Here is a 144,179-nt window from a genome sequence, read left to right as displayed (position 1 = left end):
CAGGCCTGTCTGTGGTTGTTCCCTAAGACCAAATATTTGGTCTCAATAATCCCTGATTTGAGAACTCTGCTTCAAGTCACAGAGCTTGATGGTAATTTAAGGAGTTGCAGTTTCCTACTTTCATTTGGACAGCATTTTATGTTTTCTTTTTCCTTCTCTCCTTCCTCCCTCCCTTCCTTCTTCTTCCATCCTTCCTTCCTCCATCACTTCTCTCTCTCTCTCTCTGATAGAAAACCACTCAATGACTTGAAAGAGTTAAGCTCCTAATGGAGAGCTAGTTTAGATGCCTAGGAATGATAGAGCCTACTAGTTATTTGTGAGTTCCTAAACTCAGTTGTTTATTTGCTTTGTTCAAAAGGACCTAGTAAATAACACACCACTTTATTGCTCTAGTCCTCAGCTGATTGAGAAATTAAAAGTAAATAAATAAGTTAAAACAGGACAAAGCAAATGGGAGACCCAAATTTTTACCTTTATTACTGAAAAATCTGATATTGGAAACTGGTTCATATGGAAGGATACGTGGAATCCCTACTACTGGCTTCTAGAATCACACAAGCCCACAGACTGTCATTACATGTGGTTACCTAAAACCTCTCCACCTCTAACATGAAAATGATTATAAATGGATGCTGCGGGAATTTAGAAAATCAATCAATAATAGCTATACGATTAGCTGGTCAGGAAAAATGAAACTTGTTTAGCGTACATCCCAACTTTAATAACATTTTTGGCTACACACATGTTTTAATAAATGTCAGAGAAAAATATTTGATTGAATAAGGCATTGAGATGACTTACTAGGATTATCTTATGCTCTTAATATTTACATGTTCTAAAAGCTACTTATTATAATAGAAAAAAGTACTGGAAATGGTATATCTTTCACTTACTAATTTTACCTTCTCCTCAAACTAGAGAAAGAAAATCTTAATATCTGGAATACATAGTCAAGCTCAGTTTATATGAATTAGTTATCAGTAGATCTTGTTAATGAATTATGAATTTTTAGGATGAGACCAACCAAAGACACTAAAGAAATAGACTGAAATAGAAAATGAAAGTCTAAAGGAAAGAATAGTACTGTTTTAAAAATATTGGCACAGACAGAAGCAATGAAGTAAGTGAGCTGATGGAAATGAAGAGTGAAATAATTATTTTGTGTGTTGCAACAGCTTTTTAGTACATCCCTTAGCAGTTAAAGAAAATTTAAAATGTTGCTAAAACACAGTACAGATGAAGATGCTGATATTTAGCTTTTAAAAAACTTCCGATAGGTGCATGTAATTTTGTTGGGTCAGGAGTTGTTTAGCATCACTTTTGGGAAGAGACTCTGTAATTATAATTTGATCGTCATATTAAAGGGTGAAAATTCTGACTGCCATGTAATAATTGTGGTAGTTGTGTTTGTTGGCTACCCCAAAGTCTTTTCCAGTCTCTTTTCCTTTGTGTACCTTCCACTATAGAACCTAGAAAAAAATCATATCCTCAACTTACCCAATCTTTCTTCTAGGTAAGATCACATATTATTCTGTTATAGATAATAACATGTAAGGAGGAGGTTGGGGACTTGGTAAGACTTTTTCTTTCCCTGTGAAAAATAGGTAAGCACGGATCTGGGTGAGGGTGTTTTCAACACCTTAACAGTTTTGTGGAGTCAAAAGGTATATATAGTTAGTTGGCTGGCTCCTCCTAAACTCTCTGGATACAGTTACAAAAGAAAGAGATGAGGTAAATGCCTCAACTTTACAATTTAAACACACCACTAGTAATGTGAAAGTTTCTATGTATGCTCTGAAAGGTCTTATCTCCTGTAGCCATAGACTTGAGATATCTCAGAACCAAACTCAGACTCTCTTTGTATGAGTAGTAGAGTAACAAAGGAAACTAAAATCTCAGCTCTGCAGGGTTCCTGTAGTTAAAGGCAAGACATTGATTGGAAAGGAGTGGAACCCAGAGGATTGGGATGGAGACATGGGATGATGATAATATTGGTGGAGATATTGGAACTCTAAATTCTGCTGAGATTTTACCAGATAAACCTGCAATGGCCTGTCCAGTGGAGATCACACCTTGTCAGCCTTGTATTACCCAGCCTCCCGTCTGCCCCAGGGAGTTCAGGCCTCCTTCCAGCCCTGAAGTGGTACCAGCCAAACTGAAGCCTGCACTAACCAGCCTCTGGCCTGCCCCAGGGAGTCAGGACCTCCTCCCAGCCCTAAGACAGGTACCAGTCAAACTCCAGCACGCACTGCTTAGCCTCCACTCTGCCCTGAGGACACTGCCTTCCAACCCCTGCCTGAAGTGATTAAACCGGTCTCACCAGAAAAAAAAAAAATGCAAAGGAATGCCCTGAGGTCAGTAACTTCCAAGACATTTCTTTCTAATCCTTCTCCTTACCCACCCCCATCACCCCTCTTGTCTTCCAGACTAAAATCACAAGAAGCCCCCAAAGGAGAAATACAGTGTGACCCATGGGAAAGTACGCTATACTCTGAAAGAACTGCCTGAGTTTTCTAATCCAGGGAATACATGTGGGAATGGATATTAAAGTTTGGAATAATGGTGAAAGGAATACAAAGTTGGATCAGACTGAATTTATTGATATGAGCCTGCTAAGCAGAAATTCTGGATTCAACACTGAAGCTCAAGTGGTTAGGAAGGGCTCTAACAGTTTGTTTGGGTGGCTGACTGAAACATGAACCAAAGATGGCCTAGCAGGTTGAGATGCCCTATTCACCCTAGTATGCAGTAGAAGAGGGAATTCAAAGGTTTAGAGAGGTGGAATGCTAGAATGGATTTACCGTTTGAAACCTGTCCACCCACACCAGGAATGTCCAGAGGACACACCTTTAACCAGGACTGTGAGGAATGAATTTGTAAGACTACCTCCATCTTCCCTGAAGAGCTCTGTGGTTGCTCTTCTCTGTAGTCCAGATATTACTGTAGGGAGGACTGTAATGGAGTTAAAATCCTTAAATATTACGGGGATGATCAGATCTCGGTCTGATAAAACTCAAGTATAGGCAGTTAATCGCCAAAGATAAGGTGGCTATCACAATGAAAGACAGATTCAAATCAACAATTAAAATATCCTGTGTTGCATAGAGCTATGGCTTTGGCTACAACATTATGGGGGACCTAGACGTGAAATAGATGAGAAGTCTACTAAATTTCTTCTGGATCTGTATAAACAGAAAAATTCTAGGTCAAGTGAATAAAACCCTTACTCAAATTATAGATGCAGCGAATCACAGCTCCTTAATCACTTCTCAGACTTGAGACAGTTTACACACTGAGTGAGGGGAAGGCCAGGTGCCCTTGGGGAAGATTCTGTTAAACTGCCCAAAATTTATACTGTTAATCTTCCTCTCACCTTTCCCCAAGGAGATCTATGGCCTTTTACCAGAGTAACTGCATTGGTGAAAAGGAAATGATGAGACATTTTGGGGGTTATTAGACACTGGCTCAGAAGTGACATTAATTCTATGAGACCCAAAACATCACTGTGGTACACCAAAGTAGGGGCTTATGGAAGTCAGGTGATTGGTGGAATTTTAGCTCAGATCCATCTCACAGTGTGTCCAGTGGCTCCCCAGTCCCATTCTCTGGTTATTTCCCCAGTTCCAGAATGCATAATTGGAATAGACATATTCAGTAACTGCCAGAATCCCCACATTGGATCCCTGGCTTGTGGAGTGACACCTATTATGGTTGGAAAAGCCAAGTGGGAGCCACTAGAGCTGACCATACCTAGCAAAATAGTATACCAAAAACAATACTGGATTCCTGGAGGGACTGCAGAGATTAGTGCCACCATCAAGCGTCTGAATCATGCAAGGGTGGTGATTCCCACCACATCCCTATTCAACTGTCCTATTTGGCCTCTGCAGAAAACAGATGGACCTTGGAGGATGACAGTAGATTATTCTAAACTTAACCAGGTAGTGACTTCAATTGCAGATGCTGTACCAGATGTGGTATCATTGCTTGAGCAGATCAATACATCTCCTTGTACCTGATATGCAGCTGTTGATTTGGCAAAGATTTTTTTCTCAATTGCCCTTAGTAAGGACCCCCAGAAAGAGTTTGCTTTCAGCTGGCAAGGCCAGCAGTGTACCTTCCTTGTCCTGCCTCAGGGGCATATCAATTCCCCAGCTCTATGTCATAATATTGTCTCCAGGGACCTTTATCATCTCTCCCTCACCACAATACATCACACTAGTCCATTATATTGATGATATCATGTTGATAGGACATAGTGTGCAAGAAGTAGCAAAGACTCTAGACTTATTATTAAGGCATTTACATGAGAGAGGATGGGAGATAAATCCAACAAAAATACAGGGGTCTTCCACCTCAGTGAAATTTTTAGGTGTCCAGTGGTGTGGGGCATGTCACAATATCCCTTCTAAAGTGAAAGACAAGCAGTTGCCTCTGGCCTCTCCTATGGCCAAAAAAGAGGCATAATGCTTAGTTGATCTCTTCAGATTTTGGAGACAACACATTCACATTCCTCATTTGGATATGCTACTCCAGCCCATTTACTGAGTGACTGGAAAGGCTGCTAGTTTTGATTGGGGACCAGAACAAAAGCTTTCTCTGCGACAGGACCAGGATGCTGTGCAAGCTGTACTACCACTTGGGCCATATGATCCAGCAGATCCGATGGTGCTGGAAGTTCCAGTGGCAAATAGAGATGCTGTCTGGAGACTTTGGCAGGCCTCTGTAAGAGATTCACAATGCAGACACTTAGGATTTTGGAGCAAAGCCCTGCCATCCTCTGTAGATAACTACTCTCCTTTTGAGAAACAGCTTTTGGCCTGCTACTGGGCCTCAAGTTACCATGAGACCTGAATTGCCTACCATGAGCTGGGTATTGTCTCACCCACCATTCTATAAAGTTGGGTGTGCACAGCACAACTTATAAAGTAGAAGTGGTATGTACAAGGACAGGGCTTGAGTAGGTCCTGAAGGCACAAGTAAGTTACATGAGGAAGTAACCCAAAGGCCCATGGTCCCCACTCCTGCCATGTTACCTTCTCTTTCCCAGTCCACAGCTTTGGCCTCTTGGGGAGTCCCTTATAATCAGTTGACTAAGCATGAGAAAAGTTGGGCCTGGTTTACAGATGGTTCTGCATTTTATGCAGGTACTCCCCAAAAGTGGAGAGCTGTAGCACTGCAGCCCTTTTCTGGGACATCCCTAAAGGATAGTGGTGAGGGCAAATCCACCCAGTGGGCAGAACTTTGAGAAATGCACCTGGTTGTTCATTTTGCTTGGAAGAAGAAATGGTCACAGGTGCATTTGTAAACTGATTCATGGGCTGTTGCCAATGATTTGGCTGGATGGTCAGGGACTTTGAAGGAATATATTTGAAAAACTGGTGACAAAACTCTGGGAAAGAGGTATGTGGATAGACCTTTCTGAGTGGGCAAAAATATGAAAATATTTGTGTTCCATGTGAATGCTCATCAGAGGGTCACATCAGCAGAGGGATATTTTAATTATCAAGTGGATAAGATGGTGCACTCTCTGGCTAATGCTTAGCCTCTTTCCTCAGCCACTCCTGTTATTGCCCAATGGGTTCATGAACAAAGTGGCCATGGAAGTAGGTGTGAAGGTTATGCATGGTCTCAGCAACAAGGACTTCCCCTCACCAAGACTGACTTGGCTACAGCCATTGCTGAGGGCCCAATCTGCCAGCAGCAGAGATCCACACTCAGCTCCTGATATGGTACCATTGCTCAAGGTGACCAGCCTGCAACCTGGTGGCAGGTTGACTACATTGGACCACTTCCACGATGGAAGAGGCAGTGATTTGTTTTAACTGGAATGGACACATACTCCAGATTTGGGTTGTCATTTCCTGCACACAATGCTTCTTCCAAAATTACCATCTGTGGAATTACAGAATGTCTTATCTACTACCTGGCATTCCACACAGCATTGCTTCTGATTAAGGAACCCATTTCACAGCAAATGATGTGCAGGAATGGGCACATGCCCATGGAATTCACTGGTCTTACCATGTAACCCATGACCTTAAAGAAGCTGGATTAATGGAACAGCGGAATGGCCTTTTAAGATTGGATTACAGTGCTGACTAAGGGGCAATACCTTGCAGGGCTGAGGCAATGTTCTCCAAGAGGCTGTGTATGCTCTAAATCAGTGTCCATTCTGTGGTGCCATTTCTTCCATAACCAGGATTCATGGGTCCTGGAATCAAGGAGTGAAAATGGGAGTTGTGGCACTCAATATTATCCCTAGTGACCCACTAGGAAAATCATTGCTTCCTGACCCTGCAACCTTAAGCTCTGCTGGTCTACAGCTTTTAGTCCCAAAAGGAGGAGTGCTGCCACCAGGGAAAACAACGGTTCCATTGAAATGGAAATTAATACAGCCTCCTGGCCATTTTGGGCTTCTCTTACCTCTGAATCAACAGGAGAAGAAGAGAATTACTGTACTGACTGGGGTTATTGATCCTGACTATCAAGGGGAAACAGGAGTGCATCTACATAATGGGGGTAAGGAAGAGTTCGCCTGGAATATGGGAAATCCTCTAGGGTGTCTCCTAGTACTACCATGCTCTATGGTTAAAGTCAATGGGAAATTGCAACAACCCAATCCAAGCAGGACTAACAATGGCCCAGAATCTGCTGGAATGAAAATTTGGGTCACTAGCAGGCAAAGAATTACAGCCAGCTAAAGTGCTTGCTGGAACATGGAATGGGTAATGGAAGAAGATGGTGATAATGAACTTCAACCACATGACCAGTTAAAGAAACAAAGACAGTAATAGTCATGAATCTTTCTTGTTTCATTATAAATATGATTGTATATGTGCACAAGACAAATTTCTTTGCTTTCTTCCCCAATCTTTTCCCCTATCATATAACAAGTTGCATTAGTTTCATGTCATGATATTTAAGGATGTCAAGTTTAAGAGTGAATATTACCCAAGGACTCGCACGCACCCTATTCTGTAGGGAATTAATGCATTTCCAGTAGTATGCAAGAGAGTTGAACATTGTTAGGCAGGAATATATATATATATATGCATGTTTGTTATTGTTTTTACTTAGAGACTAATTATGGTTTAAGATAATGTGTTTGTTTGCCGAGTTGACAAAGTGTGGACTGTGATGGTTAGGTTAATGTGTCAACTCTGCCAGGTAATTATGCCCAGTTGTTATTGTATGCCCATACAAATATGGGCTATTTGTAATACAAGGACATCTATGAACATTAGTCACCAGTGAGTTTACTGCATAGATAAGTAATCACATCTATATCAATCAGGGAGATTGCCATCAGCAGTGAGTGAAGATTTATTCAATCAGTCGAATGTCTTAAAAGGGAAAGTGATTTCGGCATTCAGAGAGTGTTTCCCAGCTCATCTTTGGACAGCTGGCATCTCCTGGAAACTCATTAAGGACCTTTCACTGGACTTTCATTGGAGCCCTTGGTTTGCAGGCTGCCTGTGGAACCTGGACTTGTGCATCCCCACAGTAACGTGAGAAACTCATATTAAATAGCATACTATTAACAGATATGTTCTGTTGATTCTGTAGGGATCCCGGAAGTAATGTGCAAGGCCCAAGGCACGTTGCTAGGGAGGATAAATGCGTGCAGAGTGGTGAGGGTGTGGTCAAACATGCCTGTACCTGCTAGTAAGCAGAAAGGAACTGATTGTCCTGATAAGAAGAAACTCGAAGAAAACTCTCCTCAGAGAACTTCATGCATGATAGCCCCTGCTCCAAGAACAATAACCTAGATAACTGCTTTAAATAAAGCTTGTGGTGCCAGCTCAGGGCCTTGGCTTTGCCATCAGGGAGCTCTGGCCCACCTCTAATCTTGTCTTTGTCTCTTTGTGTCTTTCTTCAACTCCTGTCACTCCCCTCATGTTCTCAGTTCACCCGTGCGGGTCGCGGCAGAGTCTGTTTCCCTAGAGAATTCCTCAAGGAGGAACTCTCTGCCCAACTCTTCCCCATGAGGCACAACCTCTTTATAACCATGAAGTCCAGAACAATGGAAGGGAAAGATCACAAACAGACTCTGAAATCCTTGACACCCTTAATCAATGCTGACATCCCCTTGTTTCCAGAATTCTTGATATTTGAGACACTGTTTCTGTTAATTGAAGCAGAAAATATTCCTATTTATTTCTAAAAATGTGGTCCATGCTTTAGTATAGAAATATATCATCTCATTTGAATTCTGTCACGATTTTCCTCTAACAATTCAGTTTTGGAAGGTAAAGAATCCTGATGATTCATTTTTTACAGATCAAAATGTTATATGATGTAGCAAAAAAGTAATGACAACTTGGAAAGATGATTTTAAAAGACTAGAAAATATTCTGGATTGAACTGACTCAGATCTCAACTTGATCATTTCTAGCTGTATGACCTCATTTAAAAAAAAGAAATAATAAGAGTAATTTACATGATAGGTTTTTGTGCAAATTACATATGATATCTGTAAATAACTTACCCTAGTGCCTGTCACACTACAATGATCACAGTTTATTATTATATATCCCTGAATTAACTGGTAAAATAAGTGTTCAATTTTAGAGCCATAGTCTTAATATCAACTGTAGTTTTCCTTGTTTTTCAGGAAACCTTTTATCCTGTGTTTGCTTCTCAGATATACTCATATTTTTCCTTTCTTAACAAAATTCCAATTAGCACTGAGGGTTTTTCTGAGTAGTTGTTGCATTGCTTTAGAGATTTTACACATCCTGATCATTGTATGCTTCTTATCTACCTCTCTGTCATTCATCTGACTGGGATGGAACCAAAGTTAATGAGTAGAAGGGAAGTCAGGGGAGAAAGGTGTAGGATGGTGTATAAAAATTATTTGAAAACAGGTACCTATGTTTACACATATAAAAATGATGTAAAAACAAATTTCAACTAACAGGGCAGAAAAGTGGAGTAGAAGTTAAGGTAGCACTGATCCTCTCAAACATATACACAAAAAGCCAAAACAAAAACATAACAAAACAAAATGACAACAAAACAAAAAAACAAAAGTCACAAACACATCACAGCAACAGTTAGCAACAAAACTCAAGCTAACTTTAAGACATTGACTTGTAGGCCTTGGACAATAGCCAAAAGCTGCTTCCCAGTTAACTAAGTCATGAGAATAATTATTAAAATAGGAAACAGAAGGAAGCACAGGAGGAGGAAACAAGGCTTAGTGAAGCTATCAACTTTGCCACTTAAGTAGCAGATAACCAGATTTTTATTTAAACAAAGCCATGCCTTCCCTTTCCTCCAGTGTACTTTGATTTAGAGACCACAATAATATGGTTATCTACCAGCCTTGAAGAGAAACTGAAGAATTAGCTATTAGCAAAGTATTGCCCTTTTCGCTTTGGATTTAGAATAGAAGCATCAAAAACATTCCTTTTAGAAGTGCAAACTCTAATTTAGAAATATTTTTATTATAGGTTTGAGAGCTTTGGCAGGAATTGATTTATAAATGGACTAATTAAAACAGTTGGTCCATAATTTCAGATTTTTCATTGAAAATACATGAAGGTTGAATTGAAAATTATCAGTCTGTGCCATAGTATGTTCTTCTAAATCTTGCTTAAAAGATGTATTCTCGCATGAATGTCTGAGCTCAACATGTCTAAATGTGGACTCATTTCTAATTGTCTACCACCATTATCTGCCTCAAGGGTTGGTGTCATCATCCCAAAAGCCATAATCCTATGGGTTATTCTTGATGAATTTTCCTGTTTACCACTCATAGCCAATCATGCACTGATTTTTGTCAGTTCTTTTCTCTCTTACCTGTCATCCCTACATCACCACTGCTGGTCCACTTATTCAGATCACTATTATTTCCTACCTGCATTATCAGAATTGATATCTACACTTCATCTTCACTCATTCCTCTCTATCCACTCAGTGAAGTCAGAGTGAGATTTTAAAATATAAATCTGATTGATCTTGATATGTCTAAAACATATCCAGTCATCTCTATAGCCATAAAATAAAATCTAACCTCCTTAATAATGTTTGCGAGATGATTCATAGATCTGTCTCTTGCTCCATGTCTTTAGATTTATCTCCTACAACCTCTTTCTAAACATGCTATGTAATGAAAAATGACAAATCTGTAAGAAGTGGTCAGTTGTATTGTTTACAAGATTTTTAAAAATTAATTTTATTAACAAACACTCCATATCCACCAAACATACATTCCTTCTTCCTCCTCTCTCTCCGACCTCTGGTAACTGATAGTCTACTTTCTAGCTCTGTGAATTTGCTATTTATGGTTATCTTCTATGAGTGATCTTTATGTGTATTGCTTATTTCAATGAGCATAATATTTTAAAGTTTCTTCCATGTTGCAGCATATCTCAAAGCTTCATTATTTCTTCTGGCCAAATAATATTCCAGTGTATGCATGTACCACATTTTGTTTATTCATTAATTTGTTAATGGACACTTTGGTTATTCCACTTTTTGACTATTATTGTTAATAATAATTTTATAAACATTTGTGTACAAGTATCTCTTTGGGACATTGCTTCACATTGTTTAAGCATATATCTGTAAGTGGAACTGCCTCATCAAATGATAATTTTATATTTAACTTTTTAAGGAACTGTCATATTGCTTTCCACAGTAGCTGCATCATTTTATATTCCCAACAACAATGTTCTATAATTCCACTTTCTCTACTGCCTCTCTGCTTAAAAATTAATAATAGCCATAAAGTTGTATTGCATTGAAGGTTTGATTTGCATTTCCCTGATGGCTAATGATGTTGAGCATCTTGTCATAAACTTTGTATATAGTTGAGTCATGCTTCCATATTCATTATTCATTTTGATTGGAGAGTTTAGTGCATTAGTATTTAAAGTACTTACTGATGAGGCAAGACTTACTTCTGCCATTTTGATGATTGTTTTTTGTAAGTCATACATTTTTTGCCCCTCAATTCCTCCATCATTACTGCTTTCTTTTTGGTTTATTTGATCTTTTGTTAGGAGCCATTTTTAATAACTTCTCATTACCTTTTGTTTAATATTTTTAAGATATTGTCTTTATGGTTACGTGGGATTACATTTAACATCCTAAAGCAAGTACAATTTAGTTTATATTGATATCACTTTACCTTGAATAGCCTGTAAACTCTCTGTTTTGCCTCACTATTCCTCCCCTTTATGTCTGCTCTCTGTGTCCATTCACCGTGTGTTTTTCTGTATCCACTTGCATTTTTGTAAGAAGCACCAGGAATCTGTGTCTTTTTTTTTGTTGCATCATCTTGCTGCATCAGCTCTGTGTGTGTGTGGTGCTGCTCCTGGGTGGGCTGCTCTTTTTTCACACTGGGAAGCTCTCCTTGTGGGGTGCACTCCTTGCACATGGAGCTCCCCTAAGTGGGGGTACCCCTGCGTAACCCAGCACTCCTTGTGCTCGGCAGCACTGTGCATGGGCCAGCTCACCACATGGGTCAGGAGGCCCTGGGTATAGAACCTTGGACCCTCCATATGGTAGGAGGATATTCTTACCAGTTAAGTTATGTCTGCTTCCCCAAATTAAGTCTTTATACATTGTGTGCCCACAAATAAGTGTTTTTTAATGCATTTAGATTTTAAGTCATACAAAAATTAAAAGGCACCATTTTAAATGAAAATACAGTAATATTGGCAGTCTTTATAACTTCATACAGCTTCAAGTAATTATTTAGTGTTCTTTCCTTTCAAAATGAAGGACTCCCTTTAGCATTTCTTGTAAGGCAGGTCTAATGGAAATGATGTCCCTTGGCTTTTGTTAATACAGAAATGTCTTAATTTCTTCCTTGTATTTGAAGAAGGACAGCTTTGTCAGGTATATTACTCTTGGATAACAATTTATTTTCTTTCTGCACTTTAAATATGCCCTCTTACTGTTTTCTTGTGTCCATGGTTTTTAATGAGAAATCAGATGCTAGTGTTATTAAAGGATGTCTTTTATGTGATGTGTAGCATCTTTCTTGCTGCTTTCAAGATTCCTTTTTTCCCTTGGCATATGACAGTTTGATTATACTGTATCTTGGAGTATATATCTTTGAGTTCATCCTGCTTGGTGTTTGCTGAGATTCTTGGAGTTGTATAGTCTTCTCCTTCATCAGATTTGTTAAGTTTTCATCCATTATTTCTATGAATATTTTTTTCTGCCCCCTTTATCTCTTCTTCTTCTGGGTCCTATAGGTTCCTCAGACTATTCATTTTCTTATTCATTCTTTATTCTTTCTGCTCTTTAGACTGAACAATTTCAATTTTCTCATCTTTAAGTTTGCTGATCCTTTCTTCTGCCTCTTCCAATCGTTTGTTGAACCACTCTATTGAATTTTTCATTTCAGTTATTGTACTTTCCATCTGCAGAATTTCCACTTGGTTCTTCTTTATAATTTCTATCACATTGTTGAACTTCTCATTTTGTTCATATATTCTTTTCCTGATTTCCTTAGGTCTTTTTTCAATATTTTCCTGTAGTTCATTGATGTTATGTAAGAGAGTTGATCTAAGATCTTTGATTACTAACTGTGCTTACTCAAGAATAGTTTCCACCAAATTACTTTTTTCCTATGACTGGGATTTAGTCTCCTTGTATACCTTTATTATTTTTTCCTTGAGAACTGACATTCTGAGTATTATATTATGGTAAATCTGGAAATCTAGTTTTCCCATTCCTCAGTCCACCAGACCAAAAATAAGAAGAAAAAGAAATAAAAAAGAAAAACAAGGAAGTGATGGAAGAGGAAAAAAACAGATAAAACACCATAAATAAAGTGTACTCCCTCTCCAAGTCTCTTGGAGAGACCAGCATTCACCTTGGATCCAGCAGACCAAACAACACAAGGAAGACAAAGAAAGAAATCCAACAACAATTATAAACTTCCCTGGTTCTTTACATCCCAGTAGATGTTGGTATGAGGCCAGAGGACCAAAATCTACACTAGAATTCGTACTGGTCCCCTAGGGATCTGCCAGACCAAGAAACAAACATCCACGAAGAAAAAACAATGCAAAAAGTTTTTCTGGCTCTTCCTATCTGCTCAGATGTGTCCAGATGTGATTTCTGGTGTGAAACCAGAAGTCACTGATGCCCAGAGGGACAAAACAAAAGCTAGTATTTATGCTGGGCTCTCGGGGATCTTCCAAAACAAGCAGAAATAACAACACAGCAACAAAATAATAGTACACTAGCTCTGTACATTCTGGTGGATGCTGGTGTGAGATCAGAAGCAGAGGCTGCCCAGAGAGCTGAAACCAAGACCAGCAACTCCTCAGGGATTCCCGAGATCAATCTTGACCTTCTACCCCAACATTTGAAGGACAAAATATCCTCTTCTTGTCCTGGCCCCAGCTGGCCACTCACAGAATCTCTGCCACATTTCCGCAGTTGCCTCATTTCATAGCTGCCACTGTGGGACTGAGGAATGGGGACTGGTCAATGTGTGTTTTCACCTACAAAAGCCAAACTCTCTATAGCTTTTCCCTTCATCCAGCACTCCTGTGGTTGTTCTAAATGCCTAACCTGGTTCCAGGATTGCTATCTAGTCAATTCCAATTGTTACTTTCAGTTCGTTCATCTTTATGTTTAAGGGAGCAATCTGTAAAACTTCTTACTCTGCCATTTTGCATCTTGGGAATCTATTGTTTCCATTTTTATTACTTTTTCACATATTCTATCTATGTGATAGAATGGGATATGTGTGCATCTATATATTGATTTCTTCCTTCAGCCCAAGCTTTTATTTTCTTATCCAGATTTCCACTGGAATCTCTACTAGTCTCAGTCAAAAATGTCAATCCATTTAACATAAACAGATTAATCAGTAAAGTAACAATAGTTCTAGAAATTTAACTTCTAGCAGAAATTACTCTTCATTACAGTTTGAAAAATTATAAAATGTGAAAATTATATGCTGGAATACATTATGATAAGATTTGGAAATGAGACATGTTATGATTACATGAGGTATATATACAATTATTTAAAAAATTTTCAAAATACTAGGACTCACTTTGCATATTGGATATATATTACATTCGACTTAATTCTTGGAAAGCAGGTTTTCTTCAAGCTATTAGAAATGAAAGGGAACATGCTGCAATTTGTGCATATTCTATTTTCAAGAGAAGAAAGCCTCAATACACATTGAGTGTGAATGGATGCTGAGAGGCAACCGCTCAGAAAGTAGCTGATTGGGGCACTTAATTCCCACTAAATAATTCAGAATCTCTAATGGAAATCAGATCCAATGTTTCCTTAGTGGAGGAGCAGCCCTTCTTGGTTACCCAGTGTTAGGCTAGCAACTCGAGAGCTTTAGAGAACAATAATAAAATAAAAGATTAAAAAAAAATTAATGGTGTTCATATTCTCTTGGGTGCTTTCCTGGCATGAAGTTCCCCACTTCCAGGCAGCTGCTGCCATTGGGAAAAAACAGGGTAAGTGAGAGAAAGAAATCAATATTTAAATCTGAAACAACCAGAAAGTTCAATGAGGGGTGCCGGCATTAACTGGTTTGTGTATGTGTTTGGCCTTTCAAAAGCCCCAAGTCTTAAGAAGAGAGAAGACATTCTAAGTAAACAACTCATTAGGAAGCAAACAGTAGGGTTTGGTTAGTTCATGACAAGTACATTTAATTTAAGGAAGAATATTCATGTAAGACTTTGTGTAGAAATTTCAATAATATAATGAACTGTTGCATGAAGTAATGCATTTTTTTCCTTTCAAAAGAGGAAGAGAATATTGATTTCCACTCTTGGCCACCAGGCTCAAATCTTCTCACTATAAGCATTGAGATGAATGAGTTTGTGTCTTTAAAAGCACTCAGCAATCTTGAAGAGAGTGCCGCTTTATAACTTTTTTAAAAAAAAAGCTTTATTATTAACAGTTAGAAATGTTAGCGAGAAAGTTGGAGCTCTTATCAAAGGCTGTTGGTGCCCCGACATTTGGTGTCAGCTCTGAAAAGGTGGCTGTGAAACTCATTGTATCCAATCCTGGTTGGCTGTCTGCCCAGCATACAGTGGGATTTCTGGCCAATGGCCCTGTACAGTGAGATGGCTGGCGCCTGGCCCAGGGATTAGAGAGCTTTCATTTCTTTGTCTCATTGATATTAGTCACAGAATCTCCCCTTTCATGCAGAACCCAAACCCGTGCAAGAGGTGGGGGAGAGGGGAGGAGCAGAAATCACTAAAAACTCTGAGCTCTTGTACCCCAGGAGTAAGAAGAAAATTTCCATGGCCAACTCAGTTATAGAACATCTGTATCTATTTTGTGATACACATTTAGCAGGAAATGGATAGTCTGGTATGCCCTTGACAGGAAAATTACTTTATAGATATAAGATACTGCAAGTTAACCTTGGACAAACAAGGTATTCAGTATCTTAAGGCTTCTCTGACTTTTTCCTTCTCTTTTTCCCTCTCCTTTTTCTCCCTCCCTAATGAACTAATGACTATTCTGAAATTTCATCTCAAGGAGCAATTTTGGTAAACATAATTGTGGCAAATTTCCTTCAATTCCTATTTCTGTATGTATGTGTGTGTGTGTGTGTGTATACACTTTGCAGAAGGCCATATGTAATATATCATTTGTTGACAGATTTCCTTTGATTCCTTCCTTTGGCATGTGTGTGCAGTTGTGTATTTGCATGAGTATATGTGGTGTACGCCTTGCAGACTGCATCTGTAATTATATGTCCTAAGGCACATTATGTTTCAGTCTTGGAAAATTTTCTACTGAGTTCCATAGGATAAACTTTGTACTCAAATAAGAATATTTCGTTTTAGATACTCATGCCAGTGGAAACTGAAAGTCATTTCCAAAATAAAACTAGGGCCATGAATTACTAAGTAGCAACTCATCTTAAAATAAACCACAGAGCCCAACACATCATAACAAAATAACTCAGGCGCACATCTCTTTGACTGCTTTCCCTAAAAATTCTCTACTGATCCAAGGAAGCAAATATTAACATCTTAAAAAAGGTTTAAATTGAGAACAAATGCATAACCTTGCTCTTTTTCTTTATATTACAGACATGCCAATTGTGAGAGAACAGTTTATCTCAGGTACAAAATATTTTCCTGGAACAAGTTGCGAGAGCGAGAGAGAGGCAGAGAGGGACAGAACCCTAAGATACATAAATGCCTCTGTGAAATGTTGTCACCCTTCTCATTAGAGGATTAAACTTCAGTGTACTCACCTATGAAATAGTAATAATGACATTGTTTCTTATAGAATTTGTGATGTGCTTCAAATAAGAAAATACATGTCTAATACTTTGTTATAGTTGAATCATTTCAAAGAAGGTATTGTTGCTGCTGTAGCATTTGAAAAGGCAATATTTAAGGGGGAAAACTAAATGAAGTCTGGATTATGTTCCTGGAAATACACGTTATCTAAGAGTTGCTTAATTCCTAAAATTATAATAGAATGTCTAATCCAATCTCAGAAAGGAATCTAAAAATTGTTAGCCCTATCATGGTTTAAAGAGATGAGAAAATCAAGATCAAGAGCATTGGTGATTTATCCAAAGTCAGAAAACTAACCAAGCTGAGGTAGGGAACCTGACTTTGCTCACCTTTAATCTCATTTTTAATTTGGAGGAATTCTTGCATCCAAATTCCTTCTGTATCTTGTCATATGTTCTGATAAACAATGAGCTCTGAGAAAGATGGTGTTGGTGGGCAGGGTGCAGCTCAATGTGGCTGGGTAATTAATACTGGAAAGGCTTCTTGGTGTAGATGGAAGTTGACTGAAGGCTAGTCTCTAGGTAAGTGTAGTAGATTCAGAGAAAACCTTAGATATACAGAAAATAGCTAGGACTGATGGAAAAGCATGTTGCGTATGGAAGCCACTGGGGAGAGCTATCTATGATGGGAATAATGCATTGGGGACTATGAGAAATTAAGGGCATTAGTAAAAGCTGTATTTTTAATGATGGCTTTTTAAATACATCTTATCTCGTGCTATAAAATTTTAGATTTTTGAATGCCAACTGACAGGATGACAGGTTCTTAATGGATTTCCTTTTTTTTTTTTTTTTCCAGGCTGTCTCTATGCTTTATACATCTGCCAAATTAATCTCCCTAAATATTACTTAGATTGTCAATCTACTTTCTGAATCTTCCCATACCTCTGTAGTATCTCTAATAAAGGCAAATTCAAGATCTGCCACAATGTGAATCTCAGTTTGACTGAGGCTAACTTGCAGATCTTAAACTTATTTCAGCCAAAATTGTCCGCAAACCATATCCAGAATTCTTCCCACACTTCTTGGACTTACTATCTGGAAAAATTCCATCCTTGACTCCACTCATCAAATTTTTTTTTAAACCTATCCTTCAAAACCCAGTTTAAATAACTGCATTTCTATAGAGTATTATTTAATTTTTCCCAGTTTTTGAGCTGGCTGCTTCTTCCTCCAAACTGAGGAAGGAACATTTCAGTATAAACTCATATGCATTTGTTTGTAATGCTCTGTATATAATATCTTTGAGGAAGTAGCACATCTCTACGAGTTTCTTTGTTCTCATCTATCCCTAGCCATAGTTGTTGCCCTGGATGAGTTGATCCTGAAGCAGAACCTCAGAGTGCTAACTAGGTCACTAAGTTACACACTACAGACCTCCTTCTTTGTTGGCCATCAATTAAATGTCTATTAATAATAGAAGGTCACAATCAATTCTGGAAAATAAGCAAATAGAATTGATTTCTTAAAATGAAAGGATCTACTTTGGGGAGTCTTTGGTTATAGCTTTTCATTAAAGGGAATGTGTATATTTATACGGCTCGTTAATTCACAACGTGCATTTCTTTTTCATATGTATCTAGTCACAGTTTAATGCAGTGCCTTGCCCAGAATTTAGTGTAACAAATTTACAAGTTTCTCTCTATAATTTAACAAATTATAATATACTGTTTTTTAAGTACCAAACAATGTTTTAAACCTGTTAAAATTTAATTTTCATAGCAAATTTATGAGGCAAGCAAAATTATTACCCACACTTGACAGATGATAAATCAAGGCACAAAAAGTTTAAGCAACTTACCAAAGGGTGCACAGACAACAATGGAAAGGTCAGCTTTTGAAACCAGGCGATCTGACTAGAGTCAGTGCTATTAATCATTACATCATGCTGTCTCTTTATTTTGCTTTTTATATCAACTTTATTGAGTACATTCAAGAATTTTAATTACACACAATAAAATGCACCCATTTTAAGTGCACAGGTTGATGACGTCTATGAATGTATACTCTTATGTAATACCAAAACAATAGAACATTTCTCTCATACTTGGTAGTTTCCTTGTGTCCTTTGGAATCATCCTCTATTATCCCTTGCTTGTACCCTCAGACAAACACCAGTCTACTTTTTGCCAACATAGATTAGGTTTGCTTTTTCTATAATTTCTTTTTTTTTTTATTTAATTCCGCCGCCCCCCCCCCCCCCCCCCCGCCCGGTTGTCTGTTCTCTGTGTCTATTTGCTGTGTCTTGTTTCTTTGTCCCCTTCTGTTGTCGTCAGCACCACTGGAAGTATGGGAGGCACCATTCCTGGGCAGGCTGCACTTTCTTTCGAGCTGGGCTTCTCTCCTTACGGGGGCGCACTCCTTGCGCGTGGGGCTCCCTTACGTGGGGGCACCCCTGTGTGGCAAGGCACTCTTTGCGCACATCAGCACTGCTCATGGGCCAGCTCCACACGGGTCAAGGAGGCCCAGAGTTTGAACTGCGGACCTCCCATGTGGTAGATGGACGCCCTAACCACTGGGCCAAGTCCGTTTCCCTTTTTCTAGAATTTCATAGACTGGAATATACAGTATGTACTTGTATATATCTGGTTTCCTAGTTGAGTGTAATATTTTTGAGGCTAATCTATGTTGCTTCAGATTATAGCAGTTTATTCTTTTATTGCTGAATAGTACTTCATTGTATGAATCTATTAAATTTTATTAATACATGCATCAATTGCTGTATTTCCATTTTGGAACTACCATGAATACAGATTGCTCTGCACATTCATGTACAAATCTTTGTGTGGGACACATGATTTTGTTTTTCTTGAGTAATCACCTAAGAGTGGAAAGGCTAGTTAATAGCATAGGGGTATGCTGTAATTTAGGAGAAGCTGCCATCTATTTCCCAAAGTGATTGTACCTTTTTACATTCCCACCAAAATTTGGATTTTCTTTCTTTTTAATTTTATCTCTTTAAGGAGGCATGTAGTGGTATCTCATTGCTGTTTTAACTTACATTTTCTTGATGCCAAATGACATTGAACATTTTTTCATTTGCTGATTGACATTTGGATATGTTCATATGTTTAAATCTTTGCCCAACTCATTTATTATTGAGTTGATCAAGGTCTGATCATTGAGTCATATGAGATCTTCAAATATCCTGGATCATGTTCTTTGTCAGGTATCTATTTTGAGAATACTTCATTTTTTATGAAGTCCATCAGAGTCTATTTACTTTAATAATAGGCTGTGTTTTTTGTGTTCTATCTATCAATCCAGGGATTCTTCACCCTTTTTTTTTGTTCCATGGTCCCCTTCTCAGAATGTAGTGACAGATAATTTTAAGGCACTCAACACTGAAAGTCAGAGAAAATATAGATAATAAGTTGATTTTTTTCAATTCAAGCTCACAGTACCCCTGATTTATATGAACATCCAGTTGTTTCAGCATGCATTGTTGGTAAGACGATTTTTCCCCCATTGAAATACATTTACTTTTATTTGTCAATTTATTATTTTATTCTCCATACATCTTTATGTATATCATTATGGCAACACTTCATAATTTTGATTATTGAAGCTTTATAGGAAGATGACACATGTAGTGTGAGTCCTCCAGATTGTTCTTTATTTCAAATGTGCTTTAGCCATTTTAGATTCTTTGCATTTCCATGTAAATTTTGGTACCAGCTTGTTCATTTTGTACCAAAGCCATTTGAGGTACGGTCAGGTTTGCACTGATTTATGGAAAGACTGCATCTTAATCTTGAATTTTCAAAATGATGAAATGATTTATGTAATTTCTCTCAGAAATGTTTTGTGGTTTCCAATGTATTAATAGAAGTCTCACACATTGTCTTCATTTCCTTGGGGTGCCATAACAAAGTACCACAAACCGGGTAGATTAAAACAACTGAAATTTATTGTCTCACAGTTCTGAAGGCTAAAGTCCAAAACCAAGGTGTTAGCAGGGCCATCCTCGCTCTGCAACTTGTAGATGAGAATCTGCTGGCTCTTCGGTGCATTCCTGACAATTTTTAAGTACATAAGCATATCAACTGAGTAGAAACACAATTGCATTACTTCCTTTCCAATCTCTATGCCCTTTATTTCTTTCTCTTATCTTAATTTATTGACTAGAATCTCCAATATAATACTGAATAAAATGATGAGAACGGTCACTTTTGCCTTGTTCTTCCACTGAGATGGAAAGTATTCTCATTCTCTATTAGTCTCATGTTAGCTAGGGATTTCCCATAGACCTCTCTTATCAGATGAAGGAATATCTATCATCCTTTATATGCTTAAGTTGCTGAGAATTTTCTTTATCATGAATGGATGTTGAATTTGGTCAAATATGTTTTCTACATCATGTGTTTTTCCCCCTGCCTTATTCTGTTAATATGGTGAATTACTTCGATTGATAAACTGAAAAATTATTAAATTTTAGGGAGAAATAATAGCAGACACTGTTGATTATTTCTCAAATCCTGTCTACCCCTGCCTTTTGCTGGCATACTCTCATTTGGCTACAAGACTAGGGAAGTGAACCTATTTTCAGCTTGGGTTCGGGCCTGGTTTACCTTAAGCCAAACATGTCTGAAGTTCCTTGTAACCATCTCAAGGAGCCTTAGGTCACAAGGGGAGATTCAAAGTCAAAAGAATTATCCTTGAAGACTCTGCAATACAGATGTTGCCAACTTATGTTTTAGGTGAGATAAATTCCTGAATTATTAAAGCTATTTTAGTTGAATTTTCTTTTTTTTTTTTTTCAATTAAGAAAAACAGCATAAATATTACACAAATATATCTAATAGAGAAGTAGGTTTTGTAAGCTGGTCACGCCAATCAAAGATATTAACTCTGAAATATTTCAGTGAGAGAAAGAAAAATGAATTAATGAGACTGTTATCCAACTATGAGAAATTGGTAAATTGTCCTGCGTTCTAGGGGTTTTGAAGAACTCAGAGTGGTAATCAAAATCTAAACTTTCTGCCAAGCAGGCAATCCAAGAGACACAAAGACAAATTTTTCATCATGTTCCTTCACATTTTTTAACTTCCTGCTTATCACCCTTCTCCTTGTATTTGTCACTGCAAAATCAGCAGCCTTATTTTCAACACACCCTTAGGGCATGTTATAATTTCTATGATTTCAAATCATCCTGCATTAGTTATATTTTAGCCTGGTAACTCTCAAGCAGGGGCCTCATTAATTATGCCTGAAGAGACTGAGGACCAGCAAGCCAAAGTAACTTTTGACAGGAATTTTGTGACAGAGAAAATGTTGACAGGAAAGTTGGTAGATAGTTATTCTACTCAGGAAACAGGGGCAAGGGGAAGAAGTTTGGACAGTGGATGACTGCGGTATCTACCAAGTAGGGTCTGTGCTTTCAAAACAGAAGAGATCTTATAAAGTGCAGGCAGGATTTGTTACTCTGCAGCCTAAATTTCCCATTTCATTCAGAGTAAACGTATTATTGCTAACAGTGAACATGATCTGGCCTGTTACTTCCTTGGCCTCACCTCCTTCTCACCCACTGAGTTCCAGCTGCAGTGGCTTCCTCACAGTTCCTCCAAGACACCAGCCAAGGTCTGGCCTCAGGGTTTTTGCCTCTGCTGATCCCCTTGGCCTGAGGCTTTTCTCCCAATATTTGCTTGGCTTGCTTCCTCACCTCTTGTAAGCCTTCACTCAAATTTCACCCCAGGGAGTCTTTCCTCCCCCAAATCTGTACTTTCATCCTCCTTTGCTCTCTTATTTTTTTTCATGACACATATCACATTTTTTGTACTTATTTAGTCAGTCAGTTAATGTGTACAACATAAAGTGTAAGTTTTAGTCAGTCAGTTTATGTATATTACCAAAAAATGTAAGTTACATGAGAGTAGGAATTTTTATGTTTTTATTCATGACTCTATGCCCAGTACCCTAAAACTTCATAAGTACTCAAAGAATATTGGTTAAATGAATGAGACAACTTGAAATCTTGAAACAACAGAATCATGTCCATGCCACAGGATGAAGTTTGGATTGGAGGTTGAACAATTGAGGGGCCATTTAAATTAACCTTCTCCTTAAACTCTTTAAACCATAGGTTGCACTAAATTAGGACTAATCTCAATCTCATGGACTTCTACTTCTTGGAAAAAACTCTCTTTAATCTTTCTTTATATTTTTAAAATCCTTGGTTAATAATGTTAGTTATGGTTTCTCAGTCTCAGCCCTATTAATATTTCGGGTCATATAATTCTTTGTTGTGTGGAGGGCTAACCTACATGTTGTAGGATCTTTGGCGGCACTCCTGGCCTGTACTCACGAGATGCCAGTAGCAGTTACCCACCAGGTGTGGCAACCAAAGATGTCTCCAGCCTTTGCCAAAGGTCCCCTGAAGGGCAAAAATGCTGCCAGTTGAAAACCATTGATTCTAATAATTTTCATGATACCTATCTGAATAGAGTTATATTTGTTATATAACACATATAATTGAGGGGAAGCATGGGAATCTCACACTTACTTTATCAGCCCTATAGGGAACATCACAATAAAGCCAGTCTTGTTCACCTGGAAGCAACAGGTTACCTTTATAGATATTTAATTAAAGTTTAAGAAGAAAAAGAAAATGGACAATCTCTTGTTTAATGGCCTGGAAACTATACCTTTATGAAGTGATAGTAAATGCTGTGAAGTCCCTTTCATAAAGGGCCTGGAAAAAACCCAAAAACAAACAAAAAGACAACTATGTAATTCCTCCACTGTTTATATGGATGAAATCAGATTAAAGCAAACTTTGCTCACTTTGTTGGGAAAATGGAACCAGAAAAGGGCAAGAGGCAACCTGAACACTATGCGTAGAGAAGGGCAGTTAGTTCCTTAATTATTTCATCTGAAGATGGTATGGATTATGTATTTGTCAGTGTTCTCCAGAGAATTAGAATCAATTTATTATAGGAGCTGGCTCATGTGACTACGGGGATTGTCAAGTCTGAACGCCATATGGTCAGACTTCAAGTTAGAAACTCCAATGAAGGTGAAATTGAGTTTGCCAGGAGACACTGACTGGTTGAAGTAGAGGCAGGAATTCTTTCTGTCTTCTGAAATCCCAGTTCTGGTTTTTAAGACCTCCTGCTGATTGAATGGGGAGACTCCGCCATTGCTTAGAGCAATCTCTTTTGTTGATTGTAGATGATATCAGAGATAGATACAATCAACAGACAATAGATACAAAGTCATCTATGAAATACCTTTACAATAGCAATCAGGTCAATGCTTGTTTGACAAAACACCTGGATACCATAATCCAGCCAAATTGACACGTGAAATTAACCATTACAGGTGTTTATATGGAGAAACTGATTATGGAGATAGACTGGAGGTCTGTAACTGAATTTCTGACCCTTCTCTTTAAAAAAAATCTTTATTTATCTATTTAGTAAAAACTCTACCCAGGCAGTTCCTCTATGAAGCATTCATCCAAATAGCAGTCAATACAGGGAGACAGGAGTCCCTAAAAAACTGCTTGCCACAAAACAATCCTTCTAATTAGGGATGTTTAGGGGTGGTTTTAAATAAATGTTTACTCTAAGTGTTATGTAAGGTGCATAGTAAATATTTGTGAAATTGAATTGAGAAGTGATAGCCTCAGATCCATGGGAACTGGAAGGATATTACAACCACATTTGGGGTGTACACCATCGAACAACAAACTGAAAGGGTGTCAAAAGAGCAAGACAAGAAGAAAGCAGCACTAACTGATGAGTGGCAGAAAAACTCCCCTTTTGACATTTTGAGAATGTTTGGGTAAACATTTCTGAAGCATTTTACACAATATTTTTGTAATCTCATTTTTGTCATATTCTTTTATTACTAAATAAATCCTAGATTTATTACCTTAGCATCTTTCTTCAACTGAAACTCCAGAGAGCCAGGAAGCACCGGCTCTGAGTTAGACAAACCTTGGGGCTTAAGCTACATTGATTAATCCTGAAATCTGGGTGCCAAAGGCATGTCCCTATATAGGTCAAGTAAAGGCACCAAGTAATTCAAAAAGAGAAAGAGTTTCCCAAAGGAAAGTGGCACTTAATTGGGAACTTTCAGACATCTGTCACTCATTGTGACAAGCTCAAAATGTACTTTGCACATTTTGTGACACGCAGGTGAGTGAAACATGGATGGGACTGACAGCTGAGGAAACTAGAATTTGTGAGGAGGATGGGAGTTTGGGGGTGGAGAGAAATGAGGGACAGGGATTTGAGGACTATGTTCTTTTCATCCCCAATATAATTTAAAAGAAAAAGGGGGGGGGGGGGCAAAATTGTAACCTGCAATGCTCAGTTTGACACTTAACAGCATCCTACTCTGCCAAATGGGATATACACCCATTTAAAGAATAGATAATGCCTAAAGTTTGGAAAAGAAATACTGTGTTCAGTCTCTGTTAAAAACAAAACAAAACAATGATACATCACATCACCTCTTCCTTCAAATCCGTTTTCTTGCTCCTGTGGGGAAACACTGCCCCTGGAGTACTCTGCTTTTAATAAGCTTCCCCAATCAGCTCTCGAACAGAGCTCTCCCTCCTTAGCCCAGCCTGCGTCCTCTGCCCGTCCCTCTCATCCCTCCCATTCTCCATTTCCTTTCCCTTCACTCCCTGTCAGGGCGTAATTGAGTCAAAAGCAGGATCAGGTTCCCCGCCTTCCAGTCCAAAAATCCCGCCAAGGGAGTCCCAGAGCAGAAGAAAATCCAAAGTGGGGAGTGGGAAGAAAAGAGACCAGTGAGTCATTAGTCCAGAAGCGAGCGAGAGCAGCAGCAGCCGAGGAGGCGGCAGCACTGAGTCGCGTACCTGGACTCCGGCCGCAGAAAACCCTCGCCCCTTCCAACAAAGGCTGCCTGAGCGCGGGAGAGGACATTTGCAACTCAAAGTAAGTGAAAGGGAACGCGCGATTTCCCCCAGGTGTCTACAGTCTCGTTTCCCTTTTTCTGAGAGCCTCCAGATAATGGAGGGAGGCGGAAGAGGGGCTGCCTGGTGTCTTTGCTGATAAGGCTGCTTTCTAAACTGACCTGATCCAGAGGCACACTGAAGCGTATTTGGGGAAGTCAGGTCAGGATAGGTAGGGCGCGCTTAGATGAGTGGAAAGAAAGAAGCTTTTGTGATGTATGCTCATCTAGACGGTGTTTCTGCTAGCTGGAGAATATGTCAGGGTGGGTTGGAGGAATGCTTGTTGGCTCTTTGCAAAACCTGGTGCTTTAGTAGGTGTGGTGGCTGGGTGGAGAAGAAAGAAAAGCAGCCTGAGCAAGCAGGTGTCATTTTTTCCATTCTTTCTCTGCTTCTCTGACTGCCCCTGGGGCTTGCCAGCTGATGACGCTTTGCTGGCATTTCTAGGTAAGATGTGGGGGCTTGTTCCTCCCAGTGCCAGCTGAATTGAACATCACTCACAGAGCAGCTGGCATTCTGTGCCCTGCCTGCCAGCCCAGGAAGGGTGCTAGAAATGGATAAGTCCTAAGATTGAAGGAGACACCTTGAATCCCATCTCTCATTTTAATGCTAGTATTGGTGACTGCCTGGCACAGGTACATGAACTTTTTATTTCACCCACATGGAGCTAGAATATATTTATTCCTACTTTGCCAGATACTTACAGCTTCTGTCAGAATTGATGCTTCTAGTAAGGCAAAAATATAATTTAAATAGAGGAATGTATTCAACCCCTCCCTACTTAACATACCAAATATACAACTTACTCAGTCCTTAACACACTCACACACACATACACATCACTTCTTCTTAACACCACACACACATACATACACACGCAGAGTTTATATACACTCTGTTGTTCATCCACGCATCTCTGTTAATAGCTGTTTTGTTTGAGGACACCTTGAGAACATAGAAGAGGAAGCAGGGAGAGAAATGGGAGAGGAGAATGAATAATGTGAGGGAGAGCAAAGTTCTTAGGCTTTCAGCATCTCTCATCTTAAGGCTTATCTAGACATTTTGCTTTAGGAGCTTGAAAAGTTGTGTGTGTGTGCATGCGCGCGTGTGTGTGTGTGTGTGTGTGTTGGAGGGAAGGACAAGGGAGGAAGCTCGGGAACCACCAAGGAGTGCTTTTGAACTAATAAATGTTTCATGATCCCGGGCAAATGTGGAATTGAAACAGCACAACCCATTTTACTCCTTGATCATCTGAGGATGCATTGATATGTAGAAGTATTAAAAGTTGATTCGAGTGAAACAAAAGAGAAGTTTCACAACATAGATAATAAAGCTTTTACTTTTCATCTTTAGTATTTCCTTCTTAAGCACATTATGCACTTTAAAGACCAAATCATTAAAAACCTTTAGGGTTCAGTTAAGTTGAAGGAAAATAGAGAGATATGATCTTTTGTTTTTCTCCCTTTGGCATGAGTTATCTCAGAATAGCAATTATCTACTTTCTCACTTAAATTAAAAAAGGAGAATTTAAAAAATAAAACTCACAAAAAACAACTAATGCTATTCTTCTGGAAACTTTTGTCCTTTAAGAGGTCTTATTGTTCTTTCACCATTTGGAAGATGATCTCTCCTTTCTACTGTCCACAAATTCCTATCAGCAGTTTCTTTTCCTCATTTACTGAAAGGCATCTGTGAGGGATGCCCACCTAAAATCATGTGTACCCACATTAGGTACTGCATTCCAGCTGTTTGCTTGTGGATACAAGTACATTTTCTCAGGAACAGAAAGGAATCTACTGTTACCATATGCCTTTTAGTAACTGACCATTTTAACAATCTGAATAATATAATAAATATATTTAGTTTAGTGTATAATTATAATTGTGTGGTTTTTCAAGACCAATTTCCAAGAGATTTGGATTTATTAATTTAGTGAAAGTTTTCATCTACCTCATTTCATCTTCATGTATATCAAAATATAGCAGAACCCTTGTAAATGATGGGAATTTTAAATTTTTTAATTCTAGTCATGCCAATGACCTGATTTGAATTTCAGATCATTGAAAGTAGCCTGAGAGAAATGAGATCTCCAGATATTTAAATTTTTTCCATGAATGAAATAAACTTCGTAAAATAAATATTTTAAGTTTAAATGGCTTTTTCCCTTTGATGATATCCTTGCTTTTAATTTAAATGTCATTCTCCCATGAATTCTGGTTATATTCCTATTTGTGATGTGATGCTTTCATGACTATTCAAATTTTTCCAGGAAATTGAGTTTAGACGGTTTGTTAAAATTGGTATAATAAAGTAATGGTGGATTGAGGACCAGAAGTCAGAATTTAGAATATAAATTCTTATTCTTAACACATTTATGGTGGCACAACAATAAGGGGAGTTGTCTTTGACCTCTCTTCTGAAGATGATGTCCAAGTTGAGACCACTCGGGATGATCTAAAATCAAATGGGTTCCACTTCTGAATGGACAGGGTGCACCCCAAACCAGATGAAGGTCTGATTGACTCCAGAGCATCAGATCAGAGCCTTGGCTCTCCAACTACCTTGGCAAAATGGCATTGGTGGTGATGTCTAGTGGGCCTTCTCTATATGAGTGAGGAATGTTATCTCCTCTGGCAGCTGTTCTCATGATTAATTAGAAGCATGTTTGTCTCCTTTTGGCAAAATGCTGTGTAATTGCCCTGAGAGCAAATAATATTTAAATACCTTTGGTTTTTGAGCTGCACTTATTTTTGTTTTATCCAGAGTCAATGGCTTGAAGGGAATTCCATCACCTTTTTGAAAGTTGTTCTCATTTCTTGATATTTATGGTCAATTCAAATTTCCATCTACTTTCTCCATCTATTTAATGCCAGTTTTATATGTGGCACAATTTCCATGGAATCATCACAAACTTTCTAGATTATAAAGTACAACTTTTTTCTGTTTTAGTACTTAGTAGCTATGACATTAAAGGTGCTTGCGGCGGACTTGACCCAGTGGTTAGGGCGTCCGCCTACCACATGGGAGGTCTGCAGTTCAAATCCTGGGCCTCCTTGACCTGTGTGCAGCTGGCCCATGCACAGTGCTGATGTGTGCAAGGAGTGCCCTGCCACGCAGGGGTGTCCCCCGCGTAGGGGAGCCCCACGCGCAAGGAGTGCGCCCCATAAGGAGAGCCGCCCAGCATGAAAGAAAGTGCAGCCTGCCCAAGAATGGCACCACACACACAGAGAGCTGACACAGCAAGATGATGCAACAAAAAGAAACACAGATTCCCATGCTGCTGACAACAACAGAAGCGGACAAAGAAAGAAGACACAGCAAAACAGACACAGAGAACAGACAAATGGGGTGGGGGGGGAAGGGGATATAAATAAATAAGTAAATAAATAAATAAATCTTTTAAAAAAACTAAATGAAGGTGCTCTGGTTTCAAAGGTTAGCTGCACCAAGACATCATAATGGGCATTATAATTGTATTAATATAGTGGGTTTTATGACATAAATCATATTCACCTTTAATCCCTAGTTCTTAAGACTAGGCAAAAAATACAGTGACTACTTCATGCTTGAGAGAATTTTGAGACATAACATTTAATTTCTTTGACTGAGCTTTATTTTTTGAGTCACTTTTGTACAATAGCTTTAGATAAAATGACATTTCATATAAAGAACCACTATCATAATGAATTTCCTAAAACCAAAATTCTTAGATTCCTAAATTCAGATATAGCAAAAATTAATTTCATTGCTGTTATATTAATTTTGAAAGAAGTGAGTCACAGTAACTGATATTCAAGTTAATTCTAAGAATTGCTCTTTGTAAAATCCAACATATGATTTCAAAACACAGCTTATTTTCTGTGTTTTGATTCTTTGCTTCTAATTCACCAACTTTTACACTATTTCTCTTTCCTCTAGTTTTCTTATTAATCCACTGGCCATCATTTTCCATGCAACAAGTCCTATGGTCTCTTGCCCAATTGCTTCCCCAAACATGCAATGATACATATTCATTATGTACATATGTTTCAGAAATGTTTATGCAAATCTTGAAATGCATGGGGAGTTGACATAGCTAACTAAAATTTTGACATGTTTCTAACCTGGTCTATTCAAATCTTTTTTTCAGATCAATGCACTCTTTATTGTCTCAACTGTATTTTTTTTTTTTTTTTTGACTCAGACGCTGCTTAAAGTCATCTTACATCTTTTTTTTTTTAAAGATTTATTTATTTATTTAATTCCCCCCACCCCGTTGTCTGTTCTCTGTGTCTGTTTGCTGCGTCTTGTTTCTTTGTCTGCTTTGTTGTCCTCAGCAGCACGGGAAGTGCAGGCGGCGCCATTCCTGGGCCGGCTGCACTTTTCTTTCGCGCTGGGCGGCTCTCGGTACAGGGTACACTCCTTGCGCATGGGGCTCCCCTATGCGGGGGACACCCCTGGGTGGCAGGGCACTCCTTGCGCGCATCAGCACTGTGTGTTGGCCAGCTCCACACAGGTCAAGGAGGCCCGGGGTTTGAACCGCGGACCTCCCATATGGTAGACGGACGCCCTAACTGCTGGGCCAAGTCCATTTCCCATCTTACATCTTTATCAATGTAGTAAATGTTGACTTCTCTCTGCAGTTACCCAAGTTGAATGAAGGGGCACGGCCAGTGTTATTTATTTCCACCGTACCCTCTGAGTTCCTACTGAACAATACAATTTTTCTTACTTCTATGTCCAGTTATTTTAAATATTTATTGTATCTTCTGGATATCCAATATTGTGCTGGAAACTATAGGTTTCCTAAGAAATAAAACACAGGGGATCATACTTATAAAATTTCAAATACTTTGTGTTTGGTAAATGGTGATAATTTGTGAACTCCTTTGTTCCAAAGACAAAAAAAGTAATTAGATCCCAAACAATTAAAATTCATTCTATTCTCACCACTCTCTGGAAATAATGCTTTAAAAGGCAGTCACTTAATCAAAGTAATGACTTTTTGCAATTCTTCCTTTTCTTTACCACACAGCAGCACTGTTTGCCAAACAGCACCCTCTTATCGATTATCTTTTACTGTAGCCTCTGACATATAATTATCTTAGTTTTTTCCAAATTTTTTTACTATTTCTTTACTCCCCCCCCTTTTTTTCCCCTCAATCTCTAAATATGGACATTGATTTCCAAAGTTTCTGATTTCAGTTTTCTATATGACCATCTTTCTCAGCCTACCTCTGTCTCTCTCTCTCCATATGCCTCAGTATTGATCATGACACTTCTGTCAGCTTAAACTCCAACTTTCATTTGGAAACTCTCAAATCTCTCCGTTCTCTCTACTGAGCTCTAGTTTCACACTTTCAATTTTTTAAAAAAGTGAATACTGAAGGGAATGATATGAGCAAAATACTCCTGGGGGAAGAAGACTCAAGTAAAGGGTGTATTTTATTCTTATTTCTAGCAGACTTCTCAAGCTATTGACTCTCCTACTCAGTCAGATAGTATAATAGGGGACACCAAGATAAATAAATAAATATACTTTCAAGCAGCTTATGTCTCTCCATGTATGTGTGAGTAATATTATTAAAACACAAATTGCTGTAACACATGTTGTATTAAGGCATGTGCATACAAGATTTTTGTCCCAAGAGGTTTAAGAGACAGCACATTTTTTTTGAGTGATAGAAAAGTGGAGCTCATAAAAGACTAAACATAGGAGATGATATTCAATATTTATTTCAAAAGCATCCCTGACTTTTTGATATTTTAATGTAGTTTATTCTGGAGATGAGACTGAACTCTCAATTCTTTCATGTTTTCATTTCACAGTTGCCACATAATAACAGGAAAAAAAAATACAGTTGGAAATGACATCTTAAGAATTCATTCTGAGTTATTTAGAATAAATAAAATTTTAAAGGCATGCTACCTCACCCTAGATATACTTCTCAGGGAAATTTGTACTAAATATGAGAGATGGCAGTCCATTAATAAAAATATAAACATGGAGATAAAGAAACCAAATACTCCAACTTCAGCTGGCATTTGGATGAAATTGTACATAGAAATTGGGGCACCAACGGAGTGTTTCTCAGTATAGAGTCTCCCTGAAGGTGGACCTAAAATTCATCTCTCCTTTTTTCTTCTAAGCCTCTCTTTGCACCTTTCAGCAGCTTCAGCTTCTCCTTTACCAGCATGGTGTCAACACTGGACAATACATATTTGCCTCTCATTATTACTCGCCATAACACCAGCTCTACCCCATCCACATAGTCGTTGAAGCCAGATTCCTTCTCATTCATCAGGAGGACTCTGGAATGTCTAACATAAGACCATGGAAGATGCCCAATAACTATCTGCTGAATGAATGAAAAAATAAATAATGACCCTGAACACCATTCTCTCTGCCCCTCATGACCCAATTGCCTTGATCATCTGTCTCCTATGCCTAATCTCCTGCTCCGTTAAACTATCACCTGATGCCAATTTCTTGTTTAAACCCAAGCACCTCCCTTCTCATGCTTGATTCTCTGGAAGCAGCCTCTCCAGCTCTCTTCTCTTTATGTCCTACATCCCAAAGGCCATATAGCCCTGCCAGTTAATGACTCTGGAGTGCCTTCCTAATCATACTCTACCTTGTTCATTTTAAGACCCCAACTCTGCATGATCTTTGAGTGACAGTTACTTTTGATATCACCAAGAGAGAATCCCTACCTCTTCTTTATAAAAATGTACTATTCAAAGGTACAACACTGATCACTTGAGCATTATTTTCATCATAGCTCCAATGGGGGCTATAAAGCTTTGGTTTTCATAATCTTTCCCATTTATTTTCCCATCATATTTTCATAACAACTTTATTGAAGTATGCTGAGCTAGGTATCTTTGATGATTAAGCTGATGCAAAAATTTAGGCTTACAGAAGTTAAGGTGGCCCCATTTAAAGTTATACAGGAATTAAAACAAAGGTCTTAAAATTTCTAGTTTGGATTTTTCCCTCTTTTTAACATCTCTTTCTTTTGCTAATAAATTGTTTTCATCTCCTAGTTGCCTCTCACATCAAACCTAAACATTGGTATAAGTACATTGAGAACCCAAATAACTTTGGGCAGCGCTTCTCTGTCTTCAATGTTTTTCAAAATAACATTGAGTTACATCTCAGCATCTAGACGCCCAAGGCCCATCTTAGAAATACTGATTTGAGAAGTCTGTAGTAAAATCAAGGAACCTGGGTATCTGACAGGCGATCTAGATGCAGGTGCTCCATTAGAAATGTTAGTGCTAATGATCCAATATTTGAGCTCCAGGGTCAAAGACATAGAGGTATATACCAAAAGTACCCTCCTTACTGGCTGTGTAACCGTAAGTAAATACCGTGGCCATTCTTTCTTCTATTTTCTTAATACTACTACTATGTAATATGAATACTGCCAAGATTGACATAATTTTTACTTGAGAAAATGATGTGAAGTACTGAACATAGAATCTGATTGTTAGGGAGAGTTTGATGAGAATGATGAAATTGAAGATTATTATGATGTAGCACCAAATGAAAACACCTCTTTACCTCCTTCCCACACTGCTTTCATTTCTGTGCCCCAGTTGGACTCGTAAAAATATACAGTGTGAATGCACTGCTTCCTGAAATGCCTCTCCCCTCCACACCCTCAAATCATTCTCTTCCTTTCTTCTAAATACTGACACAAAACTCACTTTTTCTGAAAAGAAATGGACAGAACATGATTATGATCAAGGCCTGAGGCATTTGGACATGTATGGCCTCCATATCAGACTTTTAGGCTTGGTCTTTCCCATAGATTCTGTAAGAGCATTTTACATACAGGAGATCTCCCAACTCATGTGGGGAGCAGTCTCTGCAGCCACGTCATTGTTGAAGGTCCTCTCTGAATCCTCCTGCTGCCATGGGGAAAGTACAGGACGAAGAGTCATGGTTTGGATTCAGAAATGGGCATCTCATCTCATTTGTGCCTTTTGATCGCTATGGCTTACTGAGTATGTCGCTGAACCTCCTGGAACCTCAGGTCTTTCAGCTATAAAATGGAGAATATGATGATGTTTGTCTACATCGCAAGTTGGCAATATCTATGAACTGTAAGCCTTTATATTAAACATTATCTAATAAAATCAGTGAAGCAAGTTCTGTGTTTCTCTTTCAACAATTCTGCTGCCACCATTGTCATTTTCTCAGGACACCTAGAAGTTACCTAAGATGCTGGAAGGTAAGTTTGACCTGATGAAGTGAGGAAAAATGTGTGACCCGTGTGAAGGAAAGGAAGTCTGAATCACAGTAAGAAAAGCCACAAGATGATCTTAAGTAGAGCTACACTAAAATGGTTATGAATTCTTTTACTAAATATTTTGGTAAAGTTATTTCTCAGGAGTCTTAAAGAATACATAACATATTTCTCAAATAATTATTCTCACTAAATTTGGGTCTTTAGAATTGGCAAGCTAGACTTTGTTTCCACTCTAGCAATACTTTTCAAATTTTCGTGTGCATACAATCACCTGGGGTTCTTGCTAAAATGCAGATTCTGATTGAATCGGTAGATGCTGGGAGTCTGTGTTTCTAACAAGCTCCCAGGTGATAGCAGTGCTGCTGGCCTGCAGACCTCACTTTGAGTAGCAAGCTACTGTACTTTAAATCAACAAACCTGAGGGAACAGGTAAGTGCTCAGAATTCTCCAATCATGATAGCCACCACTGAAAAAAAATTATAAGAATGGCTGGCAAAAAATACTTCTTGGATGCAAAGGAGCTCGTACTTATATCTTCATGGAATGATGGAAATGTTTTGATAATGGATGGTGGTGATGGTAACACAACATTGTGAACACAATTAACGGTAATAAAATATATATCTAAATATGATAAGGGGAAACGTTAGATTGCATATATGGTAACAGAATTAAAAGTTTTAGAAAAATCCATGGAACTGCACTACACAAACAGTGAATCCTAAATTAAACCATAGACTATAATTAATAGTTCAGTTTTTAAAATGTGGTATCAATTCTAACAAACATTCCATACGAAAGCAAGGTATTTGTGTTGGGGTGGTATTTGGGAATCCTGTATTTTGTACATGATTGTTCTGTAAACCCTTACCTTTGCTAATAAAGATAAATAAATAAATAGTTAAAGGAAGGGGGACAAGAACTAGTGAAAATGTGTTAAGGAAACTCCAGTCTTAATATCAAACGGATATAATGTAATATATTTCCTTAGTATTGAAGTAGTCTATTCTTTAGAGTTTTAACATATTCTATTCTCTCTTCTTTGCTACAGTGGAAGTAGAGCAGGTATCATCAGTCTATGTGACTTCCTCAAAGCCATTGGGCTGCCCAGAGAGGAGACAGCTTTTTATCTCAGAGTCCAGATTTAACCAACCAAGAATTTTCATAATGGCTTTCTTTATTTACTGACCACATGGCATTTTCTCGACTTTACCACGGGGTTATTGTCCCAGTAGCAGAATCATCTCTGAGATTTTAACGTACAGTGGGCTTCATTTGTGAGTGTAAGAACATCAGAGGTTTATTTACCACCGAGCATGTCAGCTGGCTAGAGAGGTGTTCATGGTAAGCCAGAAGTTGGATTTCTACTTAAAAAAATACCCGTGGCTTTGGAAATCCTGAAGCAAAGGTCAATTTAGGGCTTCAAAGAAACAAAATAAAACGAAAAATTTAAAAAGCCATTGCTCTCCGTGTGTTTATGTGCAATGCTTGTCTTTAGATCAAGTCTAAGGGGTTCCAATGAGGAAACCTGAAGCTGCTGTAGGAAGAAAAGCAGGTACATTATTAGATTATTTTTGATAGGTATAGGTACGTATGTCTTGATACAATAAAATAATGCCTTTCTTCCCATCCTCTTTTTGTGTTTAAAATATACCCTTCCCTTTTGAATGTAACGTCTCTGGCAATTTGTATTATGCAGAATGTCAAATATAGCTCATTGCATGTCAAACTTGTGACAAGGTTGCTTAATTTTAACCATGTGAAAAATAATGAAACAATTATTTCATCATTATGTTTATTAATTGGAAAACACAAATGTGTGCCTGAAGAAATACATTTTCTATTTCTAGAAAAATATGTTCTCATGGTACACAGTATTCACATTTTATAAAATTCTAAAGAAGGAAAATATTAGTTCATAATCCTCAAAATATACACCATTATTAACTTTCTGATTTTTTAACTGATTTTTTTTGTCATAACTGTTTTGAAATAGTTGTATGCATAATTCTGTATCAACCTTTTAAAGCAACCTTATAATTGATGCTTGTTATATTTTTTATTAGCTAGATACATGTTAACATGTGCCTTTGTTTCCACCAAATGAGATAGTTAAAATAAGAATTCACTTTATTTGGCTGGATATAGGTAAATTTGAATCAGAAGAAAATGTTGCATAAATTAAGGGAATGGACTCTCCTTAAAAAACTGGAAACAGAAAAATACAAATAAACAAAATATCTTTCTTTCAATAAAGGATGTAGCTGTTCAGATGGGAACAAATAATCCCATGTATTTTAGCATGTGCCAATTAAAAGTCAAGCTGAGTAAACATTATCTTCCAGTGTTACCCTTGGGGGCTCTCCCAGGTACAGAGCTAGGGGTAAGTCTCTCCAGGGAAACCACAGCTGCCTGCTCCTGCCTAGGTCCAGCCTACCTTCTTAGCTGGTCCCTAGAGCTGGGGAAATCTCAGAACTGCTCTGGGATCCAGGGGCGTGAACCTGATGCACTGCAGGTGGGTAACGGCAGGAGCCGCCAACGTCTTTGATGCATGTTGTCCTAGGGCTTGCACCCTTTGGGGAGTTATTTGCTTTTTTATTATTTGAGATTACTAGTGTACCATTGGCTCTAGTTTAAAGTGTGTTAGATCAAATTTGGACTTGACAATCACATTCCTGATTGTAGAGGAGGGGTTAAAGTCAAATGCTTTCGTTATCTATGTATCTCTGCCAGATTGGGATTTCCACCAACTTGAGCCTGAAAGGGTGTTTAGCCCTTTGAAATAGCAGCTCTAGTCTGACAGTGAGGGATCACTGAATCTGCCTTCTGGGAGGCGATAACTGGGGATTTGAAGTGTACTTCAAGACTATCATAAATGAATTTGGTTTGGAGAATTAGATCAAAAGCATTTCAGTGGGAATAAGTGGGTAGAAGTGGATTTCTACCAGTTTTTCTCTAAATGAATTCAAATTTCCTAAAAGCATGCTAACTCTGTGGGTTTCTAGTGTCTCAGCCAATGATATTCTTTTGTGATTCTGAGAGAATTTAAATGGGAACCATTAACTTCAAAGGCAGCAGAATGAAGAAGAAAAAAATACTAGAAGTGAACTTGGGAAAAAGATCCAAGGATCTGATAGACAGAAGCACCGTCCTTGGAGAGAGGGACTTCAGACTTCATGGAAAATTCAGTCAGATAGTGTCGAGGTTTCTCCCACCATGGGTGACTACTGCACAAATACCACCAGTCCTTTGAGCCCGTCTGGCTGTGGTGGTGTTTGTTAGGAGAGTTCTCCAGGGTGCATTTGCTTGTTTGCTTTCTAAGTCTCCTGGGCTGCATATGCCTCTTGGCACAATAATCCTGTGAAGCCAAGCCAGCTCTGTGTAGCAACCCTGCCCTTCCTTCTTCTTACAGGATGTGTTTGAAGACAAAGCAAAATCAGCTGTTCTGAAGAGTTCCTGCCTAGAGAGGACCTGAGCAACCTCCAGTGCAGGGCCTGGGCTTGGACAATCTGGTCCTTGCAGCCAATTTTTCTGAAGGACCGCCTACCCTCTAACCCATTGTTTCCACTGAAGTCCTCCCCATACTTGGAGGGAGATTGTTAAAGGGGAGGAGACTAAGAGGCTCCTTTCATGGGCTGGAGCACAAAGGGGTTCTTTGAGAGTTCAGCGTGGCACACGCGTTAGCTTCCTGATTGTTTTCTGCCTTGACAGTCATTGACTGGCTGTAATGTGTGAATAATGCAAAAATCCTGTTTAAACTCAGAATAACTTCAGGCTTTGGCTTTTCTAATAAGAAGTCCAAGTTTATTTTAAAGAATGAACATTCTCTTGTCTTCTTCCCATCTCAAATCTATCCTTTCCTAATCGTATTTCCAGGTCCATTTCAAGAAGTAAGTAGGTCCATTAGAACCTGAGCAACAACAATTGGAAACAAGTGCAGAATAGGAGATGTGACTCTTGTTCTTTGGTACTTTTAATGTTTCTTTAGTAAGGAAGGGAGCTTAAGTAGCAGACACTTTTCCTCAAAAGGAAATGGATTTCCTTGGCTCATCTAATGTGATATGGGATTGCTTATCTTTATTCTTGGTGGCATTTAAACAAAATCTCACTTTGTCCCTTGAAAATATTCAAATATTGGTACTTATTATGCCTCGTCATGCTTCAGTGAGAATGGAGTGCCTTTTAAACCTGCAGAGAGGCCAGAAACCTCTGGATGGAAAGAGGTGAGAGATATGGTTGTGAAGTGCAGACCTCTCAGTAAGGCTTAAGGGGCAAATAACATTTTCTGAGGGGTGGAAATGGAAAAACTATGGCCCTGTGATTTATCAGAAAAATGATGACTTTTATTCAAATGAAGAGGAAGGGATACCCAATAAGGAATGTCATGTACAACAAAGGAGCATTTGGGATGCATATTAGAAGGGCTAAGAAATGGAAATATTGACAGGTGTTTCCTAAAACAATTTTGCAGACCTTGTATTATATCACTCAAGAGAGCATCTGACTGGCATTACTTTCATTTAGAAGTGTCTATATGAAGGTACTTCAATTTTGAACTTCTTGAATTGTGGGGCTTTTATAATTAAAGGAAATAACTGTAATGATGATGAGTTTTAGTGACTATGTATCTTGTGGTTTAACCTCATTGTTTCTGCTACACTTCTAGCTGAAATATCTAGTTCCTCTTTCACTTTACTACTACCTAACATAGTCCCTGACACATAGTAGGCTCAATACATATTTGTTGTTGAATAGAATTGGCATAACCCTTTACCAGGTTTATACCTCTCCCCCAGCCTCCAACCTGGGCCTCTGCCAACTCCAGTACGTCTTAACATTAGCCAGCTGCCCCAGCCAGAAGTGAGAGGAACAACTGTTTTTTCATTATCAGCTCCAGCTTCTCCCTTCTGCTCTAGACTTCATACTCAGAGGGTATTTCCTTTATAGATGTTCAGATACCCAGAGCCTAGCCTCCTGTTATTGCATGAAGACAATTTGTGTTTAGTCTTTATGCTGCCCTTTGGCATCTCCAGCTTCCCTTGCCACAGACCCATAGCAATAAGCCAAAGTTGAGGACTCTCCAGGACCTCTGAGGCACAGTCTGTTGGAACTGCCAGGGCCGCAGAGGAGCCTCCACCCTTATTGCCAGCTACCTTTGGGAGTTGAAGACCTTGCTTTGTTTTCCTATTAATTCTCCTCCTTTTCCTTTTGAACACAAGTCACCAAAATTAATGACTGCCAATATTTTTGAGTAGTCTCTATGTGGCAGTCACAGTACTAAGAACTTTACATTTAGTGCTAGGTTCAATAGTGCCAATTTAAAAATGAGGGAGCCGAGTTTCAGAATGGTCAGAAGTTAGTTAGAGATGGAGTTGGGATTGTAGCCCAAATATGTATCTAAAACTATGAAGCTCTTAAACAGCATGGTCTTCTACCTCCATTCCCCTGTTCTGGGAGTACTTGAAGATACTTTGATTCACATTCCTCTCTTCCCCCTGGCCAATGAACAAGAATATGCTTTTGTAGTATGTAATTTATTTTTATCCCATTACAATAATCAGAATGCACTCTCTTGGACAAAGAATCCTGTCATTAGACTAGACTTCTTTGATTGTGTATTATTGGATGTTGTTTCATTCTCTATTATATTCTCAAGCATCAGTTTGGCTGGCTCAACTCCCATGTGCTGAGAAGGGTGAGGGGGTTGTAAGTAGACAGGAGAGTGTCTAGGAGATGCTCTGTTCCTCCAGCCTGCTATCACCTGACTAAATTGTTGGGATTGCTGCATTCCAGCCCTGGGGGAGTCCACAATGCTGTGTTTGTTTGTGTATGAGAATCTCTGGCTTTGATTAGCAGCTAGCTCCAGTGCAGCTGAATATACAATAGTGACCAACGGATGGGGGAAAAATTCTGCTACGGTCTCCCATTGGAAAGCATTCATCATTAAACTTGGACATCCAACAGTGGGGCACAGAGGCTGGGAAAGGTTATGTGATGGATTCTTCATGCCCTGCAACCTGTCTGTGTGACAAGGTCACTCCTTTACATGATGTGCTGAACCTCCTCTCTCTAGATGACTTCTATGATTAAGGTTTGAGAGTGGTAGTGATTTAGTTTGCTAAGGGGAAAATCCTGGAAGGCTGGAAAGCATGAGGGAGTTCCACAAGCCCAAGATACCTCAGGGCTGTTACACAGTTTTAACACAGCGTAGAAGAATTTTACACAGCAGGGAAGAATTGTCCATTTGGCTGCATGGAAGAGGTAAAAATAACTATTATCATAATTCTGTTGATGAAACAGGAATGTAGGAAGTTTTTATTTCATCAAATAGACAAAGCCAGTGACTTCTTGACCAACCTTATAATAGAATTTGTATTTATTCTTACTAAATTAAATTTTATATTCATTTTAAGCACCTCTTAACCTCTAGAAGCTGAATAACAAGGTTGCCCCCAAATAAAAAGTCTTCATATAGCGCTAGAGGAGTCCTGGAGTTACTGATGATTTTTAAACACCAGAATATTTGTCTGCGACACTGTGCATTTTACAATAAGAAACATGCCATTATCCTAGCCTGCACATGCCTTATTTGGGTCCTTTTAAGGAGACCAAAGCAGACTTATAGCATAGGATTAAATGATCAAAGAGTAGCTTCAATCAAGTTATTCATAGGAGGAAGACATTCTGGGCTGAAGTGGAAGAGGAAGATGGCGTGAAGGGGGTGGGATTTTCAAGGACAGTGGTATTTCACATGGCAGGGGGAAAGCATTCCTGGTGAGAGATGGAGATGAGGAAAGCCAAAGAGATGACAAAAAGCAGGATGTGTTTTGAGGGGCAGGGAGCACATGGCCTGATGTATGCAGAGAGTGTGTATACAGAGAGTGGATGTTAGGATGAGAAAGGAATGTAAGGAAATAATAGCAAGAATCTTGAATTACAGGCTAACTTGCTTGAATTTTATCTTGTTAGGTAGTAAGGAATCACTGAAAGTTCTCCACAAGCAGGGAAGGAAAAAAATTTGGTAAAATGTAGGTCATAAGAAAGATTATTTTTAGAGAAGTAATAGATTAGATGTGGAAAGAAATCAGTTAAATTTTAAGAAGTAATCCTCTATGTACCACCCCTTCCCCCAAGACCTAGGGCTTTTCAGTTTCTGGAAATCCTGTTCATGCTTCAATGCTTTGCTTAAATACCATCTACTCCATTAAAATTGCTTTTATCCCCTTAAAATGAATACTTGCTCCTTTTTCTTTTCCTCAATGTTCTATGGCTTTTCTTTTATAGCTTGTCATTCATTCATTCATTCATTCATTCATTCATTCATTCAAAAATATTCAATGAACACAACATGCCAAGATCTGTGTTAAGTACTAGGACTACAGAAATGAATGCGGTACAGTTCCTGTCCTCAAATGGCACAATCTGGCTTGGGGGATGGGGAAGTCACATAAAGAGCTAATCAGTGCACTGTCAGTGCAATGACCTAGATAAGCCCTGACATTTGAAAGCAGGTAGGAGAGATACCTAATTCAGTTGGGGATAGATTCAAGGGACCCTTTCATGGGAGAGGGAATGTCTCTTGATCAGTGTTTAAAGACTGAAGAAGATAAGGGAGGGAGAGTTCTAGATAGAGGCAATAGTGTGGATTCTTACTTCAGTCAGTGTTATCTAATGAATGAAGATAATAAATGATGCTCTCATCCCTACTTAACCACAGAGCTCTGAGCCCAAATGGTTTGCACAATTACAATGGAATGAATGACTGTATTGTTAATACTTTGATGTAAGTAGGTGATTGGGAGGGATTCTTTCTGTGGACATTATGTAGGAAAATGAAAGGCATCTCGAACTCAGAATTATGAGGGAAGGTGGAATATATAGTGTGAGTGGAAAAGGAAAAGTTCAAGTTGATATACTTGGAACAATTCTAATGCCACTGATAGAAAGGGGACATTTAGAGGAAGAGCTGATTTTGGGGAAGAAGATGAATGTGCTATGCCTGAAGGAGTTGTGGAGAGTTGGGCCTAGGCTTCTCAGGTCTGTAGGATATTTGTGAGCATTCTTAAGGTCTGGTGAGGCCATTTGAAGAGAATTAGCCTCAGGCATGTAATAGTTGGTCAGTGGTGACCAGGTTCCCACCCAAACTCTGGATTTCCGGTACTCATTACCTTCCTTGGCAGGAGCTCTTGCAACATATTCTCACTAGAATAAGATAAGACTAAGTTAATTTTATTCTTGGCAAACTATTTTTTATCATTGTGCTCCTTATTTTAGGAGATCCTTGGGTGTGTCAGCTTTCATGGAAACTCTATAATCATTGTAGATACATAACTTGCCCATGGGATGGTTTTCTGCCACATCTTCCAAAAGAGGCCATTTGGTCTACCAGAGCTTTGGTATTATGAGTAACCACATTTTAGAGGAGCACTGATTCACTCACCCAGGAATGCCTGCTCCTTCTCTGAAACCACTCACTTTCTTATGTTCAAAGGAATGATCTTCTGCCAGTCATATATATTGTCATTAGTTCTGTAGCCAGTGGAAAATGTAGTTACTCATGAAATTCAATACCAGAGTAACAGTGAAAGCCAGATTGTTATGGCTCAATAAATATTGATTAAACTATGTGGAGAAAAACAAAGTGGAGGGCCCTCAAAGGGAGAACCAGTCTCTTATGTTCTTTGTTGGAAGGGTTCCTAGTCCTGGGAGGGTATTTTGTAACATGGTTGTTTCTTCACTGTCCACAGTCAGCACCTCCTCTTCCACATACCCTGCTGGGATGTGAAGACGCTCCCTTCCTTTCTGTATTTTTTTTTTCATCCAACTCCAGGGATCCTCTTAAAGAGTGAGGGCAGAGTTGAGGGTAAATGGATCATTTTCATTTTTCCCCCTTCACAAATGATTTTTTCAGCTTTGCTAAAAGAAAAGGAAGCTCAGGAAGTCAGATTTGTCTGGTTTCCAATTCCCAATTCAATTTTGAGTCAGAAGAGGCAGGAAATGTCCTGGGACAGAAATTGGGCAACATATTTTCTAAGAAAACCATTTAGCTCCATATAGAGATTACATTCAATAATGTTTCAGATGAAATTTAGTCAGCAAGTACTGGTCCAGGTAATTTAGTGCTTATAAGGCTGAGCTCCTGGTGATGTTACCAGGGTTTTGCTACTTCTAGTTCCTTTGATCAATCAGTAAGATTTTGCCAGGATGAAACTATTAAATGCAATCTAAGGCTCTATTATCTGCATATGTCCCACTTGATATTTTAAAAATTGTACTTCTCTTTAGGTTTATCTATAATGAGGTCAACAATTAATATTTGCACATTCAAATTGCTTTCACTCATCTTATCTCCTTTTACTCTCACAACAATTCATAACTTTTAACATGGATGAGGAAAAGGAGGCTCGAGAATGTCCTCTTGGCCAAGATAAAGAAATAATGATAGTTACTTCGTCCACCTTGTAGTATTTTGTGGGGAATGATCATAATTTGTATAAGTATTTTGAAAAACAATTCAACGAAAAGTTGGCATTCTTTTCTCTCCTGTATATAGATTCTATGGCATAAAAACACTGGCATGTACAATTCTAATGGCATAAACCATTGCTTCTTAAAATTTGGTCTATCTGCGTTAGAATCTGTTGGGTTTGCTGTTTAAAAGTTTTCTATCCTCCATATGTTAAATCAGAATCTTTAGAAGAGTCTTAGCATGTTCATTTTAAAAAAGCCCTTATTACTAATTTCATATATAATACATTTGAGAACTTCTTTTCCAGAATGTGTGTGCAATATATTCAGCATGTATCTATTGAAAATCAGGCTTATTATGACCATAGCAGTCTCCCAGAAATACTTAAAAGTAGATTCTTGGTTTTAGACCAGACTCTATCACTGGCTAACAATGTATTTTAATGAAATCATTTCAATTTTTCAGGCCTTCCTTTCCTTTCCTGTAAAATAAGGTACCTAGACAAAAAGATCTCTAAGATCCCTTTAAGCTTTTTGATCTAGCAGCTATTCTCTTGCCAGATTTTAGTCTCCTAATTGTTTCATCTCTTCCCATGGAATACTTTTCAGATGGTATTTAAGCTAGTGGTTCTCAAAATATGCTTCCTATAACTTGCAGCACCAGCTTTACCTGGGAATTTGTTAGAAATGCAAGTTGTCAGGTATTGTCCCTAACCTATGAAATCCAAAACTATAAGGGTGAAGCCTAGAAATCTGTTTTATTTTTCATTTTTTTAAAGGATTTTTAAAATCTTTTTAAAATCTTTAAATGGGTTTTAAAAATCTTTAAAAGATTTTTGAATTTTTAAATGGATTAGGAAGGAGGGTACCAGAGGGCTTCTTTGAGTTTCAACCAAAGACATTTCTGTCTCTGACATAAAATAGCTCTTAAACATTATATCATAAAATTTCAATTATTAGGACAAACTTCTTATTTTGTCACTTTTAGTATACTAAATCTGTGAAAAATATAGTTATTAATATTAAGCATATTGTTTTACTTATCCTAGTCACTGATAGTTTATTTTAAGTAAAGCAAGCAAAAAAACAAAAACAAAAAGACAAAAACAAAAAAAGAAATCCCTAATAGTAAACCTCTAAGAAGAAACTTAACTCAAGATTTAGATAACAAAATTTTATTTATCTGTTATGTATGTTTAAATATGCTTGAAATTCTAAAGGCTGTGGCCATAGTTCAACTGAAAAATGAATATAAATTAGCATTGGACAAAAAGAGAAAACCATAGTCTGATGTTCAGCAAAAAAAAAAAAAAAATCCACTCAGGCTTTAGTCAGTATCTAGCTCTAGCAAAAAAACATTTTTATAGAGAAATTATAAATCCCTACATAAGATATCATTTAATATCTACTATCTGAGAACTTGCTATCAATAAAAAACACTATTAATGACAATAGAGATATTGCCACTAATCAGTTTTGCAGTTAGCATGTGGACATGAATAAAGGCATCGGGCTACCTTTTAGGCTGTGGAATATGAAACTGTAAATGGATCTCTATCTCTTTCATCTCCATTGCTCTCTACCTTACTTACCTATCATCTATTTTATCCATCTATACGTCGATGGATTAGATAGATATACATTTTGAAACAAGGTAAAAGTATTTGGTTAAAAACTATTTTATAGCCAAAGAGAAATCTAAACCATATTTGGTCTGAAGGATTTTATTTTCACAAAACAAACATCTCTTTGGTTTGTAGCCAAGCTGAGCAGTTATAAAACCTGCCCTTAAGCCAGTTTGATAAATGGTATTAACCTTAGAGTTCTGAGGAGCGAGAGTGGTGAACACGGAGTTCCTTTGCTTGTTTAGCGTGCGTGTGTTATATAATTCAGTTCAGCTTGGAGCATGACAAGATAGGCACCAGCAAGGGAGGCCAACAGCTGCTGGGTCGTTTCCTGAACTATGCATTAGCCTGGATGTTCTGAATGGGACACCTGTGGACACAAAGCACATTGTTGAACACTCATTAGAGAGCCTTAGCACATGCAGTTCACCCCAAAGCTTATTTTCTCATCTTGAGTCTGTGCAAAATAAAGCCAGAGCTTATAACACAGAGGGTTCCCCAACCCAGCTTGCTCTGCAAGATGAATAACTAGCACATCAAGACATCAGAAGAGAAATAACAAGGCATCCTGTGGGGTAGGCTGACAATGAGCTGCAGGATCAGGGAAGGCAGAGGGCTGGTTTGTGTAAGGCGACTGCTGTTAGAAATGCAATGCAATCAACAAGCTGTCTCAGAAATTCAAGGGAAAGCATAGAATGCAAGCTTGAAAAAACCCTACAGACTTATAAAAGTTTATTTTTCTCAAGTCAGTGTCCATGGTCCTATTTTTTTCGAGTTTACTCCTGAATTCTGCCTTAGCTTGCTTTCTCCTATTTAAATACCTGCAGTTTTTTTCTCTAGTTATCTTACTCAAAAATAGCTTTACATTTGAGATGCTGCAAAAATCTTCATAATCTTTATAACAAATACAACGCACTACCTATTAAAACACAAGGACAGGTATTCAACTCTAAGAGAAAAGCAGCAGGGCTAAATTTTCTAGAAGTGTGAAATGCCTGTTTTAACCACAATACAGTGGATATGGTCGTTAGAAAATATACTCCTCATTTTTAATTTGACACTAAAATGTTTTGTATTAGAGAAAGATTTTTATAGCCTAACTGTGACTCTTATTCTTTCTCCCAGGTAAATGGCAGTGAGCATGAGTATGGAGGGAGAGGGTGCTTGTGAACATGTGGGTAAATTATAGTGAAAGATGATTAGAAAAAGAAAAAAAGACTTTTATTCTCCTGTCACATAAAATAATAATAAAAAAACAGAGGAGGCCTCAATGGTTGTCATTCAAATATGAATGCATATGTTTGAGCCTTTCAGATTAGCAAGTGCATATTAAGCATATACATATTGTGCATAGGAATTTCGGAAATAGAGGGAGAGACTTGTTTCCTGCCTTTCAGAATGTCGTGGGAACACAGACATGCAGACTCTTAATTAGCAGAATATATATGGAGGGGGTGTGCCCAAGGGGATAGTAGAATTGAGACTGAATTTACACCATTTAAGGTTCCCTTTGACCCTTCGATGCCACACTGTGAGCTACTTAATCTCTACCCCAAGTGTAGAAAAACATGTCAGTGAGTCCTGGCAAAGCTGTGAGAGGTGGAGGACAGACTGCAGGTCCCACCCACTTGACAAGGTAGCACAGGTCTTCACCCAGCGTCTGCGTCTCCAAGTCTTGGCAGTTTGTCCTTCTCTTCATCTGAGCAGATCTAAATACCCGTTGTGGATGCCGAGGTGTTGTCTGAGACCACTTTAGATTCTAATAAAATGGAAAACAAAACCCCAGAGGGGACAAATCCTGGATTCTCCCTTTCAATTGCTATAGAGGAAGCCGAACGGCCAAAAAAAAAAAAAAAAAGAAAAAGAAAAAAGAAGGTGCATGAGGAGGACTGCTGCCTTTGTGAAACAACAAAGAGATGTTTGCTTTCTGCCATTTGTAGGGCCTTGATTCAATGTCAAGTTTTAAGGAATAATTCCAAAAAGTACCGGGTATTAAAATAACCTCCTCTTTGGAGGCTTACACTTCCTGAGAACAAACGGAAGGGAGAAAAACTAACCTTTGCAATTTCTAACATTTTTTGAGCCAGAAATTCTGATAAGGGCTTTATGTACGTAGCTTCGATTAATCCCCACAACACTTCTGTAAGGTGTGGGTACTAATTCATCCTATTTTACAGATGAGGGCATTGAGACTTAGAGATGTGACATAACTGCACAAGGTCTTTGATTGAGTAGGTGAGATTTGAAAGCATGTGTGCCTTACCCTAGAACTCAAGCAGTGAGTTCTATTCCTATTATTGGTAGATAAAGAGAGCTTAGGTATAAGAGGAGTAGATGGATGGATAGAGGAATGATAGATGAGAGATGAGAGATGGATAGAGAGAGGCATATTGAGAGATAATAGATGAGAGAGAAAGGTGTTACTGGATTTCATTTAGGTTCTTGGCTATGCTGCAGAAATGAATTTCAAGAGCATGCCGGGTGAGTTAGGCCAGTAATTTATTCAGGTAGGGAAGGAAGAAAAATGTGAGAAAATAACAGATCAGGGGTTCTAGGTAGAGAGGAAGGGGCTGAAAAGTGATAAAGTGGGCTGATTTATAGGCTACAGTTTTCCACTATAGGTTATAAATGCCCAGGTTTACTTGTGTGGCCACATGGCAGAGGAAAAATGGCGACAGCGGCACTCAGAGGGCAGGACAGGTCCAGACACGAGAGAACTGAGAGTGAGAGTGTTCGTTTAGGCCCCATTTGGCTTTGTGAACTGTCAGTTATCCCACCCCTGTGCTATTGGCAGGGGAGGGGTTTCAGCTGTTTGCTGTTTTGACTGATTACCCCACCCATCAATTCCCCATGAGGGCCCAATGATAAATTCCCTAGGGAACATCCGGGGCTTCTCCTGGCTTCCAGAAGAAGTCTTTGTTCTGAATAACAAAATCTTGGGGGTGGGGGTCTTCCAGCAGCCATCTTGGGCGCTACTGATGTCCACATGGACTCTCTGCCAGGTTCCAGATCCATTTACTGATTTCCTATCTTACTGGCCTGCTTCAGAGGTACAGGTATAAGTACAGGTGCAGGTGTAAGTACAGGTATAGGTGTAGGTAGACAGATGGACCAGGAAGATTTTCCCTTTAGTAATGCAAAATGGGGGAGACACATGACACAAGTAACTAAAATACCTGAGAGAAAACACAGGAATTTTGGGGACTCGGGGAGTGAAATTAATTCTATGTATTTCAGGCTGTGCTGAGTATTTTCATATACATTATCTCATTTGAAATGTTATCCCATTTTACAAGTAAGGAAACTGAGGTCTCAGAAAGGTTTAGTAAATTTCTCAGTCTCCTTGGCTGTAATTAGCAAAGGCTAGATTTGAACTCAGATTGTCTGACTCTAAAACCATGCTCTATAATCAGCAAACTCTGAAAGATAGAGAGAAGGAGTATTACACGGTTCGGGAAAAGCCAGTGACTGTTTGCTTGTTCACCTACTCATTCACAGCACACACAGGTCTCTCTGAAAGTCTTGGAACACAAAGCTAAATGAAACTTAGAGCCTACCATTTGTTGACTTAAAATTATACATGATGAGACCAAAGTATATTTAAAAAGTTAGTATTTAATGTAGAGCCACAAATGATAAAATGCTATGTGAAAGAATTGGTAGAATTCTATCTGATTTTCCTGCTCTTTGAAGTCCCTGAAATTCCTGGAATCGCTATCAGGGCCAGCATAGGAATGATGAGGTAGGGAAATACCTCATCCATTTCAAAACTTCATCTTCAATAGGCTCCCTGCCCCTAGGTTATTGCTTGGGAAGAAGGGTTCTAATCCATCTTGTTTGGGAAGTCTTCTTTAAACCCTCCAGTCTACCTCATGCTTGAGTTCCTGGGCACTTATTCATGCAGACCCTTATTTATATATCCTTTGTCACTTGGTAACTGATTTCTCAGTTGATACATCTTCTCCCTATACCTTGTGTATGCATGGGTATTATATTTTAATATAGCACCGTAAACTAAAGGCAACATTATTTACTATTGAGTGATCTACAGGTAATTATTTAACTGTATTTAATTAAGTTATTCCTACATGAAGACCCTGTAAATTTCAGAGACAGAAAGAACTGAGACACATGGTCACAAGTCATTGCATTTGTTGAAGATGGGGTACAGGGATTGCTGGACTGAAAATTATGAAGTTTTTGGGGCTGGAATAGGAGTTAATAAAGTTCCAAAATCTAGAGGATTTCCCAAAGATGGGGCTCCCTTATGTCTGGGCTGGGGTTTTGGAATGTAGGCATTGCCACACTGGGGACCTCTGAGATTCCTTCCATACTCTAACCCACATACTCACTCCCACTGCCTGCTATATTTTGCTTTAAGTAAGAGCTTACAGAGTTGAATATTTAAAGAAGGAATTAAGCATCCAGAGATGCTCGGGTATTTCTAAAACTCCTGATATTCAGATTTAATTCTTGCTACTATATGGGAAGAAACCTAAAAAATCACAGTCTGTTTCCTGAACTGAGGATACCAAAGCACAGAATGTAAGACGTTTTCCCAAGGGGGGAGGTGGAAGGAACCACAGCCTGAATCTGCATTCCCAGCCCTCTGCTCCCTCTGCCCACTCACTCAGGCCCATTCCCTAGAACAGTCTCAAAAAAGCTATAGGTGACAGAAGTGATTTCTGATTAAGATTGCTACATGTGTGTGGAAGAAAGAGAGAGAGAGAGAGAGAGAGAGAGAGGGAGAGAGAGAGAGATCACTAACCTCATATCTAATGGAGAGACCTGACTTGGTGACAGACAAAGCAGTCAATTGTGAGCAGTTCCACTAAGGGGCCTGGGAAACACGAGCACAGAGGAGCAGCTGTGACCTGTTTGGCACAGGCAGTGCTGGCCTTGCATATTTCAACATCCTTAGATGGTCAAACACCTGGGTTACCTCCTGAGTGTAGTAGCCCTGTTCTTAGAGATTTACGATGTTTACCAAATCTGGCAGCTGGCTAACTTGAAGGAAAGTTAATGCTTTAGGAGTCACTTTGCAACCTAATGCTCTCCAGGAAGGCTACATTCCCCCCTGCCTTATTGTCCTTGCTGAATTGTCTGGCCATCTTCTACAGCAAAGAAAGTGATCTCCACCCTCCTTTGAGCCCCTTTGATGTCTTGTATCTGTCACTGGTCCTTTTCAAAAACAGGCTCCTCCTGTTTGAACAGCAAGAGACCCTGTTATTAATGTGAGATGACCTTGGCCTGTTTTGCAGAGTCCTATTCCGTTAAGTCATTTGGCAATCAGGGTAAAGGTTTCACTGGGAATTTCTCAGGAACCCTACTTGTTTGTGCACCAAAAGGATTTTCTTCTGTGACTTGTGTTCCCTTAACGTGACGGATGCCCTCAGGATCAAAATTCCAGGGGTGAACAGGAAAGGTAGCCTAAGCACCTTGCTGCAAGTTTAAACACTGTCAAACAGAGGAAACTTGAATCCCCAGCCCATGGTGATGCTGTGGTCAGGGTCAAAGGACCACACTTTGAGAACTAGTACTTTAGATATCAGGAGAGGATTTCAGAATCTTCTACTCTTAGAGCAAGAAGATTTTTGTATTTAGAGGTTTACTGGCTGCATTCATTAGTGATTTAGGAGTCCAGAAGGTAACTCAGGGTAGACCCCGTCGGCAACAGGAATTCTCCCCACTTTGGTAGAAGATACTGTCACATCCACTTATTTATACCTGTTTTATATATTGGGTTTTTTAAAATACATGAATTTATTTGACAGAAGCATTTTGCTACTTGAAACTAAAGTGAAGTACCAACCTAGACCAATATTTGTAATATGTAAATACAGAAACAGAGAATATGACTTAAGATCACAGAACCGCATAAATAGGTCTTTTCAGTACATAATCTATACAGTTTGGATGTGCATATGCATTTGTCTCTAGCTCCAAACCCACCCTTTATATTCTGCTTTGTGATGCTGGGGTTGGAACACTGCAAACCACATTTCTGTTTGGCAGTGGGCTCCGTGTTAAGCTGTCAATAAGGTGTACTAGAGAAAAACTCAGAGTAACTGAGAAGTTTAAGACTCTGGGCTTTGTCTGAGTCCAACTTGATCTCCCTTTCCAAGTCTCAGGAACTTTCCTTCTCAGTCAATATCCTAACTGGCATGGGAGAGAAATGGTGAAGCTGTGAGTTCAATGGAGTTTTTAACTCTTTAGCACATAAGTGAATGTTGTGCTTGCTTTTCAGGAAAATCAACCCTGAGCTTATATAAGAGATGAGCACTTTTTAGGGCTGCCCCGAGTTCTCTTCTGTTGTTGTGATGGGATTTTAACTTGAACTTGTCACTTTCCTTCTATAAATGCTTGGAAACACTTCAAAGAATCCATCTTCCTCCAAGGTTCTCATAGTCATCAGTATATCTGTAATGTCAGAGGGCAGTAGCAATTTGCACCTCAAGGCTCATTCTTCATTAGTCATGTCATTACAATCAGCCACAGGTGCTTGTGATCAATTGTGTTGCCATTTCATTCCACAGATTATTGACATCCTATTTTCCATTGGTTAGGAGCTCATCACTACATTCAAACCCAAAGATAAAGCCAAATCAATTCCCAAATCCGACCTGAGAGGTCTGATTCCTAACCTTATGCCTACTCCATATTTATCAGTCAGAACCAGCAAAGAGTTAAACCACACCAACTTATTTTAACAGAAAAATGAATATAAATAAGTTATACATGAAATTAATAACTCGGTGACTGGAAAGAAAAGAAAACACTAAGGAATCATGGGTTATCACCAAGAAATATAGAGAAGGGTAGATTTGGAGCTGAGAGACAATAATTTATACATAGGCATAACTGATACTCTACATCTATCTATATATATAGCTGCCCTTCAAAGTCTATCCAATCTCCTGAGTCTATTCTTTTAACACTTCTTATTTCTATAATACATATTTCTCATTGTGCTAAACCTATCCTTATGCATGCCCACCTTCCATTAATAGAGAGTACTTAAAAAATGATTCTTATTCATCTTTTTCATGTGCCCCAATATGTGGAACAAAGTGGGTCAATAAACAGAAAAGAATAATGAGCCATGACACTGCTCATTACTCAATGTAGACCCCATTTTGATGAGCCCTTGACTTGGGATATGGTATTTTAAGATATTATAAAACTTTCTGAAAATTGTTGATTATGTTGTATAGCTTAAAGCTGCCGTTTAATGACTCCAAAATAGATATGTTCTCCTGCCTTCCTAAAGTGAGTTCCCAGCTCTTGCTCATCACCTGACAGCTCCTTCAAGAGCCTCTTGATTAGTGAACCTTTGGCCAGCCCAGTGCACTGTGCATGCTGAACATCTGATGCTGAGAAGAAGGTATATTCCAAGAAGGTATCTGTTCTTTCTGGGTTCCTGAGTGGAGAAAATGAAGCTTCTCAATCAACCAGAGAAGATATCTGAAGTAGATTCGATTTCATAACCTTATTGTAGATAGAGATCACCTTGTCTCATAAATTTTCAGAACAGGTTACTCATGTGTGAATTAAAGTAAAAAAATCTAGTTTGTGTGAATTTGTTTATGTCATTCTTTGACAGTCAGGAAATTGTTGGTTGGCTGGGAGCAGAATTTGACAAGGGAAAGAAGGGAAAAGGTCACATTTTTTTTCTGCTGCAAACAAAATTCCCTCTGGCTAGTTTAAGCAGTGAGCAATTGATTAGTGGGTAGAAATAGTTCCCACATTTATCGTGAATGCTGAAGAAATAGATTCTAGGCTGAAATGAAGGAATGGCTCCTAAAAACACTTTGCTGAACTGAGTTACCAAGGGAGTTGCTGCCTTTGCCATAGCAGAAACCTTAGCTTCAGGAAGCTGCTACCACAGCTGCTGGCTCTTGTAGTACCACACTGTTCTCTCCTAGACAGGAAGCAGGGGAATCAGGGTCTCTGCCTGAATCAGTAGGTGCCTAACAGAGCGGCCAGTTCCAGAACCAACTTGTCTTGCCACAATCTATACCAGTAAATGTGATGCCTTACATCTGGCCTTTGTCTCTGCAATTAAAGTCATTTCTGAGTGCATTCTGCCTGGCAGTTCCCTAAATGGCATCTAAAAATAGCCATAGGCTAGGCTAGAAAAGATCGTCCTTTTGTTTGTTCGTTGTTTCATTCCTACTGCTTTTTGCTTCCCATTTTCTACTTGCAGGATGAATGTTGAGAAACCAAGCCATGGTATAGACTGAAGATGGGAATTCAGATGACTCTCACAGGAGTGCCTCTTTGGAGACACATAGACACATATGTGGGACTGAGGGGAGTTAGGAGGGCTCTGGGTTTCTGTGAGGTGGGTGAAGGATGGGGAACTGTGAGAGAGAAAAGGGAAAGCCATTACTATAATACTTGCAGTGAAGCACCTAGAAGCATTTTGTAACAATAACAACTATCACAGTATAAACTTATTTTACACTTTTTATTATGTCCTATCTTTTTGTTCTTTTTTGATTCCAGTAACAATACTGAAAGGTAGGTAAAGGATAGTTGAATTAGATTTAAATAAACAAATTTCTTCACTCCATAAATAATCAGTTTTATACATTTGTTTTATAGTAAGTCATTTTAAACTGGAATTTAACTCTATTCAAAATTCAAGATTTTAAATTTTTTAAAACATTAAAGGGAACTTTCTCATCTGTTCTTCACCTTACTTGTCTTCCCTTGGACCAGATATTGAAAATCTTCCTAGTCTTAATAACCTCTCCCCATTTTAAAAAATTAACTATGAGAGTGGGAAGTGGCTGTGCCTCAATCAGTTGGGCTCCCGTCTACCATATGGGAGGCTCTGGGTTCGTGTCCCTGGGCCTCCTTGTGAAGGCAGACTCACTCACATGCTGTGGAGCGCCACCGGCTTGCAAGTGCCGCCAAGAGCTGACTCAGTATGGTGATGCAACAAAAAGGGAGACAAGTGAAAAAAAAATGCAGAAGAACATGCAGCGAATGGACACAGAGAGCAGACAGCAAGCAAGCCACAAGGGGGATAAATAAATAAAAATAAATACAGACACAGAAGAACGCACAGCAAATGGACAAAACAGAAAGCAGACAGCAAGCAAAAAAAAAAAAAACCGCAAGGCGGGGATTAAAAAAAAATTAACTATGAGAGAAGTGTGAGGAAGTGGTATAAAAACACCCTAAATAGTAACACTTTTCCAAAGAGTAGGTATTCAAACTGAATTTGAAAGCTCAGCTAAAGAGTATAACTTGGAAATGGTGGGGATTATATCCAGTCATCTGATAAAGAATATAAATGGGCAAAATAAAAACATGCAGAGAAAATATTAATCCAGGCCAACTTTATCTTTGAGCATCTCTCATTTCTCATTTAATAAGTCTCCCTCTGCCTAGTTCTCTGTCTCCTTTGTTCTCTGCCACTGGTTGAAAAGCAAGCAAAGCGCCCTCAAGCAAAATGTCCTCAGATATATACACTGTAAAAAGCCCCCCAAAAGAAATGAATGGGTTCATTTGGTTGCCTCATTGCTGCTGACCCTAATTTATATTCATTCTCACTAAGAGAGATTATAACTATATAATTAAAAAATTAACTTTGAAAACTATTGGTATGAAAAATAGATAATAGTTAACATCATCTCCTTTAAATCTGAAGACTTTATACTTCTCCCTTCTTGATAATGTCTGTTCTTATAGCTTTGGAGTTGCGACCCTGTATCTTAAGACCAGGTCCACACACCTTTGTGCAATGGTCCATTAATGATATAAACCAGTTTCCTCAGGATCGCCAACCCTCTAATTCATAGAGAAATTGCATCTAACCTTTTCTTTTAACTCTTCTCTGGGATTCATTTTGGATCCCATTCTTCTTATTTTCTTTTTCACTCACAGCTTAATATAACTATTGAACTGATAGACTAAAGTAACATCCCAGGCCTAGAGGTTACTTAACTTCCATTTTGAACCTGGCATGTGGCAAAGAAACAATCAGAGACAAATCAGATTAATTACTAAATGTAAGGGTATTCAATTAATTCAAGTCTTCTTTCTCCTCCCTAAATTTTATAATCCCTAGAATAGTGTCAAGTTCCAAGGAATGTACTGAGTGCCAATGCGTTTGTACGGCTGGTGGTTGAGTCAGGAGCATATTCCTTGATCATCTGCCCACTACCAAGGTAGTAATTGTTACCATATTTAGGAAGTAAACTGTACTTATGACCAGATGAAGTCCTTATTGTACTATTAACAAAAATTTGCTTTACCAAGCTCTGTACCTAGCATAACTCATTGTGAAAAGGAAATAAAACAAATAAATAAAACAAATGCCCAATCTCTCTACTTGTTTCAATAAGTTTTGGTCAGCTGATTTGAGAAAACTAATGACCACTGGTTGCTTGAATGTATATATCTCTGTATGTATATATTTCTATGAAGGAGTGATACGGAAGAGCAGGATTAGTTCTGATTTTTTTTTTCCCTACTGGTAAATCCAGTTGCCCTATAACCCTTCTTTCTTTGAGCAGCTAAATAGACTATAACACAAATCTCAAGAAGAGTGTCTATAGAAGAGCACTGGAAAATAGTGAAATTCATTTGGGTATCAATCAATTTGGGGGCCTTCAAACCATGGGAAACCAGGACAGCAAACTTATAACAATTAATAATGAACTGGCTCAGTCAGAGGTAGTTCCTCCTCCTCCTGGACTAGATAAAGATTTTACAGGTTGTAAGAAAAGCAACATGGAAGGAGCAAGATTGCTGAGACGTAGGCATGTCCTTTAGTAGGAATCCAGTACATTTCCCTTTGTGTGAAACTATCCTATCTTAACTATCCTATCCTAACTATCCTAGATAGTTTAGAGAATTCATGAGCAGATAAAGCTCTTTCATATTTCCAAAGATCATAGAAAATTTTGCAATATCCTTTCATTCCACACCTTGGCATCTGGCATGAAACAAGGACAGGTATAAAGCCACTGTGTAGGGTATTTAGAAAGAGGGATTCAGAATATGTTCTGGCCCTGGCATGACTCTTCATCAGTATTTTGGGCAAATTACTCACCATCAATTTCTACTGGGCAGTGTTGTTGATATGATCAGATGGGACATGTATGTTAGTTAAAGCAGATTGGGAAGTCTAATTACAGAATTCTAATCCATGTTAAATTCAGACAACACCAAAGTCAGTGACCCAAATTAAAAATACATACATATGACTAACCAAATGAAATAAAAATTTTAACACAAAATCAGAATGAGACATAATAGAAAGGCCATTGGCTTAAGGTATCAGGAAATCATGTCTACCACAAACCATTTGCATGATTTGAGTTGAGACATTTCACTTCTTTTGGCCTCTCACCTCAAAAAAAAAAAAGGTTTAGACCTGATGGTCTCAGTAACGTGTTCCAGATTTGCAATACAATGTTGACAACCAATGCCTATTTGTTTAATATGAGTTCTTAATCGGGCAAGTTGGAAAGACAAATCAGTGTGATTAAGTCATATCTTCTTCCAGTTGGAGGCATTATTTAAACATTCTTAAAAATGTAAGTGGCCTTTCCAGTCACAGATTTGCATAAAAATTTATTCTAACAAACATATTGAATGACTTCCAAACACCAGGTTTAGGAATCCATTGACTTGTACCTTTCCTGGTATAATATGAGTAAGTACATTTTCTGTCCAGCCCTAAAAAGGAACTACATTGTTAGAAATTAAATATCACTCATGTGTTTCACATCAATGGATCTGGCAAAAGTCAGTGCCAATGATGAAGGACAGGAATGGGAAGTAACCTGTATGGAGGTTGAACTATCCACAAGGAAGATAAAACATCAAAATTGACCAAAACCCAAACTTTTAAGTTGATCTCCAAAGTAATTGCCATATTTAACTTCAATTTCAATTCTCCAACTGATCATTGACTGCTTGTAGTATATATGAGAAAATTAGTGTCATAGATCAAGGAGTGCTAGTTGCTTACGTACTTCAAACTTTGTGTTTTCATATGAGGAATTAGTATCTTTACTGTCCATGCTAGAACTATAGCCTATACCTATTCTTTAATGGTGTAATTTTCCCCACCACTTTACAAATGCTTACTGCAGATTGAATACCTAGAGCTATTTTTTCCCCAGTAGAACCAACTTTTTCTTTTTACCACTGGAGATAAGTCTTGATGATCTACCTTTGAATATTTCTCTGGACAAAGGGACTTCAAAAGAATAAGTTTTTTAGTTCTGGTATGGCCAAGTGACTGGGAAAAAATGATCATGAATTTAAGCCAGATCCTCTCTAGGTAACAAGTTTGAACAATTTAGCCTTGGATAGCTGAAAAATGGCTTATCATGACAGCTGGGCTTAAATGTCATCTTTCTGAAATAATTAGTCATATTTAATTTTGAGGATGTATTTAGACATCTGAACATCTCCAGAGTTGACATATTTAGTGTACAAAGTAAAAATTAGCAAATACTACCAAGGAGGTAAATAAATATCCAAATTTGATGAAAGATGAAAACTGAACTATTTTTGTAATCCTTGGTCCAGATTTTTCTATTTCTATTTTTAAAAAATGGTGAGTTAAACTGTATAACCACTGACTTTGGCATTTTTTCAAAGGGTTTCTTTCAATTTGCAGAAGACCTCATTTATTCCTAGCTCTGCCTCCTCCCCTGGGGTTGGAACCCCAGCCAGGGCATCTGATTTATATAATTAGCCTTTCGTGAGTATGGATGGCCTCTCATTTTAACATGAAGTGAGGTGAATTTGAGGAAAAACACTCTTCCTTTATTCTTCTCCTTACCCTCCCTCTCAACTCTAGATCTCATTTGTAACCTGATTTACTAGGGAAAGCAATGATTCTGCAATCTAGTGTGATTTCATCATGTCAGAGCTTTCAGCCAAAAGACTTAGAGCCCATCAATTTCATAATAATGGGTGAATAATGATGGTCTCTTTGGTATTTCTCTCACCCAAATCCCTTTTTAGAGACGGCGACTGGAAGGACAAAGGCTAGTGTTTCAGGAAGGGCAGATTTAGGGTAGATCAGCCATGGAAATCAGCATTGGCTCACACGTCCAGGACCTAATGAGAATCTGGCAGAAGCCCAAAAGAAGTTGAATCCACTTTGCCTCTACATTCTAGTCCCTATTTCAGTGGTTTTCATGGAAATCTGTAGAACTGTAAGTGGGGGAGATGAGAGAAACAGTGCAGGGAGATGGTAATCTCATTAATATTTGCTACAGGTTGATCTCAGTGTCCTTCTTAGTATGGCAACAATAGATAGAGCCACTGATTGTTCCTTGTATGAGGGATCTTCCGAAACTCATTTCCAGCTCCCATTATATGACTTTTTGGGATGCTCAGGACCCTGTTCCTGAAGGTGGTAAATGTATATTCAAAGTCCATGAGGTTTGCACATGATGATTTGAGCACAAGTAAATTTGCAAATTTGACTGTCAGCCTCATCCTATATTTTTCCAGTCATAATACATCATTTCCTTCACTGTCAATGTTTGAAATAAGAGTTCTAGAAAATGGTAGGTCAAAAAGTGTCAGGAGGGATGGAATAAAATAGAAGTGCAAATAGATATTTAGGATCGATACGTAATTTTCTGGCTAAATTATTTTAGAATTCTATTTTTAGGCAGTTGGACTATGGCTATAAGGAGGTAGTAGAACTTTATAACCTGCAACTACAATCCCTACTCAGCTATAAAAAGTATAAGTGATGTCTTGTTGATGGAAGACGAATGGACTGAAGGGTAATAGAAATTTCTTCCTGCCCTACCAGTTTTGATGTGAAGTATATATGTGGTGGTTACTTTGATTCTCACAGAATTAAAATTCTTTGGCATACTAATTTCAGAGATAATGCTTTCAAATATATGATTAATAAATTAGAAAATGTTCATATCTTGGAGCAGGAGAGGGAAATGGGGTGAATGCTACAGAACTATTGAACTCTACCTAACTTTGAGATTGATCTGAATTTACTACTGTTTTATCTTTTTTTTCCCACATCTAAACTATTCTTACACTTCTAAGAGATACTCTTTGTGTGCTAGCCTCAGTGCTGTTACTAGACTAGCTGACAAATGTGACTTGGGTCAGTATTTCATGTTATGGTTTGGTCCTGGGCACAATGAACTGCTGAGATATGCTTACTGAAATAACGGCTGACTCTGGCCCAAAGCATATATGTATCATAACTTGTTCTCTGACATGTAAGAACATTTTCTATGGATGAGTATGGGATTTTCTAGGAGTTCTCAGTTCCTGATTTTCTGTGTAGTTGTCCTATTTCTTTATCTCCCAACTCCTAAACAATGCCACCATGGTGCTTAAAGAAAGGACTACCCCAGAGGCCATGCATTTTCCACTTTTGATTCTCCTTTAAACCCACTCTCTTGTTTAAGAAGGTGTAATGTAAGTGATAGATATTCACTTTTGAAAGAGTTGACTATAAATGTACCTCACTTTTGGGAATGGGCATTGCAGCTCTTCATCTTATGAGTTTTATATTTTAGGACTTGCAACTTTCGCTCCCTACTAGTTCCCTCACTCTTCTACATTTCTTTCTCTGGCATTCCTCCTCTTTTGCTCTCTCTGTTTCTTAGCTTGCTTTTCAGCCAACAGGTCTTTCTTCTTCATCTGCTTATTGATGAATGAGTTTCATTCATCTTTCTCTCACTTTTTTTTGGGGGGGGCAGTGGTTGGTCTATGAATAGCTATAGATTTTGCCTGCTCCCATTTTTCCACTTGGATATTCAGTTCCATGGAAACAGAAAATGGAGGGAAGCAGCGGGGTGGGAGGCACCAGGGTCAGAGGTCAAGAGTGACTACCTTTTGAATTAAAACTTCTGATTTCCACTTGGGATAACATATTGTAACCAAAGTAACTGTGCAAGTACTTGGTTGTCAGATGGCTCAAAGCAAATGCAGGCAGGAGGGAAAAGAGGGGAAGATCAGAGAAAAGGGGAGGAATGCAAATCCTGGGGTCAGTTAACCTTATTTTCAGTGTCTTTTAAGATCTTGTTTGGTGACTCCATATGAAAGTCATTATTCTTTGAACCAACCACTCAGTATATCTTCTCAAAGGCTGAACTTAGACTGTGTTATGCAATTTACATACAAGAGATTACAGCTTTATCTTATAACCAAGTTTATTTAAAACAGTTTAATTATGTGGCAAACTATTGTGCAACACCAAAGTTTTTTGTTTTTATTTGTTTTTTGAGGGAAGATTTATGCTACATGTGAAATTTATTGTCACGTCTTAGACAAACATTTTTTAGACTTATCAGTTTGCAAGACCAATACTCAAGAGACTATTTTTATCCTCTGGGCATTATACAAGTATTTATGTTTAATCAATTTAGTAGCTTAGTGATTGTGTTATGGTTAAACCCTGCATAAGTAGTTCAAAGAAAGAGATTTGCTAGGTCTTTTACTCATATATGCTATTTTAATATCCTAAATAGAGGAGAAATGAGTTAACATAAAAAACCAACGGTAATTTTCCTAAGGAATTTTTGAGGGGTTGGTTTCCATTTCATTCATCACTATGCCCATAACAGACACCTCAATAAGTGTTCAACAATTACTTGTGGAAAGGATAAATGATGAACAAATTAAATTTAGGAATTTTTTACATCTTAAGCACTTTTTATTTATATCATGTGATCCCAGTATAAACTGAGAGTCATACTAAGAGAAGTGCTCGAGATAGGCTTCTTGCTTTGCCTGGGAAAAAGTCTCCATTCTAATCATACAGAAATAATTAGATGGAATCCTCAAAACAATATGATTCAGTCAAAGTCTACAATAAAATAAAATGTTCCACATAACAGTAATTTCTAAATCTAGCAACTCAGCAGAAAGATCTGGGGACCTTAAAGGTGCTTCTTCTGGGGTTCCACTGCTGGAGATTCTTTTTTGTTGTATATATCTATTTTTTGGTTAGAGAAATTGTTGGTTAACATAAAAATCATTCATAAAATAAAGAATCCTCATAACCTGCCCTTTTCTTAACACTTGCATTATTGAGATACCTTTGTTACAATTGTTGAAAGAATATTGTAATTGTTCTATTAACTAGAGTCAATGGTTTGCATTAGCGTTTGTTGTTTGTGTTGCATAGTCTTATTTTTTTCATTTAAATTTTATTCTAGTATATATAACAGCCTCAAATTTCCCCTTTCAACCACATTCAGATCTATAATTCTGTGGTATTAATTGCATTCACAATGTTGTGCTATCACCACCAACATCCATTAACAAAAATTTCCCATCATCCTAATAGAAATTCTGTACTAATTATTCATTAATTACCCATTCTCTATGCCCATCCAGACCCTGGTAAACTGTATTCTAGTTTCTGACTCCATGAATTTGCTTATTTTAGTTATTTCATATCAGTGAGATCATACAGTATTTGTCCTTCTGTTTCATCCAACATGATGTCTTCAGGGTTCATCCATGTTGTCAATGTGATAATTTCACTTCTTTTTATGACTGAATAATATTCCTTTGTATATGCTGCAATTTGTTTATCCATTCACTGGTTGATAGACAGTTGGGTTCCTTCCATCTTTTGGAAATTGTGAATAATGCCACTATGAACATTGGTGTGCAAATATAATTTTGAGTCCCTGCTTTCAATATTTTTGAGTAAATACCTAGAAGCGGCATTGGCAGGTCATGTGGTAATACTATACTTAACTTTCTGTGGAAGAGTCAAACTGTTTTCCACAGTGACTGCGCCATTTTATATTCTCACCCATAATGAATGTGTTCCTATCTCTCCCACATCCTCAGGAATACTTATTTTCCTTTTCTTAAAATAGCCATTCTAATGAGTGTGAAATGGCATCTCATATGGCTTTAATTTGTATTTCCCTAATGGCTAAAGATGTTTCATGTGTTTCTTGGCCCTTATATATCTTCTTTGGAGAAATGTCTATTCAAAGCTCTTGCCCATTTTTTAATTGGGTTGTTGTTGAGTTTTAGGGTTGCTTTATACACGGAAGATACTAATATATGGTTTCCAAATATTTTCTCCTGTTCTTTTTACTTTTATGAGTCTTTTGATGCACAAATTTTTAAAATTTTGATGAAGACCTATTTATTTATTTTTTCTTCTGTTGCTGGTATTTTTAGTATAAATTTTAAGAAAATATTGCCCAACATGAGGTTCTGAAGACTATATAATTTTCTCTTAGGCATTTTATAGTTCTGTTTCTTATATTTAGGTCTTTGATCTATTTTGAATTCATTTTTGTATTTGGTGTGAGATAGGGCTCCACATTCATTCTTTTGCATATGGACATCCAGTTTTCCCAGCACCATTTGCTGAAGAGACTATTTTACCCCATTGAGTGAGCTTGGCACCCTTGTCAAAAGCAATTGGCCATAGATGTGAGGGTTTGCTTCTCAAATCTCAATTTGATTTAACTGGTCTGTATGTCTGTCCCTGTGCTATTTCTATGCTGCTCTGATTACTGTAGCCATTATAATTAGTTTTAAAATAGGAAAATGTGAGTCTTCCAATTTTGTACTTTTTCATTATGGTTTTGGCTATTTGGGGCCCCTTCCCTTCTGTATAAATTTGATGATTGGCTTTTTCATTTTTACAAAGAAGGCTTTTGAAATCTTGGTCGTGATTTTGTTGAATCTATAAATTGCTTTTGGTAGAATTGACATCTTAACAATATTTAGTCTTCCAATCCATGAACACACATTGTCCTTCCATTTATTTAGGTCTTTGATTTCTTTTAGCAATGTTTATAGTTTTCCCTGTATAAGTCCTTTACATTTTGGGTTAAATTTTTGCTAGATATTTGATTCTTTTAGTTGTTATTATAAATGGAATTGATTTCTTCATTTCCTTTTCAGAATGTTCATTACTAGCATATAGAAAAACTACTGATTTTTGCATGCTGATCTTGCACTCCGCCAATTTGTTGAATTTGGTTATCTACTCAAGTACCTTGAGCTAATACTTTGTTGTGGATTTTTCAATATTTTCTATATATAGGAATAGGTCATCTACAAATTTTATAATTGGTCTGTGATCTGCTGACTTGACCTCTTTATTGGTATATAGACCTTCTTTGTTCCTTGTAAAAGTTTTTGAATTAGAGTTGATTTTATCTGATATTAGTATAGTTACATCAGCTCTTTTTTGAACACTATTTGCATGATATATTTTTTTCATCATTTCTTCAACCAACTTCTCTCTTTGAATTTAAGGTGAATCTCTTATAAACATCATATAGTTGGATCATTTTTTAAAATATATTCTGCCAATCTCTCTTTTGACTCAAGAAGTTAATACATTTACCTTGTTTTTTTTTCAAGTGGTCAAGTGGGAAATTTTATTTTGTTTTTATGTAATCAATATAACATTCTTTATTTAAAAAACTATTGACCTTGCAACACAACAAACTCTAATGTCAACTCTGTATTTAGTTCATAACATAATTTTAATAATACAGTTATACAGTTGTAACAAATGCAACACACAAATACAAAATATTAATTTTCAGAAAAATTGTATATGTGTGGGTATTGGGAACTTCCTAATCTCTGTGTGATTCTTTTTTTTTTTTTCATCAATAGTATGTGATTTTTTCCAGTTTTTTTATTGTCTTTTTAAAAAGATAGATAGATCACAAAAAATGTTACATTAAAAACTATAAGAGGTTCCCATATACCCTACCCTGCACCCCACCCACTCCTCTCATATCAATAACCTCTTTCATCATTGTGGCACATACATTGCATTTAGTGAATATTTTGGAGCACTACTGCACTGCATGGATTATAGTATACATTGTATTTTATACTCTCCGCCAGTCCATTCAATGGGTTATGGAAGGATATATAATGTTCAGCAACTGTCCCTGCAATATTATTTAGGACAACTCCAAGTCAAGAAAATGTCCCCACATCACATCTCTTCTTCCCTTTCCCTGCCCTCAGCAGGTCACTGTCTCAACATCAATGATATAATTTCTCCCATTGCTAGAGTCACAACAGTTCTATCGTAGAATACCAGTAATTCCACTCTAATCCCTACTTTATTTCTCCATCCTGTGGATGCTGAGATGATGATGTCCACTCCACCTCAAAATCAAGAGGGGGCTTAGATCCCACATGGCTGATGGATACAATTCTCCTGCTTGCAGTTGTAGGCACTCTCAGTTCCCTGGTTTAATGGTTGACCATCTTCACCTCCCTGTTAGCTGACCTGGGTAAACCCAATGAACTGGAGAGTAGGAGTTGCAACTCTGCTGACACTCAGGGCCCAGCTGACAAATGGCCAGTCCAGAGATTCAGCATACACCAACCCCAGCACCAGTGACAGTTTCAGTAAAAGTGACAGAAGAGGCATGTGTAGAAAGGTCACATCTGAGTCCAACTCCATCACACTCAGAGCACAAATTCTAACGTAGGGCCCACTGACAAGTCACTGATTTCTGGAGCCCTCTGCCATGACCATAGAACCTGTGTTTTTCTGTAGCCCTCAGGAGCACCAGTTCCTGGGGTTGTATCTACTTTGGCTGTCTCTGGGATCCTGCTGAGATGTGCATAAGTGTGACCCCTCTGATGATCTGCTGACTCATTTTGAAGTCTCTTAGCCATATAAACTCATTTGTCTTTACCATTTCCCCTTTTATTCAAGATCTTTTTCTAGTTGCATTGTCAGCTGGTGCTTGGTCTGAGCTGACCCTTTTATTCAAGGTCTTTTTCTAGTTGCATCACCAGCTGGTGCTTGGTAGTCTACCATTTGTCTGGGAATGCTTTTCTACTCCTTATGAAATAGACTTTCTCCCCCTCCAGAGTGCTATCCTGTATGACATAAACCAGGTACTTCTTGCCCCAGTCCTTTTTGACTTAATTGTTTCTTACCCTGCTTTAGCTGTCCTCAAGCTAGTTCTGTCTGTAGGGCAATATTAGGAAAGGTAAACCAAGATAAGATTCCTGGTTCTGTCTTTCAGGTTTTCACCCTATAGATCAGCATGGATATCTGGGCACTCCAGTAAGTACACAGATGTTACTCTGCCTTTTCCAGAACAGGACCAAGGGATCCACAGAGGGAGCACAGGCTGGCTCCACACTGTACCAGGGTCGGGGTGGATGAGGGCCAGCAAAGTTGCCAAGAGCCTTTCCTACCATTTTTAACACTGTTTTCTTGATTCAGCCCTTGTCCTTTCACTGCAACCCTTTAACTATTTTCTAGAGTTTTGAGGCCGATGGCTTTGTCATTTTTTGCTAGTTTTTCAAAGATTCCTTGGGGAATCTTATAACACCATTTTGATCCAATTCCTGGTGATTCTGATGTGCAACTTGTTTTGTAAATTTTTCTCATAGTTTTTGGAAAGGAAAGGCAGGGAAAAATAAATTTGGTTAAAAAAATACTTTCCTCAATTCTGAAACACTTAAGCAGAATTTAGAGCCATATATAACAAAATTCCATTAAAAAATACAAAGAAACTTTTATAAAACAAAGCTATTTCCATGGCTCATGCAGCTGGCCCATAGAAACAATGCCTTATTGATATGATAACAATAAATGCTATACAATGAATAAACATGAACATCAAGTGTTTTCTGGAGGCCTTACAAGTAATAGTTATTGTTTCATGAACAGACTACATTGTAAACAGTTTATATTGAGAGTAAGAGAGAAAGCTGAATTTATATGTTTTTTAGATATTTTGAGTTATTTATGCTACTCTGTCTAGGCCTTAAATGGAACATGCCAAATATTCCAAGTCGGTACCTAGACAATAAAATGAGATAATTCAAGTGAAATACCTTAAACGTATCAAAGCTGTAGTGGTTTGAAATTATATGTATCCCAGAAATACATATTCTTAAATTTAATCCATTCCTGTCGGTGTGGGCCCATTGTCAGTAGAGGCTACTTCAGCTAAGGTGTGAACCACCTAATTCAGGCTGGGTCTCAATCCCCTTACTGGAGTCCTTTATGAATGGAATGACTACAGAGAGAGAGAGAGAGAAAGCCATGGAAGTAAGAAAGTGCAAGCAATGAAACACAGAAGAGATAGGCGAGACCAGCAGACACCTCCATGTGTCTTGCCATGTGGCAGAGAAGCCAAAGATTACCAGTGACCAGTCTTTGAGAAGAAAGTATCACTTTGATGATGCTTGATTTGGACATTTTCTGGCCTTCAAACAGTAAACTAATAAATTCCAATTGTTTAAGTCAACCCATTTTGTGGATTCTGCTTAAAGCTGCTTAGGAAAATAAAGCAAAGCATAAGTGAGCATAAAGTAGATTCTACTATCACATTTTGACAAAATTCAATTACAGGAACAAACTTGAATACCTCCTTAAATTACTTGTTGAAAATGGTAACCTGAAGAATATGCCCTGCAGCAATCAGAGGAAGATGGTTCTGATGGTGTCTTAAAGTTCTTTGTGGTATTTGGTATTGGTTGGTGGTAAATCCAACTCTTTTGCATCCATTTCTTACTTCCTCTCTTCTTTGCTTTATACCCTATCCCTCTCAATTTTTTTTCATGACTCTGAACCCTGATAGTTAGAATTTCATATTTTCATTATTAAACAAATTCTTCCTTTTACCCATAGTGAAATATTGTGTTGCAATAATGACTTAAAATTGCAAGCAGTATGTAACTAAGAATCAGCAGATGAGGTATGTAACCTCAGCGTTATTTTTTACTAGCTTTGGAAACTTTTCTATCACACTTCTCAATTTTCCTGAGGACTAGGTTTCACCTCAAGGAAGTGAGATGGGCATAATACACATTGCCCTGCCTATTTCACAAAATGATTGGTATCAAGAAAAAAAAAGCAAAAACAAACAAAAACACACATATAGATCATTTTTTGTATAACGTAAGTCACTATATTTATATGAGGACTTATTAAACTTTTACTTTTTCTTTATTTGCTGACTTCTTTTACATCTCCAGACAATATTTATTTTACACAGAAATAATTTTAAAACATTTATTTCTAAAAATGATGCTTTTAAGATTTATTATTTGAAAATGAATTAATACCCAAAGTAATGAATTACTATAAATCTTAAAGTTACAGGCATTAACATTGTGGTTACTATCCTGAATGTTTTGACAAGCCAGAGTAAAGAGTTTTGGGGTTACCACTACCTTGCTAGGTGTTCATCTTGAAAAGCCAAGTAAACTTTTAAATTAAAATTGATTCAAAATTCTAAAATAGGAGAAAACAAACTTCCATTGAGTTCAAGTGACAAGAATACTATTTTCTTGTTTGCTTGTTTGTTTTCATTTGAATTTCTGGATTTCTGCTTATTCTGCTTCTGTAAAGGAGCTCATTGGGACTCTTCTCTGGGAATCAAAACATTACTCATGACTTTCTGCCTTTAGTAGTCTTGCTATATGCTTTTTATACATTTTTGTTGACTTCACAAACAAAATTCTCAGCCTCTCCTGGCTTCCTAGGGGGACACTGTGGGCCTATGTGCTCAGTCTAATCTTTATGTGAACTGGTTCACCTTCAGCACTGTGGCAACTGCAGTGTTGTCTCTCTCTTGATGGATTTGTGGGTTTCAATAGTGAAGGGACTATAAGCAGCCCTGCCCTTTTCCCACCATTCTCAGTGTTCTTGATATAGCCCATGGGTTCCTCTTGGTATCCTGGGCTCTCTCCTTCCTGCTGTTCTCCCCACATTATATTTTCCCTACGTGTTAACTCTATTCCCCAAGTTGCCATGATTCATTTCTCCCTCTGACATATACTGCAAATCTTCAGGGTATTATTTGAGACTCTAGTCATACTGACATGTTGATTGTTAAGAGCCATGTTTTTAACAAGAACTGTACTTTGTCTTTCTAGAAGCTGTGTCTGTCTCCTTTGTAATTATTCAAAACATCTTTTAAGAGTCTGTTTACACAACATTAAAAATGGGGAATGAGTGAGAATTCAATTTGAAGTACTGGTGGAAGGATTAAAATATTAAGGGCTAATCTTTAATAAGATAACAAGAATGTTTTAAATAAACTTGGTACTATATTCAGCTGGGCAGGGTCGTACTCAGAAACTGGAGTTATGATCCCTTGGGGTTGAAGTGAGATGAATTCAGAGAAAAATCAAAGTCTTGTGAAGATAATCTAAGACACAAGACATCTGGGCTATACCTGACTTCAAGTTCTTGCTGTACACTTTCTGCAACACACTTCTCAAAATCTCCAATGCAGAAATAAGGGGAATATTGTTAAGATCATTTGGAGTAATTTATGCATGTTTATGCTTCTCAAATTATATTGCAGGGATCAACCATCTGTGCCTTAGGTCCTAAGACCTAAGACTCTGATGTTCAAATTCTGACTCATATAATATAAAGATATGAAGGGGTCGGAAAAGTTATTTTACCATTTATTACCAATAGTCTATCAATCCGTATCTATCTATATCCATCTATCTAGAAATAAAGAGGATTGTTGTTGTTTTAAAGGAAGAAGTGACAGCTACCTTGAAGAGGGGCAGTCTTCTCACCTTAGACCTTTGGTCCCCATGTGCTTAAAGCATACACTTGGGGGATAAAGGACATGAGCTCTCTCTTTGCCAAAGGATTTTAAGCTGAGATCCGATGAAAGGAACTTTAGAGGAGTTGGATCCTATGGTAGAATTTGGAACTTTCCAGGCCCTTGTAGTAAGAGTTGACTTCCACTTGGGGGCCACTAAGATTCTAGGACCAGGACAGGGTCTCTGGCAGAAGAGTTAGGACACACACTCTTTGGGGCTGATTCTCAGAGAAAAAAGTTAAAGAAGGAATTTAACTGTTTCTTTGGCATTTGTATCATTTTATAAGTGTAAGCACAGGCATGAAGACTCAGGACAGATGCTCTAAGTTTTAAGGTGTTGCATTTGGTAGGAAGTGTCTTTCCTACTAGAGTAAGTCTTCTTGTAATATCAACACCATCTTCTCTTTGGAGATATCTGTCCACCTTATTTGGTGGTCTGATCTGCAATGCATACTTTCGTCCTGCATAATGTCATTCAGTGTCCCTCAGAGGCCTCTCAGAGGGACATACCTTAGTGCCCTTGGTAGTCAGTCTTGTGTATGAATCTTGGCCCTGTTCCTTATGATACTTGCCAAATGACTTGCTCTTTTTTTTAAACCTAGTTTTCATGTTTGTAAAAAGGGAATAAAAATTACTCCCTTATGGGGCTATTGTAAGAATTCAATGAGGTAAGATCATGCAAAGCATTTAGCATTGTGCCTAGAACCAAAAAGAAAACAACATTAATAGCAACAACAACAACCAGTTAATATTAGCAATTATGGCCTGAATAACATGACCTGAGGGGCCTCTGAAGGTTGAAGGTAAGGCTAGATGTACTGTCAATAAAAAGTATGCTGGCTGTGAATATTCACTGGTTACCAGTATGTGCCCACTTATATGCCTGTAAGGAGGTTCAGTGCAACTTTTTATTAAATCCCAGGGGCAGTAAATATTCTTTTAGCTCTCCATACTTAATAAGACACTCTCTAGAGTTCTCCAGTTGCTTATGATTAGTTAGAGGTTCACCAAGCCTTACCTAGAGTTTATCCCCACATTGACTCTAGAAAAGAGCATGCTAGAGAAAAGGCCTGCTGTCTTACCATCGTCTCTATGCTCTGTGTTATCAACCAGGCCTGTAGTCATGTCATTTCTCTGAATCCCTGCATATATTAAATATTTTATTTCATTTATTTGCTCACAAGCTAAGTTCTGGAGAAGAAACCAAAACAAAGTTAGCTTTTCTTGAAATTCCTGGCAGTGAACCCTAATCCCTGCAGAGAGGTGCTACCAAGAGCAAAGTGGGTTGAAAAAGCTGGAAACTTCCTGTCATTTGGGGACAGGAAAGCAGGAAATAGCTCTGCTTTACAATAATTATGAGCATAGGGCTAGGAATAAAGCATGGCCTCTATGAAAGCAATCTGTTCTCAATACAGTATGCTGAGCTGCCAAGAGTATGTACAGAATTTTGACTGGGTTTCACTGTGTCTCACTGACCAACCCCCCAGGGGCCATGTGTTTTTTATTTTTTATCATGTAATACATGAGTTTTAGAATTCTTCAATTAAAAACTTTTTTTATGTTAACACCTATGGAATGATTAGAAAATTTGACTTTTCTTTTCACATTAAAGACACTGCCATATTAGTTAGACAGGACACTTTTTCCCTTCCAATTTCTACTCACAGAATCAATAAGTTTTTGGAAAGTTCAGGTCAATAACTGACTAAGTTGAGGAAAAGGAAATCTAAACTATGTTTACTCAGCTAATGAATATAGAATTTGAGATTAATTCAATCAGAATTTAGTCAAATTTCAGGTTAATACAAATCTCAGGATTGTAGAAAACAAAGCTCAATATTAGAAATAGTAATGTTTTTACCGCCTTATTACACTTTCAAAGTTTCATGTGAACCTTTTTCTTGTTCACCCCTACTCCTGTAACCTTTATTTAGGTATGTTATGTTGGAACTTTTAGAAGAGCTGCTAATACAGTTCTTTGCTATTTGTAGTATGACCTATCTCTGATATGTGGACCTAGGAGATAGATTTTTAGAAGCAAGTTTGTGACAGGGTAAGTATGGACAGGAAATGACTCCTAGAAACATTTTTCCCATTTCTGCCCACCATTGGAAATCCTTTAGCTCCCAGTCTCCTCTTGGTCTAACTCATTAGCTCATCAGAGTATGATCTATTTGACCCTCCAACTTTCTCTACCCTGCTCTGGGCACCAGTAGGTTGACATTTATGAAATTATCCTTCACCATCTGGGTTCTGGTTGGCTTTGGCCAATGGAGGACTCTGTCAGGAGATTGAACAGTTGGAAAGAAAGAGGCTGGGCTGTTTAGTTCTCTCTTTCCCTCCACTCGTTCCTGAGTTTTCAGTGGTTGTCCCTCTCGTGGCCACATTACCTTAAAATTCTAGATCTCTCTAGGTTTTGACAATTGTTCTTTCCTCTTTCTGCCTCAGACCTAAAGGTGGTAAAGCCTTCTTGAAGTTGCTTGCCTCAGTATGCTTCAAGTCAATGCCTCTCCTTTGTCTCCCTTAACCCTTTCCACACCCTTTTAAGTAATGCATTAATTAAACTCTTCTCAATGAACCCACTTAAGGATGCCTTCTGCTTCCTGCTGAGACTCAGGGCAGGAGTGAAACCTGTATTCCATTCAAACTTGTTTACAACTGTTTCTTAAATACCCTCTGTGGCTTTGTCATCTCTACATGTAAAATGCCCTGTGACCTTTCATACCACAAATCTACACCTAAACCAAACTTAACCATACTAGTCGGACTGGCCATTCCAGAGTGAAAGGACAGTACAGATTCTTTGGAAAATGGGTTATATAACATCTCTCTCTCTCTCTCTTTTTAATAATTCTTCAGCATTATTTTATCTGCTAATGTCTTATAGAAGAATTTTCAGGCAAAATACCTTTCTTTCAATTCTATACATTTTCCATAGTGTCAATCTCTTCATCATGAACCTTAAAAAGTATATTTGTTGATTTAAATTCAGTCCCTTTTGGAATATTTTTTGAATCTTTTGTGTAGTCTATTGAGCATAAAAAGTTTGACTTCCCATACTACCACAAGCTTCTCCAACTACAAGCAGCATAGGCCTTTGGATCTGTCTTGATTTTCAGGGTCAGATAGAGAGCAGGAATGTTGGGGCCAGCTCAGATATCCAGAAAAATAATTGCATCTGTGTTTTGCTAGTGTACAATTATAGGCTAATCAGTATGGTGCCTGGTATTGCTAAGCCAGAGATTTCACAGAGTTCCTTCTGTTTCAATAAGCTTCAGCTCATGCAGTGTACAATTCTTCTAAACCCTTGCTTACACAGAAATCCTCAATCAACCACATAATGAATATGGTAAAGTGTTTTATTTTAAATAACTATTACTTTAATGACTCCTGTAAGCTAATATTCATGTAGAAAAGCAAGTAATATCAAAGTGATGTTCTAGCATCAGACAATTGATATAGATGTAAGTTCTAAAACCAAAGTTTGTAGGATAGTCCTGACATTTTAACATGCCTCCACTCTAATTCTCTCTCCATTCCTCTCTTAACTCTCTTCATCCTTTGTCAACCTTATTATATAAACATTGGTATTATAATATTTTAATTTTAAGGTTTTGTAATTTCTCTGGAATTATGACAATTTCATTTTCCCCATCTCAAAAAGTTTCATGATTGCTTATAGAATTATCATTGTTATTATTACAAGTGGGGATAATGGTAATGTGATTTATAGTTTCTCACACATATTTATCTCGCTTGCTAGAATACTATCTGAGATAGAGCAGATTATTTTTACTACTACATTACACATAAAGAAATGGAGATTCATCAAGACCTCATGATTTGCTCTTGGTCTTTCAGTAAGTAAGAATGTTGAGACCAGAGGAATCAAGATGCTCTGATTTAAACCTATGGCCCCTCCATTCATCACACTACCCAGGTTTTTGAATCATGTTCACTAATCACTCAAGGTACAAGTGAGACTTCAAGAAGAAAAGAAAAGGGTGGGGCTGAGCAGCTTATAGTGTCCTATTAGATTCAAGTTACCCTATCAGTTGCTCCACAGGTTCCTGGAGAGCAAAATTCCCTCTGGTGTAATCATTCACACTGGTAGAGTGAAAAAAATTAGTACTGAGAAGCGCTGGCCAATAGAAATATAATGTGAGCTCATTTGTAATTTTAATTTTTCTTGCAATTATTTTAATAAAACATAAACAGACAAGATTGATTTTAATAGTATATTTTATTTAACCCAATATATCCTTTTGCCATGTAATCAATATGAAAAGATGAGTGAAATTTGTTACATATATTTTTTCATGCTCAGTCTTCAAAATCCAGAGTGTATTTTATACTTACAACAATTCAGACTCATAGCATTTCAAGTGCTCACTAGCCATATGTGGCTAGTGGCTATTTTATTGAACACTAAGGTTCTAGACTAACGAGAAACTATACCTTTTCCAGGCAGCAGGTGGTAATGTACTTCTAGCTCACATCTTTGCCTTTGACATTGCGTAGGTCTATAGTGGTTCTGCTTTGAGAATATCAGAAATATCATTAGCATGTTCATGTAAAGGCCAAGTAATAGAGGAGGAAAATTGTGAATGATACCTACTAGTCTATAAGCTCCATGAGGGTAAAGGGTGAGCTTGTCTTATTAATTGCTCTTTTTCAATGATGGGCACAGTGCCCAACTCTTTTTTTTTTTTTTTTTAGATTTAGTTTTTATTTATTTCTCTTCCCTTCTGTCCCCCACCCCCCAGTTTTCTGCTCTCTGTGTCCATTCCTTATGTGTTCTTCTGTGACCGCTTCTATTCTTATCAGCGGCACCGGGAACCTGTGTTTCTTTTTGTTGTGTCATCTTGTTGTGTCAGCTCTCCATGCATGTGATGCCATTCTTGCACAGGCTGCACTTTCTTTTGTGCTGGGCAGCTTTCCATATGGGGTGCACCTCTTGCGCATGGGGTTCCCCTACACAGGGGACACCCCTGCGTGGCATGGCACTCCTTGCGCGCATCAGCACTGCACATGGGCCAGCTGCATACTGGTCAGGAAGGCCCGGGGTTTGAACCACAGACCTCCCATGTGGTAGGCAGACGCCCTATCCATTGGGCCAAGTCCACTTCCCCCAACTCTTGAATAAGTGAATAAATGACTGATTGAATGAATGCAGTAACTATATTTGAGGTATTTTTTATATTCTTTTTTTTTGTTTATACTAAGTCTTTGAAATCTGATGCTTATTTCAACTTAACAGTATATCTCAGTGTGGACTAGCTAACCTTTTTATGTTTAAGTGCTGCATGTGGCCACTGGCCCCTACATCAAACTGTATCAGTCTAGATGTTTGGGGTATGAGACTCTAACACCAACCAGATGTGAGGCAGAGGGGATATTATTTTATACATTTTCTTTATTAATTTCCAACCCCCCTGGAAGCATGAATTGGGATCTATTTCCAATTTAAAATTTGGTGAGTCACATGAAAAAAGAGGAAACAGCAGAGATATTCTTGACATCCTCACTTGATCGTATGCTCACCCAACCCAAACAGTTACTCTTATCATCCTTAATAGTTCTAATAATTTGGCTAATGTAGATGGCATGATTTTTATTTGCCCTCTTCATCCTCTCCCAAATGCACAAAGCACAATGCCACAAGGGCCCATAACCAGAAGCACTGAGAGGAGAAACTAAAGACACAAAAGATAATGGGCTTTTCGGTAACTGCCACTCAGCCTACTTTCTGGTGGCTGGGGAAGACGGCAGAGAAACTTGCCAATAGGCCAAAGTCTCTTGGTGGAGCATGACTTGTCCCAGTGGGGAGCAAGTGATCCTAATTTGGCTTCTGACTAGACACTTGACTGCCAAGCAAAGCAGCCAGAGACTAAGTAAAGAAGGGAAACTGAAAAGTTCAGGACCAGGACTGTTGCACAGTGGCGCCCAAATTGGCAGTTGCTGAGAGAGAGAGAAAGATCAGGTACTTATTTTATCTTGCACAATATATTGATAATGGGGGCAGAGTAGGTATTAAATCCACATCCAGGGTGCTCTGCTGTAGGGACTTTCCTTCACCTGGAGGAAGAAGTACTTTCTTCCATTTTGTGCAAAGATGCTCTATAGGCAACTAGAAACCATCTTCAGGATCCAAGCAGACTGTGTTTGGTACTCAAGTTATGGCTAGAAGGAAGAACTCTAACAGTCAAGCTGTTAAAGAAGAACAAGTAAGATTAAAAAAAAAATTATGAATTTGTGGTTAAAGCCTAAAAGCCATTGTATACCTAAAGCCTATATAGCCCTTATATGCCAGAACTTTTGTCTGAATGTTATTTCTAAGACGTAAATCTGTGTGTGTGTGTGTGTGTAAGAAAATAGATGTGCTTGTAATACTCTGTCAACATTTTTGTTTGCACAATATAACATACTTTTTCTTTTCCTTAAGTGTTTTAAAGCAACTTCTAGACATTCTGTCATTTCATCTGAAAATGCTAAGATAAAATAAAAAATAAATAAAAAATTACAACCACACTACCATTATTATACCTAATAAAATTAACATTTAAGATTCAGTGTTCTGAGCTTTCTAATATGATCTTTTTCTGTTTTTCTGAAAAATTGTTCCACTAAAAAGGAAGGTAAGGGCATCAGGTTACCATCTGCATGGAATCATGCAAAGCATCACTTCCCAGGATAAAATATTTGTCTTCCCTCAACACTCTGCACAACTAATTCCACCCTTCTTTATTAGCGTTTGTGAGTATACCAGGCCCGCAATGTTTATAAACTAGAGGATAAGTGGCTTCTGAAGGTACTTAGGGATGCTAGCTTTTGTACTGCTTGGGAGGTGGAATAATGTCCCACATCAGCAGAAACCCATTTCAATTACCTATTTCTTATCCCATGAGGAGGAGCTTGAAGCTGGTTCCATCCCATCTAACTAAAGATTCTTCTTTTCCTCTCTTATTTCTCAAGGTGGCAGCTAAACAAACTGCTGAATAAACTGCTGTTTAACTCTATCACAAGACTCATGGTTTATGTTAACCCATTTATGAGGCTAGGAATAGCTTGGGAAAGGAAAGCTACCATGAGGGTGACAGGCTGAAGGGGTTTCTCTGAGGCAAGTGGTCAGTGTGATATGGTTTTGCTACCTGTATATTTTTGCTAAATGTTTTGAAAAAAATCTTCATTTTTGGAAGTTGGTGAAAGGGAGAGAAACAAGGACATATCAAACTACACAACATCTCCTTGGTGGGAATTATGTAGCATTAAAAATAGAAATTTATATACTAAATAGAACCATGGATAAATTCTTATGACTTCATAAATTTTAAGAAGAATGAGTATCTAGAGATAGCAACTATGTAAAAAACAAATATGCATGTGAGCATAGACTTAAAAGCAACCTAAAATATAAAACATTCATGCCTGAACATTAGGATGAATGATTCAGATTTTTTGCTCACATTTTTAAAATATTGTTTTACTTCACTTTTCAATTCCCTTTTTTCCCTTCAAAGATGCCCTATCAAAATGCCAAAACCCACTCACTTGACATTGGCATGAAATGGAATATTTTCCCATGGTAACAACTGACATGAAACCATAAAGATTCATATGCACTTGCACTGTTTCAGAGCAGGCCAGAGACCCAGGGATACTCCTGCCTTATTGGAATCCCAGTTTTATTCTTCAGACATGAAGAAACGTAGGGAGGACTGTCACTGGATCACTAGCAGAGGATTTTAGTGTTTTGTTTTCTGATAATGTAAATATATCACAAAAGACAGTATCCATTTTAAAATGCAGAAAGTTTAGAAAAGTAGTAAAAGGAAAGTAAAGCAACCCACATTCCACAAGTTGTCAAAAATTTGGTATATTACATGTGTGTGTTTGTGTGTGTGCATATTTATTTTCTTTGCAAAACTGGATCATAATATACAAATGGAATCAGCAACCTCTCATGTGAATAAATATATGTCACAAATTTTCATGTGGATAAATACAGATCACATTTTGTTGGTTACATAGAATTCCATTTTATAGATAAGTTTAACAAATCTCATAAAGGCTATTTCCAAATTTTCATTATTTTATAGTCTCCATCATTCTGAAACTTAGTTCAATCCATTAGAAAACCAGTTTGAGTCCTTTTTTTTTTAACTTTTAAAAAGGTCCACACTGTAAAAGAGATATTGCATTTTGGTATGGGAGGAAAGCAATTATTTCAAGTATAAGCATAGCTGGTTGTTCTTTTCCTGAAATAGGAAGAGAGAAAAGAAGAACATAATTCCATTGATTTATCTAAATATCTTAAGTAGGCACCGAGAATAAAACGTGGCTTCATTAAAAGCACACTTGAGAGTAGTCAGAGGACCTTAGTTGTCACCTCTTGGGCACGTTACCTCCTCTCCAGATTACGGTGGTTGATCTTGATTTACTCACTGCCTGCTTGGACTGTACAGGAGTGATTATAGTAATTATTTTGTGTACTCCACTGGATTATAAGGCTCAAATGGTATAATTAATGTGGGAGTATTTTGAACACTCTTAAGCATTATTTATATTATTGTTATTATTATTTATCATGTCCACATGATTAGATGACTAGAAAAATTTTATAGACTTGCTGTTTATCCTTTTGTCCTTATTAGAGAATTTATGGGTTTATAGAATAATCATGCCTAAAATACAGGATTCCCATACATCTTGCATTGTTTGAAACATTTGTTAATATTGATGATAGCACATTTTTATAATTGTCCTCTTAAAGTCCATGTTTTAACTTAGGGTTCCCTGTTTCTGTAATGCAGTTCCATGGAATTTTAAAAAAAATTTATTCTGTTACTAAATATAAGATCTAACATTTACCCTTTAATCATATTCAGATAAATATGTGTTTCTTTATACACCATTGAAGTGTTTCTTGCAAAATTTTTTGTGGAAATTGATTAAATTGTTTAGAGAAGTCAAGCTCATTAATTTGCAGCATCCATTAAAGTCCTAATCCTAGGTAAATACTCTTGTTTTATAAAATGTTTTCCCCCTATTTTTTATGTCTATTGTTGTGTAATAAATTACTATAAATTTAAGAGCTTAAAACAACATCTAGTGCTGTAGGTCAGAAGTTCCCTGCATTGCTGGGGTTTCTGCTCAGGTCTTACGTGATTGAAATCAAAGGTATTAGCTGGGCAGCTTTCTTTTCTGGAAGTTTTCAAGAAGAATACACTTCTGAGTTCATTCAGGTCATTGGCTGAATTTAGTGCCTCATATTGGAAACACTGATGTGCCCATTTCTTTGCTGGGTCTCATCCAGGCACCACTCTCAGCGGCTTGAGGCTGTCTACATTCCTTGCCACATAACACCCTACATCTCAAAGCTAGGCAGGAGAGTTTCCCTTATGCTGAATCCTTCTCAAGCTTGGAATCCCTAACTTTCCCTGTCTCTGATCTTTCAATCCAGATTTGCGATTAGGTCTCACCTGATTAGGTCTGGCCCAGCATGGATAATTTCCCTATTTTAAGGTACATTGATTTGGGAACTTAATTGCACCTGCAAAATCCCTTCACAATGGCACTAAGATTTAAGTTTGACTAAATAACTGGGATGAAGTGTATGTATACAAGGGTCTGGGAATCTTGGGAGCCCCTTAGAATTCTGCTTACCATACTGCCAAAAGCAAAGTACCTTCACTTTTAATGATTCACAGGACAGAAATTTCCCTCTTAAAAACAAACAAACAAACAAAAACCTCCAGTGTAAAATCATAAGAAGGTCTAAGTTCTGGGGTTCTGGGATGTCACATTTTGTTGCCATGTATGGTGGTTTGGAACTATGTGTGCCAGAAAAACATGCCCTTAAACTTAATCCATTCCTGCGGGAGTGAGCTCTTGTAAAGAAGACGTTTTGATGAGGCTACTACAGTTAAGGTGTGGCCTAAAATGGATCTTAATCCTAATACTGGAGTCTTTTATTATAAACAGAATAAAATTCAGATTCAGACATATAAAGAGAAAGCTACAGGGAGCAGCTAGAAACTCAAAGTCAAAGGAACCTGGAACCTGGAGGAGAAGACACTGCCATCTGCATTGCCATATGATGGATAAACCAAGAACCAAAGATTGCCAGCAGCCAGCCCCAGAGTGCCACAGTCTTAGAGAAAGAATCACCTTGATGACACCCTAATTTTGGATTTTTCCTGGTCTCAAAACCATAAGCCAAAAATTCCCATTGTTTAAGCCAATCCACTGCATTGGTATTTGCTTTAGTAACCAGGAAACTAGAACACAAAGGTTCTAATTTCCCAGTAACAACCTTTTACCAACCCTTAAGGAACAGGCTCACAAATCAAATATACCAAGTTCATATATTATTCTTACCACTACCTCTGAGTGGGACTATTTTTTTTACCTGTGATATGGTGATGATACTATTACTTTGCAAGTTTGATGTATCAAATACCAATATATGCATAAAGCCTTATACAGTATCTACGTTTAAGTGCAAAATAAATAGTAATCTCAACATTGTTTCAGTGTAAAGCAAAGTATAGCAGTATCTTATTATCTTATTTTTTTTCTCTCTTGGCCTTTCTAAACTAATACTACCACCCCAAAGGACTGACTCTCCCTTTTTACTACTTTTACTGAAAGTATTATCCCATGCAATCATTAATAAATGTATCATATATACTGTTTTATTTTTTGTTTTTTGAGGAATAATAGATCCAAACTTACTAAACTTCAAATGAATGTTTCTTTCCATTTCTACACAAATATTTGCTGTTGACTTTATTCCAACACTACCGTAAAAAGCTGAAAATGTATTTGACTTTAGATAGCATTAAATAAATACATTTGATAATAAATGTTTGTGCTATTTTCATTGGCATTGTCTAGATTATGTTCAAATATCATTTAAAGCATAAACAATAATTACAAATTATATTTAATATTTAAGTGAATCAGTAAGTTCAAACATGCTTCATTTCATATGAAATCAAGGAGCAAAACTAAGACTGAAGCCAGACAGAGCTCCTGTACTTCTCATTATTCCAAGGAAGCATTTGCCAAGGAAGATAATGCTGTAAAACCAATTCATAACTTTGTAGCTTCATAAAATTCCTGAAAGCCCATATATCCAAACAGAAAGTTTGGATATATATAAATTGCACTCCTGTTAGAACAACAGACCACTTACTTGGGTAAACAGTTTGCTTATTAAACAACAGCTCACTTATCAAGAATCACTTTAAGATCCACAACTCGCTTAACTTTAGGTCATGAACTTTGCTCCATCTTAATCATGTTTTTGCTTGAAAGACTAGTTTTACAAAATTAAGGTTTATATCCTAGAGGCATACAAAGATAGAATTTAGATCCTGCCCAGCTCCAATTTTCTTCTAATACCCAGGATGATCATTTTTACCCTTAGTTTCTGTGATCTGATTCTCCTTTGCTTTTCTTAAAATGGTTCAATGTTTCTGTATGATTAGCTGCTCCAAAATAACAGGACTAGTTTTAAATGGCTTGAGCCCAGACCCCCAAACTCTATGAATACCTTCCCTCACCTACACTTTCTAAAACTCTAAGACACAAGTGAGTGATCTCTTTTACTGCATTAGTTTAATAAATTAGCACTGTTTACTCAACAGGTTTCTTTAGTCTTTTGGGAGAAGAGTCCAGTTGACAATGATAAATATGTCTTTTACAATCTGGAAACAAAATTTAAAGAAAAGTAGCCACCTAATTGATCTCCCTGGTTTCAGAATGAATTATACGGTAAAAATTAAAAGCCATGCAATGTAAGGCTTTTAATTCTATGGGATGGGGCATCTTCTCATATTGAGCATAGAAGCCATCAGTTAAATGTTTGTGAAAACCTTCAAGGATCTACAGTTTAAGGTCTTTATGGACAAGGGTCATATATTGTATTTATTTTTAAAATGTCCACTGTGTCTTGCATATAGTATCTCTAAATAAATTCTAGTTGATGGATTAGGAATTTAAGCATCAATTTAAGGTCACTCACTTTCCTTAAGAGTCTTTGAAAAATGTATATTTTGCTTGTACTTAGATCACATCTTGAATGACCCTAAGCAGAAAAGAACTCTATGCCATCTCAACAGTAGTTAATGAGCTGTAAATAGACATAGTAATTAGGGTGCCACTTGGGTGACATTCATAAATTACATTTTACAAGGCTGCTGAAAACCATAGTTATATAAAAGGTAACAGTAAATCCGTTCATAAATTGTGTATGTGGAATGCCAGGAGAGAAGACAGAAAAATTTTACTAGCAAAGCAGCAAATTACACAATTTGAGGATTATTCTTTACTTATTCAGTGTGTTGCTTTGTAAATATACTACCTAAATAAGATTTTAATCTATGAAAAGTATAGCTGATGATTTCCTATCACAGGAAACATTACATCATATGTTGAATAATTAATTAGGATTCAAATCAATTTACCTTCTTATCTGGCTTCACTATGAACTAGCTGTATGGTTTGGGGTAGATGATGTGATCTGTTAAATCCTCAATTTCATAGTCTATGAAATGCAAGTTAACAAGGTCTGCTATCTTTATCTTACGGTAATTTTGTGGAATTGAGCAAGAAAGAGTTATACCATTTTGGAGTTCCAAGGTAGTTAATGGTTATTTAGTACAACTAAGTGTAGAAAACTATTTTAAAAAAAGAGATGATAATTAATTTTGATTCTATTACCAATGTAATTTCATATTTTCCCCAATTTTAAATAGTCTGCACATTAATTTGGTATTTTTAGCAAAATTTATCTAGGAGGGAGGGAGTCAAGGAATGGGCAGTCAATGCTCCCAAAGAATGGAAGAAAAAAAAGAAACATCCTTTTCTTACAAGGCAACTATGCAGAAGACCTTAAGTGGCAGGAAGCAAACTGATTTTCACACTGAACCAATATTGCATACAGTAAATTAGGTGAAAGGAGAATGAGTAGGATTATGAGCAGGAGAGAGGAACATGGGGAAAATAAAGTCAAAATGACTATGTAAGTGGAAAAATAAAATGGGCCTTTTAGAGGACAGTGTGAGTGACCAGAATCACTATCCCTGATATTAACATTTCTAATTTCCAATTAGTCACATTTCCTTCAGCACATTTTCTAGTATCAAACTTTTCACTATTGCTAAAAATATGATGAGGAATCAAAAAAAGGCGGGGACAGTGAACAGAATGGATGGAGGAAGGGATACCCCAAATAAATTGCAAGGGCACTTGGTATTTTAAACTAACCTGATATAATGTTCTGCTTTTGGAAGATGTCACTAGGTCTCTAATGAAGTAACTTTGCCAGGCTTCTAACAAGATTTTCCCCTTTCCCAAAGCAACACTCTGCATAATCAATTAAGCTTTTCCTTGATTTCTTTTCTCTTTTTTTCCGTTCTTCTTTATTTTTCAGTCAATGAGCTCAGTCCTAAATGAAAGCTGGAGTTGTATGAACTGAATCCACTGAAAATAGTAGCTGAAAGGCGTGAAAATCAAAGTTGGCAAGTTTCAGCTCTTCCGTTCTCGAGGGAGAGGCTAACTTCACTCCAAATGGCTTCCTGGGCGATTGTTTGATTATTATAGGGCTTTGTTCCTGGTATGGAACCAGGCATTCATAACCCAGCCTTGCCAGCTAAACTAAGAAAATACACATCTCATCTCTACCTTGGGCTGGCCTCGTACCCATCTGTACACTTCTGAGTAGTGTGGGAACTGTATGGGAAAGAATTTTATATTATGGGGATGGGGTAGGGAGTTTAGCCCCAGGCTCTTTGATAGTTTCTGTTGCACCCCAGCCTAGGGTCTAAACTACAGTCCGGAGACAGGATAAACTAGGAGCTCTGGAAGTCAAGCAACTCTGGAAGTCTTTGCTACCTCTAGTGAGTACAGGGACTTCTAACACCTTCTTAGGACATAGATAGACAGAGAGAGAAAGAGAGGGGGTAGGGGGAGCAGGGGCAGGGGGAGAGACGGGAAGAGAGAGATTACAAACAATACATAAATACATACACAAACATTTGGGAGATATAGAGTTGTTTGTAATTTTGGTTTTGAAATTATTTGCCTTTAAGTAATTCATTTCTAGATCATTATTAAGGGTACTTAAAAATTCCTGCAAAGTGAGGAAATCTAATCTAAATACGGACTTCAAATATAGTGAATTTGTTATTGCTAAGTATTATACATTTTCTTTTTATGTAGACATTATCAAAAATCATTTCAATTTTTGCGATTTTATTTTTGAAGACCTCCAGAAAGTATGTGGTGTTAATCACTCTGAATTTAGTGGTCAGTGAATAAAAATGGCCATGAATGAGAGAAATTAATTCATGACCCTCTACTCTGCTGCTATACCACTCATCTCCCATCATCTGCCTTCCAGTTTTTTAGTTTAGAACAGTAAGTTATCAGATATCCATTAAAAGTGGGTACAAGATTTTACTACAATGTTTGAAAATGACTGTTTATTGTTTATATACATATTAGCCAAGAAACAGGACCTTAAGCCCATGGTATACATTTCAGCTTTGTGGAGTTTATATAATTCATACTTTTACAAGGGTGAAGAGGTCATCTTTTTAAAAAGTGATAGCACTCTTCTACAATACAAATAACATTACACTAGATGGAAAATTAAATACAGACAGCTGAACTGCTGGGACATATGACAATGGTTTAAAGATTATGAAAAGGATCAGAGTGAGTTTATGAACTCCGTTAGTGAATGTGGTAATCAGTCATATTCTCTGTTCACATTGGCATCTAGAAAGTTTTGAGACAAATGTGGGGCAAATTATTAATAAGTATATGGGAGTGCATGACAGACGTTTTCATTTTAACCTCATTATTTAACTTTGTGCTGAAGAGCAAAAGTCTGTTTTTAAGTATATCTAGGTTGAAATCCTAGTTCTAACATCTTATCTTGGGCAAGTTTCCTAAATTGTCTAACATATTTATTTCACCTATAAAATTGGTGATTGCCTTCTAAAGTTGTTGTGGGGATAAAAGTGAAATAAAGCATGTGAAGCTTTTAGCCCAGAGCAAAGCACTTAATACTCTAAGATGGTTGTCATCTTTCCCTACTCTTTCTTGTTGCTTTTTCCTTGACTTTTTAAATGTTTTTTAAAAATTTATTTTATTTATAAACACTACATACCTACCAAACAAAAACTAACCCCGTCCTCCCATCTCTTGGTAACTCCTAATTTGCTGTCTGTCTTTGTGAAATGTATTTTCTAGGTGTCTTGTATAAGTGACATGATATAATGTTTGTCCTTATGTGCGTTGTTTATTTCACTGAGCAAAATGTTTTCGTGGTTCATGTTTCAGCATCTCAGAGCTTCATTCCCTCTTTTTTTTTTGGTTCTATTATCTCTTTATTTTTATTTTTTTTAAATGTTACAGTAAAAAAATATAAGAGGTTCCCATATATTTCCCCACCCCCTTACCCCACTCCTCCCACATCAACAACCTCTTTTATCATTGTGGCACATTCATTGCATTTGGTGAATATGTTCTGGAGCACTGCTGCCCAACATGGATAATAGTTTACCTTGTAGTTTACACTCCTTCCCAGTACATTCAATGGGTTATGGCAGGATATGTAATGCCCAGCATCAGTCCCTGCAATATCATTTAGGACAACTCCAAGTCCCAAAAATGCCGCCACATCACATCTCTTCTTCCCTCTCCTTGCCCTCAGCAACTGCTGTAGCCACTTTCTTCACATCAATGATACAATTTCTTCCATTACTAGTCACAATAATTCCATAGCAGAATATCAGTTAGTCCACTCTAATCCATAGTTTATTACTCTGTCCTGTGGACCCTGGAATGGTGATGTCCACTCCACCTCTATATTGAGAGGGGGCTTAAATTCCACATGGATGATGGATGCAATTCTCCTGCTTGCAGTTGTAGGCACTCACAGTTCCCTGGTGTGGTGGTTGACCATCTTCAACTCCCTGTTAGCTGACCTGGTAAGTCCAATGAACGAGAAGTTAGGAGTTGCAACTCTGCTGAGGCTCAGGGCCCAGATGACACATGGACAGTCCAGAGATTCAAGTGTCCTGAGTATACATCAACCCTAGCACCAACCACAGGTTCAGTAAAAGTGACAGAAGAGGCATGTGTAGAAAGGTCACATCTGAGTCCAACTCCATCATACTCAGGAACACAAATTCCAAAGTAGGGCCAACTGACATGGCACAGAATTCCAGAGCTATCTGACATGATGATAGAACCTGTGTGTCTTTGTAGCTGTCAGGAGAACCGGTAACTGGGGTTGTATCTACTTTGGCTGTCTCTGGGGTCCTGCTGAGGCGTGCATAAGTGTGACCCCTCTGATGACCTCCCGACTCTTTTTTGAAGACTCTTAGCTATATAAACTCATTTGTCTTTGCCATTTCCCCCTTTTATTCAAGGTCAAAAAGCAGTTTTTAACACATGATCCTATGTGTAGTCTGAGATATTCTGCTGGTCTGAGTTGACCCTTTTATTCAAGGTCTTTTTCTAGTTACATCACCAGCTGGTACTTGGTAGTAATTCCTCGGTACCAGGGAGGGTCATCCCTGGGAGTCATGTTCCACACTGGGGGGAAGGTAATGCATTTACATGCTGAGTTTGGCTTAGAGAGTGGCCACATTTGAGCAACATGGAGGCTTTCAGGAGGTAACTCTTGGGCACCCTGCAGCTCTAGGCCTAGTTCATATTTTAGACATACAGACTCATAAGCATAGTCATCAGTGTCAAGGGCTTATTGTTGAACCATCCTTCTTTGTTGGTCTTTGTTGTTGCACTTGGGTGATTGTTGCTATTCTATTGGGGAATGTGATAGAGTTCCCCTGGCTAGGAACTCAGCACTTCCTCGGTTGTTGTTTATAACTATAAGTACTATGAAAATACCCAACATATATCCAAACATTTTTATGTACCCTATATACATGCCCTGGAGAACTCCCTCCCAACCATGTGCCCCCCCATCAATAACACCCCACACCAGTGTTCCTCCCTGCCATAGTTGAACCTCTCTGTGGTCCAAAACTTCTTAAAAAATGAAGCCTAATATATTGTCAAATTCAATTAATAGAAAAATGAAATATAGTGATGGGTTTAAAGATTAGAAATAGAATACATACTAATTTAGAAGAACTATTATGGCCTAATAATATTCCAGTGTATGTATGCACCACATTTTCTAATCTATTCAGTTATTGATGGATACTCGGTTGTTTCCACCTTTTGGTTATTTTGAACAGTGCTGTATGAACACTGGTATACAAGTATCTGCTTGAGTCTCTATTTTCACTTTCTTTGGTTTACCTAGAAGTGGAATTGACAGTTCATCTGGCAATTCTATTTAATACTTTAAAGGAAACCCATAAACTCCATATTGCTTTCCACAATGGCTGCACTATTTTACATTCTCACCAACATTGTACTAGAGTTCCAATTTCTCCACAGTCTCTCCAACATTTATTGTTTTCCATACTTTTAATAATAACCATTCTGTGGGCATGAAGTGCTATCTCATTGTTTTGATCTGCATTTTCCTAATGGCTAATGATGCTATATGTCTGTTAAACTTATTGGCCGTTTGTATATCCTGTCCAGAAAAATGTTTGTCCTTTGCCCATTTTTCAATTGTGCTTGTCTTTTTATTGTTGAATTGTAAAAGCTCTTTATATGCTATGAATATTAAGCCCTTACCTGATCTCTGGTGTGCATCTGTTCTTTTCATCTCTGTAGGTGGTCTTTTCACTTTCCTGGTAATGTCCTTTGGTGCCCAAAAGTTTTCAATTTTGATTAAGTGTTGAATTTATCTATTGTTTCTTTTTCTGTGCTTTTACTTTTCATATCTAAGAATCCATTGCAGAATCCCAAATCATGAAATTTGCTTCTATATTATCACTAAGAGTTTTATGGGTTTTGTTCTTATATTAAAGTCCTTAATCCCTTTAATTTTTGAATATAGTGTGAGGTAGTGGTCTAACTTCATTCTTTTGCATGTGGAGATCCAGTTTCCCCAAAATCATTTACTGAAGGGCCATTCTTTGCTGAATATGTGTACTTGGCATCCTTGTAGAACATCATTTGGTCAATCGTATATGGTCTATTTCTGGATTTTCAATTCTATTCTTTTGATTTATATATCTGTCCTTATTCCAGTTCTAGAGAATTTTGATGACTGTGGCTTTGTAGCACATTTTCAAATCAGGAAATATGAATCCTCTAACTTTATTCTTTTCTTTCAGAATTGTTTTGGCCATTAAAGACCCCCTAGAGTCCCAAATGAATTTAAGGATCAACTGTTTTACTTTCATTTTTAATCTTGTCAGATTTTATAAACTTTTTTTTTTTTTTAAAGAGAGCACCAGAGGTTTATTTTCCACAAGTCAAATCAGGAGTTCATTTTTAAAAATGTATATATATATATATTTAAAAGATATTTAGAAGAGGCGGACTTGATCCAATGGATAGGGTGTCCACCTACTGCATGGGAGGTCCACGGTTCAAACCCAGGGTCTCCTTGACCCGTGTGGAGCTGGCCCTTGCACAGTGCTGATGTGCGCAAGGAGTGCTGTGCCATGCAGGGGTGTCCCCCATGTAGGGGAACCCCAGGCGCAAGGAGTGAGCCCTGTAAGGAGAGCTGCCCCATGCGAAAAAAAGTTTAGCCCACCCAGGAGTGGCGCCACACACACGGAGAGCTGATGCAGCAAGATGATACAACAAAAAGAGACACAGATTCCTGGTGCCACTGATAAGAATAGACGTGAACATAGAAGAACACACAGTGAATAGACACAGAGAGCAGACAACTGGGGCAGGGTGGGGGGCGGGAGGGGAGAGAAATAAATAAAAAAAATAAATCTTAAAAAAAAAAAGATATTTAGAGTACACAAAATGTTACACATAAAAATATAGGGATTCCCATATGCCCCACTCCCCACATCTCCCACCCTTCCCCACATTAACAACTTCTTTCATTAGTGTGGTACATTCATTACAATTGATGAACACATTTGGAGCATTGCCACTAAGCATGCATTACAGTTTACATTGTAGGTTATGGCAGGATATATAATGGCCCATATCTGTCATTGCAATGTCATTCAGGACAATTTCAAGTCCCAAAAATGCCCCCCATATTACACCACTTTTCCCCTCTCCCTGCCTTCAGCACCTCCAGTGGCCACAGTATCCACATCAATGATATAATTTATTCCATTGCTAGAAAACCAGTAAGTCTATAGTAGAAACCAATAAGTCCACTCTAGTCTATATTTTATTCCCCAGTCCTGAGGATTCTGGGATGGTGATGTCCACTCCACCTCTAATTGATAAGGAGCCTTGATCCCATATGGGTCTCTCTTGCTTGCAGTTACAGACTCTCTTGGTTCATTGGTAGGGTGGTTGTCCATCCTTGCCTCATTATTAGTTGTCCTGGGTGAGTCCAATGAACTGGAGAGTAGGCATTGCAACTCTGCTGAGCCTCAGGGCCCAGCTGGCACATGGACAACCCAAAAAATTAAGTCTCCTGGACGTACATTTACCAACTCCAGCACCAACTATAGGTTCAAATAGAAGGGGCAGAAGAGCCATGTGTAGAGAAGTCACAACTCTGTCACATTCAGGTGCACAAACTCCAAAGTAGGGTCCACTGGCATAGCACCAAACTCCAGAGCTATCTGCCATGACCGTAGGTGTCTCCAGAGCTCTCAGGAGCCCCACTATTTGGGGTAGTATCTACTTTGGCAGTCTGTGGGATCCTGCTGAGACGTGTATAAGTGTTACCTCTAGGATGACCTCTCAACTCACTTTGAAGTCTTAGTCATGTAACTCATTTTCCTTAACTTTTCCCCCTTTTATTCAGGGCCTTTTGTTGCATTACTAGTTAGTGCACTTTTAAAAGTTACCTTAGCTACTTCTTGGAGGAAGTTGGATATAATTAAATTATTTTAATTATGTGATAAATAATTGCCAAATTTTTTTTTCATCAATAAAGAAATTGTGATTTAGGAGAAGTGTTTATTATACTTTCATACACAAAAGAATCAAATGGGGACCTTGTTAAAATGCAGTATATTTGGGACAGGGCCTGAGAATCTGCCTTTCTAACACACTCTCAGGTGATGCTGGTGCTTTTGTTTTTAGAGCGGCAAGAGGTTCAGAACAGGCAAAATAATATCCTCTCTAGAGCTTTGTAAAAGCATAGTATTCAGAGCTTTGGATTCCTTGAATCACAATCTAAAGCGATGATGTGGTCTCTTCTTTCTCCTTTTCTCTTGTGAGCAAAAGCTTTCTCTCTTTAACCAAAATTACGTGAAAAAGTCCAGTGGGATTCTATTTCTAACAAGCATCATTGTCTTTAATGTCTTTTTGAGGACTACTAGCCACCTTAGCTGGAACTTGGTCCATTGACCCTGGGAAAGTATTTTTTCCATTAAACTGCATCAGTTCTCAAAGTCTTTTATTATGTCACATTGAATATTAATTAACTTCCTCTAACATAATAAATTGGCCATTCACACAATTTATACTTTGGCCAGGAAACAGTCTCTAAATTAATGTTATCTTAAAATAATGATTATTTATTAAATACTATTTGTTTTTGTAAGTCTGCAATTTTATTAAAACTTATTGATGTTTCCAGTTACTTCTTATTGTTAAGTCCTGTGGGCTGTAGATTTTGACCTTGCTTGTTTTCCATGGTTCAACTCCCTTGGCTCTTACTCCTCTGACCACACCTTCTTTTCCACGTGAACTCTACTTCTTTGTCTAAATCTTCAATTCTTACTCTAGGTATTCCTATTCTATGGTCTTCTTGAGCAATAACAAACCCCAAAGCCCTCTTATATCTTTAAGTAATATATGTTATCTATGCTTTATTTTTTAATCTCTAAACTAGCGCTTTCTTCCAGATTCATAATTATTTATTTCAATTGAAAAGCCCTATTCATACCATAAACTCATCATACTCAAACAGAACTTTATTACCTTTCCTTAACTTTAATTACTTAACTACTTCAAGCTGTAGTTACTCATTGGAAAAGGAAGGATAGTAAAAAAAGGACCTAAATAATTAGATTTTCTGAGAATGATGTCACAATTAATATGCATCAAATGTTTAGAATAGTGTCCAGATGATAGTATGCATCATTTATCAAACTGTTTCTGAACCCACTTCCTCTATGTTGGCGTCTACATCTCAGGATTGAGGTCAGAAATCTGGAAGCCATGCTAGATTTCTCATCCTATAGACTCAATTAATTTGATAAATCCTATAAATTCTATCCTCTTAATAACTTCCTTATCTTTTTTTTCCCCACCATATCCTTTCCAATGTCTCAATTTAAGCCTTTGGCATATCTTACCTCTACTTTTGCAGATGGCCCCTCTCAGCCTTCCTGGCTTTAGTCTCATCTTCCTCTAGTCACTCTGCTTACTGCCTGCAGAATGGTCTCTCAGAAATTCATGTCTGATCACAGTCTTCCTTTACTAAGAATTTTTCATGCCTCCCTAGATCCTAAAGTATAAATATGTGATCTTTTTATACGGCAAGCATGAAACATCAAGATTAGTCTTTTTTTCATCTTCAGTTCCTTTTCTGTATCTCAACATTTCTCACTGATGCTTCAGCAATATTTAACTTATTGTTGGTTTCTGGGATGCATCACACTTTTTCAAATCTTCAGGCCATTGACTATTTTTTTTCTCTCTCTTAGAAATACCTCCTCACCCCCAAGTAAACTCTTATCAGGATTTGACTTAAAATTAGCCTTCTTTAGAGGATTTCCTTGAAGTCTATGAACTTAAGTAATGTGTTTATTACCATTAAAGCCTCCATTATGGAAGTTTTCTGATTTTTGTGCATTTATTCTTTGCTTTGATTCCCACTAGAGTAGAAGTTCTTCAGAAGAGGGGAGATGCCCTTTCAGAATTGCCTTCTCAGTAGCTAGTACAGAACTTGACACCTCCACAAGATATTTGTTGTAAGAATAAATGAATGATTAAATGAATGAATGAACATTGTTGAAGAGAAATAACCACAGGCCAGACTAGACACAAGTATGCACATTTTGCTAGTATCATTTATGCATGTCTTAGTAGGGGAGATGAATAGACAAATGGAGGGAAAGTCCTTACTACAAAAAGAAAAAGGCTTTCAAGAAAAAGATCTGATATGAAAAGTTCAGAAGGACAGGCTAGCAAGCATAAAATCAATGGACATATATCATGCTATGAAAAGACAAATTAATAGGTATAAGCAGAGACACATGTGTGTATCTATTTAATCTATTTTAATACACTCTGTTGCTCATGCATGTAATTTATTATAATTCATTATCAGATGATATAAAATATAATACCAGTATAAAATCAGTTAACTTATGAAAACTAATCATAAAAAAACTCTCTTATTCTAATTTTCTTTGTTCTTTTTTTATGTTTATGAGACTGAGAAATCTTCCTTGGAATTTGTGTTAATAGATTTTATTGCTCTACTGATTTTATGTAGCATAATCATGTAACTCTTATTAGTAAAGAACAATAGGAGACAGGAATGATTTGAAAGATACACCAAAAAATTAAAATGAATGAAAATAAAATAAAATTTTGATGCCACTCTCCCTATTTCCATTTCACCATCTTATAAGCAAACAATTTTAAAGAGGATAAGGATGGGTAAATTAAATAATGACCAAGGCACTTAGCCATTCTTAAGTATTTTATGGTAATTGTTATAGTTTTCTGTTCCCTTGGGCACCAACATTCAGATTGCAAAAATCAAAGGTTAATCTGAGTAATGCATTGAGAAGGTTCTGCTCATGATAAAACTCCTGAGGATATTAAATTAAAATAGTTATTTTCAGTTATAGAAAATATTTGAATATTACCTCATTCTTTTCTTTTATAAAAGTCAAAAAGAAAGAAGTAATTTTGTTCCCAAAGGAAAAATGATTTTTACTTTTAGAAAAAGATATAGACCCCATCATAAAATATGGGTCATAAAATTTTTATTGCTCAATCATGTTAAGGATTTTAATTTGCAAACCTTTCTATTTATTTCCTTCTTAGATATTATTTTGCAAATTTGATCACTGCTACTTAGTGATTGATGTGACTATAGTTGATAGATTGAGTCAGTCAGATTGTTTTCAGATGTGCCTAGTACAGAGAGGGAGTTCTTGATTTAGGAATAACTAACTTATGAGTGGTTCTCATATGAAGGACTGACCCATTCTACTATATATATCCATATTCTGGGGGAGTGTGAAATACTGCATAAGCCACTGATTATCCTTCTCAAAATTACAGAAATTAGAATTTGCATGAAAAGAAGAAGAAAGATAAACTCACAATGATATTTCATTAAATTTGATTTGAAAAGTGAAAATAAGTAAATAGCTTTTCCAATGCACGCAATGTTTCCCAGTTCATGCCCTCAAACACACTGAATCCATGATGTCAGAATATTAGCACTAATAATCCTATGGTATTTTTAGTACCTTTTTTATCCTATTTGTTCTTTATTGCTTTGTCTCTCCTCTTCTGCATTATTTTATATTAATCAAAAATTTTTATTATTTTTTTCATTTTCCATTTTGTTTTTTTTTCCAATTAGCTTTTTACCTACAACAACTCTTTGATTTATTTCTTTTAGTGGCTGCTCTAGGAATTCCCATATGTATATCTGACATATCATATTCCATTTACAATTAATATTACATAAAATGCAAAAATCCTCAGAACAGTATAATTCCCATTTATCGACCTTTTTTATTTCATTATTGTAACATATTTTACTTCTATGTGTGATAAACCCCATAAAACATTAATTTGCCTTAAAAAAGTAAGTTTTCAATTTTAAAATGGAACAAACGTTAGCATTTTATATTCATGCATATGTTTTGCATTTTCTGTACCTTTCCTTCCTTCCTGTAGATCTGTAAAAAGGATAATACATTCATAGCCATATGCAGTATATTTCAGCCACATAATAGTTCCCTTTGGTTTGAACAACTTTATTTAAAATTCATTATAAGGAAGATTTGCTGTTATCAAAATCTTTGAGCTTTTTCTTTCCTGGAAGTGTATTTATTTATCCTCACTTTTGGAATATCTTTTCCTTTATAAAGAATTATAACTGCCTATTTTTTTTCTCTCTGTCAGCTCTTTAAAGATGCCATTCCCTTGCCCTTTAGCTTCTACTGCTTCTAATTGGGAGTAAGCAGTAACTCCATCATTGTTTCACTCTATGTAATGTGCCTTCCTCCCCAGTTGCTTTTTTTGAAAATAAAAAACAACTGCAGTTGATCATTTGCATTAATTGTATATTTCCCCTATATCACTCTATTATTAACACCTTGTAATAGTGATATAAAGTTGTTCTAGTTCATGAAAGAACACTCTTATATTTGTACTATTAACCGTAGTTAATAGTCCATCATCACAGTCATCATCCATACAGGTTTTATTATGTTATACTGTCACTTGTTGTCCTCTAGCTTTCCTTCTAGTGACATACATGACCCTAAACTCACTCCTCTTTTCAACCACATACACACAACTCAATGCTGTTAATTACCTTCACAATATGTGCCCAGCTGCTTTTAAGATTTTTTGTTTTGTGTGTTTCTTTATAGTTGGTTTTCAAGAGCTTGACTAAGAAATGCCTATATAAGGTTTTCTTTTACTTATCATGTTTAGTGTTTGTTGAATGTCTTGATTCTGCAGACTGGTATTTTCATCAAAACTTAGAAATTGGTATATATTAGTTCTATAAATATTTTTGGTGCCACATTGTCCCGCTTCTCTACTTCTGGTACTCCAAGTTCCTTTAGGGTAGACTGATACAGTCCTTTAGGTCACTGAGGCCCTGTTCTTTTTTAAGAAGTATTCTCTATTTTCTAGTTTAGTTAATTTCTACTTATTTATTTTCAAGTTCAATGATAGTTTCTTTTGTAGTATCTAGTCTTTTACAAGGCCAGCAAATACTTCAAAAGTATTTTTCAACTCTAGAATATTCATTAGATCTTTTTATTTTACTGTTATCATTTTTCTTCTGAGAGTCCCATTTATTCATTCAGTGCTTCCATCCTGTCATATAAATCATTAAATATATTTATTACATCTACAGTATTCTTGTCAGCTAATTCCAACATCTGTCATCTCAGAATCTGTGTCTGTTGACTGCTGTTTCCTTTAGGTTCCATTTCACGGTTCTTTGATGTCTCCTTTTTAAAGTTTTATTTGGGGTTTAATTGACACACTATAATCAGATCATATTTAATCTGTACATTTGACTACTTCTGATTTATTTATATATATAATTTTTAAACAATTACTATAATCAAGATAATGAACTTACCCATCACTTCCAAAATTTCCTCATGCTACCTTGTAATCTTTCTCGCCTGCTCCTCCCAAGTCCCAAATCCCAAATCTAAGTAACAACTAATCTGTTTTCTGTCATTCTGTGAGGTGCATTTTCTAGAATTTTATATAATTAAAATTTTTTACAGTATACTTCCTTTTTAATAGCTCCTTCCACTCAAGCACACTTACTTTGAAATTCATATATGTTGTTGTATATATCCATAATCAGTGCTTCCTTCTTTTTTATTTCTTAGTAAGATTCTATTTTATGGTTATACTACATCTTATTTAGCCATTTCTCTGTTGGTGGACAATTGGATTGTTTCCAGTTTTGGCTACTACAAGTAAAGCAAACTGTTATAAATATTAAAAGTCTCTGTGTAGGCTTATGTTATCACATCTCTTGGAAAAATGCTTTAGTAGAGTGGCTGAGTTTTATGATAGGCGTATATTTAAATTCTTCAGAAACTGCTGAAATGTTTTCCAAACTGATTATAACCATTTTACAGTCCCACCAACAGAATATGAGAGCTCAAGTTGCCAATACTTAGTAAGGTCAGTCTTAAAATTTTAGTTAGTTGAGTGTCTGTATTGTATCACATTGAGATTTTCCTAATGAAGTTGCACATCCTGTGTATCTTCTTTAGTAAAATGTCTAATTCTTTTGCCTATATTTTTATTGGGCTTTCTTGTTATTATTGAATTATAAGTGTTCTTTGTTTATTCTGTAGAGAAGTTCTTTGATAAGTACATGCTTTGCAAATATTTCCTCCCATTCTAATGCTTTTTTTTTTTGAAACAAGGTCTTTTGAAGAAAATATTGCCTTATTTTGAGTGTCTTACTTACTTTTTGCATTTTACATTTGAGAAAACTTTGCTTAACTTGAGGTTGCAAATATTTTCTCCTACAATTCCTTCTAGATGTTTTATAGTTTTACCTCTTACTTTGGGTCTATAATCTAAGTTAATATAAAAAAATTTTTGTGCATAATTTAAAGTAATGGATGAAATTAATTATGTTTGCATTTGGCTGCCCCATTGTTCCATAACCATTTGTTGAAATTATCATTTCACCATTGAATTGCCTGGACACCTTTGTCAAAAATCAATTGACCTTCTCGAAGCCAAACTCAGCATGTAGATGCAGTGTATTCCCCCCAGTGTGGGACATGACACACGGGGATGAGCCTCCCTGGCACCGAGGGATCACTACCAAATATCAGCTGAAGATGCAACTAGAAAATGACCTTGAATTAAAGATTCAATGCGGATCAGCAGAATATCCCAGTCTACATATAATAACATGACTTTAAAATGCTGTTTGACCTAATGTAAGGGGGAAATGGAAAGGAGAAATGAGTTTATATGGCTATGAGTCTCTAAAAAAAGAGTCTGGAGGTTGTCAGAAGGATTGCCCTTATGCACACCTGAGCAGAGTCTCAGAGACAGATAAAGTAGATACAACCCCAGGTATTGGTTCTTTTAAGGGCTAAAGAGACCCACAGGTTCTATGGTCATGGTAGATGGGGCTCACTGCCATGTCAGTTGGCCCTTCTTTGGAGCCGGTGTTTCTGCGTGATGGAACTGGACTCAGATGGGATCTCTTTTCACAAGACTTTTCATGCTACTTTACTGGAATTGTAATTGGTGTTGGGGTTTAAGATATATTTAGGGGATTTGAATCTCTGGACTGACAATATGATAGCCACGCCCTGAACCTCAACAGACTTCAACTCCTACACTCTGATTTATTGGACTTACCCCACTCAGCTAACATGGAGTTGAAGAATGTCAACCACCACACCATGGAGCCTGGAGTGCCTACAACTGAAAGCAGGAGGATTGCATCCAGTATCCATGTGGAATCTAAGTCCCCTCTTGACATAGATGTGCAATGGACACAACCAATCCAATGTCCACAGAGAAAATGTGGCATTGGTGTAGGAAGGGTGGCCATGGTGGCTGCTGGGTGCGGGGAATGGGAGGAAGAGATGAGATGTGGAGGCGTTTTTGGGACTTGGAGTTGTCCTGGGTGATGCTTCACGGACAATTACAGGACATTGTAGATCCCCCTAGGCCTCACTGGATGGAACGTGGGAGAGTGTGGGCTATGATGTGGACCATTAACTATGAGGTGCAGCGATGCCCAGAGATGTACTTACCAAATGCAATGGATGTGTCATGATGATGGGGGAGAGTGTTGCTGTGGGGGGGTGTGGGGGGTGGGGGCGGTGGGGTTGAATGGGACTTCATATTTTTTGAATGTAATATTTTTTAAAAAATGAATTAAAAAAAAATCAATTGACCTTATATGCTTGGGCTTAATTGTTGCTCATTATTTTATCCATTGATTTATCTGGTATCTTTACTATAATTCTACATTTTCTTCATTGCTGAGCTGAATAACAGATTGCAAAACCAGGTGGTAAAAATTCTCAAATCCTGTTATTAATTAAAAAAATTTTTTTGTCATATAGATAAATTTGAAGAGAATTAATTTATTAACAATATCGGAGCTCCCAATCCATGAACACAGTGTATCTCACCATTTAGTTAGGACTTTTTAATTAATTTTAGTAAAATTTTGTAATTTTCAATGTACAAGTCTTGTACTCTTTGTCAAGTTTTTTCTAAGTTATTCATATTTTTCATGTTATTAATGGTGTAAAATTTCTAATTTGGATTGTTTACTGCTAGCATATAATTGATATTTGTATATTGATCTTGCATCCTGCTACTTTGCTGAACTCACTTATTAGTTGTGGTAGCTTTTTATGTAAGTTACATAGATTTTCCACATAGATGATCATTGTGCTGGTGAGTAAAGACAGTTTTAATTCTTCATTTCCTATGAAGAATTGATACTTTTCCCTTCCTTATGTACTTGCTAGAATCTACAATACAATGTTAAATATCAGTGGTAAGAGCAGACATCATTGCTTTTTCCTAATCATAGGTGAAAAAATCAGTCTTTCACTATTATATATCATGTTATGTGTAACATTTATGTAATTGTCCTTCAGCAGATTGAAGACATTCCCTTCTATTCTTAATTTGCTGAGAGTTTAAAATCAGAAATGGATACTGGATTTTTTAAAATGTTTTTTAAACATATATTGAGATCAGCATATAATTTTTTTTGATATATCTGAATGGAATTTTATCAATTTTATTGATCTCAGTGAACCAGACCTTTGGTTTCTTTCATTTTCTTTATTGTTTTTCTTTACTTTTTATTTTATTCATTTATACTCAGTCTTATTTTCTTTCCTCTACTTACTGTATATTTCATTTACTCTTCTTTTATCTGGTTTCTTAACATTGAAGCTGATGTTATTGATTTCAGACCTTTCTTTTTTTAAATTTGGGCATTTAGTGCTATAAATGTCTCTTTAAGTAACTTTTTATCTGCAATCCCAAAATTCTTATATGTCACATTATAACCTTCATTGAATTCAAAATACTTTCTGATTACCCTTTTGATTTCTTCTTTAATGTTTATTTAGGAGCATGTTATATCATTTTTAGGTAAATGGGAATTCCCAGAAACTTCTTTTCTGATATAGAATTTAAATTTACTGTGGTAAGAGAACATATTTTGATTAATTTGAATAGTTTTAGATTTATTGAAACTCGTTTTATGGCCTAGAAAATGGTCTAACTTGCTAAATGTTGTATGTTCACTTGAAAAGGATGTATATTCTGTATATTCTATTCTTTTGTGGTGGTATATTTTCAAAGTATCAATTATGTCAAATTGGTTAAAGGCAGTTGCTCAATACTTACATATCCATGCTGATTTTTATTCTACTTTATTATCATATGCTGGATTTATGGGTAATATATTGTATGCTATCTGGGTTATCTTACATTCGTTAAAAGAGTGTTGAATTTTATTCTACCAGGCAGTTAAATTTCTAGTGAATGTTGTCATCCTGTAGGTGCTTGGATTTAGATTTTGTTAGGGTCAGGTTAATTTTGTTGCTGTTTTGTTTTTCCTTAATCTTAGTATTTCTCCCTTCATTTAGGGTATGTCCTTTACTTAGGGTATGTCCTTTACTTATAAGATGTAAACTTATCGGGGTTCCATTTGAATTCCTGAGATGCTCACATTTGGATATTCCAAAATTCTAATGTTTCCCACCAATGCTCAATCTCTGATATCATGATACAGCACTTTTTCTCTGTAATCACTGTCTTCTAGGACTCTCATAATCTTTCTCTACCCAGACAAAGCCATGCCTTGTGCCAATGTCCCCGAGGGAAAATTTTCAAAGACTTCTGAGCACTCCATTGGTGAAACTCCATCTTTTATGCTACTCTGCCCTTAAATTCCAGCCTTCCCAAAACCCTCAATCTGAACTCCTTTTTCTCCACGCAGTAAGAATTCTGCTTCCTGCTCTGGTTTCCCTCCCAGCTTCATGGTCAAGGAAGTGCCCATAGTTGTAAACCTGGGGCAAATGTGTGCTTCCCTTTTTCCAATGACCACAACCCTGTAGAGGCTGTTGTCTTATGCCTAGAATACATGTTCATAAGTTTTTAAGTTTTATAGTTATTCATAAAGAGAGGGTAAATTCAGTACCAGGTAGGTCTTTGTGGTCTTGGGCAAGTAGATATTCCTCAAACTATATTTCAATAATATGAGGAAATAAAATTTATTCCATATGATCTCTGAAATTCTGGTGTAGAATTTTGAGCATACCATAAGCACATGAAATAGCCTCATGTTTCCCAAATTACTTTAAAAAAATATTTTTCCTTGTTAGGTTTTGTTTTGTTGTATTATAATGTATACACATGCACTGATTGAAATTACTATATACAGTTACAACTATAAATTTTCCAGAACAATTTACGAATATAAAATTGGTCATAGTAAATGCTTTATTTTTTATTTCCTAGTATTGCTCACTGGTATCTGGCAAAAAAGGTTTGAATTATTCCATTGAATTCTAAATAAAATCCCATTCCTTGTGGACTCTTCGGTTATTCTAAGTATCGAATGGGAAAAACTGGTTCAACTTCTCAGACACAATCAAGCTTCACTGAGTAGAGATTTTCTGCAATTCATTGCTGTCAAGAGCAATAATCAGTTTCTATTATACCCCAAATGTAATAGCCTGTAACAGACAAACTCACAAATTTGGAACCTCTCTTCAAATTTCCATTTCCCAGACAACGTACCTTATTAGGTGTTTCAAGATTGACCTTTGTGGCAAATGTAGAAGAGATTTGTTTTTGAGCTGGGTTTGGTGCTGCCCTGAGAAGTCTCTGCCTGACAGATATCACCAAGATCAGTTGTACAGTATTTATTCTTTACCTCTCACAAAATATATCAACATATAGTTCACTCTTCATTTCTTTAGTGGTATGCCAGTGAAAATTAAAATCTGCATACTATTTTGTCATTTTTAATTGAGTCACTTCATCTGAACAAATAAAGCCACCAGTTATGAAAAATGCCACAGAAGTTAATGAAGTTGTATTGAATTGTTTTAGAAGAGTATAAACAGTGCTCTTGATAAAAACACATTTTTATTTGAGACTGACTTCTATGTTTTTTGAGGTTTCTTACTGAGCTAAGTTAAATGAATATTGATTAGTGTTTGCAGTCAATATGGGGCATTTTTTTAAACTTAATATCATTGTTTTTAATATTTTTTATACATTTTTATTTTTAAAGAAGTGTTGATTACATAAATGTTACAGTAAAAATATAGGGCATTCCCATAGGCTCCCCCCCACTTTCCCATACTAACATCTTTCATTAATGTGGTGGTACATTGGTTACAATTGATACACATAATGAAGCATTGCTACTAACCATGGAATACAGTTTACATTATAGTTTACACTCTGCCCCACACAGTTTTATAGGTTTTGACAAAATGTATAATGGCCTGTATCCATCATTGCAATATCATGCAGGACAATTCCAATGTCCTGAAAATGCTCCCATGTTATACCTATTCTTTACTGTCCTTCCCTTCAGAATCTCTGGTGGTCACTGCCTTTATATCAAGGATGCAAGTTCTTCCATTGCTGGAATAATAATAAGTCTATAATAGAGTAATAGTAAGTCTACTTTAGTCCATTATTCATTCCCCAGTCTTGAGGATTTGGGGATGGTAATTTTTTAGTACTAGATATTCTTAGTGTGAAGAAACAGATTCAGTGTGATGATACAGAATCCTTTCTTTTGAGTTTTATCTACAAGAAAAAAGAAGCTTCCATTTTTCCCACAAGAAGTTTTAGCAAGAATATTAGACATTCTTCTTTTATCATAGATGCTTTGGCTTTAAGTTAAAGAATCTATTTCTCAATAGAAATATGGTATATACTCATTGTCTCATTCTCCATAATAGTTTGTAATCTTGTAGCATTCATAAAATTACATATAATTCACATTTGTGTATCTCACAAAACTTAAAATATTTTCTTGCATATAGTACATGGTCAGTAAATACTGATGATACTGATGATGATAATTTTAAGAATCTGTCTGCTATGGCTCCAGCTTATCAATACCAACCACACTTTCTTGGAAAACTGAATTATTTATTTTGAATTGGTCTATGATTTCTTACTTTAAAACTTTTGTTTGTTTCATTTCTTCCATTAGAAATATTTTCAATTCCAGGCCCACTTATCAAAATCCAAATCATCTTAAGAGGTTGTATTGCTACCATCTTATGAAACTATCTCTGATATCCTTTCAAGATGATGTACCCTCTACCTTTATGGTCTCTTCATCTATGAACAACAGGCACTGCCATTTATGGAGCACCTAATATGTGCTTGACAATATGCTAGGCATCTTATTTCTGATACCACATTGTAATCTTCAAATGAATTATGAGTGAGCATAATAAAATTTAATGCTCCATAGACAAGGGTAGTGAGATTAAAAGGGATTAATTGAGAAGCAGACTTGGCCCAATAGATAGGGCATCCACCTACCACATGGGAGGTCCGTGGTTCAAACCCCGGGCCTCCTTGACCCATGTGGAGCTGGCCCATGCGCAGTGCTGATGTGTGCAAGGAGTGCTCTGACATGCAGGGATGTCCCCCGCATAAGGGAGCCCCATGTGCAAGGAGTGCACCCTGTAAGGAGAGCTGCCCAGCGTGAAAGAAAGTGCAGCCTGCCCAAGAATGGCACCGCAACGCCGCACACATGGAGAGCTGACACAACAAGAAGATGCAACAAAAAGAAATACCGATTTGCAACAAAAAGAAACACAGATTCTTGGTGCTGCTGATAAGGATAGAAGCAGTCACAGAAGAATGCACAACAAGTGGACACAGAGAGCAGACAACTGGGCGGGGGCGGGAAGGAGAGAGGAAAAAAAGAGGGGTTGATTACTTTGCTCAGATCACAGACATAATAACTACTGAAGTCAATATGGAGAAAATCTGGGTTACTCCAAAACTTCTTCTCTTACCTTGTATAACAGTTTGGTATTATTTATTAATTCCCAAAATGATATTGGATTATGTACGTAAATTGGTCTATTCCTCTGGGGACATTAGATTGTATTGGATTCAGAGGTTTCACTCTTACTTGATTAAATTATGATTGCTTTGATTGGGCCATGTCAGTAAGACATTGGTGGGTGGGGATTTAGAGAAAATTACAAGGCAGAGGAGTTAGTTGGAGTTTAGTGCTGGAGCCCTGGGAAGTAAATACACAGAGAAGCAGATACATGAAGGAAGAGAGAAGGCTCCATTAGACACAGTAGAAGCCCTGGGAAGAGAGACAAGTCATTCGCCTGATATCTACTGCTGACCTTGTGGAGAGAACAGAGCAGCTGAACCAATAGAGGAATGCGCCCGGGAAAGAGACAAGACTTATCCAGCCTATAGTTGATATTGAAAGAAACTGGGACCATGGAGCCTTAAGAGGAAGAGAGAGGCTGAACTCTTGCATACATCAGCAGCCATCTTGCTCCAACACATGGCAAAAGACTTTGGTGAGGGAAGTAACTTTAGCTTTGTGGCTTGGTAACTGCAAGCTTCTACTCCAAATAAATATCCTTTATAAAAGCCAACAGATTTCTGATATTTTGCATCAACACCCTTTTGAATGCCTAATACACCATGGTATTAAAATTTGTTTTTAAAGCTTTATGGTTTTTAACCTATATTCCTCATAATTATAATCATATCTCCTAGTTTGAGTGTCTGGATCTTTGATGAGAGAATGAAAACATTATCAGACTTTTTATATAGAGTATAGGATAAATAAAATATTCATTTGTAAAATTCATATTTTTAAATATAACTCCACAGATATTTATTGAGCACCTACCATGAGCAAGGCATATTGCATACTCAAGATATAAGTTTTCATACTTATTTCACCATCCTGGAGACATATGTTATATTCTGCCTTTTAAAAAATATTTTTGCGTGTCATTATCATATCTCCTATGGAGTTCCTAACAATTGCTAGACTAGTGGCTTTTAAATGTATTTTTCTTTTCTGACAAATGACATCTTACATGGAGGCCACTAAGGTGGAGTTTTTCTAGCCATAGTGGAGATAAGGGTGGCTTTCAACCCACCTGCTCCCTCGGATCCCCTGGTAACAGTCCTTGATGCCCCTCTGTGGAAATGGCAGTGCTCTAATGATCACTGCTTTAGCCCAATCAGAGGAGTTTTTTTGTTTGTGAAATTTTTGAGTCTTAGTGTCTTGACTCCCAATTACAATACTTTTGTAATAAACAATGAAACAGAGCCTAAAACATTCACAAAACTGATAAAAATAAAATAAAAGCCAAAGCAGTAACCAAAGTACCACATAAAGAATGTTTACATGAGCTGTTGAGTCTGGTGGCTAACCCCTTAGTGATTTCTTATGGTTGGAGCCATATTTATGCAGCATGTGCCATCATTTTTATTTCCTTACCTCTCTCTACCAGACTTCTTAGAGACTCTGTCTCTACAGCTTCCTCCCTCACACATCCCAGGACTAATTCTCTATTTCTTTTTTTTTTCCTTTTGAGTTCCATCCACTGCCATTTGCTTCTTTATACTCTAAGCACATTTTGCCATATTTTTTTTTTTTATAAACACCATCTTCACACATTTGCTTATACCATCCCTTCTGTCTGAGCAACTTTCCCAGCCTTCCATGTTCACTTAGGAGACTTCAAGTATTTCAAAAAAAAAAAGGATAGATATGAAAATGCTTTAATTTCTTTGAAACTTCAGCATCCTTTTGCCCCATCTCTCTACCACACTCAATCCCACTAAGTAAAATTAACACTTTGGTCTATTATTCAGATAGCACTATGTGTATATATATTTTTAATAATATTTACCACAGAGAATCATGCTCATTTATTAATCTTTCTGTTCTCCCAATTAGAAAGAGCTCCTTTATTGAACTGGCTATATCATATTCATTCCTCAAATTCATGCTACCCAACACAGACCTAAAACTTAGAGTTTTTAGCTCTAAATTTGAGGAATGACTATTTAATGAAAATGTCTTAAAATCACACCTCTCTCCAGATGCCACCATGGCAAGGGAAATATTTCAGCCTGAAAGTTTACTGTTTTTGAAACATTAAGTCATACAAAATTAAATGAATGCACTGCTTTATCAATCTCACTGATATGCAATTAGTTAAAATCAAAGTTGGAACACTGTTGAATTCATGACTGCGCTGTGGGTAGGATATACTTGAGGCTGTGCATGCCTGTGTTTGAAACACATTCTTTTTGAGGCTTGGTGTATACACAATGTAGCTCAACAAGGCCAATAGAAAGAAATCAATTTAGGAACATATCCCAGCATGAACACCATGCTTATTTATGTGAGAGTTTAGGAATCTAAAGAAATGGGCAAACCATTCAAGAATAAACCAGTATGAAATTTTTATGACTTGAAGAGGAGTTGGTGAAATAAAAGTGAACAATATATAAGGACAAAGAAAATTAAAACTGCTAATATCCCTCATGAGAATAAAAGTCTCTTGAATTTATAAACTTATAAAATGCAAAGATAAATAAAGCTACATGCATGCCTAACCAACTTTTTGGCTTTGAAACCAAAAAAAAAAAAAAAAAACAAACCTCCAACAATGCACTACATTTCATACTCATCGTGGAGAAAGTTGATCTAGATTAAAAGATTACTCCAAAATCAATTCTCCAAAGCTGTTTAAAAAATGAGGATTTAAATACTAGTTACTATTGCAGATAATGCCCAGCACTCTACAGAGCCTCTGAGCTCTCCTTTTCATTTCTGTGTGCTCTACCACTCCAGTCTTTAATGTGATTTCATTGGCCAGGCCCTGTTGCTGTTTTCCAGTGGCCTGCCCTTTTATGAGAGATAGATAGTTATCAATTAAAATAAAAGTACATTAAATCTAGCATTATGATAATTATAGTACAATAATGATTTTTAAAAAAAATTTGCTAAGGAAAAAATAAATCCAAATGATGGAACAGAGGTATTTGAGGTGGATGCTATTTTAAATACTGTGTTTCTTCACTTAAATTTTGTGAACTAACAAGGTGAAGTTAATTTTTTTATTCACGTTTGCCGGCTTTCATTTCACTTGATTAGAAGAGATAATATTCATTCTTCATTCTGATAATATAAAAGAAAATTTTAACAAAATGTGCCTATGTGTATAAAAATTATGACTTTTTAGATGAAGAAAAGCTACACTTGTAAAATGATTTTCAGTCTGTCATTTTCACACATTTCCCTCCTTGGAACACGTTGAATGATGGTATTCATGGATTTTCCTGTCAAAATTATAGACCAGGCTCTGGCTTGTTTTGTCATTTTCTCTCATTAAGAAGTAGTATGTTATGGAACTATTGTGATTGATAATGGAAGAAATTGTAGCATTGATGTGGAGAAAGTGGCCACGGTAGATGCTGAGGGTGAGGAGATATGTAGAGATAAGTAGAGATATGATGTGGGACATTTTCAGGACTTGGAGTTGTCCTGGGTGGTACTGAAGGAACAGATGCTGGACATTGTATGTCCTGCCATGGCCCACTGGGTGGACTGGGGGAGAGTGTGAACTGTAATGTAAACCACTATCCATGTGGTACAGCAGTGCTCCAAAATGTATTCCCCAAATGTAATGAATGTGCCACGATGATCAAAGAGGTTATTGATGCAGGAGGAGTGGGGTCAGGGTGGTGGGGGGTATATGGGGACCTCATATTTTTTTAATGTAACATTTAAAAAAAAATAAAGAAGGAAATAAATAAATAAATACTGTGGTCAGTTATCATATTGGATGCCAGTCTAATATTTCTCTTTATTTGTTGTTTTATTCATTTATTTAACAAAAATTAATGTGACATGCATGTGTCAGACACTTTTCTAAACTTTATAAATGAATAAAAAGAAAAAATGTTCTGTCCCTTAAAGGACTTAACAGATTACTGAAGGAAGATGTATACAAGTTTTTGTATATAAATACTATTACATATGTGCATATATATGTTATACATATATATATACACACACACAATCAGAATTACAAATGCATATGCAGAAAATTTTAATATATCAAAGTTCTTAATAGAACTTCAAGATTAGACACAATTCTAATTGTCAGTATTCTAATAGGACCTCAGTAGCTCATGGCTTTCCTTAGGATGAGAATTCACTTCTTGTCAGATGTGTGGGAGCTGGTCAATTAGCTAGTGTGGAACCTTAGTTAACTTTTCAATATTTGCCTCTCAGGAACCTTTGTTATTCTGCACTTGCTTTATGCATTAAAATTACAGTGATTTTTTTGAGAACTAAATAACTCTGGATAAGAAAGAAACTTCTTGTGCTATTAATGTAAAAGATAAATTGAGGAGGTATAAAAAGTGATGGTTCCTAAATATTAATGGTCTAGCGGGTTCATGTTATTCCTTCAATTCTCTATTCTACATTTTATGGAATGGATAATACATTTCTCTTCCAGTTGTATATTCAAAGACCATGAATAACCAGAGTCTTTGGAATGGGCATTGTGCTCCAAGTCCCAAAGATAAAGAGGACAATCTTACCCTGGCAAGGTGTTCATTGAAGGTGAAACCGCTGGGCTAAACCTTGGATGGTAATAAGGATTTTCAGGAAAAAAGGGGATTCAGTTAGAAATATCTCCAGTCACATGGGGCAGCATGAGGAAAAGACCAGTTAATTGAAATGGCTCTTCTGGTTTAAGGGAATTATAATCATTTCTTTCTTGCTGAAGATATATAAAGTGGAGGCAAGAAGAGAGAGGAAAGAGGGGTAAGGGGTTTAGTGAGAAAGAAAAATTTTGAGATGGTCTGGATACCTTAATTGCAAAGGAAACAAGAACATCAGGAAAGTGAGTTACAAGATAGTTGGCCATTTAGCCCAAGAAACATTCAGTGCTTTGCATTCTATTGTAGAAAAATTCCATCCAAAATATTGGTGTGCTGTTTTATTCAAATTAAAGGCAAAAGGGCCAGGGCTACAGTAAAAGTTAAGAAAATGTATTGAAAGAAAACATTTTGAGTCTGCCATGTGGCAGGTACTGCATTGCTTGCTTTCTGTGTGTAATCTCTAATCCCAAAACATTGTTGAACAGATTTTATCCCCCACCTCTAGAGCTAAAGAAACTAATTTTCAAAGGAATTAAATATATTGCTTCCTATTACCCAGGCAGAGTGAGGATTCATGCTCAGGACTAACATACTTCACAATCCTTACTTGTGTCTCTATCCAAGTTGCAGCAAATAGATATAAAAAGAATTAAGAGGAAAATATAAAACTGAAAAATTCTAAAAGTCTATCTACAGTTACTTTTGATTATAATAAATGAAAACAGAAAGAAGTAATATGAACAACCCACATCACTTTTGAATTCATTTGGCTCCCCCAAATAATTGAATAAACATACCTTCACATCTCGGTGGAAAACCAAATCCACTTCCATTGAATACTTGTTAAGGTTGATTTTTTTTTTCCTTTCTGATTCCGACATGCTCTGTGCATTCAGAATTGCATTTCAAGTAGAAGATACTTTTCAAGAACTCTACCCATCCTTGTAAAGATTAATAGGGGGCAGAGGTGAAAAGGCTACATGTTTTTAGTCAAAATGAATTTCCTATTATATTACCAAGTCAGAAAACATGAGAAAAGAAAACCGTGGCATAGCATTTATAAATTAAACAAATGGTGTTCATTATTTCACCTTGGCATAGGTAAACGTTTTTTAAAACTATGTTCGTTTGGTTTTATTTTTAAACTATGACATTAGATATTAGTACATATTATAAATTGGTAAGATTTCATGTTTGAATGGGCTGTCCATTCATGAGACAATAGGACTGAATGATTGTTGGTTTTTGGTTAAACCCAGAAAAATTAAATGGATCCAAAGATTGGGATCGATAGGGGAGAACAAGGTCAAACTGATGTGAATGGATAATTACTGAATTCAAGAATAATTATAAAATTGTTATTCCTCTATCTCAGGGGAGAATGATGAGGAATTAAAAGTCAGTGGCTCCAAGGCAAATATGTATAGTAAAAGATATCATACTTCATTGGCTCTTTCTCAGCTGAAGAACCCATCCCTAACCACCCTACCTAAATAATCATCTTCTTGAATTCACTCTTTTTCACATTGTCTTTTCACAATCTTTCAGATAAAATGTAAAATTATATTATAATCGGAAATTATTTTGCTTATAAATTTATTTACTTGTCCATTTGTTCACATGTTATTTTCTAAATTTGCTAAATATAGGCACCATTGGATCAGCAAATTGTCTATATGGCTCAATTCCTTATATTTATTGCCTAGAACAATGTAAGTTACAGTGGATGTACCTTTTACAAATATAGTTTTAAATTATTTAAATAAATGAATAAACTGTGATTATTCCATCATAATATGAGCATGAGTCAGTATTTATAAATTGCTTAAAATAGGCCCTTGCATATAGCAAACACTATAAGTATGCTTGTTCAACAAATGAATATCTTCCTAATTGATGTAATTTGGGATAAAACAAATGGTTAATTTTATAGTACTTAGTTCTATTATTCCCTTTGTTCTTTCCTAGCTCTGCTAATAGAAAAAGAGAATAAAGACAAACCCAATAATGTTGAGTGTCATGAATATCCAGATTTTGGTCTTGAAATATCATTTCCCTTTAAAATCAACAAGACTTTTTGAAAGAATGGCTCATTTTAGGTCTGAGGCAGGAAATGTACAAGATCTGGAACTTCTTGGAACGCCAGATAGCCAGGAAACTATCAAAGATGCTAACGGTTATGTCAAAAGAAGGCAGGAGCCACCTTGTCTAGGTTCACACTTGCCAACAATGGAACGCTTTGAGCTTCAATAAAAAGAATTGGCTTAAAACTCATCAAATATGAATATATCAATGAGTTCATAATATACTGAGAGAAAAAATTTGGTTATATTCTAATGATATTAGGGAACAAATTCATTGTCTTAAAACCTATATAAATAAAGGGAAAGAATCAAGCATTTGTTTTCATTTCTTTATAAACTCAAAGACTAGAAAGCAAAATATTAGATGAGAAGAAACATTTCATGAAATTACTACAGGTAATAAAAAAAAAAAGGATAGAATTAGAACATCACCATTTTGAAGATCCCACCAGTAAGCATAGAGAACCAATGGCTGTTAACAATCACAAAAGAGTGAAAAATATTATCATGCAGGGAAGTGGATGTGACTCCTGTCTACCATATGGGAAGTCCGGGCTTCGTATTCCCTGGGCCTCCTGCTTAGGTGAGCTGGCTGGAGCAGAGAACTGGCCCATATGGAGTGCTGGCCCATGTGTAAAGTTGGCATAGCAAAAAGAGACACAGAGATGCAGCTGACCAGGGAGCTGAGGTGGTTCAAGAGATTGAATGCCTCTCCCCCACTCCAGGGCCACCTAAAGAGAAGACAAGCAGACGCAGAACACACAGTGAGTGGATACAGAGAGCAGACAGTGAGCACATAAACAATGAGGGGTGGGGGGAAATAAATCTTAAAAACAAAAAAACAGTATCATGTTGCATCACAAATCATTACTGATGATTCTTGCATGTTATGACACTGCTTTAGATATTGTTTTTTGTTTCCACTCCAACTTCTTTAGAGTGAATTGCATATCCCATGGCACCAACAAAAGACTGAGACAGATTTTAGCATGCATATTTATTCCTCTATTTAATGCCATGTTTCAGTGATATTTTTCATTAACAAACATTTTACTGAGCAACAGCTATGTGTTAGAGCACTATCTGAGGCACTTGAAATATAAAGAGAGGTGGAATGGTTTCATCACACATAGTGCATAAAATATAGTTGCAAAAGGGGGTAATTTTTCTCATTTCATGCAGATTCAATTGCACCAGCATGTTTACTATTTCTCAACACAGGATTCCTTGACTTCAGGAAACTGAAAGACAATACTGGGATGAAAGTCCTTGAGTTTGTTTTCCTTTTCCTTAAGTCAAGAGGCAGAATGAATTTGTCCCCAGAACAAACCTTTAGTTGGCCTTAATTAAAACATCTCTCTCTCTCCCTTGTTTTTTGCTTTTTATAATATTAGATAGCTCAAAGTATAATGTTTGTTATCTCTCAATAAAATGAAGCACTTCTTTATATTATAGTGAGTAATAAGGGCATGGGGTGAATTAAATTTTGGCAACTAATTTTATATATATACACATACATATATATATAATATATATAGATAGATAGATTCAATAATCTGGGTTGCTTTGATGCCTATTTTTTATGATATTTACAACGAGCCTCTCAGGTAATTGATATAATCACTTTGGTTTTGCAGAGGTTCAAATGGTTGTGATTTGGTGATCTGCCCAAGGACTTCCCTCCAAAATTAGTGGAGGAGCTAAAGTTTCTCTGTGTCCAAAATGCTAATTATTCCTACCAAACAGGTCACTGAGGAACAGATGCCAGCATCCTTGTCCTTGTTTACACTAGCTATTACCATCTTAAAAACTCTACATCTCATTAAAATGCTAAAGGAAAGGCAAGGTGTCTTCTCCTTCTGATCAGATATTTCTCTAGAAACCAAATAGGATTTCATATATTAATATGCTTCTCCTAGAAACTTGTTTCTTTAATTTTAATTTACTTTAATTATTGACTTCAAAACTTTCTTGCTATGTGTTCATCAATTGTAAGTAATGTACCACACTAAGAAAGATGTTGATAATGGGGAAAAGTGTGGGAGGGGGAGGAGGTGAGGTATATAGGAATTCTCTATATTTTCAATGTAAAATTTATATAACTGCTTAAAGCTTTTAAAAAAATAATAATTAAAAAAAAATCAGTGGTTGAGATAATAAAAATTTCCAGACAGCATGTATCTATAATAATCTTCAACTCAATTTTTAAGCCCTATGAAATAAAATATATCAGGGCAGGTACAAAGAAAAATGGCAGAGAAAGGAGGGAGGTTAAAAATAGGCAAATTATTCAAAGGAACTGAGACAACTTAGCAAGCCTCATTCTTCCACTGTTTTATTTTCCTCATTGTGAAATATGCCATGATCCTGATAATTTCTTAAACTCATTTAGCAACCTGTTTGTTGGAAATCAGGCGGTATCAAACTGTATATAGTAAGAGTTTTTGCCTTAGCTTGGCTTTAAGGAAAAATAAACAATCAGCTATGCAAATAGCACAAGCAAGGAGAACTGTTATCTGATTACTCAAATATTTACTAAAACTGTGAGGCACCAGCAGGCCAATCGAGCATTGTCTGGGCACCCTTGAATTTTTAAATAATTTTAATCACCCCTTTTCTAACCCTTCTTATTTTCTCCTTTTAAGCAATCTTTATTCATTTGTACTGCCCAGGCAATCCAAACTCTCAAAATGTGGGCTTAGGCAGAATGGCAGGCAAATTAGGAATAAGTGGAAAAAAAAGGTGAGGAGGAGAAAGGTAGTCTCAAATTTAACCTTTTGCTGACCACATATTTTACATAGGATACTTGCTATAAATATGGACTTCAATGTATTTTCCCTTAGAACATTTGTAGCAGTTTGATATTGTTTGTGAATTCCAGAAATGGATATTGGATTATGTTTGTATGCTGGTCTGTTCCTCTGGGTGTGATTAAATTATGATTATGGCTTTGATTGACCTCATCAGTAGGACGCTGAGTTCCTGCCCATTTTGGTAGGCAGGCACTCATGGAGAAAACAACAGGGCAGAACAGAGAGTTGGAATTTTGATGTTGGAGTTTTGATGTTGGAGTCTTGGATGCTGGAGCCCTGGGAAGTAAACACACAGAAGAAGAACACAGAGGAAGAGAGACAGCTCCATTAGACACTACAGAGGCTCCGGGAAAAGAGAGAGCCTGATGGTCTACAGCTGATTTTGTGGAGAGAGCAGAGCCGCTGAGCTAAGAGAGGAGTGAGCCCTGGGAGAGAGACGAGACTTATCCCAGCCTACAGCTGATACTGGAAGAAACTGGAACCATGGGGCCTTAAGAGGAAGAGGAAGACTGAACCCTTGGAGATGTGGGCAACCATCTTGCTCCAACACATGGCAACACACTTTGGTGAGGGAAGTAACTTACGCTGTATGACCTGGTAACTGTAAGCTTCTACCTCAAATAAATATCCTCTATAAAAGCCAACAGATATCTGGTATTTTGCATCAGCACCCCTTTGGCTTACTGATACATTTTAAAACTGCTACTCATTTGCCCACTTCTTAAGATTCTGAACTGTTCTTAATGAATATTAGAAGCAGATGGAGCCCATTTCCATTCAACTCAATTTCCAAATCTCACCACCACTCCTACCTCCCCTACCTTCCACTTTGGTTACACTGCAGTTAAGGTAATTGATTTCATATATCTCTCTTTGACTAAAAAATCTGGATGGTTATTAAATTCTGGCCAGTGTATTTTCCCTGAAAATTAAGTGAATTTAACCTGATTCAAAAAATGCTTTTTGGAAAATATTTGTGAAAGTAAGACCTTAGCAATATAAAATTAGGAATGCCAAGATTAAAAACAACCAATAACTTAAAGCATCTTTCTAGTAATTACTGTGGTGTGTGTTTGTTTTGTTGTGTTATTTATGGAGGATAAAATTCTTTCAATTTCTGCAAAGCAGCTGAGTTTCAAAAGTAGGATCTGAGGTTGAATATTCTACCTGCTGTTTATGTTATAAAGCACGGAAGGATCAGCTCAGACCCAAAGCAGCCACCCACTGCTTGGTCAGAAACTTCTCTCAAGTGCAGTGCTTTCTCAGTGGGTATTGCTGAATAATCTAATTCACAGCTACATAATACTTCAGAATATTTATAGGTAATTTGTTAAGAGTGAAAGCAATTCAAACTTGGAAAGAAATACATTAAATTTCAAAACTTTTAAATAAAAAAGTTATTGTATTCTTTAAGAAAGTCCAAAGGAAGAGTATCTGCTTTCCAAGTGGAAAATCTGGATAGATTAAGTGGATAGATTAAGTTCTCAGACAACCTTTGGGGAAAGAACCAGAGGACTTCCACTTTGGGTCACTTTATACTTAGCCATTTTAAAAGATTTTTGAATATATGATAAAAGTATAGTAGTTTAGCTGTACCAAGGCACTCAGCTCTGAGAAGAATTGACAAACTCTAAGTCTAGACTGGCTTCTCATGTTATTCATGCCGAATGGAAGGCATAGGAAAGGCTTTAGAATGAAGAGATACTTTTCTATGTGACTGCCAATGGAGTATAGGTGGAGGAACAATGCATTCAATATTAGAATATAGAAATTGTTGGAAATAGTGAGCAGCTAATCAGGGTTTTTGATTCAGTTAAAGAACCAAGTGATCAAAATGTTAATTTTGATTGATAAGTGAGACATTCTTCATCCACAAAAGGAATCATAAGTCATCTATACAAAAAGATACTGCTAAATGACTTCATTTCCAGTATAACAGAAATACAGACAAATTCATTGACAAGGATACCATTTCATAGATATTTTTGAATGAGAAAAATCAAGTTGCAGAATAGAATGACCCCAGTCCCATAAGTATAAGAGAAAGAATAATGGTGTTTCAAAAGGGTTTTATTACTCACACTTGAGTATGAAAACAGCTAAACCGATCTATTACCACTTTTGGAAAAAAATCCTTAAAAGCTAATGACCATATGTCATTACTTGCATATTTACATGAAATGTAAAATATCATTAACATAGCAGATGGAGCTAAGTAACTGCGGGGGGAGTTACTGCAGCAGTGCTTGGTGTGGGAGTGGGAAGTGGGTGCATCCCGGGGCTTGCCCTGTCTTCTTCAAGTGTGTTTTGGCAAGAAAACCACATTATTCCTTGACTGTAACACATGACGTCAAGTTTTAGGGGAGTCTTTCTAATGTTATCTTGGGATGTGGATTCATATCATATGTGAACAATTTCAAATTAGGAGTGACTATAAAGACTCTTCAGAATTTTAGATAATTTTAGAAGATTTTCAGCATTTGTGAACTTACAAGAGCATTTGATATCTAGCACCGGTGTGCTATCTAATTCTGTTTTGTGGTTCACTCTTTGGTTGAGTAATGAATGGTGATGATACGATGATAGCAACAATGATCATGGCAAATAATTTTTGAAAAGTCAGAGGGGCAAGCACTTGTGGCTCAAGTGGTTGAACTCCTGCCTACCACATGTGAGGTCTTGGGGTTGGTTCCTGGTGCATTCTAAAGAAGAAGAATAAGACAGAGTGCTGACCTGATGGGCTGTTGCAACGAACTGACAAAACAAGATGATACAACAAAAAGACACAAAGAGGAAACCACAATAATAGACGTAACAAAGCAGGTAGCAGAGGTGGCTCAAGTGATTGGGCAACTCCCTCCCCCAAGGGAGGTCCCAGGTTTGGTTCCAGTGCTTCCTAAAAGAAAAGAAGACAAGTACACAGTGAACAGACACAGTGCGAGCAAAACAGAGGAGGGAGAAATAAATAAATAAATCTTAAAAAAAAAAGTCAGAGACATTGGTCATTAGCGATGCATTTAAGATCATCAGTGAACATATACTTCCGTAGATAATCCATTTATTGTGTACTTTAAACTGTCCATGGGGACTGTAACACCATGGTCAGTTGTAGGAGTCATTGGGAGTTTTGAAGATGGCTATAGTGATGGATGTCACCAAACTACTCTATCAGCTTGATTTAGATAGGAGTGTCTGCTCAGACACGTCATCGAAATTCTCATTTCTGCAACTCCTGAGTCATACATAGCAAATGGCTGGGTGAAGTTGTAAGCCGGGAAGTGTTGCATTTTGTAACTGAATACATGACTGATTGCGTAAGAGCTCTTATTTCAGTGGCTGTTGGAGAAAAAAGATAAAATTCTGTCCAGTATAATAGATTGTGACTCTTCATGAGATTTGATATTCCAGAAATGGAAAGTGGAGTCCTTCATCAGGGAGTCCAATGAACCTTCCTCTTTGGCTTAGATTGACGCCACTTTCTTCTGTTTCTCTGTTTATCCCTAGCATGCAGTCCCAACAGTATCAGGAGCAGCGTCGGAAATTTGCGGCTGCTTTACTGGCATTCATTTTCATTTTGGCAGCTGTGGACACTGCTGAAGCAGGGAAGAAAGAGAAACCAGGTAAGCAAAAGACAAGATGCTTCTTTGATTCCAACTCAGTTACTTACTTTTTTTCCTTTTTTCCCTCCCTCCTTCCTTCCCTCTTTCTTTTCTTCCCTCCCTTCCTCCCTTCTACTCTCTCTCCCTTCCTTCCTTCCTTCTTTCCTTCTTCCCACTCCTCTTTCCTCCCTTTCCTCCCTCTATCTCTCCCTCCTTCCTCTCATTCCTTCTTTTCTTTCTTCCTTCCTTCTAAATATTTAGAGGAATCTGAGCAACAGTCCCTCTCATTTCCCCCCCCCCCCACTGTAAGTCCTGGAGTCTAGATGATGATGAAGAAGAAAATGATCACATTAGAAGCTATTAGGTATGGAACACTGACCAGGAATCAGGTGCTTTACTTATGTTACCTCTTTGTTTCAGAAAAGCCACGTAAGGAGAGGTTTTTTGTTTTTTTTAAAGATTTATTTATTTCTCTCTCCTTCCCTCTTCCCCGCCACCCGTGCCTGTTCTCTGTGTCCATTCACTGTGTGTTCTTCTGTATCCTCTTGCATTCTCGGTGGCACTGGAAATCTGTTTCTCTCTTTTGTTGCATCAACCTGCTGCGTCAGCTTTCTGTGTGGTGCGGTGCCACTCCTGGGCAGGCTGTGCTTTTTTGCGTGGGGCAGCTCAATGTGGGGTGCACTCCTTGTACCTAGGGCTCCCCTATGGGGGGTCACCCCTGCTTAGCAGGACACTCCTTGCATGTGACAGTGCCTCACGTGGGCCAGTTCACCACACAGGCCAGGAGGCTCTGGATTCGAACCCTGGACCTTCCATATGGTAGACAGATACTCTATCAGTTAAGCCATGTCCACTTTCTGCAAAGAGAGGTTTTAATTTCATATCTACAGAGGAGAAAACTGAAGCTCAGAGAGGATAATACACCTTCCTGATGTCATTCAGAAAAGAGGCTGTAGAGCTGAGAGTCTATGTCCATTATCAACTGTATTTCTATTATGTCATTTCATTTTCAAGACAAAGAAGGGTACATTGACTTACACTGAAAATGCCAATCTGACAATTGTTACTTCTAATATAATATTTCCTCATGATCTAGGCTTAACTTCTTTTGACCACCTCTTCTTTTATAAAAATATTTGCTTCTAAAAGGAGATCTAGATAAATCACTTAGCACAGTCCCTGGCACATAATAAAAGCGAATTAATAGCAGTTCTAATTTCTTCCTTCTTTCTTTTAGTCATTCATTGATCCAATTATTCAGCTAACACTTATCAAGTTACTGCTATTTACTGGGCACTGATGGTAGAAGTAAAAGCGTATATCTTGTGAAGTAATGCACTCATGATGAACCTGGTTACATTTATGAGTTACCGAGCTTTCTGCAAGCTGATTATTTCCCCTTTATTCCTTCCAGAAAAAAAAGTGAAGAAGTCTGACTGTGGGGAATGGCAGTGGAGCGTGTGTGTGCCCACAAGTGGGGATTGTGGGCTGGGCACCCGGGAGGGTACCCGGACTGGAGCTGAGTGCAAACAAACCATGAAGACCCAGAGATGTAAGATCCCCTGCAACTGGAAGAAGCAATTTGGAGGTAAGTCCAAATTGCTCTCTTGATTTGATCTTCTGTTCTGAGACAGTTCTTGAAGTCTTCCACTAAATATCTTTTGAGGTTGACTACTATTTGCTTTAAATAGGTTTATTTTCCCTGGCACAAAGTGACCAGATATTTTACCTAATCAAAGAGTTTCTCAACCTCCACAACACTGATATTTTGGGACAGATCATTCTTTGTTGTGAGAGGCTGTCCTACGCATTTAAAGATACTCAGCCTCTTTTCTGAGTTATGCTCAGTAGAGTTTCTAGTAGCAACCCACATCCCGTTCACTATTCATGACAGCTAAATGTCTCCAAATATTGTCAAATATCCCCTGGGGGACAAAATCGCCCCAGATTGAGAACCACTGTCTTACCCAATAGGGAGATAAGATGCACCCTTCATTGCTCTTAAAAATATCCATTGAACTATTTTCCCTCTCCTTCCTTTCCTTCTTCCATTTCTCAGGTCCTTTCATTTTCCTTCCTCTTTTGTTCTCCTCCTTCTCCGTGTTTCTTTCTCTGTCACTCCCAGTTCCTCCCCTCTCCTTTGTGGCCCCTTCTGTCTTTGCACTCTTTAATATATTTACATATTGAATCCAGCAGAACTTGTTTGAGCCACTTTTCGTAGACTTCTCTTTCTAACTATGGGCAGTCTCACTCTGACCTCATTTACCCAAATGAGGCAGAACTTCCAATATTTACAACATTAAACCCACTGTTAAAGCCTCAAATAACCTCTTTCTTCCACATTCCAAATTTTATATCATTCTTATACAGATGTCCTCCCTATGTTCTATAGAAATATACTATGGTCTATAGGCAATTGAAGAAGGCATTATGAATATATACACATAGCCCTTTAACATCCTCAGTAACTTTTGGGGTACTTCTACTGAATAGATATAATTCTATGAAAGCATGGTGAAATTCTGATACATCTTGGGTTTCAATTCTGTACGCTACACTCAAAAGACCCACCTGCAAAAGTTTACCAAAAAAGGTGTCCCTTAAAGAACTTGTATCTAGGATATGTAAAGAACTCTCAAAACTTCCTCTTAAAAATTAACAATCTAATTAGCAAATGGACAAAAGATGTGAAAAAACATTTCATCAAAAATGGTATACAGGTGGAAAATAAGTACATAAAAAGTATTCAACATCAGTAGACATTAGGGAAATTCAAATTAAAACCACAATGAACTATCACTATACACCTATCAGAATGGCTAAAATTCAAACAAAATATAAAACAAATAAACAAAAAAACAGGGATAATACCAAATGTTAGCAAGGATGCAGAGAAACTAGAGCCTCATTATCTTGCCAGTGAGAATGTGAAATGGTACAATCACACTGAAAGACAGAATGGCAGTTTCTTACAAAACTAAACATGTGCTTACAATACAACCCAGCAGTTGTCCTCTTGGGCATTTATTCCAGAGACATGAAGACTTAAGTTTACACAAAAATTTGCCCATGAATGTTTGCAGCAGCTTCGTTCCAGCCCAAACCTGGAAATACTCAGATGTTCTTGAGTGGGTGAGTGGGTAAACGAAACTGTGGTACATCTATTGTTTGAGTCTACTCAGCAATGGAAAGGAACAAACTATTGGTACACATGACAGCTTGGATGGATCTCAAAGGAATTATGCTGATTTTAAAAAATCTCACAGTGATGCATACGGTATTATTCCATTTTTTATAATATTCTAAAAATGACAAAATTATAGAGATGGAGAACAGATTAGTGATTTTTCAGGGGCTAGGCAGTGGAAAAGAGAAGGAGGTTGCTGTGACTCTAAAACATACAAGGTGGACCCTTGTGATGGACTGTTCTGTTTCTTGACTGTGGTGATGGTTGTATGAAGCTATGTGTGTGGCAGAATTGCACAGAACTAAATACATATGCACATACAGAGTAGATTGCATGAAAACTGCTGAAATCTAAATAAGTTCAATGGATAGTGTCAAGATAAATGCCCTGGGTATGATGTTGTGCTATATGGATGGAAGATATTGCAGTGTGGAAACCTGGGTAAGTGAAGATGGGATCTCTCTGTATTATTTCTTACCACATGTAAATCTACAATTATCTCAAAATAAAAATGTTTAAAAACAAAACTGTGTCTTTAATAACATGGTACTACAGTAGGATCTTTCAAAGGTTTCTCTTTGGTCCTATCCTGCTTTTAGCGGAGTGCAAATACCAGTTCCAGGCCTGGGGAGAGTGCGACCTGAATACCGCTTTGAAGACCAGAACTGGAAGTCTGAAGCGAGCCCTCCACAATGCTGACTGCCAGAAGACGGTCACCATCTCCAAGCCCTGTGGGAAACTGACCAAGCCCAAGCCTCAAGGTGGGTACCTACCGTTATAGCACAATTGTAATACAGATTGATTGATTCAGATAGAGTCTTCATATATGGAAACCTAATTTTTCAAAAAGAAATTTTAGGTAAATTATCTTTAAAAAGGGATTTAAAAAGTATCATATATTGACTGCTACTTTCCAGTAGGTAACTGATGGTTCAAATTGAAGGCCTCTGCATAGATCTAGTACCGATAGCAAAACAGTCCATTTAAGACAGTTTTTGTATGGTGACCATGTATTCCAAACCCTAAAATGAGACTTAATAATGATAAATATGAACAAACTTATAAGGATTATGAGGCAGAAAATTTTAATCAAGCCTCTCCCAGACTATTCCAGATATATACTTTTCATGAAATTGGGTACATTAGTTTACATTGTTCTTTTCTCTACTGTATGACGTGAACCTTTTTTTTAGTTGGATTATTTTACCCACTACATTCATCTCGGAATTTTCAATTATATAGAGCTATCTTTTTATGCTGGAGAAAATTAATAAAAAATAAATACCATGACCATGGTTTCATAACAAATTTGAGCTTAGGGTAGACAAGGAGGTATTAAGCTATTTTATTTGATGGCCCTCAGTGGATTCTAAATTTAAATACCCTCTTAGCCTCTGCTTATCTTTGAGCTCTAAAACTGATCTGAAAGTTCATACTGTCCCATTAATTATAAAAAGAAACTCAGGAAACTGACCATTAAAATCTTAGTAAATAAAAATAAGGAAAAACAATAACAACCCAGAAACAACCTGGCTTGTTGCCAGGACGGATATCATAGGTTTCATTTGTCAGCCAGTCTCTGATGAAGTTGTCAGTGGAAATGGTTCCCTCCAACCTAAGAATGGCTGGGTGCAGGCTGTACCAGCAGGTGATGGATCTTAGTATTCAATCGACAATTTTCAGACCATGGAAATCTCCATTTCTTCTAGTGTGCATTTGGAAGTCATGAAGGATGGGCTAGGAATAGTGCAATAAGTGCTTTTGCCAAATTTACAAATGTCACTTGTCCTCAGAGACAACCAAATATCTAACCAAAATTAATAGCCGTATCTATTAAGTAAAACACTTCCAAAACTGGAAGAACTCAGAGATAGAGTCTTCAAATTAATTTATTTTTACCCAGCTTCTACAGCAAAACACGAAGCATAAATAAAGAATGGAGAGGAAAAGTAATTACCCCATGCTCTAGTGCCGTGGTTCTCAACCTTAGCTGCAATCGGAATTTTCTGGGCTATTTATCAAAATCCCAGTGCTCAGGTATAACCTAGATCAATTAAATCAGTATCAGCAATTTTAAAAGTTCAAAAGTTCCCTAGATGGTTTTAAAGTGAGAACTACTGCTCTTGTAGGTAATCCTTTGATAAAGACACCCCCCCCCCCTCCCCCAGCACACACTCTTTCTCACGTTCTTGCTCCTCGGTGGATGAGAGAAACTGCAGCTTAATGGATAGGGATTAAAAATATATGGGAGAGTGATTGGGTAAGGGTTGATGATGGAGCTTAGTGACTATGGAAAATGCTGGAAAGTTTGGAATAAATAGGACAAAGGCGGAAGTGCTTAAGAAAGACCATTCAAGATATTTGGCAAATATATTTTGTGAAGACTTTCTATTAGGACTGGTGGATATTTCACCTTTATAAATCTGCCTATTTGGCAATATGAAATGAAAGTTAAATGTTTATTCAGGCTTTCCGTTTGAACAATGGTAGTGAAACTATTTCAAGTGAGTAAAAATTCTTTCATTTTTATGCATATCAATAAATTCAGGTATATGATTAATTAAAAGTGGGATTGCCCTGAGTAAGCTCTATATTTCATAAAACTGCTAGTTGTGCATTTAATAGGACATTAAAATGCAACTTTCCCTTTGTACCTCCATACCTTTGTTAAAACTAGCCACTTTTACCTCTGAACAATGGAGGGTTGTTTGATTGTTGCTAGGGCACCAGATACTCTGCATAAAGGATACTTTTATAGTAGGAGTTGAGTCAGAGAAATCTATCATTTGATAAGGTAAGGTATTTTCTTAATGGGACTCACACACACTTTCCTTGACAAGTTTTTCAGAGTTTAAGTAAAATGTAACAGGTGGTATGTGTGGGTTATGTATACTTCTGAACCTTTTTTCATATGAATGGAAACTATAGCTTTGTGAGTTCTAACCTTATGTTACCTCATTTTCTTCTGATAAATGGGAAAGCAAATAATAGTAAAATGGCATCTATGTTATCATTCTTATTCTGTTTCTATTCTTATGCCTTGCACTAGGTATTTTACATATAATGTCCCATCTATTCTTGCAGATAGATATTATTATAGAGGAAACTGAAGGACACTGCTTAACTTAGTTACCCAGGGTGACATCCCTCATTAGTAATTGACTGTCTCTAAACTCAAGTTCTTCTTTGTGCCCTGATGATTTCTCATCTAAATCACATATGGATATAAGTTAACCTTGTGTCTAGAACAAGGCCTGGCACATAATAGGTGCTTAATACATATCTGCATAATATAGTAAGGTTATAGAGAAAAGGTGTTGCACTTAATCCCTCTTTATCTTGATGCCCAGCAGTTCATCAAAAACTAGTGAGTCCTGCAGTAACGAAGTCATTTCACTCAACTTTTTTCAAAGTTACACAATTATAAATGATTTTCTTTTCTTTATTCAGGAAAGAAGAGTGGTTAATTATTTCCCCTATTTTAATTCCGTATATGAAGAGAATAGAGGGAGGTAGGAATTCATGCATAATAAATGCCTAATTTTGAATTGGCCACTGTGATAGGAGTACTTCATCATTTAATTTATGCTTCAAAGCAATTCTATGAGTTAGATTTTATTTATCCTCCTCCATATATGAGAAATCATAGGCACATAGAGGTCAAGTAATTTGACCAAGGTCTTACAGCTTATAGGTGGTGAAACCAGGATTCAAATGCAAAGTCAGACCAACACCAAAGGTCTTGTTCTTTTTCAAATGCATCATGCAGACTCTGGGCATTATAAACTCATGAAACACTAGCTATATTAGACAATTTTCAATGTCTAGAATGCTTAAGTGGTAAACCTTCTGGGGATCTTACCTATCATCTGATCTAACCGTCAATCAGCAAACAAGAATGAGAAAAACACGGACTTATTCAATTCCATCCAGTTGTCTAGTAGTAGAATCAGTTCTGGGTTTTTTTCTTTTTTGATTTCATTTTTTTTTGCCTTTTTATCCAAACTTGGGAAAGAAACAAGAACTTTTCATAGCTGTTCAACTTTCCATAATGATAGCACAGCATAATGACTTAAGGAAAATCAGTATTTTATTGAATGCTTAAATTTGACTATTTTATATAACTCAGTCACTGAGTTCATAGTCAGAAATTATGTTTCTTTCTGATGCATCCCTCTCTTCAAATATGTGACCCAGCTCTTTTTTTTTTTCTTTTTTCTTTTAGGAAACTCTTTTATTTGGTTTACTGGGCTCTTTTGTTGTGGAAGATGGTACTGGGTTAATATGCAAATCTCATGATTTTCAGTGTAAAAAACTTACTTTTTAAATTTTAGAATGGTTACAGATAGATGTTGGTCATGCTGTGCCTAACTTAGCAATAAATTAAGGGAAGTCTGAAAAATATCCTTGTGACTTGATTACAAACAATAACATTAAAAGGTTAAAAGATTTGCTTTGGGGGAAAATACTGTGCAATGTCTGTCAATATTGTACAAACTGTACACTCTAACCCCAGTCCACACTTTCAATGATATTATATATCAAGTGGGAAACTCTTACCTCAGAATTTCCTTATATTAATTGTCACTGAATCTGAGGAAAACTTTTAATCCACTGCTATATTACAGACTTTGAAGAAGAGAGAACAATCGTGTCTTATATAGATATAGCACTGGAAAATATTCTTATGTAGACATAAGTATTGCCTGATGCATAATTGAAATACAGTTTTCCTGGGGTTTGGGCAGAGTCTACTTGGGGAAGGATCATTGATTGATGGAAAGGTTGTAACAGGGGATTTGCTTAATTGCTGCTAGAGTCCAAAGGGGATAAATTAGGACACTTGAGATTTTAATTTCTCAGGAAAGGAAATTAAGTCCCTGTTTCTGTCAGAGTATTTTTTTTTAATTTTTAAATTTTTTATTTTTTTAAGATTTATTTATTTATTTATCTCTGCCCCCCCCCCCCCCGGTTGTCTGTTCTCTGTGTCTCTTTGCTGAGTCTTCTTTGTCTGCTTCTGTTGTCAGCGGCACGGGAATCTGTGTTTCTTTTTGCTGCGTCATCTTGTTCTGTCAGCTTTCCGTGTGTGTGGCACCATTCTCAGGCAGGCTGCACTTGATTTCACGCTGGGCAGCTCTCCCTAAGGGGCGCACTCCTTGTGTGGGGGGCTCCCCTATGCGGGGGACACCCCTGTGCCCCTGTGTGGCACAGCACTCCTTGTGTGCATCAGCACTGTGCATGGGCCAGCTCCACACGGGTCAAGGAGGCCCGGGGTTTGAACCGCAGACCTCCCATGTGGTAGATGGACGCCCTAACCACTGGGCCAAGTCCGCCACCTGTCAGAGTATTTAGATGCAGCAAGCTCCACTCTAGTTAACTTAAGCAGAAAAGGGTTTATTCAAGGGTATTATGTGACTTAGAGTCTCAAGGAGGGACAGGGAATCTGTCTTTGACACCACATAGATAGAAGTAATGCAGCCAAAGGCATCTGAACAATGAGAAATGTCTAATCACACCATTCGTGAGTGATCCACAGAACCCTTCTCCTGAAATACCCACTGCTCGGTACATTTAACATTAAGACTCAGGCACTAGAAACTCTACCTCAGCTGTCCCCCAAAACAGATACTTCTTCCTCCTTTCCTGCCTGAATATGCTATCTTCCCCAAATGTGACCACTCTCTCTGGTTGCACATTTATACTGCCAAGTCTCATTTAAGTGGGTCTGCTTGATGAAATCTCAGTCACATATAAAATCCTGCCACAGGGAGTCTGGGAAATGCCTCTTTAACGTTCCAGGCCCAGTAAACACAACAAGAGAAACTGCAAGGAACTTTAGTTAACTAATCACGGTATCTGTCACATTCCCATTTTGGAGTATAGGAGTGTGTTGGAGTATATCTCTAGACCAAACCCTCTCTACCATCAAGTTCGATGAGGCATGATTCCTCTAAGTAGAGAAAAAGTTACTGGCAGTAATCCTATATTGGACTGCATAGTACCCCACTAGAAAGAGATAAGTTGTTCCTCTTTGAAGCCCTAGTAATTTTTTTGCAGGTCAATTCTGAGCTTTTAGATTGGGATAAAAAAAAATCTGTGAGGCTAATAGAGCTGAAATGAGTATAAAAAGTTGGAAACAAGGTTCACTTCGTGCTGACAGCAAATAATTCTTCAGAGGGCAAACAACTCTTCTCCAAACCACAAGTGTCTTGGTGAGCTCCTTGGAGAATGGGCTTGCAGTAGAATTACATGGCTAAGCCAAGCAGGACTCCCAGGACGGACCCATCTGTGGGGAAGCTGTCGTCCAACAGGCAGCCCTGTCTGGTTGATCAGGTGCAGCCCAGTAGAGCTGGCTTCACGTGTCTACCACTGCAGTGCAGAGTCCAAGCTGAGGCTGAGGCTTGTCTAGAAGGCTCTGACATGAACTGAGATTCACCTAGGGGCCACAGATGATACTGCCTAATGAGCATCTAGGAACATTCTAGGATCTTCGGTCATTGTTCACATGGGATTGCTAATTGTTGCTTTTTAAATAAGATGAGTAAGTAAGGTAGCACTTGAAGCTCTTTTTGATACTGATAGGCCAGCGGGGCATTCATGTCAGCTTTCAGGTTGTCTGGCAGAGGGGCATTCTCAGGTTTCTGGATATGATTGAATGTCTGTGTTTCAGGTGGTTCAGGAAATGAAGACTAATCCCTCTTGCGAACCTGTACACCAATTCACATGCTGCTATTACCAGATTGTTAAATTTCCCTGCTCCAGATAACCCCAATTCCTTTTATGACTTCCCAGCTATTTCTAAAAAATTTGTCATCTTGCCATTCTCTTTTTGGACAGTTGCCTAGCCCTCTCTTAGGTTTGACAATTCATCTTTAAAGATCAAAAGAACGCCAACTGTTTAAGAGCAGGACAATGCCTCTCCTCAGCTGTGTGCAGGGCACAGCATTGGCAGCTGATTATTAGATGGGAAAAGGGGGTCAATGAAGTGATATTCCCAGCATTCTCAATTCTTTCCCTGCTAAATGGATTCTTTTGTTAGTTCTTTTGAAAGATAAAAAGAGTTCCCCAACATTTCCTTCTATTTTCCGGGCTCTGACATCCCTTAGGAATGAGCACGGCAATGCTGTATAAATGGGCTTTGCTAAGCTGACAGACTTTTAACTGTTGAGAGGGGTGAAGGGGCAGAATCCCACCGCAGGCTAGCCCAGGACGGCCTCCCTCCCCCAGAGTCCCCACGGTGAGATTGAGATGGCTACCCTTGCATCTGACCCGAAACAGGCAGCATGGGGTGCCTTCTGGGAATTTTGTATTCTTGATCAGAAGGAAGCACTCTTATTCAGTTAGGTCTCAAGGACTTTTGTTTCTTTTTTATTCTGCTGGTGGAAATATCTTTCAACATCTGTATTTTATTTTCCATTTATGATACTGTACTTGAAGTAAGAGGATGTAATTCTGCCTCTTTCCTATTAGAATTCTATCTATTTTGTTTTCTGTAAATTAGAGTCTAAAATGAATACCTCATAGCAATGTTGTGAAGATGAACTGAAGTAACATGCATAGAAATGCTTGGTAAATGAGCAGTACTTTAAAGACTATTTCCTGGCTTTCAAAGGAATTTCTTAAGACAAGTGTGTCCCTTAGCACCATTTCAGGCAAAAGAATTATGGGGTTATAACAATAAAAATCATGGTTAGTATTTATTGAGAACCTAGCACATTTTGAGTATAATCTAGTATTCTGCTTACACACTGTGTCACATAGTAGTCACAAAAGCTCTGGGAAATAGTTACTCTTCTTATCCTCAATTTTACATGTTGGGACACAGACCCAGAGAAGTTTAACACCAACCCTAAGGTTATGGAGCAAATAGGACTTAAACACCAGTCTGTCTGACTGTAGATCTCATGCCTTATGCACAGTCCCGTCCCCTGGAGCTATTGACAGAGAAATCTAAGATTATCAGCTGAGAAAGGTAATGAGAACTAGACCCACTTACTTTTCCTAAAATCTTCCTTTTATCATGGCTTTCCATCAGCGTCAGAATCAGACCCTGGCTCCTAGCAGGTTATCCATGCATCATCTGATCTGGCTCTTCTCCAGGCGTTGCTCATATGCTGCTCTGGCCTAGCCTGACCATACTCCAGGAGATGGCTGGAGGGGCCATGAATCACCTATGACATTATATCCATTTCTCTCACCCTGTGGTTCTTTCAACCTGGGATTGTCCTCCATCTTCTATACTTCATACAATTCTACTTATTCCATAAAACCTAGCATGTTCAATCGGCATATATTTTTTGCATGAGTGCTGCATGGTACAGCTAGCACCAGGGATGCATAGTGACCTCAGTGAACTTACAGTCCTGCAGGGGAAGCAGAGGATAGATCCAGATGTACCATGCAAAGTGAAAAATGCTGTGAGAGAGAGACCCTGCATAGGGTCCTTTGGCATTGTTTTTGAATCATTCATTTATTTATCAAACTGATCAAGGCATCAATTTTGGCACAGTGATATAGGAGTAGTGAAAATGCCAAACAAGTTTCCTTCCCTGCTACCATGTCCTAGGGGAGACAGTATGTAGACAGTGAAGACAATAAGAAATAAATAATGAACACTGAAATGATAGTTATAGATTGGAATGAATGACTATGAAAACAAAATAAGACCATGTAACAGAGCAACCAGGAAGGCCTAAGTTAGAGAGAGTAACCAGTGAAAGCCCCTTTGAGAAGGTAAATTTTGAACTGAGTCTTGAAGACAGAGAAGGGGCTTGTTACGCTAGTGTTCTAGGGAGAAAATGGGGGAGTTCAGAGTCCTTGGGACCAAAAAGAGCTTGCTTTGTTCAAAGACCAAAAACTCTCCAAACTTCCCTTCACAAGCATCAGAAGCTATCTTCTTGGAGAGGGAATGGTCCTCTGATAAAGCATGCTCTAGGCCTACTAATGCATAGTGACATCTCTTGATGCTGACCCTCCTGAGGGCAGGAGCCACATCTTGTTCACCTTTGTAGGTTGCCATGTCTCTCAGTCCCTAGTCCATGATAGGTTTCAATGAACATGACCGGCTTGAATGCCAAGTTCAATTCAATTGTCCTGACTTGCTTCACCAGGACATGGCATTCGTTCACTGGTTTCAAAAATGTAGAGAAATACCTGTTAAAGCACAATATACTCACCTGGAAGAGTCGTCTGGGTGTTTTACTCCTGTCCTCATTAAAGAATTTTTGGTCCTAATTGCCAGGCAGACATGAAAACTGAGAACTATAAATATTTGTAGGGTTTACTTCACACTGTGTGTCTGCTTTCATCTCCCTTGGTAAATTCCATGCTTGGAAGCTCATTAGCCGTGCACACACAAAACAGCTCCATAATAATTAGTATTAAGGCAGGCTGTGTAATAGAACGAAGCTCACACTAATGAGTTACTGGGTTGAGGGACCTGCTATTTTTTCTCCCTGAAGCTTTTGCATTTATCCCTCCTAATGTCTTCTGGATTGAGAATTTCTTCTTTGTATTTTAAGTTATAGTTCATTTATTGAGCATCATAAAAATAGTTCCTATTTAATGGAGTACTTGTGATATGACAGGCCTTAAACCTTTAGCATGAGTTGCATCACGTAATCCTCACAGGAGCCCAGAGGAGTTTTATTCACATTTTACAAATGAGGACACTTAAGACTACAACTTACACAAGGTCACCAAGCCAGCTGGCCATCAAGTTTGGACTTGAAGCCTGGATAAATGTGCTTCCAGAATTCTTTTCTATTATACCAGTGCTTCCCAAACTGAGTGCTCCCTGAGGGATCTCTTTGGGTATTCTGAAATAAATTAAACATTTTGGGGGGATTTATTTCAATGATGATCCTGAAACTTTAAAATAAGCATAGTTTGATTCATTTAGGATTGAGTACTGCCAGACAATTTTGGTCCAAGCTTGGCTTTGTATAATGATTACACTGAAGCCAAATGATAGTTTCTAGAGCAGGATTTCTCAAGCTGGGGTCCTTTAGCAGGGCTCCATTCCTCGAGAGCAGGGAAGAGCAGTGCAATGCATCACATTATCCCCTGCAGCCTCTCTTCCCTGCTGGGCACTGGCCTAGATTCATGGTCTCCTTTTTCCTCTGAGATTCACGGAGACTCTGGTGCTTCACAAGGATGTGAGGCATCCCTGTCTCGGTAACAAGCGCTGACAGTGGAGACATTTCACACACTCCCAGTGACTCCAGTCAGCTTTGCACTGATGCAAAACCTCTGGGAACCTACAGGGAAATCAAAGCAGGCTGGCAGAGGCTCAGAGCCCAGAGGCAGTAAAAGGGAAGGAAAAAAAAAAACAAAAACCGAAGGCTTTTTCTATAAGAGTAAACGATATTTGTAGAACAACTCATATGTAATTCAAAGGACAAGAAGTAGGTAAAAATTGCCGTGGTGTCCCGCTGCCCAGGCTGTGCAGGAGGGAAGGCCCAGAGCTGTTTACCTCAGGTTAACTCATTCCCAGTACTCCCTCTTGCAAGGCTCTTGAAAATTATTTTCATTTTACAGAAAATTGGAAAACATTATTCTCAGATCTTCACCCAGCTACACAAAGAATTATAAATGAAGCTGCTCTGGGATTGCTTTCTAAAATGTATAGAGAAGTACGGGGAAAGCTCTTCAGATTTAATGTTGCTGCTGTCGTAGACAAGTGCAGGGTAGGAGGTGGAGTGGGGAAGGGGAAGGAATTACACGGTGGGGAAAATAACCATCTTCTTAAATTTTGGAGGAGTGGTGATGAGTGAAAGGATAATACAGCAAGCAATTCTTAAACAATGAGCATCAAATTCCATATTATGTCATATCAAATATACCTATGTTCAAATGATGTATATTTAAAATTCTGGAACACAAATAAAAATAGCAAATAATTAATGTAGATTTTGTGTATCAACAAACTTATGAGGATATTCTGAAGGATACACAAAAATGAAAGATAATTTGTAACTCAGATTACTGATTCTATATGTTCATGTTTTATTTTTACCAAAACCAAAAAGAAAATTCATCTGGGAGCAAACAAAGAGCAATTTATGGAGCTATGCCTACTGAAGTTTTAAATATTCTAGAATTCAGACTTTCTCCCATTTTCATAAGCCATAATTTAATTTTTCAGTAGGATCAGTCATATTAAAGTCACCATCAGATATGATCATCAAAAACAATGATGTGTAAAATAGAAACTGCATATTGCTCTGTAATAATAAATTTCATTGCTGGCATATGCTGTCAACATAATCTTATAATATTTTATAATAAGACAAAAGTTCTACCTGTGCTCTCATTATTGCAGAAACACATTCTTAAACATTTAAATTTTACGCCAAGGATTAATGTTCTTCCTTCCTGTTCTGGGGTGGAAGATGTCAGTGTATCTGGAGGTGGGCCTGTCAAGAAGGATAAGGCCTTGAGAGTAGCCCATGGGTTGAGGAAGGAGCAAGTGATTTTGCTGAAGAGAAGAAACGCTAAACACTGATTCCCGTATCTATGGTTCTGTACACATGGGTATGTTGAAGTGTCTTTCTCTATCTTAGCTGACTTCTTGAAGTTCTTCCAAGTAACTTTGGAAGACCTGACAATGGAGGTAAGGCACAGCTACCACCAAGTGTGACAGCATAAAGTGACTTCTCAAAACAACTTTGCACACGTGTGTGTACACATGGGGTCTCTAACACAGGTATCAGAAATGTGGTCTGCTGTGCACAAAAATACATGGGTATAGTTATACCCACTTTCACAAAGAAATCTATATATATGTAATTACACAATCCTTTGAGATTTTTCACTTGCTCTAGCTATATTTAACTGTCTTCAATTTCATTTAGTCTTTAAAACATTTCAAAATAAGTGAAAAGGACAAAATTTAACAGTTGAATATAGAATACATGCATGTGTATATGTATGCATAATCTCTATATACATACATACATACAGGCCTACATACACATAGCTGTGTAGTTCCCCACCCCCCGCATTAACTATGTACAAGTGAGAATGCTCTGGACTAAAAGACTAGAAGATAAAATACCTCTGATTCTCTTCTTCACTGCTCTTCTTTCTCATGACTCTCAGAGGGGAAAAAATAGTTCAGCCATTTCTATATTTCCAAACTAAGGAATAATAGTTGTAGTGAATTCATAATGATAAAGTCGGCACGGTAAGCTAAAGACTGTTTCACTCACAGGGATATCACGTAGTGAATTTCTATACAGTAGGACCCATACATATAGGTAAGAGCAGGGAGTGACCTCAACATACTCATTCTCGGCTGAATCCCCTGCTCCTGACTCTATCTAAAGTAAGGGCATCCTAGAGAGAGTTCTTTTCTGAATGTGTTGGAGAAGCCAGTAGATAATTCAATTGCTGTCCCTCATGAAAGGATATAGGGCCTGAAAAAGCTGGAGAGAGAGGAGTCTTTGGGTAAAGGGAGAAGACATTAGTTTAATGATAGTGGGCAAATTCCTTTGGAAAACAATTGCCATGTTGAGGGATTTTTATTGATCTTGCTCTGTGTGGTTGATGAAGTAATTTCCTCATCTCCCCCACTAAACATTTAGTTAAATCAGTAGTGCTCATCAGTGCTTTTATTACTGGATTGTCTATTTTGAGGCAATGTCATGAAGTGGTGAGTCATCCTTCAAGATGATCGGGGACAAAAACAGAGGCTGCTCAAGGGTCTGGGCATTTTCAGTTTAGGTCTAGCACAGGTACATACTGTTTTTTGTTCATCTAAACTTTATATAAGAAAGAAAACGTGCAGAAGGGCAGATGAGAGGGTGTGGTAGGTATTCTTATGAAATAGAGTTGATGAGTGAGAGGGAAAGTAGAGAGTGAGGGAAAGAAGGGATATGGAATATAAACATGTCAGCATATGGGCAGCAGAGAGGAGCACTCCTACAAAAATTCCATACATAATCCTAGAAGTAAAATGCATTTAGTACATAAAAGAGGAAATGAAGAATGGTATTAAAAAATAAGAAATCGAAGGAAAGAACCAAATGATTTCACAAGCATCGAAATTAATCATAATTATAAATCATATGATAAGCCAGTTTTAAAAAGTATTATATATGTATTTTTTACATAGATAGGAACGTCTTCCTGTATTGTGTCACTTAATATATGCTATTCTAACTGAAACTGAAATATTGGGAAATTTCATGAATGGTGTCATGTTAGGAAGCCTAGCCTACTAGTACTTGGATTCTAGGTGGATCACTGAGTTGTGCATTCGCGGTTTGAAAAATCTCATTAACACTTCAAGGCCCTGCTAATATGGTGAGAGAGAATTAAGTATTTGCAGGTGACCAGGCAGCTAATTCTTAGGTAGAGGTGAGTTACTTCAAATAGTTTTACGAGGCATTGAAAGGATTTTGGAGATATCCAGGCTTGTCGACACATTTACATTCTGATAATACTGTTTGACAGTGAAATAGTATCCCGAGTTCTCACTATTGAACAAACCTTAAAAGGTTGACTTTTAGTGGTCTTTAATGGCAGGCATTCAGCTGCCCAGCTGATATTCTTGACCTTGGACTTGTAGTGTACATTTCTGAGTTTTTGCCTTCCTGATAACATGACTTCTACCTTTTAGAAGGTTCAAATCTTTTATTTCTATTCTAATCAATAGCTTCTTCTGTTGGTTTAGTAACCTAAACCCACTTTATTTGAGTCACTGGCAAATAGAAGTTGACTCACTTTCAAGTCAGAACCATGCTAAATAATTATACCTACTTTTTAGTTTACTTGGATGCTTAAGCAAATACCATGCAGTGATTCAGATTAAACAACAGGAATTTATTAGCTCAGGTTTTGAGGCTAAAAGAAAGTCCAAATCAAGGCATCATCAAGGCAATGTTTTATTCCAGAAGACTGGCGTTTAGGGCCAGCTGTCTGTGATCCTTGGTCCTTGCCTCCCATCACATGACAGTGCACATGATGTCCTCCTCTAGCCTCTCCATTCTCTTCAGGTTCTGTTGAATTTCAGCTTCTGGCTGCTCCCTATGCTTTTCTCTATATCTGAGTTTCATTCTGCTTATAAGATTCCAGTAATAGGATTAAGACCCATACTGGGCCCCACCTTAGCTGAAATAACGTCATCAGATGTCCTACTTACAATGGGTTCATATCCACAGGAATGGGTTAAGTTTAAGAATGTGTTTCACTGGTTACATACAGCTCCAAATGACCACAACTACTAATTTGCTTTTTTCTTTTCAGTATAAATAGCAGGCTAGCCATGTTCCCATCTGAAAAAAAAAAGTCAAACCAAGACATTTTGCTAAGAAAATGAAAGAACTTATTGCAGAATTCTCAACTCTTGAGACTCTTGGCAAACTATCTCCTCAGAAGGTCTTTGAAAAGCCTCAACTTTAAACTGATGTCTTTTCTCAAGACCCACTCCCAACCCTATTTCTCCCAGATTCCCCTAATAGTGAAAATGGGAACAGATTCTTACTGTACCAACTATATGACAATCCTATTCCTAAAAGGACCTGAGAATAGATGGGAATGAATCGATGCATGCTATTTGATTATTTGCCTTTAGAGGGCAAATTTTCTGTGAAAGGCTCACATATAAACTGCTGATAAAAATTTAAATTAACAACACCTTTCGACAAGGAAATTTGCCAATATATTTCTAGAGCCCTTCTTCTAATAATCTATACTAAGGCAAAACTTAAACATACAATGATATATGTTCAAAAATGTACTTTATCATTAGTTATAATAGTAAAAAATAGGAAAGATCACAAGATACATAGAATGGAATGACAAAAAAATACTCCTTAGCCATTCTTCAAAGTTTATTCAATGACATGGAAAATAGATAAAATAGAATATCTAGTTTAAAATACTATATCAACTGTCAATATATTCCTAAATATTTATTACATGTATTCATAGAAAGAAAATATAAAACCCACTGTTAGCAGTGGTATCTCTATATTGTGTAATTGTGGATATTTTCATTAAATATATATACATATGTTTATTTTCTGTATGAACCTGCATTACTTTTATAACCAGAAAAGTAAAGAATGTTTTGTTAAGAAGAATGAAATAACTAAGAAGGGAGAAACCACCTCTTCCTTTCTAGCTAAATCCACTTGAAGTACACCTTCCCTCCTTATAATTTATTCCTGCTGTGGTGACCTATCTTCTACATCATGTGCATAAATCTATTATTTCTTGCTGTTTCATCCATTTGGAATGCCCTGTAAACTAGCAGCAAGAAAAACAATTTTTACATTTATAATGTAAGTTCTATGAGGGCAGAATTTTGCTTTGTTCACAATTGTATGCCAGCTCCTAGAACAATGCCTGTTCTATAGTGGCTATGGAGTGAATACATACTGAATGAATAAATGAATATATATTTTTTTAACTCTAGAGCTAAAGTGGGATATTATAGGTAATAATCTCAAATTATACTCAAAAGGCTCTCTTATTATCCCCAGGTCACAAGATCACTGAGTTGGAAAGTGGGAGACATCAATTAAAACCAATTCTTTAGACTAGGACTTGGTTCTCGGTATGCTTTAAAAGAACTTTATCATTTCCATATTGTCTCCCTGAACGAAATAGCAACTCTCATTCTTCTTTCCTATCAGAAGTTGATGTGCATTGATTGAATTTCCTTGACTCAATTTTGAGTTTTCTAGATATAATATGGTAAAGATGGCACTCCAGATAATAGAATTCCTATCAATATGAGGAGCCTGAATTCTCTCCAGAGAATCTGTTCTTAAAAGTCTTGGGACTTTCTGAATGAATGCAAATACACTTTAAACACTCAAGTCTATCCCCATTTAAATAATACAGGTTTTTCATGCCTATTATCCTCCCCAATTTCTATATCCTGATTTCTATGGATACTATCCTCCTTCAAGTCAAAAACTGGCCAGAGAAAGGATGAAGGTTTGTCAACTTAGGAAGTTAAAACTTACCAAGCGCACCAGTGTGAATTTCCAGTGCAGCAGTGCACTGGTAGGGCTCCCCCAAGGAAGCAGAACAAGTTCTTTCTCAGGCAGGTGCCCTTCACTTCCAAATTTTGGACAATGGCTTGTTTTCTCTTTGCCTGGGGTGTTAATTGATGTGTGGTATGTATGTACTTCCTTCCCTTGACTTTACTTTTTTCAGTGTGAACCAAGGTGCCCTATTGCTTCACATCAGGGTGGAGATCATATTGGCGCTTAGACCCTTTGAGTATAGCCACTGAATGGCTCATTTATAAAACACAGTGCTTTACCCAGTCAGTGCTCTACTCCAGATCAATTCTTGATGCTTACAGTAAACAGTTCTCTCACTGGAGCCTTGGAAATCTAGTAAAATGGAGCATTAATTTTACCCACAGAGTTAATTCAGACTTAGCCTTTATAGAGAAGTGGTATATGTTGCAAACTATTAAGAAATCTGGATAGATCCCATATATGCATATTTGCAATTTTATTTTTCATGACATATTTATTACTTAAAGAAAAACTAAAATATTACAGGTTTTGATCAAATTTATACTCCTTTCCTTGAGAAATACTATGTTCTATACACTAACAAATTGACTATTTCCCAATCAAGTATTCCCTCATTCATTCTGCAAGCAACAAATATTTAATAAGAACCTACCAATATACCAGGTTCTGAAGATACAAAAGCAAAATACAGACATACTCTTTACCCACCCAAGAATGAGAAAATGAATATTAAATAACTAGCTACAAAGTTAGTAATTCTGTTCTAATTTTGTCAAGAGCAATGAGAGGCACAATGGAAATGTCTAACTGTGGGTAGTACCTGCTTGATACAGGAATTCTGAGAAGGCTTCCCTGAGGAAGAGACATTGGAGCTAAAATCTTAAGCATGAGTAAGTGTTGGCTAAGCAACATTGGGATACCAGATGGGGAAACTCAGGCTGAGAGAACATAAAATGTAAAGACTGAGTTGGAAAGGAGCAAGGCAAATTCAAGGAATCGCCAAAAAGAACTCAGTGAGCTGATGGGGCATGTATTCTTGCCATGTTACAGGCTTAATTACTTCACTGAAGATTTCTTCATCAGTTCTTAGGCACAAGGCACTGTGCTATGTGCTGGGGATACAATAGTGAGTAGATAATCTGCCCTCACACAGGTTATACTTTTGTGGCAATTACAATACTAGAGATAAGTGCTGTAATAGGGAAATAAAAAGAAAAGTCTTTGAACTCAGAGCAAAAGGTCAACAGATTAGAAATGATGCTAAACCTATTTACTGAAGAATGGGAAGCATTAATAAGACACAGGTGGTGGTGAAAGTGTGGGTTGATGGGATGAAAAGCAGTTGTAAATTTTCACAGGCTTGGAGACAAGTTGAAATAAACCCAAGGAGGGATATTGAAGTAAAGTGAGGTGATTGACGTGATGGGCCATATACAAACACAAAATAAGCCCAATGAATACTTTTTGCATGCACGATGATTCATGGGGGTAGTTTTGTGTTGTGCAAAGGTCAAGAAAATCAGGGAATGACTTTTTTTTTTAAGATTTACTATTTTTTAAATTTATTTCTCTCCCCTTCCCTCCCCCCCAGCCTGGTTGTCTGCTCTCTTTGTCCATTTGCTGTGTGTTCCGTGTCCACTTGCATTCTTTTCAGCAGCACTGGGAATCTGTGTCTGTTTTTTTTGTTGCGTTATCTTGCTGCGTTAGCTCTCCATGTATGTGGCACCACTCCTGGGCAGGCCGTGCTTTTTTTGTGCAGGAAAGCTCTCTTTGCAGGGCGCACTCCTTGTGCATTGGGCTCCCCTATGCATGGCATGGCATTCCTTGTGCACATCACCACTGCATATGGACCAGCTCACCACATGGGCCAGGAGGCCCTGGGTTTGAACCCTGGACCTCCTATGTGGTAGGTGGATGCTCTATCAGTTAAGCCAAATCTGCTTCCCCAGGGAATGGCTTTTGTCTGATTTCTACTTTTGGATCATCCTAGGCTTTGAGGAGGAATCAATGAGACTTTTAACCTCTGTATCTTCATCTGTTACACATGGAAGTAGGATTAGTTTCCTTCCAGATCATAGAGTCCATAATATTAATACTTCGAAAACAAACCCATGTATATTTGGTAAAGATTAAGAGGTTGTTAATAATTTATTGAGACTGTAATGACAAGCAGTGACAAGCTCATTTAGTCTATCAGTAAAATGCACATAAAAGTCACAAAAAACTGTTTTTGATTGGAAGCAATATTACTGACTCAATTCTTTCTTTATTCTAAAAAAGTCCAACACATGTTGCATTTTGCAAATTCTTTCTTTTCACTGCATTTGACTGATGATTCCCTTATTTTTCTATTTAGATGGAGTACAGATTGAACTTAATGCCACAATGGCAAGCCAGTTTTGCCAGAAAAATAACCTAATTGGATTGTGTGGATTAAATGGGCAATTGGTTGATATCTTGGTATTCAACAAGTTGTTAATTAAGATATACAAGATAATTGCAAAGCTCTAGCTTGTACGTTCCTAATAGAGAGAAAGTGTGCTCTTGACTTTACCAAGGAGAATTTGGAGAGGCATTACCATTCCCACAGTGTCCCCTAAAATGGGCAACTTACATTAGCTAAATCAAATAGTATCCAGTATTTAGAATTATTTCAAGTTTTACAAAATAAATGTACACAAAATATTGGATTACTATGGCATCCACTCAGACATGTAAGAAATAGGAACAAGTTGGTTAGAATATGCAAATTACTGCCACTAATATTGATTCTACTGGAAAGGTAGAAGATTACAAATTACTGAGATTTCCCCAGGAAAAAATGTGGGGACATCGAGACAAGGGAAACGAGGGTTAGATTCTAGGTGGCATGCTGGACTGTTTCTTGAGGATACCTTCTAACCCATAGCTGCCACTTAAAAAGTCAAAATTATTAAAGAAGGCTCAGAAATCTAACAGGAAACATTCTTTTACCTTACAGGTATTTTTTTAACTTGGAAGTTCTGGTCATTTTCCCCCCTCATAAGTCAAAAGAAAAGGATAACAGAGAATATGAAAGATTAAGTCTCCCAAGTATAGAAAGGGGAAAGCTGAGGTTAGGCATGAACAAAATGAATATATTTGTGAGTCTCATGTGTAAAATGATCTAGACTATTTTAACAAATTCTGAAATAATTGCATATAATGAGTCTTTGAATCTTGAATCAAGGAAGCTTAGGGCAATTATTTTTTAACAAAATACTTCTTTTGTTAGTTTGGAGGTAGTTTGGACAGTAAATAAAAATGAGAGTTTCAAGCTCTGCTTAAGTATAAGTTGGGAAAGGCACATTAATGGTTAACATTGTCAACCCCTCCCCCCATCACAAACCTTAGGGTCCTTTTGCACACAGGCTCTGTGATCTAATGAACAATGTCTTATTTCTTGCTGGCCATAGATTTTATCCCAATATTCCTCTAATGCTTAGCAGATTCAATGGCCTGCTCAGTCAGTATGTTTTGATGATGGTGATGAACATTAATTATGTAGGGAAATGACCTCTTGCTCTTAGTCTATTATCACACTAATGATAACTGCCTACTTTTATTGAGCACATGCTATTGTGCCATGTTCTGTTCTCAGTGGATTTTATACAACTCATTCCATTTTGATACTAACCTCTGAGTAAGTACTATTCACATATCCATTTGTAGACAATGATTCTGAGACATAGCTACATTACCTAACTTTCTCAAAGTTTCTTAGTAATTTAGGGATGAGGCCAGTCTGCCAGTCTGACTCAAGTCTGTACTTAATCCCTAAATTATTCACATGTGGGAAGGAATTTAGTAATATGTAGCAATATCCTTTCACATGTTAACCCAATGCTTCTTACCAGTGTCTAAATTGGAGCCAATGTAGACATTCCCTGTTCAATACTGTTTTAACCTATGCTCAGGAAAATAGAGGCGGCAAGAAGATGGAATGGGAAAGGATGGTGTCTTTTGATTTAAATCCTCATGGTTTTACTTAACTCATTTAACTTTCCATTTGCTTCACCCAAGACTGGGAGTCCCTTATTCAAAGTTTCAGACAGGATGTATGCAATTTATGGCTGGTTCCTCAAGGACTTTTAGACCAACTGTATAAGCAGAGGGCAAACCAGGAAGGGAAACACTTGGAATTGTTTGCTCAAAAATGTTAACAAAAAAGTCCATGAAAAGAGAATGTGAGAAGCAAGCACTAAACAGAGTTCTTGTGGCTCTCCACTGTACAGTGACCCGGTTTATTCTTTCAGAGACTACTGTCAAACTTTTGTTTTCTAAGTAGGACCCCAAGACATTATTTTGTATACCAAACTGGGCCAACCAATACAATAACAAGCAATTATAGGCATTTTTACGAAGATAGTCTGTGTTCTTTCTAGCAGCTCTCATAAGTACTCCCCAGGCAAGACCAGGCAAAACGTACATACAAGCACATATAGATATATTTTCCCCCAAATTTACCAAAAAAACTGATAGAATATGCATCTTATTGATGCATCTAATCATTTCATTCCTGGCCAAGTATAGAAAATGGTTTTCCCCCACTATAGCCTAATAAAGTGATGCTTTCTTTTCTTTTTCTTTTTTTTAATTATAGCAGAATCTAAGAAGAAGAAAAAGGAAGGCAAGAAACAAGAGAAGATGCTGGACTAAAAGGCACCACCTTCTGTGGAACATGAAAAGGACATCAGCAAACAGGATCAGTTAACTATTGCATTTATACCTACTGTAGGCTTTTTATTCAACAATTATCTATAGCTTAAGTACACAATAGGCAGAAACACAAGAAAAGAACTTTTTTTGTAGTAGCATTTTTTACATGTATACCATAGTACTGTTAGGAGCTTATAATAAAGGACTGTAATCCTATTTAGAAAGTTGACTTATAGTACATGATAAATGATAGAAAATTGAGGTAAGTTTTTTGAAGTTATGTGATATTTTACATTTAAAGTCTTATTTTATTTTACTTTTTTTTTTGTTTGGCAGCAATTTAAATGTATGTCCATGTAAACTACTTCTCTTATTAGGTAATTTTTTCACTCAGACTATATTTCCGAATTGAAAAATATATATACTAAACAAAGCAGCAATAAAATATAATCATCTTATTTGAGGAAAATATCTTCTTTTCAGCTAATGAATTTTTTTTTTTTTTTAGTCAGAAAAATGTAAGGGGTGGGTGAGCATGTCCTTGTTCAATGTTGACTTTAAAGAAAAGTACTGAAACGTAAAATTCTTTCATTTTGGCAGAAACATTACATTTCTTGAGAAAATTATTTTTCCTTCTGAGAAAAAAAATACTAGGAAAATAAACCAAGGTGATGCCACAAAAAGATGCCTTTGTGTTCACTAATTTGATATGACAACACTCACTGTTTTCCTCTTACATTGGCTCAGTTTAGCTGTTTGTAGTGAGAATTTGTCATACCAATTGGTTAACTCAGTTTTAGACATAAATATTACAGAAGTTTAATTTTAGTTTCAAGTTTTTTACTTTCCATCAATATTTGGAAGTTTAGACAGGTGCTACTGACTTCAGCAGAAGTTCCAAAATAAAGTATGGTGTGATGGAACAGGAAAATGCTCTTGTCATACTGAACAAGTTTAACTAGCACAACCCAAGTCAGGATCAGAGTAATCAAATGCCAAATGGACGTTTGTGCTTAGTTTCTGTAAACCAAGAATTTCCATTCTATGGTATATCATAAGAATGCCAAGGACCATCTATACAACTCCCTTCTCTGCTGGGCTCTTGACACAGTCTTTAAGTAAGCATGACTAAGCTTCTATTACTCAGAGAAATGCAGTCCCAGAAAATTGCCTGGGTTTGAGTTCATAGTATTTTCTTGACACCTCTAATTTTAAAGTGGTGACTCAATAAATGAACACCTATCTACCAACATAACTATAACTTTATGTTCATAAATGGTGGTTCCAATATCCCCTGGGTATCTATAAAATACATCATTATACACTGGGCTGGTGATAGAACCAAAAGAGTCTTCCCAGCTGAGCTATTTTTGGCATCTAGTGTAAGGATTCACTTGAGCAAGGTATGTTGAGGGAGCTCATTTCTCCTTGTTAAGTCAAAAACCAAAGCCAGCTGCCAGTAGGGAATAGAAATAGGAAAGAACTTCTAGTCATATGCACTGATGGTGGATGATGGGTGCTTTATGGATGGTGGGTACTTAATGAAAACAGAATACCTTGAAAAGGGCCAAAGACAGAAGCATGAATAGTAAATGCAGTCCTTTTTCAAGCTGATCTTAATAGGAAAAGTGGTCATGGAAATGATGGAGGAGATGAAAGAAAAGTGAATGGAAGACAGTATCTTGAGTGAGTTTTTGTTTGTTTGTTTGTTTTTTACAGCAAAGTCCCATAAAGATGGGCGCAAGAAGAATAGCAAATTTTGTCAGTCTCTCACCTAATATTGCTCCTTCATCATTTAGCCAAAACAACATCTATGAATCAGTCATGAGTTAAGGGAACAAAATCCCCCTAGGGAAAACATCCTGTAAATAAGCATGCCATTCTCCTTTATTCGTAAGGCATGGCACAAAACCCATAAGGCAGGGGTTCTCTACCGTGTCAAGTATGATTCTTAGTAACCACAAAATGACTCCCTGCTTCTCTGTTAAAGAAAGTGTTGGGATGCTAATCTCCATTGCACAGGGTGTGAAATTAAGCTTCCCCTAAGTCTCCAGGGTTATTCTACTCCAACTCCAGCTTTAAATATCTTGCTAAAGCATTGAAAACATAAATACAAAAGGACAAGATCCAAAAACCAATGGTTTTCATGAATTGGAAAACAGTACATTCCCGGGAGCTTCATGGTGTGCCCCAGCACACTCTCCTCTTTCCAAATGTTCTGTGTTTTATGAATTTTGCCCTAAAGTTTATTAAGCTTTGAGGAAAAAAAGGGAAAGGTAAAGAAGGTAGCCCTTTCCTTAAACTGCCCTAGAGTGAAGACAAGACTTTTCATCAAAACCTGGGAAGGAGCAAAGCAGTCCTTGCCAAAGCACTATCAAAAACTACCCTTCAGTGACCTGATAGCAGCCTTGTTTGTCTCAGTGACAGCCTCTCCCCCCCTAGTTAGTACTCTTGTAGACTTTCTAATTTATCGTGGATATATGAGTGCTATCACACTCTCAGTCCCATAGGCTGTGATGAAAAGTACCTCAGATAAAGGCAGCTTGACTTCATACACTCCTGGAATGAAATCCTAACATCTTGTTAATTTTGTATGTGTGAAACTCCAGACAGAGTTTAATATTTATCGAGAAAACTTCTTTACTCCTTTCCCAATGAGATATGAATTTCATACTTCTAAGTAAAAATCCTTTTATGGTAGTCGTTTTTGTCTTACATTCTTTCTGAAAAAAAAATATTTACCACACTATTCATTTTTTAAAGAACATGATAAATGTAAATTAAGAATGCATCAGAAGACACAGTCTTGTCATTTTGAATTATCAGGTTATTATTTCTTTGCTATCATGGCAGCAAAACTGAAAATATTTTCTCATGTGTTTCTTATAGGTCCTAGAGGTAACTGGATAGTGCATTAGGATATAATTTGGAACTTGACTTGAGGAAAACATACTAACCAAAAATAGGACCAATCTGAGTTTCTTAAAATTTTGTCTCTTCTTATTGAAGATAGAAAGAAGTATAGACTGGTACATGAACCATAGGGTAATATAACATGGTAGCTTTTCAATTGAATTATAAATTAGAGTTTCATTATAAATCAAACTATCCAAATATTTTCTTCTTACTTTCTAGAACAAAACAATCTTCTTTGCTATCCTAATTTAATGATCTCATTCTCAGACTTGTCAGTTGTATTCAGAACACTATCTATTATTTCTGTATCAATACCCTGGTATGTTATGGGCATCCTTTTTCGTTTTCAGCCTCTTCTTCTACATCACATGTATATTGCACGTTGATGGGCTGTGAAGGAGCAGTACTTAGCATTAGTTATTTTGAGAGCTTCTGCAAATTATTAGTCATCATAATAAACTATCTCTAATAAAAGAAATATACCATAATTTTTTGTAAATTTTCATTTTGTCTTAGCACCAGACCAGTGAAAATGTGACATTTTTAATAGTCCAAGGATGGAATGCCCATGTACATAGTGGAGTGACTTTCTCACAAAAACCCTTTTGTAACAATGCCTTATATATTGAATAACATCTCTGTGTAAGGATAAATTCATTGTAACATAATACGAGAGGATGAGACAAAATTAAAAATACTAAAAGGCTCTAATCCTCCTATTTTATTAATTATTTTAATTATTTAGTTGAATATTTACTGAAGACTATCTACATGATATGTTAGGCACCCTGAGAAGAAGAAGAAAAAAAACTATAATTCATGGCCCCTAATCTTTATATTCTGGATATACAAAGATTTTAAAAATTGAATTTAAAAAGCTGAGAATGTTACTAAATAGAAATCTAAATGTAGTAAGGATTAAGGGTGAGCAAGGTATAAAAATTTCCAAGGAATCACTGGGTTGGAGCAATTAAAGGAAAGTTCATAGAGAGAGGAGTTAAAGGTTGATCAGTCCTTGAAAAATGGAGAGGATTTGGATGAAAGATAGATTTTCGTGGATGATAAAAGGGACATTCTAACAGCAAAGCTATGAAGAAGGATGCAGAGTTAGGAATGTTAGCAGTTTACAACATGTGTTTACTATATAGCTAATCTAATTTGGCTTAGAGAGTCTTTAAAACTTTTTTTACCATGATCCATAGTCAAATTTGGCATTGTAGATCGGCATCCCCCAATACAAACACATTTTTACTAATGAAATATATAAGTTTTATGAAACACTAGTTATCCTTATTATGTACTATGTAATTTGGTATAATTATTCTTTATTTTATTTCATTTTTTTAAAAAAAGTTGGTTGCAACTATTTAAACACACACACATATATATCAAAATAGTTTTACCTTACATAAACTTGACATCTTTTAAACTTTATTTACTATACAAAATTGTGTTTAGCAAGATTTTTAAATGAATTGGTGTAGATACTAATTTCAGGGTATCCCTTCTTCAGGGAAAGAAACACAGTGTTGCAGCATCTGCCCTCTGAGAGGAGTTTTCTTTTCCACTGTCTTACAGAATCATCCCCTAGTGGGACCTAGCTACACAAGCAAGGCCTTAGAGTGTTCATTTCTTGTCCTCTGGACAGAAGGCCTCCCTGATGAGGTCATGCAGGTGGTAGGGGGGAAGAGCTGTAGTCTAGGAGGAATTCATGTTTTAGATCTTCAAAGCATGCTTAAGAACAGACATGAATATATTATGTTTATAGTGAATTTAGGGTCTTGCTAGGCAGATCCTAAATTTAGCCAGTGTCTGCCAAAGTCATAATGGGCCAAACATGGTTATCTAATATTCCATGGCTACTCATTCAGTTTCCACCCGAGCTCACAAAATAATCTGAGATGTTTTTCAGAAGGAGAATAATTATTCGATAGAAAAGTTGCGTTAGATGACTTCCAGTTGTGCACATGGATCTGTGCTGCTCTTCCTCCCTCCTGTGCTGTGTCTGACTGACATGGGTGAACTGTGCCAATGCGCTCCTTTGCCCACTACTTCTAGGTGGGCTTAACTAATATGGAGCATTAGCAAGGGATCAAAAAGAAGGAGGAAAGAGAACTAGGGAGATCATGGTATCTATTCTCAAAGCTCCCTCCATGCACAATTGCATAGCTGTACTTTTTGAGTGAGGTTTTCAGCACCTCTCAGGCAGACCTTCCACGTACATATTCTCTCTGTCTCTGGATTTCTGATATCTGCTCTTTCCCCACACCTCTTAATGCACACTTGTTGTAGAGGTATCCCTGGTTATTGCACTACCCTTTGTGGTTTCTGGACAATTTCTTCACCCCTATGCAAATAGTCCTTTGTCATCCATTCCCTGCAAGGACCTTGACTGGTATAGTAGCTGTGATTTTATTCCCAAACCCTAAAGTTCTCTACTACGAATCTGCGACAGGGGCTTGAAATGAAGTTCAGACTATATTCCTAATGGCACTGATATCTCTAGTATCATTGGATCTGTCAGCTCATGAAAGACAAGCAGAAAATTTGCTTGTGCTAAACCTGGACCAATTGGAGTACCTGATTTTGATTAGGGCACATTCACACCTGCAGATTTTCAGACAGGAAAATGAAGTAGATCAGGATCGCCAAAGCTGCATAATTCATCTCTAAAATGCAAAGTGGCCTACAAAGTGTTGTGCCTTCTTTCTAATGTTAGAATGTTCAAAGTCCATAAAATTTGCCATTAACATTGGAGGAATATCCTCACATGCTCTTGGTCATTGGATCCCCAAGAAATTCACAAATGTGACTGGTATTGTGGGGAGAGCACCAAGTTGGGATATATATAATATCCCAAAATATACATTATTTTTCCATTTATAAACCAGCAATGTGGGAAGATAGATAATTTCACACCATTCAGAGGTTGGGGAACATCATATCATACTTCCTTAACCCATGAATACTATAGACTTTATATTGTATTTGAGTATAATACAGACCCTTCTAGTTTTACTCTGTGGTCAGCAGGAAAGGAAGGCCCTCATGAAGATGAGATATCATTGTGCCCAAGAAGGGAGGGGGATTTCGACCTTGTAATCAGAAGCTAGCCTACTTCAAAAATGCTCTTTGAAAAGGGTTCCAATAATACCTATGGAAGAGAGGACATACTACTTGTACAGCAAAATATGTAGGATTCATAAAAGGGTTACAGTATTTATTCAGGGGAAGAAAACATTAAGGATTGTTAAAGGGATCATAATATTTATAAAATATCAAAGATCTCTTAACTTTGAGGAT

The 144,179-nt window shown here is 37.3% G+C and overlaps 1 protein-coding gene across 4 annotated transcripts; it reads left to right on the top strand.

The window, feature by feature from the left end:
- The first annotated feature begins 24,759 nt into the window (after positions 1-24,759).
- Positions 24,760-138,418, top strand: PTN (pleiotrophin). 4 transcript variants are annotated; one of them, XM_004461662.5, is made up of 5 exons: positions 24,760-25,176; positions 113,998-114,113; positions 115,507-115,680; positions 117,879-118,040; positions 137,905-138,418. In XM_004461662.5, the coding sequence occupies exons 2-5, from the start codon at positions 113,999-114,001 to the stop codon at positions 137,958-137,960; spliced, it is 507 nt and encodes a 168-aa protein (XP_004461719.1). In that variant the 5' UTR covers positions 24,760-25,176; position 113,998; the 3' UTR covers positions 137,961-138,418. The 4 variants fall into 4 exon arrangements, with proteins under 4 accessions (XP_004461719.1, XP_004461720.1, XP_071071392.1 ...); XM_004461663.5 differs by having other exon boundaries at positions 24,823-25,176; positions 137,908-138,418; XM_071215291.1 differs by lacking the exon at positions 24,760-25,176 and adding an exon at positions 35,815-35,942 and having other exon boundaries at positions 137,908-138,418.
- Positions 138,419-144,179: the final 5,761 nt, after the last annotated feature.

The sequence above is a fragment of the Dasypus novemcinctus genome, chromosome 5 (assembly GCF_030445035.2).
Source record: "Dasypus novemcinctus isolate mDasNov1 chromosome 5, mDasNov1.1.hap2, whole genome shotgun sequence".
Lineage (NCBI taxonomy): Eukaryota > Metazoa > Chordata > Mammalia > Cingulata > Dasypodidae > Dasypus > Dasypus novemcinctus.
Note: the sequence above shows the minus strand (reverse complement) of the source record. Positions and strands in the feature narration are given on the sequence as shown.

What these genes read in the sequence shown, in the direction of transcription:
- PTN (XM_071215290.1), top strand. An exon ending in AGGGAAGAAAGAGAAACCAG is followed by an intron (nt 114,114 to 115,506) that starts GTAAGCAAAAGA and finishes TATTCCTTCCAG; the next exon opens with AAAAAAAAGTGAAGAAGTCT. An exon ending in GACCAAGCCCAAGCCTCAAG is followed by an intron (nt 118,041 to 137,904) that starts GTGGGTACCTAC and finishes TTTTAATTATAG; the next exon opens with CAGAATCTAAGAAGAAGAAA.